This window comes from Microchirus variegatus, assembly GCF_963457635.1.
Source record: "Microchirus variegatus genome assembly, chromosome: 15".
NCBI classification, from domain to species: domain Eukaryota; kingdom Metazoa; phylum Chordata; class Actinopteri; order Pleuronectiformes; family Soleidae; genus Microchirus; species Microchirus variegatus.
This window is the reverse complement of record NC_139816.1, coordinates 27,159,388-27,303,566: the sequence shown is the minus strand read 5'-3', so window position 1 is coordinate 27,303,566 and position 144,179 is coordinate 27,159,388.

Genomic DNA, 144,179 nt, shown 5'->3' with positions numbered 1-144,179 from the left:
TAAAATATTCTTCAAGAGATATGCAAATATATTCAACAGATTCTTGTTCAGGGCATGCTTGACTATGACTGTGTACAATTTCAAGACATTCCAAGATACTTTTGGGGTCTTTTTTGACAAAAAAGTTAAGTCACTGCCTAAGTGCATGGATCGCTTTCCTGATTTTCAAAAATTCATTAAAAATATTCCTTAAGCGATATGCCAATATTTTCAACGGATTCTTGTTCAGGGCGTCGTTGACTATGACTGAGTACAATTTCAAGACATTCCAACATACTTGGAATGTCCAAGTGCATGGATCGCTTTCCTGATTTTCAAAAGTTCATTAAAAATATTCTTCAAGAGATATGCAAATATATTCAACGGATTCTTGTTCAGGGCATGCTTGACTATGACTGTGTACAATTTCAAGACATTCCAAGATACCTTTGGGGTCTTTTTTGAATAAAAAGTAAAGTCACTGCCTAAGTGCACAGACTTTTATCATTTTCAAAAATTCATTAAAAATATTCCTTAAGAGATATGCAAATATTTTCAATGGATTCTTGTTCAGGGCGTCGTTGACTATGACCGAGTACAATTTCAAGACATTCCAACATACTTGGAATGTCCAAGTGCATGGATCGCTTTCCGGATTTTCAAAAATTCATTAAAAATATTCTTCAAGAGATATGCAAATATATTCAACGGATTCTTGTTCAGGGCATTCTTGACTATGACTGTGTACAATTTCAAGACATTCCAAGATACTTTTGGGGTCTTTTTTGACGAAAAAGTTAAGTCACTGCCTAAGTGCATGGATCGCTTTCCTGATTTTCAGAAATTCTTTAAAAATATTCCTTAAACGATATGCAAATATTTTCAACGGATTCTTGTTCAGGGCGTCGTTGACTATGACTGAGTACAATTTCAAGACATTCCAACATACTTGGAATGTCCAAGTGCATGGATCGCTTTCCTGATTTTCAAAAGTTCATTAAAAATATTCTTCAAGAGATATGCAAATATATTCAACGGATTCTTGTTCAGGGCATGCTTGACTATGACTGTGTACAATTTCAAGACATTCCAAGATACTTTTGGGGTCTTTTTTGAATAAAAAGTTAAGTCACTGCCTAAGTGCACAGACTTTCCTCATTTTCAAAAATTCATTAAAAATATTCCTTAAGAGATATGCAAATATTTTCAATTGATTCTTGTTCAGGGCGTCGTTGACTATGACTGAGTACAATTTCAAGACATTCCAACATACTTGGAATGTCCAAGTGCATGGATCGCTTTCCGGATTTTCAAAAATTCATTAAAAATATTCTTCCAGAGATATGCAAATATATTCAACGGTTTCTTGTTCAGGGCATGCTTGACTATGACTGTGTACAATTTCAAGACATTCCAAGATACTTTTGGGGTCTTTTTTGACGAAAAAGTTAAGTCACTGCCTAAGTGCATGGATCGCTTTCCGGATTTTCAAAAATTCATTAAAAATATTCTTCAAGAGATATGCAAATATATTCAACGGATTATTGTTCAGGGCATGCTTGACTATGACTGTGTACAATTTCAAGACATTCCAAGATACTTTTGGGGTCTTTTTTGACGAAAAAGTTAAGTCACTGCCTAAGTGCATGGATCGCTTTCCTGATTTTCAGAAATTCTTTAAAAATATTCCTTAAACGATATGCAAATATTTTCAACGGATTCTTGTTCAGGGCGTCGTTGAGTATGACTGAGTACAATTTCAAGACATTCCAACATACTTGGAATGTCCAAGTGCATGGATCGCTTTCCTGATTTTCAAAAGTTCATTAAAAATATTCTTCAAGAGATATGCAAATATATTCAACGGATTCTTGTTCAGGGCATGCTTGACTATGACTGTGTACAATTTCAAGACATTCCAAGATACTTTTGGGGTCTTTTTTGAATAAAAAGTTAAGTCACTGCCGAAGTGCACAGACTTTTCTCATTTTCAAAAATTCATTAAAAATATTCCTTAAGAGATATGCAAACATTTTCAATTGATTCTTGTTCAGGGCGTCGTTGACTATGACTGAGTACAATTTCCAGACATTCCAACATACTTGGAATGTCCAAGTGCATGGATCGCTTTTCGGATTTTCAAAAATTCATTAAAAATATTCTTCAAGAGATATGCAAATATATTCAACGGTTTCTTGTTCAGGGCATGCTTGACTATGACTGTGTACAATTTCAAGACATTCCAAGATACTTTTGGGGTCTTTTTTGAATAAAAAGTTAAGTCACTGCCTAAGTGCACAGAAATTCCTCATTTTCAAAAATTCATTAAAAATATTCCTTAAGAGATATGCAAATATTTTCAATAGATTCTTGTTCAGGGCGTCGTTGACTATGACTGAGTACAATTTCAAGACATTCCAACTTACTTGGAATGTCCAAGTGCATGGATAGCTTTCCGGATTTTCAAAAATTCATTAAAAATATTCTTCAAGAGATATGCAAATATATTCAACAGGTTCTTGTTCAGGGCATGCTTGACTATGACTGTGTACAATTTCAAGACATTCCAAGATACTTTTGGGGTCTTTTTTGACGAAAAAGTTAAGTCACTGCCTAAGTGCATGGATCGCTTTCCTGATTTTCAGAAATTCTTTAAAAATATTCCTTAAACGATATGCAAATATTTTCAACGGATTCTTGTTCAGGGCGTCGTTGACTATGACTGAGTACAATTTCAAGACATTCCAACATACTTGGAATGTCCAAGTGCATGGATCAATTTCCTGATTTTCAAAAGTTCATTAAAAATATTCTTCAAGAGATATGCAAATATATTCAACGGATTCTTGTTCAGGGCATGCTTGACTATGACTGTGTACAATTTCAAGACATTCCAAGATACTTTTGGGGTCTTTTTTGAATAAAAAGTTAAGTCACTGCCGAAGTGCACAGACTTTCCTCATTTTCAAAAATTCATTTAAAATATTCCTTAAGAGATATGCAAATATTTTCAATTGATTCTTGTTCAGGGCGTCGTTGACTATGACTGAGTACAATTTCAAGACATTCCAACATACTTGGAATGTCCAAGTGCATGGATCGCTTTTCGGATTTTCAAAAATTCATTAAAAATATTCTTCAAGAGATATGCAAATATATTCAACGGATTCTTGTTCAGGGCATGCTTGACTATGACTGTGTACAATTTCAAGACATTCCAAGATACTTTTGGGGTCTTTTTTGACAAAAAAGTTAAGTCACTGCCTAAGTGCATGGATCGCTTTCCTGATTTTCAAAAATTCATTAAAAATATTCCTTAAGCGATATGCAAATATTTTCAACGGATTCTTGTTCAGGGCGTCGTTGACTATGACTGAGTACAATTTCAAGACATTCCAACATACTTGGAATGTCCAAGTGCATGGATCGCTTTCCGGATTTTCAAAAATTCATTAAAAATATTCTTCAAGAGATATGCAAATATATTCAACGGATTCTTGTTCAGGGCATGCTTGACTATGACTGTGTACAATTTCAAGACATTCCAAGATACTTTTGGGGTCTTTTTTGAATAAAAAGTTAAGTCACTGCCGAAGTGCACAGACTTTTCTCATTTTCAAAAATTCATTAAAAATATTCCTTAAGAGATATGCAAACATTTTCAATTGATTCTTGTTCAAGGCGTCGTTGACTATGACTGAGTACAATTTCAAGACATTCCAACATACTTGGAATGTCCAAGTGCATGGATCGCTTTTCAGATTTTCAAAAATTCATTAAAAATATTCTTCAAGAGATATGCAAATATATTCAACGGTTTCTTGTTCAGGGCATGCTTGACTATGACTGTGTACAATTTCAAGACATTCCAAGATACTTTTGGGGTCTTTTTTGACGAAAAAGTTAAGTCACTGTCTAAGTGCATGGATCGCTTTCCTGATTTTTTAAAAAATTCATTAAAAATATTCCTTAAGCGATATGCAAATATTTTCAACGGATTCTTGTTCAGGGCGTCGTTGACTATGACTGAGTACAATTTCAAGACATTCCAACATACTTGGAATGTCCAAGTGCATGGATCGCTTTCCGGATTTTCAAAAGTTCATTAAAAATATTCTTCAAGAGATATGCAAATATATTCAACGGATTCTTGTTCAGGGCATGCTTGACTATGACTGTGTACAATTTCAAGACATTCCAAGATACTTTTGGGGTCTTTTTTGAATAAAAAGTTAAGTCACTGCCTAAGTGCACAGACTTTCCTCATTTTCAAAAATTCATTTAAAATATTCTTCAAGAGATATGCAAATATATTCAACGGATTCTTGTTCAGGGCATGCTTGACTATGACTGTGTACAATTTCAAGACATTCCAAGATACTTTTGGGGTCTTTTCTGACGAAAAAGTTAAGTCACTGCCTAAGTGCATGGACCGCTTTCCTGATTTTCAAAAATTCATTAAAAATATTCCTTAAGCGATATGCAAATATTTTCAACGGATTCTTGTTCAGGGCGTCGTTGACTATGACTGAGTACAATTTCAAGACATTCCAACATACTTGGAATGTCCAAGTGCATGGATCGCTTTCTGGATTTTCAAAAATTCATTAAAAATATTCTTCAAGAGATATGCAAATATATTCAACGGATTCTTGTTCAGGGCATGCTTGACTATGACTGTGTACAATTTCAAGACATTCCAAGATACTTTTGGGGTCTTTTTTGACAAAAAAGTTAAGTCACTGCCTTAGTGCATGGATCGCTTTCCTGATTTTCAAAAATTCATTAAAAATATTCCTTAAGCGATATGCAAATATTTTCAACGGATTCTTGTTCAGGGCGTCGTTGACTATGACTGAGTACAATTTCAAGACATTCCAACATACTTGGAATGTCCAAGTGCATGGATCGCTTTCCTGATTTTCAAAAGTTCATTAAAAATATTCTTCAAGAGATATGCAAATATATTCAACGGATTCTTGTTCAGGGCATGCTTGACTATGACTGTGTACAATTTCAAGACATTCCAAGATACTTTTGGGGTCTTTTTTGAATAAAAAGTTAAGTCACTGTCTAAGTGCACAGACTTTCCTCATTTTCAAAAATTCATTAAAAATATTCCTTAAGAGATATGCAAATATTTTCAATTGATTCTTGTTCAGGGCGTCGTTGACTATGACTGAGTACAATTTCAAGACATTCCAACATACTTGGAATGTCCAAGTGCATGGATCGCTTTTTGGATTTTCAAAAATTAATTAAAAATATTCTTCAAGAGATATGCAAATATATTCAACGGATTCTTGTTCAGGGCATGCTTGACTATGACTGTGTACAATTTCAAGACATTCCAAGATACTTTTGGGGTCTTTTTTGAATAAAAAGTTAAGTCACTGCCTAAGTGCACAGACTTTCCTCATTTTCAAAAATTCATTAAAAATATTCCTTAAGAGATATGCAAATATTTTCAATGGATTCTTGTTCAGGGCGTTGTTGACTATGACTGTGTACAATTTCAAGACATTCCAAGATACTTTTGGGGTCTTTTTTGACGAAAAAGTTAAGTCACTGCCTAAGTGCATGGATCGCTTTCCTGATTTTCAGAAATTCTTTAAAAATATTCCTTAAACGATATGCAAATATTTTCAACGGATTCTTGTTCAGGGCATCGTTGACTATGACTGAGTACAATTTCAAGACAATCCAACATACTTGGAATGTCCAAGTGCATGGATCGCTTTCCTGATTTTCAAAAGTTCATTAAAAATATTCTTCAAGAGATATGCAAATATATTCAATGGATTCTTGTTCAGGGCATGCTTGACTATGACTGTGTACAATTTCAAGACATTCCAAGATACTTTTGGGGTCTTTTTTGACAAAAAAGTTAAGTCACTGCCTAAGTGCATGGACCGCTTTCCTGATTTTCAAAAATTCATTAAAAATATTCCTTAAGCGATATGCAAATATTTTCAACGGATTCTTGTTCAGGGCGTCGTTGACTATGACTGAGTACAATTTCAAGACATTCCAACATACTTGGAATGTCCAAGTGCATGGATCGCTATCTGGATTTCCAAAAATTCATTAAAAATATTCTTCAAGAGATATGCAAATATATTCAACGGATTCTTGTTCAGGGCATGCTTGACTATGACTGTGTACAATTTCAAGACATTCAAAGATACTTTTGGGGTCTTTTTTGACAAAAAAGTTAAGTCACTGCCTAAGTGCATGGATCGCTTTCCTGATTTTCAAAAATTCATTAAAAATATTCCTTAAGCTATATGCAAATATTTTCAACGGATTCTTGTTCAGGGCGTCGTTGACTATGACTGAGTACAATTTCAAGACATTCCAACATACTTGGAATGTCCAAGTGCATGGATCGCTTTCCTGATTTTCAAAAGTTCATTAAAAATATTCTTCAAGAGATATGCAAATATATTCAACGGATTCTTGTTCAGGGCATGCTTGACTATGACTGTGTACAATTTCAAGACATTCCAAGATACTTTTGGGGTCTTTTTTGAATAAAAAGTTAAGTCACTGCCTAAGTGCACAGACTTTCCTCATTTTCAAAAATTCATTAAAAATATTCTTCAAGAGATATGCAAATATATTCAACGGATTCTTGTTCAGGGCATGCTTGACTATGACTGTGTACAATTTCAAGACATTCCAAGATACTTTTGGGGTCTTTTCTGACGAAAAAGTTAAGTCACTGCCTAAGTGCATGGACCGCTTTCCTGATTTTCAAAAATTCATTAAAAATATTCCTTAAGCGATATGCAAATATTTTCAACGGATTCTTGTTCAGGGCGTCGTTGACTATGACTGAGTACAATTTCAAGACATTCCAACATACTTGGAATGTCCAAGTGCATGGATCGCTTTCTGGATTTTCAAAAATTCATTAAAAATATTCTTCAAGAGATATGCAAATATATTCAACGGATTCTTGTTCAGGGCATGCTTGACTATGACTGTGTACAATTTCAAGACATTCCAAGATACTTTTGGGGTCTTTTTTGACAAAAAAGTTAAGTCACTGCCTTAGTGCATGGATCGCTTTCCTGATTTTCAAAAATTCATTAAAAATATTCCTTAAGCGATATGCAAATATTTTCAACGGATTCTTGTTCAGGGCGTCGTTGACTATGACTGAGTACAATTTCAAGACATTCCAACATACTTGGAATGTCCAAGTGCATGGATCGCTTTCCTGATTTTCAAAAGTTCATTAAAAATATTCTTCAAGAGATATGCAAATATATTCAACGGATTCTTGTTCAGGGCATGCTTGACTATGACTGTGTACAATTTCAAGACATTCCAAGATACTTTTGGGGTCTTTTTTGAATAAAAAGTTAAGTCACTGTCTAAGTGCACAGACTTTCCTCATTTTCAAAAATTCATTAAAAATATTCCTTAAGAGATATGCAAATATTTTCAATTGATTCTTGTTCAGGGCGTCGTTGACTATGACTGAGTACAATTTCAAGACATTCCAACATACTTGGAATGTCCAAGTGCATGGATCGCTTTTTGGATTTTCAAAAATTAATTAAAAATATTCTTCAAGAGATATGCAAATATATTCAACGGATTCTTGTTCAGGGCATGCTTGACTATGACTGTGTACAATTTCAAGACATTCCAAGATACTTTTGGGGTCTTTTTTGACAAAAAAGTTAAGTCACTGCCTAAGTGCATGGACCGCTTTCCTGATTTTCAAAAATTCATTAAAAATATTCCTTAAGCGATATGCAAATATTTTCAACGGATTCTTGTTCAGGGCGTCGTTGACTATGACTGAGTACAATTTCAAGACATTCCAACATACTTGGAATGTCCAAGTGCATGGATCGCTTTTCGGATTTTCAAAAATTCATTAAAAATATTCTTCAAGAGATATGCAAATATATTCAACGGATTCTTGTTCAGGGCATGCTTGACTATGACTGTGTACAATTTCAAGACATTCCAAGATACTTTTGGGGTCTTTTTTGACAAAAAAGTTAAGTCACTGCCTAAGTGCATGGATCGCTTTCCTGATTTTCAAAAATTCATTAAAAATATTCCTTAAGCGATATGCAAATATTTTCAACGGATTCTTGTTCAGGGCGTCGTTGACTATGACTGAGTACAATTTCAAGACATTCCAACATACTTGGAATGTCCAAGTGCATGGATCGCTTTCCTGATTTTCAAAAGTTCATTAAAAATATTCTTCAAGAGATATGCAAATATATTCAATGGATTCTTGTTCAGGGCATGCTTGACTATGACTGTGTACAATTTCAAGACATTCCAAGATACTTTTGGGGTCTTTTTTGAATAAAAAGTTAAGTCACTGCCTAAGTGCACAGACTTTCCTCATTTTCAAAAATTCATTAAAAATATTCCTTAAGAGATATGCAAATATTTTCAATGGATTCTTGTTCAGGGCGTTGTTGACTATGACTGTGTACAATTTCAAGACATTCCAAGATACTTTTGGGGTCTTTTTTGACGAAAAAGTTAAGTCACTGCCTAAGTGCATGGATCGCTTTCCTGATTTTCAGAAATTCTTTAAAAATATTCCTTAAACGATATGCAAATATTTTCAACGGATTCTTGTTCAGGGCATCGTTGACTATGACTGAGTACAATTTCAAGACAATCCAACATACTTGGAATGTCCAAGTGCATGGATCGCTTTCCTGATTTTCAAAAGTTCATTAAAAATATTCTTCAAGAGATATGCAAATATATTCAATGGATTCTTGTTCAGGGCATGCTTGACTATGACTGTGTACAATTTCAAGACATTCCAAGATACTTTTGGGGTCTTTTTTGACAAAAAAGTTAAGTCACTGCCTAAGTGCATGGACCGCTTTCCTGATTTTCAAAAATTCATTAAAAATATTCCTTAAGCGATATGCAAATATTTTCAACGGATTCTTGTTCAGGGCGTCGTTGACTATGACTGAGTACAATTTCAAGACATTCCAACATACTTGGAATGTCCAAGTGCATGGATCGCTATCTGGATTTCCAAAAATTCATTAAAAATATTCTTCAAGAGATATGCAAATATATTCAACGGATTCTTGTTCAGGGCATGCTTGACTATGACTGTGTACAATTTCAAGACATTCCAAGATACTTTTGGGGTCTTTTTTGACAAAAAAGTTAAGTCACTGCCTAAGTGCATGGATCGCTTTCCTGATTTTCAAAAATTCATTAAAAATATTCCTTAAGCGATATGCAAATATTTTCAACGGATTCTTGTTCAGGGCGTCGTTGACTATGACTGAGTACAATTTCAAGACATTCCAACATACTTGGAATGTCCAAGTGCATGGATCGCTTTCCTGATTTTCAAAAGTTCATTAAAAATATTCTTCAAGAGATATGCAAATATATTCAACGGATTCTTGTTCAGGGCATGCTTGACTATGACTGTGTACAATTTCAAGACATTCCAAGATACTTTTGGGGTCTTTTTTGAATAAAAAGTTAAGTCACTGCCGAAGTGCACAGACTTTCCTCATTTTCAAAAATTCATTAAAAATATTCCTTAAGAGATATGCAAATATTTTCAATTGATTCTTGTTCAGGGCGTCGTTGACTATGACTGAGTACAATTTCAAGACATTCCAACATACTTGGAATGTCCAAGTGCATGGATCGCTTTTCGGATTTTCAAAAATTCATTAAAAATATTCTTCAAGAGATATGCAAATATATTCAACGGATTCTTGTTCAGGGCATGCTTGACTATGACTGTGTACAATTTCAAGACATTCCAAGATACTTTTGGGGTCTTTTTTGAATAAAAAGTTAAGTCACTGCCTAAGTGCATGGATCGCTTTCCTGATTTTCAAAAATTCATTAAAAATATTCCTTAAGCTATATGCAAATATTTTCAACGGATTCTTGTTCAGGGCGTCGTTGACTATGACTGAGTACAATTTCAAAACATTCCAACATACTTGGAATGTCCAAGTGCATGGATCGCTTTCCTGATTTTCAAAAGTTCATTAAAAATATTCTTCAAGAGATATGCAAATATATTCAACGGATTCTTGTTCAGGGCATGCTTGACTATGACTGTGTACAATTTCAAGATATTCCAAGATACTTTTTGGGTCTTTTTTGAATAAAAAGTTAAGTCACTGCCTAAGTGCACAGACTTTCCTCATTTTCAAAAATTCATTAAAAATATTCTTCAAGAGATATGCAAATATATTCAACAGGTTCTTGTTCAGGGCATGCTTGACTATGACTGTGTACAATTTCAAGACATTCCAAGATACTTTTGGGGTCTTTTTTGACGAAAAAGTTAAGTCACTGCCTAAGTGCATGGATCGCTTTCCTGATTTTCAGAAATTCTTTAAAAATATTCCTTTAACGATATGCAAATATTTTCAACGGATTCTTGTTCAGGGCGTCGTTGACTATGACTGAGTACAATTTCAAGACATTCCAACATACTTGGAATGTCCAAGTGCATGGATCAATTTCCTGATTTTCAAAAGTTCATTAAAAATATTCTTCAAGAGATATGCAAATATATTCAACGGATTCTTGTTCAGGGCATGCTTGACTATGACTGTGTACAATTTCAAGACATTCCAAGATACTTTTGGGGTCTTTTTTGAATAAAAAGTTAAGTCACTGCCTAAGTGCATGGATCGCTTTCCTGATTTTCAGAAATTCTTTAAAAATATTCCTTAAACGATATGCAAATATTTTCAACGGATTCTTGTTCAGGGCGTCGTTGACTATGACTGAGTACAATTTCAAGACATTCCAACATACTTGGAATGTCCAAGTGCATGGATCGCTTTCCTGATTTTCAAAAGTTCATTAAAAATATTCTTCAAGAGATATGCAAATATATTCAACGGATTCTTGTTCAGGGCATGCTTGACTATGACTGTGTACAATTTCAAGACATTCCAAGATACTTTTGGGGTCTTTTTTGAATAAAAAGTTAAGTCACTGCCGAAGTGCACAGACTTTCCTCATTTTCAAAAATTCATTTAAAATATTCCTTAAGAGATATGCAAATATTTTCAATTGATTCTTGTTCAGGGCGTCGTTGACTATGACTGAGTACAATTTCAAGACATTCCAACATACTTGGAATGTCCAAGTGCATGGATCGCTTTTCGGATTTTCAAAAATTCATTAAAAATATTCTTCAAGAGATATGCAAATATATTCAACGGATTCTTGTTCAGGGCATGCTTGACTATGACTGTGTACAATTTCAAGACATTCCAAGATACTTTTGGGGTCTTTTTTGAATAAAAAGTTAAGTCACTGCCTAAGTGCACAGACTTTCCTCATTTTCAAAAATTCATTAAAAATATTCTTCAAGAGATATGCAAATATATTCAACGGATTCTTGTTCAGGGCATGCTTGACTATGACTGTGTACAATTTCAAGACATTCCAAGATACTTTTGGGGTCTTTTCTGACGAAAAAGTTAAGTCACTGCCTAAGTGCATGGACCGCTTTCCTGATTTTCAAAAATTCATTAAAAATATTCCTTAAGCGATATGCAAATATTTTCAACGGATTCTTGTTCAGGGCGTCGTTGACTATGACTGAGTACAATTTCAAGACATTCCAACATACTTGGAATGTCCAAGTGCATGGATCGCTTTCTGGATTTTCAAAAATTCATTAAAAATATTCCTTAAGCGATATGCAAATATTTTCAACGGATTCTTGTTCAGGGCGTCGTTGACTATGACTGAGTACAATTTCAAGACATTCCAACATACTTGGAATGTCCAAGTGCATGGATCGCTTTTCGGATTTTCAAAAATTCATTAAAAATATTCTTCAAGAGATATGCAAATATATTCAACGGATTCTTGTTCAGGGCATGCTTGACTATGACTGTGTACAATTTCAAGACATTCCAAGATACTTTTGGGGTCTTTTTTGAATAAAAAGTTAAGTCACTGCCTAAGTGCACAGACTTTCCTCATTTTCAAAAATTCATTAAAAATATTCTTCAAGAGATATGCAAATATATTCAACGGATTCTTGTTCAGGGCATGCTTGACTATGACTGTGTACAATTTCAAGACATTCCAAGATACTTTTGGGGTCTTTTCTGACGAAAAAGTTAAGTCACTGCCTAAGTGCATGGACCGCTTTCCTGATTTTCAAAAATTCATTAAAAATATTCCTTAAGCGATATGCAAATATTTTCAACGGATTCTTGTTCAGGGCGTCGTTGACTATGACTGAGTACAATTTCAAGACATTCCAACATACTTGGAATGTCCAAGTGCATGGATCGCTTTCTGGATTTTCAAAAATTCATTAAAAATATTCTTCAAGAGATATGCAAATATATTCAACGGATTCTTGTTCAGGGCATGCTTGACTATGACTGTGTACAATTTCAAGACATTCCAAGATACTTTTGGGGTCTTTTTTGAATAAAAAGTTAAGTCACTGCCGAAGTGCACAGACTTTTCTCATTTTCAAAAATTCATTAAAAATATTCCTTAAGAGATATGCAAACATTTTCAATTGATTCTTGTTCAAGGCGTCGTTGACTATGACTGAGTACAATTTCAAGACATTCCAACATACTTGGAATGTCCAAGTGCATGGATCGCTTTTCAGATTTTCAAAAATTCATTAAAAATATTCTTCAAGAGATATGCAAATATATTCAACGGTTTCTTGTTCAGGGCATGCTTGACTATGACTGTGTACAATTTCAAGACATTCCAAGATACTTTTGGGGTCTTTTTTGACGAAAAAGTTAAGTCACTGTCTAAGTGCATGGATCGCTTTCCTGATTTTTTAAAAAATTCATTAAAAATATTCCTTAAGCGATATGCAAATATTTTCAACGGATTCTTGTTCAGGGCGTCGTTGACTATGACTGAGTACAATTTCAAGACATTCCAACATACTTGGAATGTCCAAGTGCATGGATCGCTTTTCGGATTTTCAAAAGTTCATTAAAAATATTCTTCAAGAGATATGCAAATATATTCAACGGATTCTTGTTCAGGGCATGCTTGACTATGACTGTGTACAATTTCAAGACATTCCAAGATACTTTTGGGGTCTTTTTTGAATAAAAAGTTAAGTCACTGCCTAAGTGCACAGACTTTCCTCATTTTCAAAAATTCATTAAAAATATTCTTCAAGAGATATGCAAATATATTCAACGGATTCTTGTTCAGGGCATGCTTGACTATGACTGTGTACAATTTCAAGACATTCCAAGATACTTTTGGGGTCTTTTCTGACGAAAAAGTTAAGTCACTGCCTAAGTGCATGGACCGCTTTCCTGATTTTCAAAAATTCATTAAAAATATTCCTTAAGCGATATGCAAATATTTTCAACGGATTCTTGTTCAGGGCGTCGTTGACTATGACTGAGTACAATTTCAAGACATTCCAACATACTTGGAATGTCCAAGTGCATGGATCGCTTTCTGGATTTTCAAAAATTCATTAAAAATATTCTTCAAGAGATATGCAAATATATTCAACGGATTCTTGTTCAGGGCATGCTTGACTATGACTGTGTACAATTTCAAGACATTCCAAGATACTTTTGGGGTCTTTTTTGACAAAAAAGTTAAGTCACTGCCTTAGTGCATGGATCGCTTTCCTGATTTTCAAAAATTCATTAAAAATATTCCTTAAGCGATATGCAAATATTTTCAACGGATTCTTGTTCAGGGCGTCGTTGACTATGACTGAGTACAATTTCAAGACATTCCAACATACTTGGAATGTCCAAGTGCATGGATCGCTTTCCTGATTTTCAAAAGTTCATTAAAAATATTCTTCAAGAGATATGCAAATATATTCAACGGATTCTTGTTCAGGGCATGCTTGACTATGACTGTGTACAATTTCAAGACATTCCAAGATACTTTTGGGGTCTTTTTTGAATAAAAAGTTAAGTCACTGCCTAAGTGCACAGACTTTCCTCATTTTCAAAAATTCATTAAAAATATTCCTTAAGAGATATGCAAATATTTTCAATTGATTCTTGTTCAGGGCGTCGTTGACTATGACTGAGTACAATTTCAAGACATTCCAACATACTTGGAATGTCCAAGTGCATGGATCGCTTTTCGGATTTTCAAAAATTCATTAAAAATATTCTTCAAGAGATATGCAAATATATTCAACGGATTCTTGTTCAGGGCATGCTTGACTATGACTGTGTACAATTTCAAGACATTCCAAGATACTTTTGGGGTCTTTTTTGACAAAAAAGTTAAGTCACTGCCTAAGTGCATGGATCGCTTTCCTGATTTTCAAAAATTCATTAAAAATATTCCTTAAGCGATATGCAAATATTTTCAACGGATTCTTGTTCAGGGCGTCGTTGACTATGACTGAGTACAATTTCAAGACATTCCAACATACTTGGAATGTCCAAGTGCATGGATCGCTTTCCTGATTTTCAAAAATTCATTAAAAATATTCCTTAAGCGATATGCAAATATTTTCAACGGATTCTTGTTCAGGACGTCGTTGACTATGACTGAGTACAATTTCAAGACATTCCAACATACTTGGAATGTCCAAGTGCATGGATCGCTTTCCGGATTTTCAAAAATTCATTAAAAATATTATTCAAGAGATATGCAAATATATTCAACGGATTCTTGTTCAGGGCATGCTTGACTATGACTGTGTACAATTTCAAGACATTCCAAGATACTTTTGGGGTCTTTTTTGACGAAAAAGTTAAGTCACTGCCTAAGTGCATGGATCACTTTCCTGATTTTCAAAAATTCATTAAAAATATTCCTTAAGCGATATGCAAATATTTTCAACGGATTCTTGTTCAGGGCGTCGTTGACTATGACTGAGTACAATTTCAAGACATTCCAACATACTTGGAATGTCCAAGTGCATGGATCGCTTTCCTGATTTTCAAAAGTTCATTAAAAATATTCTTCAAGAGATATGCAAATATATTCAACGGATTCTTGTTCAGGGCATGCTTGACTATGACTGTGTACAATTTCAAGACATTCCAAGATACTTTTGGGGTCTTTTTTGAATAAAAAGTTAAGTCACTGCCTAAGTGCACAGACTTTCCTCATTTTCAAAAATTCATTAAAAATATTCCTTAAGAGATATGCAAATATTTTCAATTGATTCTTGTTCAGGGCGTCGTTGACTATGACTGAGTACAATTTCAAGACATTCCAACATACTTGGAATGTCCAAGTGCATGGATCGCTTTTCGGATTTTCAAAAATTCATTAAAAATATTCTTCAAGAGATATGCAAATATATTCAACGGATTCTTGTTCAGGGCATGCTTGACTATGACTGTGTACAATTTCAAGACATTCCAAGATACTTTTGGGGTCTTTTTTGAATAAAAAGTTAAGTCAATGCCTAAGTGCATGGATCGCTTTCCTGATTTTCAAAAATTCATTAAAAATATTCCTTAAGCGATATGCAAATATTTTCAACGGATTCTTGTTCAGGGCGTCGTTGACTATGACTGAGTACAATTTCAAAACATTCCAACATACTTGGAATGTCCAAGTGCATGGATCGCTTTCCTGATTTTCAAAAGTTCATTAAAAATATTCTTCAAGAGATATGCAAATATATTCAACGGATTCTTGTTCAGGGCATGCTTGACTATGACTGTGTACAATTTCAAGACATTCCAAGATACTTTTGGGGTCTTTTTTGAATAAAAAGTTAAGTCACTGCCTAAGTGCACAGACTTTCCTCATTTTCAAAAATTCATTAAAAATATTCCTTAAGAGATATGCAAATATTTTCAACGGATTCTTGTTCAGGGCGTCGTTGACTATGACTGAGTACAATTTCAAGACATTCCAACATACTTGGAATGTCCAAGTGCATGGATCGCTTTCCTGATTTTCAAAAGTTCATTAAAAATATTCTTCAAGAGATATGCAAATATATTCAACGGATTCTTGTTCAGGGCATGCTTGACTATGACTGTGTACAATTTCAAGACATTCCAAGATACTTTTGGGGTCTTTTTTGAATAAAAAGTTAAGTCACTGCCTCAGTGCACAGACTTTCCTCATTTTCAAAAATTCCTTAAAAATATTCCTTAAGAGATATGCAAATATTTTCAATTGATTCTTGTTCAGGGCGTCGTTGACTATGACTGAGTACAATTTAAAGACATTCCAAGATACTTTTGGGGTCTTTTTTGACAAAAAAGTTAAGTCACTGCCTAAGTGCATGGATCACTTTCCTGATTTTCAAAAATTCATTAAAAATATTCCTTAAGCGATATGCAAATATTTTCAACGGATTCTTGTTCAGGGCGTCGTTGACTATGACTGAGTACAATTTCAAGACATTCCAACATACTTGGAATGTCCAAGTGCATGGATCGCTTTCCTGATTTTCAAAAGTTCATTAAAAATATTCTTCAAGAGATATGCAAATATATTCAACGGATTCTTGTTCAGGGCATGCTTGACTATGACTGTGTACAATTTCAAGACATTCCAAGATACTTTTGGGGTCTTTTTTGAATAAAAAGTTAAGTCACTGCCTAAGTGCACAGACTTTCCTCATTTTCAAAAATTCATTAAAAATATTCCTTAAGAGATATGCAAATATTTTCAATTGATTCTTGTTCAGGGCGTCGTTGACTATGACTGAGTACAATTTCAAGACATTCCAACATACTTGGAATGTCCAAGTGCATGGATCGCTTTTCGGATTTTCAAAAATTCATTAAAAATATTTTTCAAGAGATATGCAAATATATTCAACGGATTCTTGTTCAGGGCATGCTTGACTATGACTGTGTACAATTTCAAGACATTCCAAGATACTTTTGGGGTCTTTTTTGACAAAAAAGTTAAGTCACTGCCTAAGTGCATGGATCGCTTTCCTGATTTTCAAAAATTCATTAAAAATATTCCTTAAGCGATATGCAAATATTTTCAACGGATTCTTGTTCAGGGCGTCGTTGACTATGACTGAGTACAATTTCAAGACATTCCAACATACTTGGAATGTCCAAGTGCATGGATCGCTTTCCTGATTTTCAAAAGTTCATTAAAAATATTCTTCAAGAGATATGCAAATATATTCAACGGATTCTTGTTCAGGGCATGCTTGACTATGACTGTGTACAATTTCAAGACATTCCAAGATACTTTTGGGGTCTTTTTTGAATAAAAAGTTAAGTCACTGCCTAAGTGCACAGACTTTCCTCATTTTCAAAAATTCATTAAAAATATTCCTTAAGAGATATGCAAATATTTTCAATGGATTCTTGTTCAGGGCGTTGTTGACTATGACTGTGTACAATTTCAAGACATTCCAACATACTTGGAATGTCCAAGTGCATGGATCGCTTTCCTGATTTTCAAAAATTCATTAAAAATATTCCTTAAACGATATGCAAATATTTTCAACGGATTCTTGTTCAGGGCGTCGTTGACTATGACTGTGTACAATTTCAAGACATTCCAACATACTTGGAATGTCCAAGTGCATGGATCGCTTTCCGGATTTTCAAAAATTCATTAAAAATATTCTTCAAGAGATATGCAAATATATTCAACGGATTCTTGTTCAGGGCATGCTTGACTATGACTGTGTACAATTTCAAGACATTCCAAGATACTTTTGGGGTCTTTTTTGACGAAAAAGTTAAGTCACTGCCTAAGTGCATGGATCGCTTTCCTGATTTTCAAAAATTCATTAAAAATATTCCTTCAGCGATATGCAAATATTTTCAACGGATTCTTGTTCAGGGCGTCGTTGACTATGACTGAGTACAATTTCAAGACATTCCAACATACTTGGAATGTCCAAGTGCATGGATCGCTTTCCTGATTTTCAAAAGTTCATTAAAAATATTCTTCAAGAGATATGCAAATATATTCAACGGATTCTTGTTCAGGGCATGCTTGACTATGACTGTGTACAATTTCAAGACATTCCAAGATACTTTTGGGGTCTTTTTTGACAAAAAAGTTAAGTCACTGCCTAAGTGCATGGATCGCTTTCCTGATTTTCAAAAATTCATTTAAAATATTCCTTAAGCGATATGCAAATGTTTTCAACGGATTCTTGTTCAGGGCGTCGTTGACTATGACTGAGTACAATTTCAAGACATTCCAACATACTTGTAATGTCCAAGTGTGTGGATCGCTTTCCTGATTTTCAAAAATTCATTAAAAATATTCCTTAAGCGATATGCAAATATTTTCAACGGATTCTTGTTCAGGGCGTCGTTGACTATGACTGTGTACAATTTCAAGACATTCCAACATACTTGGAATGTCCAAGTGCATGGATCACTTTCCGGATTTTCAAAAATTCATTAAAAATATTCTTCAAGAGATATGCAAATATATTCAACGGATTCTTGTTCAGGGCATGCTTGACTATGACTGTGTACAATTTCAAGACATTCCAAGATACTTTTGGGGTCTTTTTTGACAAAAAAGTTAAGTCACTGCCTAAGTGCACAGACTTTCCTCATTTTCAAAAATTCATTAAAAATATTCCTTAAGAGATATGCAAATATTTTCAATTGATTCTTGTTCAGGGCGTCGTTGACTATGACTGAGTACAATTTAAAGACATTCCAACATACTTGGAATGTCCAAGTGCATGGATCGCTTTTCGGATTTTCAAAAATTCATTAAAAATATTCTTCAAGAGATATGCAAATATATTCAACGGATTCTTGTTCAGGGCATGCTTGACTATGACTGTGTACAATTTCAAGACATTCCAAGATACTTTTGGGGTCTTTTTTGACAAAAAAGTTAAGTCACTGCCTAAGTGCATGGATCGCTTTCCTGATTTTCAAAAATTCATTAAAAATATTCCTTAAGCGATATGCAAATATTTTCAACGGATTCTTGTTCAGGGCGTCGTTGACTATGACTGAGTACAATTTCAAGACATTCCAACATACTTGGAATGTCCAAGTGCATGGATCGCTTTCCTGATTTTCAAAAGTTCATTAAAAATATTCTTCAAGAGATATGCAAATATATTCAACGGATTCTTGTTCAGGGCATGCTTGACTATGACTGTGTACAATTTCAAGACATTCCAAGATACTTTTGGGGTCTTTTTTGAATAAAAAGTTAAGTCACTGCCGAAGTGCACAGACTTTCCTCATTTTCAAAAATTCATTAAAAATATTCCTTAAGAGATATGCAAATATTTTCAATTGATTCTTGTTCAGGGCGTCGTTGACTATAACTGAGTACAATTTCAAAACATTCCAACATACTTGGAATGTCCAAGTGCATGGATCGCTTTTCGGATTTTCAAAAATTCATTAAAAATATTCTTCAAGAGATATGCAAATATATTCAACGGATTCTTGTTCAGGGCATGCTTGACTATGACTGTGTACAATTTCAAGACATTCCAAGATACTTTTGGGGTCTTTTTTGAATAAAAAGTTAAGTCACTGCCTAAGTGCATGGATCGCTTTCCTGATTTTCAAAAATTAATTAAAAATATTCCTTAAGCGATATGCAAATATTTTCAACGGATTCTTGTTCAGGGCGTCGTTGACTATGACTGAGTACAATTTCAAGACATTCCAACATACTTGGAATGTCCAAGTGCATGGATCGCTTTCCTGATTTTCAAAAGTTCATTAAAAATATTCTTCAAGAGATATGCAAATATATTCAACGGATTCTTGTTCAGGGCATGCTTGACTATGACTGTGTACAATTTCAAGACATTCCAAGATACCTTTGGGGTCTTTTTTGAATAAAAAGTTAGGTCACTGCCTAAGTGCACAGACTTTCATCATTTTCAAAAATTCATTAAAAATATTCCTTAAGAGATATGCAAATATATTCAACGGATTCTTGTTCAGGGCATGCTTGACTATGACTGTGTACAATTTCAAGACATTCCAAGATACCTTTGGGGTCTTTTTTGAATAAAAAGTTAAGTCACTGCCTAAGTGCACAGACTTTCATCATTTTCAAAAATTCATTAAAAATATTCCTTAAGAGATATGCAAATATTTTTAATGGATTCTTGTTCAGGGCGTCGTTGACTATGACCGAGTACAATTTCAAGACATTCCAACATACTTGGAATGTCCAAGTGCATGGATCGCTTTCCGGATTTTCAAAAATTCATTAAAAATATTCTTCAAGAGATATGCAAATATATTCAACGGATTCTTGTTCAGGGCATGCTTGACTATGACTGTGTACAATTTCAAGACATTCCAAGATACTTTTGGGGTCTTTTTTGACGAAAAAGTTAAGTCACTGCCTAAGTGCATGGATCGCTTTCCTGATTTTCAAAAATTCATTAAAAATATTCCTTAAGCGATATGCAAATATTTTCAACGGATTCTTGTTCAGGGCGTCGTTGACTATGACTGAGTACAATTTCAAGACATTCCAACATACTTGGAATGTCCAAATGCATGGATCGCTTTCCTGATTTTCAAAAGTTCATTAAAAATATTCTTCAAGAGATATGCAAATATATTCAACGGATTCTTGTTCAGGGCATGCTTGACTATGACTGTGTACAATTTCAAGACATTCCAAGATACTTTTGGGGTCTTTTTTGAATAAAAAGTTAAGTCACTGCCGAAGTGCACAGACTTTCCTCATTTTCAAAAATTCATTGAAAATATTCCTTAAGAGATATGCAAATATTTTCAATTGATTCTTGTTCAGGGCGTCGTTGACTATGACTGAGTACAATTTCAAGACATTCCAACATACTTGGAATGTCCAAGTGCATGGATCGCTTTTCGGATTTTCAAAAATTCATTAAAAATATTCTTCAAGAGATATGCAAATATATTCAACGGATTCTTGTTCAGGGCATGCTTGACTATGACTGTGTACAATTTCAAGACATTCCAAGATACTTTTGGGGTCTTTTTTGACGAAAAAGTTAAGTCACTGCCTAAGTGCATGGATCGCTTTCCTGATTTTCAAAAATTCATTAAAAATATTCCTTAAACGATATGCAAATATTTTCAACGGATTCTTGTTCAGGGCGTCGTTGACTATGACTGAGTACAATTTCAAGACATTCCAACATACTTGGAATGTCCAAGTGCATGGATCGCTTTCCTGATTTTCAAAAGTTCATTAAAAATATTCTTCAAGAGATATGCAAATATATTCAACGGATTCTTGTTCAGGGCATGCTTGACTATGACTGTGTACAATTTCAAGACATTCCAAGATACTTTTGGGGTCTTTTTTGAATAAAAAGTTAAGTCACTGCCTAAGTGCACAGACTTTCCTCATTTTCAAAAATTCATTAAAAATATTCCTTAAGAGATATGCAAATATTTTCAATTGATTCTTGTTCAGGGCGTCGTTGACTATGACTGAGTACAATTTCAAGACATTCCAACATACTTGGAATGTCCAAGTGCATGGATCGCTTTTCGGATTTTCAAAAATTCATTAAAAATATTCTTCAAGAGATATGCAAATATATTCAACGGATTCTTGTTCAGGGCATGCTTGACTATGACTGTGTACAATTTCAAGACATTCCAAGATACTTTTGGGGTCTTTTTTGACGAAAAAGTTAAGTCACTGCCTAAGTGCATGGATCGCTTTCCTGATTTTCAAAAATTCATTAAAAATATTCCTTAAGCGATATGCAAATATTTTCAACGGATTCTTGTTCAGGGCGTCGTTGACTATGACTGAGTACAATTTCAAGACATTCCAACATACTTGGAATGTCCAAGTGCATGGATCGCTTTCCTGATTTTCAAAAGTTCATTAAAAATATTCTTCAAGAGATATGCAAATATATTCAACGGATTCTTGTTCAGGGCATGCTTGACTATGACTGTGTACAATTTCGAGACATTCCAAGATACCTTTGGGGTCTTTTTTGAATAAAAAGTTAAGTCACTGCCTAAGTGCACAGACTTTCATCATTTTCAAAAATTCATTAAAAATATTCCTTAAGAGATATGCAAATATTTTCAATGGATTCTTGTTCAGGGCGTCGTTGACTATGACCGAGTACAATTTCAAGACATTCCAACATACTTGGAATGTCCAAGTGCATGGATCGCTTTCCGGATTTTCAAAAATTCATTAAAAATATTCTTCAAGAGATATGCAAATATATTCAACGGATTCTTGTTCAGGGCATGCTTGACTATGACTGTGTACAATTTCAAGACATTCCAAGATACTTTTGGGGTCTTTTTTGACGAAAAAGTTAAGTCACTGCCTAAGTGCATGGATCGCTTTCCTGATTTTCAGAAATTCATTAAAAATATTCCTTAAACGATATGCAAATATTTTCAATTGATTCTTGTTCAGGGCGTCGTTGACTATGACTGAGTACAATTTCAAGACATTCCAACATACTTGGAATGTCCAAGTGCATGGATCGCTTTCCTGATTTTCAAAAGTTCATTAAAAATATTCTTCAAGAGATATGCAAATATATTCAACGGATTCTTGTTCAGGGCATGCTTGACTATGACTGTGTACAATTTCAAGACATTCCAAGATACTTTTGGGGTCTTTTTTGAATAAAAAGTTAAGTCACTGCCTAAGTGCACAGACTTTCCTCATTTTCAAAAATTCATTAAAAATATTCCTTAAGAGATATGCAAATATTTTCAATTGATTCTTGTTCAGGGCGTCGTTGACTATGACTGAGTACAATTTCAAGACATTCCAACATACTTGGAATGTCCAAGTGCATGGATCGCTTTTCGGATTTTCAAAAATTCATTAAAAATATTCTTCAAGAGATATGCAAATATATTCAACGGATTCTTGTTCAGGGCATGCTTGACTATGACTGTGTACAATTTCAAGACATTCCAAGATACTTTTGGGGTCTTTTTTGACAAAAAAGTTAAGTCACTGCCTAAGTGCATGGATCGCTTTCCTGATTTTCAGAAATTCTTTAAAAATATTCCTTAAACGATATGCAAATATTTTCAACGGATTCTTGTTCAGGGAGTCGTTGACTATGACTGAGTACAATTTCAAGACATTCCAACATACTTGGAATGTCCAAGTGCATGGATCGCTTTCCTGATTTTCAAAAGTTCATTAAAAATATTCTTCAAGAGATATGCAAATATATTCAACGGATTCTTGTTCAGGGCATGCTTGACTATGACTGTGTACAATTTCAAGACATTCCAAGATACTTTTGGGGTCTTTTTTGAATAAAAAGTTAAGTCACTGCCTAAGTGCACAGACTTTCCTCATTTTCAAAAATTCATTAAAAATATTCCTTAAGAGATATGCAAATATTTTCAATGGATTCTTGTTCAGGGCGTCGTTGACTATGACCGAGTACAATTACAAGACATTCCAACATACTTGGAATGTCCAAGTGCATGGATCGCTTTCCGGATTTTCAAAAGTTCATTAAAAATATTCTTCAAGAGATATGCAAATATATTCAACGGATTCTTGTTCAGGGCATGCTTGACTATGACTGTGTACAATTTCAAGACATTCCAAGATACCTTTGGGGTCTTTTTTGAATAAAAAGTTAAGTCACTGCCTAAGTGCACAGACTTTCATCATTTTCAAAAATTCATTAAAAATATTCCTTAAGAGATATGCAAATATTTTCAATGGATTCTTGTTCAGGGCGTCGTTGACTATGACCGAGTACAATTTCAAGACATTCCAACATACTTGGAATGTCCAAGTGCATGGATCGCTTTCCGGATTTTCAAAAATTCATTCAAAATATTCTTCAAGAGATATGCAAATATATTCAACGGATTCTTGTTCAGGGCATTCTTGACTATGACTGTGTACAATTTCAAGACATTCCAAGATACTTTTGGGGTCTTTTTTGACGAAAAAGTTAAGTCACTGCCTAAGTGCATGGATCGCTTTCCTGATTTTCAGAAATTCTTTAAAAATATTCCTTAAACGATACGCAAATATTTTCAACGGATTCTTATTCAGGGCGTCGTTGACTATGACTGAGTACAATTTCAAGACATTCCAACATACTTGGAATGTCCAAGTGCATGGATCGCTTTCCTGATTTTCAAAAGTTCATTAAAAATATTCTTCAAGAGATATGCAAATATATTCAACGGATTCTTGTTCAGGGCATGCTTGACTATGACTGTGTACAATTTCAAGACATTCCAAGATACTTTTGGGGTCTTTTTTGACAAAAAAGTTAAGTCACTGCCTAAGTGCATGGATCGCTTTCCTGATTTTCAAAAATTCATTAGAAATATTCCTTAAGCGATATGCAAATATTTTCAACGGATTCTTGTTCAGGGCGTCGTTGACTATGACTGAGTACAATTTCAAGACATTCCAACATACTTGGAATGTCCAAGTGCATGGATCGCTTTCCTGATTTTCAAAAGTTCATTAAAAATATTGTTCAAGAGATATGCAAATATATTCAACGGATTCTTGTTCAGGGCATGCTTGACTATGACTGTGTACAATTTCAAGACATTCCAAGATACTTTTGGGGTCTTTTTTGAATAAAAAGTTAAGTCACTGCCTAAGTGCACAGACTTTCCTCATTTTCAAAAATTCATTAAAAATATTCCTTAAGAGATATGCAAATATTTTCAATTGATTCTTGTTCAGGGCGTCATTGACTATGACCGAGTACAATTTCAAGACATTCCAACATACTTGGAATGTCCAAGTGCATGGATCGCTTTTCGGATTTTCAAAAATTCATTAAAAATATTCTTCAAGAGATATGCAAATATATTCAACGGATTCTTGTTCAGGGCATGCTTGACTATGACTGTGTACAATTTCAAGACATTCCAAGATACTTTTGGGGTCTTTTTTGACAAAAAAGTTAAGTCACTGCCTAAGTGCATGGATCGCTTTCCTGATTTTCAAAAATTCATAAAAAATATTCCTTAAGCGATATGCAAATATTTTCAACGGATTCTTGTTCAGGGCGTCGTTGACTATGACTGAGTACAATTTCAAGACATTCCAACATACTTGGAATGTCCAAGTGCATGGATCGCTTTCCTGATTTTCAAAAGTTCATTAAAAATATTCTTCAAGAGATATGCAAATATATTCAACGGATTCTTGTTCAGGGCATGCTTGACTATGACTGTGTACAATTTCAAGACATTCCAAGATACCTTTGGGGTCTTTTTTGAATAAAAAGTTAAGTCACTGCCTAAGTGCACAGACTTTCATTATTTTCAAAAATTCATTAAAAATATTCCTTAAGAGATATGCAAATATTTTCAATGGATTCTTGTTCAGGGCGTCGTTGACTATGACTGAGTACAATTTCAAGACATTCCAACATACTTGGAATGTCCAAGTGCATGGATCGCTTTTCGGATTTTCAAAAATTCATTAAAAATATTCTTCAAGAGATATGCAAATATATTCAACGGATTCTTGTTCAGGGCATGCTTGACTATGACTGTGTACTATTTCAAGACATTCCAAGATACTTTTGGGGTCTTTTTTGACAAAAAAGTTAAGTCACTGCCTAAGTGCATGGATCGCTTTCCTGATTTTCAAAAATTCATTAAAAATATTCCTTAAGCGATATGCAAATATTTTCAACGGATTCTTGTTCAGGGCGTCGTTGACTATGACTGAGTACAATTTCAAGACATTCCAACATACTTGGAATGTCCAAGTGCATGGATCGCTTTTCGGATTTTCAAAAATTCATTAAAAATATTCTTCAAGAGATATGCAAATATATTCAACGGATTCTTGTTCAGGGCATGCTTGACTATGACTGTGTACTATTTCAAGACATTCCAAGATACTTTTGGGGTCTTTTTTGACAAAAAAGTTAAGTCACTGCCTAAGTGCATGGATCGCTTTCCTGATTTTCAAAAATTCATTAAAAATATTCCTTAAGCGATATGCAAATATTTTCAACGGATTCTTGTTCAGGGCGTCGTTGACTATGACTGAGTACAATTTCAAGACATTCCAACATACTTGGAATGTCCAAGTGCATGGATCGCTTTTCGGATTTTCAAAAATTCATTAAAAATATTCTTCAAGAGATATGCAAATATATTCAACGGATTCTTGTTCAGGGCATGCTTGACTATGACTGTGTACAATTTCAAGACATTCCAAGATACTTTTGGGGTCTTTTTTGACAAAAAAGTTAAGTCACTGCCTAAGTGCATGGATCGCTTTCCTGATTTTCAAAAATTCATAAAAAATATTCCTTAAGCGATATGCAAATATTTTCAACGGATTCTTGTTCAGGGCATGCATGACTATGACTGTGTACAATTTCAAGACATTCCAAGATACTTTTGGGGTCTTTTTTGAATAAAAAGTTAAGTCACTGCCTAAGTGCACAGACTTTCCTCATTTTCAAAAATTCATTAAAAATATTCCTTAAGAGATATGCAAATATTTTCAATTGATTCTTGTTTAGGGCGTCGTTGACTATGACTGAGTACAATTTCAAGACATTCCAACATACTTTGAATGTCCAAGTGCATGGATCGCTTTTCGGATTTTCAAAAATTCATTAAAAATATTCTTCAAGAGATATGCAAATATATTCAACGGATTCTTGTTCAGGGCATGCTTGACTATGACTGTGTACAATTTCAAGACATTCCAAGATACTTTTGGGGTCTTTTTTGACAAAAAAGTTAAGTCACTGCCTAAGTGCATGGATCGCTTTCCTGATTTTCAAAAATTCATTAAAAATATTCCTTAAGCGATATGCAAATATTTTCAACGGATTCTTGTTCAGGGCGTCGTTGACTATGACTGAGTACAATTTCAAGACATTCCAACATACTTTGAATGTCCAAGTGCATGGATCGCTTTCCTGATTTTCAAAAGTTCATTAAAAATATTCTTCAAGAGATATGCAAATATATTCAACGGATTCTTGTTCAGGGCATGCTTGACTACGACTGTGTACAATTTCAAGACATTCCAAGATACTTTTGGGGTCTTTTTTGACGAAAAAGTTAAGTCACTGCCTAAGTGCATGGATCGCTTTCCTGATTTTCAGAAATTCTTTAAAAATATTCCTTAAACGATATGCAAATATTTTCAACGGATTCTTGTTCAGGGCGTCGTTGACTATGACTGAGTACAATTTCAAGACATTCCAACATACTTGGAATGTCCAAGTGCATGGATCGCTTTCCTGATTTTCAAAAGTTCATTAAAAATATTCTTCAAGAGATATGCAAATATATTCAACGGATTCTTGTTCAGGGCATGCTTGACTATGACTGTGTACAATTTCAAGACATATCAAGATACTTTTGGGGTCTTTTTTGAATAAAAAGTTAAGTCACTGCCTAAGTGCACAGACTTTCCTCATTTTCAAAAATTCATTAAAAATAATCCTTAAGAGATATGCAAATATTTTCAATTGATTCTTGTTCAGGGCGTCGTTGACTATGACTGAGTACAATTTCAAGACATTCCAACATACTTGGAATGTCCAAGTGCATGGATCGCTTTTCGGATTTTCAAAAATTCATTAAAAATATTCTTCAAGAGATATGCAAATATATTCAACGGTTTCTTGTTCAGGGCATGCTTGACTATGACTGTGTACAATTTCAAGACATTCCAAGATACTTTTGGGGTCTTTTTTGACAAAAAAGTTAAGTCACTGCCTAAGTGCATGGATTGCTTTCCTGATTTTCAAAAATTCATTAAAAATATTCTTTAAGCGATATGCAAATATTTTCAACGGATTCTTGTTCAGGGCGTCGTTGACTATGACTGAGTACAATTTCAAGACATTCCAACATACTTGGAATGTCCAAGTGCATGGATCGCTTTCCGGATTTTCAAAAATTCATTAAAAATATTCTTCAAGAGATATGCAAATATATTCAACAGATTCTTGTTCAGGGCATGCTTGACTATGACTGTGTACAATTTCAAGACATTCCAAGATACTTTTGGGGTCTTTTTTGAATAAAAAGTTAAGTCACTGCCTAAGTGCACAGACTTTCCTCATTTCCAAAAATTCATTAAAAATATTCCTTAAGAGATATGCAAATATTTTCAATGGATTCTTGTTCAGGGCGTCGTTGACTATGACCGAGTACAATTTCAAGACATTCCAACATACTTGGAATGTCCAAGTGCATGGATCGCTTTCCGGATTTTCAAAAATTCATTAAAAATATTCTCCAAGAGATATGCAAATATATTCAACGGATTCTTGTTCAGGGCATGCTTGACTATGACTGTGTACAATTTCAAGACATTCCAAGATACTTTTGGGGTCTTTTTTGACGAAAAAGTTAAGTCACTGCCTAAGTGCATGGATCGCTTTCCTGATTTTCAAAAATTCATTAAAAATATTCCTTAAGCGATATGCAAATATTTTCAACGGATTCTTGTTCAGGGCGTCGTTGACTATGACTGAGTACAATTTCAAGACATTCCAACATACTTGGAATGTCCAAGTGCATGGATCGCTTTCCGGATTTTCAAAAATTCATTAAAAATATTCTTCAAGAGATATGCAAATATATTCAACGGATTCTTATTCAGGGCATGCTTGACTATGACTGTGTACAATTTCAAGACATTCCAATTTACTTTTGGGGTTTTTTTTGAAAAAAAAGTCAAGTCACTAAGTGCATCAGGGCAAATGGATCGTTTCCTTCGTCTCACCTGATATCCTGCTGTGTGATCCACGGTGTCCAAACGTTTGTTTCCAGCGACTGGACGACATGGATGAACTCCTGCAGCTTTAATTCTTTAAAAACAACCCAAAAACATCAAAAGTTAAGTCACTGCCTAAGTGCATGGATCGCTTTCCTGATTTTCAAAAATTCATTAAAAATATTCCTTAAGAGAAATGCAAATATTTTCAATGGATTCTTGTTCAGGGCGTCGTTGACTATGACCGAGTACAATTTCAAGACATTCCAACATACTTGGAATGTCCAAGTGCATGGATCGCTTTCTGGATTTTCAAAAATTCATTAAAAATATTCTTCAAGAGATATGCAAATATATTCAACGGATTCTTGTTCAGGGCATGCTTGACTATGACTGTGTACAATTTCAAGACATTCCAAGATACTTTTGGGGTCTTTTTTGAATAAAAAGTTAAGTCACTGCCTAAGTGCACAGACTTTCCTCATTTTCAAAAATTCATTAAAAATATTCCTTAAGAGATATGCAAATATTTTCAATTGATTCTTGTTCAGGGCGTCGTTGACTATGACTGAGTACAATTTCAAGACATTCCAACATACTTGGAATGTCCAAGTGCATGGATCGCTTTTCGGATTTTCAAAAATTCATTAAAAATATTCTTCAAGAGATATGCAAATATATTCAACGGATTCTTGTTCAGGGCATGCTTGACTATGACTGTGTACAATTTCAAGACATTCCAAGATACTTTTGGGGTCTTTTTTGACAAAAAAGTTAAGTCACTGCCTAAGTGCATGGATCGCTTTCCTGATTTTCAGAAATTCTTTAAAAATATTCCTTAAACGATATGCAAATATTTTCAACGGATTCTTGTTCAGGGCGTCGTTGACTATGACTGAGTACAATTTCAAGACATTCCAACATACTTGGAATGTCCAAGTGCATGGATCGCTTTCCTGATTTTCAAAAGTTCATTAAAAATATTCTTCAAGAGATATGCAAATATATTCAACGGATTCTTGTTCAGGGCATGCTTGACTATGACTGTGTACAATTTCAAGACATTCCAAGATACTTTTGGGGTCTTTTTTGAATAAAAAGTTAAGTCACTGCCTAAGTGCACAGACTTTCCTCATTTTCAAAAATTCATTAAAAATATTCCTTAAGAGATATGCAAATATTTTCAATTGATTCTTGTTCAGGGCGTCGTTGACTATGACTGAGTACAATTTCAAGACATTCCAACATACTTGGAATGTCCAAGTGCATGGATCGCTTTTCGGATTTTCAAAAATTCATTAAAAATATTCTTCAAGAGATATGCAAATATATTCAACGGATTCTTGTTCAGGGCATGCTTGACTATGACTGTGTACAATTTCAAGACATTCCAAGATACTTTTGGGGTCTTTTTTGACGAAAAAGTTAAGTCACTGCCTAAGTGCATGGATCGCTTTCCTGATTTTCAGAAATTCTTTAAAAATATTCCATAAACGATATGCAAATATTTTCAACGGATTCTTGTTCAGGGCGTCGTTGACTATGACTGAGTACAATTTCAAGACATTCCAACATACTTGGAATGTCCAAGTGCATGGATCGCTTTCCTGATTTTCAAAAGTTCATTAAAAATATTCTTCAAGAGATATGCAAATATATTCAACGGATTCTTGTTCAGGGCATGCTTGACTATGACTGCGTACAATTTCAAGACATTCCAAGATACTTTTGGGGTCTTTTTTGAATAAAAAGTTAAGTCACTGCCTAAGTGCACAGACTTTCCTCATTTTCAAAAATTCATTAAAAATATTCCTTAAGAGATATGCAAATATTTTCAATTGATTCTTGTTCAGGGCGTCGTTGACTATGACTGAGTACAATTTCAAGACATTCCAACATACTTGGAATGTCCAAGTGCATGGATCGCTTTTCGGATTTTCAAAAATTCATTAAAAATATTCTTCAAGAGATATGCAAATATATTCAACGGATTCTTGTTCAGGGCATGCTTGACTATGACTGTGTACAATTTCAAGACATTCCAAGATACTTTTGGGGTCTTTTTTGACAAAAAAGTTAAGTCACTGCCTAAGTGCATGGATCGCTTTCCTGATTTTCAGAAATTCTTTAAAAATATTCCTTAAACGATATGCAAATATTTTCAACGGATTCTTGTTCAGGGCGTCGTTGACTATGACTGAGTACAATTTCAAGACATTCCAACATACTTGGAATGTCCAAGTGCATGGATCGCTTTCCTGATTTTCAAAAGTTCATTAAAAATATTCTTCAAGAGATATGCAAATATATTCAACGGATTCTTGTTCAGGGCATGCTTGACTATGACTGTGTACAATTTCAAGACATTCCAAGATACTTTTGGGGTCTTTTTTGACAAAAAAGTTAAGTCACTGCCTAAGTGCATGGATCGCTTTCCTGATTTTCAAAAATTCATTAGAAATATTCCTTAAGCGATATGCAAATATTTTCAACGGATTCTTGTTCAGGGCGTCGTTGACTATGACTGAGTACAATTTCAAGACATTCCAACATACTTGGAATGTCCAAGTGCATGGATCGCTTTCCTGATTTTCAAAAGTTCATTAAAAATATTCTTCAAGAGATATGCAAATATATTCAACGGATTCTTGTTCAGGGCATGCTTGACTATGACTGTGTACAATTTCAAGACATTCCAAGATACCTTTGGGGTCTTTTTTGAATAAAAAGTTAAGTCACTGCCTCAGTGCACAGACTTTCATCATTTTCAAAAATTCATTAAAAATATTCCTTAAGAGATATGCAAATATTTTCAATGGATTCTTGTTCAGGGCGTCGTTGACTATGACTGAGTACAATTTCAAGACATTCCAACATACTTGGAATGTCCAAGTGCATGGATCGCTTTCCTGATTTTCAAAAGTTCATTAAAAATATTCTTCAAGAGATATGCAAATATATTCAACGGATTCTTGTTCAGGGCATGCTTGACTATGACTGTGTACAATTTCAAGACATTCCAAGATACTTTTGGGGTCTTTTTTGAATGAAAAGTTAAGTCACTGCCTAAGTGCATGGATCGCTTTCCTGATTTTCAAAAATTCATAAAAAATATTCCTTAAGCGATATGCAAATATTTTCAACGGATTCTTGTTCAGGGCATGCTTGACTATGACTGTGTACAATTTCAAGACATTCCAAGATACTTTTGGGGTCTTTTTTGACGAAAAAGTTAAGTCACTGCCTAAGTGCATGGATCGCTTTCCTGATTTTCAAAAATTCATTAAAAATATTCCTTAAGCGATATGCAAATATTTTCAACGGATTCTTGTTCAGGGCGTCGTTGACTATGACTGAGTACAATTTCAAGACATTCCAACATACTTGGAATGTCCAAGTGCATGGATCGCTTTCCTGATTTTCAAAAGTTCATTAAAAATATTCTTCAAGAGATATGCAAATATATTCAACGGATTCTTGTTCAGGGCATGCTTGACTATGACTGTGTACAATTTCAAGACATTCCAAGATACTTTTGGGGTCTTTTTTGACGAAAAAGTTAAGTCACTGCCTAAGTGCATGGATCGCTTTCCTGATTTTCAGAAATTCTTTAAAAATATTCCTTAAACGATATGCAAATATTTTCAACGGATTCTTGTTCAGGGCGTCGTTGACTATGACTGAGTACAATTTCAAGACATTCCAACATACTTGGAATGTCCAAGTGCATGGATCGCTTTCCTGATTTTCAAAAGTTCATTAAAAATATTCTTCAAGAGATATGCAAATATATTCAACGGATTCTTGTTCAGGGCATGCTTGACTATGACTGTGTACAATTTCAAGACATATCAAGATACTTTTGGGGTCTTTTTTGAATAAAAAGTTAAGTCACTGCCTAAGTGCACAGACGTTCCTCATTTTCAAAAATTCATTAAAAATATTCCTTAAGAGATATGCAAATATTTTCAATTGATTCTTGTTCAGGGCGTCGTTGACTATGACTGAGTACAATTTCAAGACATTCCAACATACTTGGAATGTCCAAGTGCATGGATCGCTTTTCGGATTTTCAAAAATTCATTAAAAATATTCTTCAAGAGATATGCAAATATATTCAACGGTTTCTTGTTCAGGGCATGCTTGACTATGACTGTGTACAATTTCAAGACATTCCAAGATACTTTTGGGGTCTTTTTTGACAAAAAAGTTAAGTCACTGCCTAAGTGCATGGATTGCTTTCCTGATTTTCAAAAATTCATTAAAAATATTCCTTAAGCGATATGCAAATATTTTCAACGGATTCTTGTTCAGGGCGTCGTTGACTATGACTGAGTACAATTTCAAGACATTCCAACATACTTGGAATGTCCAAGTGCATGGATCGCTTTCCAGATTTTCAAAAATTCATTAAAAATATTCTTCAAGAGATATGCAAATATATTCAACGGATTCTTGTTCAGGGCATGCTTGACTATGACTGTGTACAATTTCAAGACATTCCAAGATACTTTTGGGGTCTTTTTTGACGAAAAAGTTAAGTCACTGCCTAAGTGCACAGACTTTGCTCATTTCCAAAAATTCATTAAAAATATTCCTTAAGAGATATGCAAATATTTTCAATGTTTTCTGTTCAGGGCGTCGTTGACTATGACCGAGTACAATTTCAAGACATTCCAACATACTTGGAATGTCCAAGTGCATGGATCGCTTTCCGGATTTTCAAAAATTCATTAAAAATATTCTTCAAGAGATATGCAAATATATTCAACGGATTCTTGTTCAGGGCATGCTTGACTATGACTGTGTACAATTTCAAGACATTCCAAGATACTTTTGGGGTTTTTTTTGAAAAAAAAGTCAAGTCACTAAGTGCATCAGGGCAAATGGATCGTTTCCCTCGTCTCACCTGATATCCTGCTGTGTGATCCACGGTGTCCAAACGTTTGTTTCCAGCGACTGGACGACATGGATGAACTCCTGCAGCTTTAATTCTTTAAAAACAACCCAAAAACATCAAAAGTTAAGTCACTGCCTAAGTGCATGGATCGCTTTCCTGATTTTCAAAAATTCATTAAAAATATTCCTCAAGAGATATGCAAATATATTCAACGGATTCTTGTTCAGGGCATGCTTGACTATGACTGTGTACAATTTCAAGACATTCCAAGATACTTTTGGGGTCTTTTTTGACGAAAAAGTTAAGTCACTGCCTAAGTGCATGGATCGCTTTCCTGATTTTCAAAAATTCATTAAAAATATTCCTTAAGCGATATGCAAATATTTTCAACGGATTCTTGTTCAGGGCGTCGTTGACTATGACTGAGTACAATTTCAAGACATTCCAACATACTTGGAATGTCCAAGTGCATGGATCGCTTTCCGGATTTTCAAAAATTCATTAAAAATATTCTTCAAGAGATATGCAAATATATTCAACGGATTCTTATTCAGGGCATGCTTGACTATGACTGTGTACAATTTCAAGACATTCCAATTTACTTTTGGGTTTTTTTTTGAAAAAAAAGTCAAGTCACTAAGTGCATCAGGGCAAATGGATCGTTTCCTTCGTCTCACCTGATATCCTGCTGTGTGATCCACGGTGTCCAAACGTTTGTTTCCAGCGACTGGGCGACATGGATGAACTCCTGCAGCTTTAATGCTTTAAAAACAAACCAAAAACATCAAAAGTTAAGTCACTGCCGAAGTGCATGGATCGCTTTCCTAATTTTCAGAAATTCATTAAAAATATTCCTTAAGCGATATGCAAATATTTTCAACGGATTCTTGTTCAGGGCGTCGTTGACTATGACTGAGTACAATTTCAAGACATTCCAACATACTTGGAATGTCCAAGTGCATGGATCGCTTTCCTGATTTTCAAAAATTCATTAAAAATATTCTTCAAGAGATATGCAAATATATTCAACGGATTCTTGTTCAGGGCATGCTTGACTATGACTGTGTACAATTTCAAGACATTCCAAGATACTTTTGGGGTCTTTTTTGAATGAAAAGTTAAGTCACTGGCTTAGTGCACAGACTTTCCTCATTTTCAAAAATTCATTAAAAATATTCCTTAAGAGATATGCAAATATTTTCAATTGATTCTTGTTCAGAGCGTCGTTGACTATGACTGAGTACAATTTCAAGACATTCCAACATACTTGGAATGTCCAAGTGCATGGATCGCTTTTCGGATTTTCAAAAATTCATTAAAAATATTCTTCAAGAGATATGCAAATATATTCAACGGATTCTTGTTCAGGGCATGCTTGACTATGACTGTGTACAATTTCAAGACATTCCAAGATACTTTTGGGGTCTTTTTTGACGAAAAAGTTAAGTCACTGCCTAAGTGCATGGATCGCTTTCCTGATTTTCAAAAATTCATTAAAAATATTCCTTAAGCGATATGCAAATATTTTCAACGGATTCTTGTTCAGGGCGTCGTTGACTATGACTGAGTACAATTCCAAGACATTCCAACATACTTGGAATGTCCAAGTGCATGGATCGCTTTCCCGATTTTCAAAAGTTCATTAAAAATATTCTTCAAGAGATATGCAAATATATTCAACGGATTCTTGTTCAGGGCATGCTTGACTATGACTGTGTACAATTTCAAGACATTCCAAGATACTTTTGGGGTCTTTTTTGAATAAAAAGTTAAGTCACTGCCTAAGTGCACAGACTTTCATCATTTTCAAAAATTCATTAAAAATATTCCTTAAGAGATATGCAAATATTTTCAATTGATTCTTGTTCAGGGCGTCGTTGACTATGACTGAGTACAATTTCAAGACATTCCAACATACTTGGAATGTCCAAGTGCATGGATCGCTTTTCGGATTTTCAAAAATTCATTAAAAATATTCTTCAAGAGATATGCAAATATATTCAACGGATTCTTGTTCAGGGCATGCTTGACTATGACTGTGTACAATTTCAAGACATTCCAAGATACTTTTGGGGTCTTTTTTGACAAAAAAGTTAAGTCACTGCCTAAGTGCATGGATCGCTTTCCTGATTTTCAAAAATTCATTAAAAATATTCCTTAAGCGATATGCAAATATTTTCAACGGATTCTTGTTCAGGGCGTCGTTGACTATGACTGAGTACAATTTCAAGACATTCCAACATACTTGGAATGTCCAAGTGCATGGATCGCTTTTCGGATTTTCAAAAATTCATTAAAAATATTCTTCAAGAGATATGCAAATATATTCAACGGATTCTTGTTCAGGGCATGCTTGACTATGACTGTGTACAATTTCAAGACATTCCAAGATACTTTTGGGGTCTTTTTTGACGAAAAAGTTAAGTCACTGCCTAAGTGCATGGATCGCTTTCCTGATTTTCAAAAATTCATTAAAAATATTCCTTAAGCGATATGCAAATATTTTCAACGGATTCTTGTTCAGGGCGTCGTTGACTATGACTGAGTACAATTTCAAGACATTCCAACATACTTGGAATGTCCAAGTGCATGGATCGCTTTCCTGATTTTCAAAAGTTCATTAAAAATATTCTTCAAGAGATATGCAAATATATTCAACGGATTCTTGTTCAGGGCATGCTTGACTATGACTGTGTACAATTTCAAGACATTCCAAGATACTTTTGGGGTCTTTTTTGAATAAAAAGTTAAGTCACTGCCTAAGTGCACAGACTTTCCTCATTTTCAAAAATTCATTAAAAATATTCCTTAAGAGATATGCAAATATTTTCAATTGATTCTTGTTCAGGGCGTCGTTGACTATGACTGAGTACAATTTCAAGACATTCCAACATACTTGGAATGTCCAAGTGCATGGATCGCTTTTCGGATTTTCAAAAATTCATTAAAAATATTCTTCAAGAGATATGCAAATATATTCAACGGATTCTTGTTCAGGGCATGCTTGACTATGACTGTGTACAATTTCAAGACATTCCAATTTACTTTTGGGGTTTTTTTTGAAAAAAAAGTCAAGTCACTAAGTGCATCAGGGCAAATGGATCGTTTCCTTCATCTCACCTGATATCCTGCTGTGTGATCCACGGTGTCCAAACGTTTGTTTCCAGCGACTGGACGACATGGATGAACTCCTGCAGCTTTAATTCTTTAAAAACAACCCAAAAACATCAAAAGTTAAGTCACTGCCTAAGTGCATGGATCGCTTTCCTGATTTTCAAAAATTCATTAAAAATATTCCTCAAGAGATATGCAAATATATTCAACGGATTCTTGTTCAGGGCATGCTTGACTATGACTGTGTACAATTTCAAGACATTCCAAGATACTTTTGGGGTCTTTTTTGACGAAAAAGTTAAGTCACTGCCTAAGTGCATGGATCGCTTTCCTGATTTTCAAAAATTCATTAAAAATATTCCTTAAGCGATATGCAAATATTTTCAACGGATTCTTGTTCAGGGCGTCGTTGACTATGACTGAGTACAATTTCAAGACATTCCAACATACTTGGAATGTCCAAGTGCATGGATCGCTTTCCGGATTTTCAAAAATTCATTAAAAATATTCTTCAAGAGATATGCAAATATATTCAACGGATTCTTATTCAGGGCATGCTTGACTATGACTGTGTACAATTTCAAGACATTCCAATTTACTTTTGGGGTTTTTTTTGAAAAAAAAGTCAAGTCACTAAGTGCATCAGGGCAAATGGATCGTTTCCTTCGTCTCACCTGATATCCTGCTGTGTGATCCACGGTGTCCAAACGTTTGTTTCCAGCGACTGGGCGACATGGATGAACTCCTGCAGCTTTAATGCTTTAAAAACAAACCAAAAACATCAAAAGTTAAGTCACTGCCTAAGTGCATGGATCGCTTTCCTAATTTTCAAAAATTCATTAAAAATATTCCTTAAGCGATATGCAAATATTTTCAACGGATTCTTGTTCAGGGCGTCGTTGACTATGACTGAGTACAATTTCAAGACATTCCAACATACTTGGAATGTCCAAGTGCATGGATCGCTTTTCGGATTTTCAAAAATTCATTAAAAATATTCTTCAAGAGATATGCAAATATATTCAACGGATTCTTGTTCAGGGCATGCTTGACTATGACTGTGTACAATTTCAAGACATTCCAGGATACTTTTGGGGTCTTTTTTGAATAAAAAGTTAAGTCACTGCCTAAGTGCATGGATCGCTTTCCTGATTTTCAAAAATTCATTAAAAATATTCCTTAAGAGATATGCAAATATTTTCAACGGATTCTTGTTCAGGGCGTCGTTGACTATGACTGAGTACAATTTCAAAACATTCCAACATACTTGGAATGTCCAAGTGCATGGATCGCTTTCCTGATTTTCAAAAGTTCATTAAAAATATTCTTCAAGAGATATGCAAATATATTCAACGGATTCTTGTTCAGGGCATGCTTGACTATGACTGTGTACAATTTCAAGACATTCCAAGATACTTTTGGGGTCTTTTTTGAATAAAAAGTTAAGTCACTGCCTAAGTGCACAGACTTTCCTCATTTTCAAAAATTCATTAAAAATATTCCTTAAGAGATATGCAAATATTTTCAATTGATTCTTGTTCAGGGCGTCGTTGACTATGACTGAGTACAATTTCAAGACATTCCAACATACTTGGAATGTCCAAGTGCATGGATCGCTTTTCGGATTTTCAAAAATTCATTAAAAATATTCTTCAAGAGATATGCAAATATATTCAACGGATTCTTGTTCAGGGCATGCTTGACTATGACTGTGTACAATTTCAAGACATTCCAAGATACTTTTGGGGTCTTTTTTGACAAAAAAGTTAAGTCACTGCCTAAGTGCATGGATCGCTTTCCTGATTTTCAAAAATTCATTAAAAATATTCCTTAAGCGATATGCAAATATTTTCAACGGATTCTTGTTCAGGGCGTCGTTGACTATGACTGAGTACAATTTTTAAGACATTCCAACATACTTGGAATGTCCAAGTGCATGGATCGCTTTCCTGATTTTCAAAAGTTCATTAAAAATATTCTTCAAGAGATATGCAAATATATTCAACGGATTCTTGTTCAGGGCATGCTTGACTATGACTGTGTACAATTTCAAGACATTCCAAGATACCTTTGGGGTCTTTTTTGGATAAAAAGTTAAGTCACTGCCTAAGTGCACAGACTTTCATCATTTTCAAAAATTCATTAAAAATATTCCTTAAGAGATATGCAAATATTTTCAATGGATTCTTGTTCAGGGCGTCGTTGACTATGACCGAGTACAATTTCAAGACATTCCAACATACTTGGAATGTCCAAGTGCATGGATCGCTTTTCGGATTTTCAAAAATTCATTAAAAATATTCTTCAAGAGATATGCAAATATATTCAACGGATTCTTGTTCAGGGCATGCTTGACTATGACTGTGTACAATTTCAAGACATTCCAAGATACTTTTGGGGTCTTTTTTGACGAAAAAGTTAAGTCACTGCCTAAGTGCATGGATCGCTTTCCTGATTTTCAGAAATTCTTTAAAAATATTCCTTAAACGATATGCAAATATTTTCAACGGATTCTTGTTCAGGGCGTCGTTGACTATGACTGAGTACAATTTCAAGACATTCCAACATACTTGGAATGTCCAAGTGCATGGATCGCTTTCCTGATTTTCAAAAGTTCATTAAAAATATTCTTCAAGAGATATGCAAATATATTCAACGGATTCTTGTCCAGGGCATGCTTGACTATGACTGTGTACAATTTCAAGACATTCCAGGATACTTTTGGGGTCTTTTTTGAATAAAAAGTTAAGTCACTGCCTAAGTGCACAGACTTTCCTCATTTTCAAAAATTCATTAAAAATATTCCTTAAGAGATATGCAAATATTTTCAATTGATTCTTGTTCAGGGCGTCGTTGACTATGACTGAGTACAATTTCAAGACATTCCAACATACTTGGAATGTCCAAGTGCATGGATCGCTTTTCGGATTTTCAAAAATTCATTAAAAATATTCTTCAAGAGATATGCAAATATATTCAACGGATTCTTGTTCAGGGCATGCTTGACTATGACTGTGTACAATTTCAAGACATTCCAAGATACTTTTGGGGTCTTTTTTGACAAAAAAGTTAAGTCACTGCCTAAGTGCATGGATCGCTTTTCTGATTTTCAAAAATTCATTAAAAATATTCCTTAAGCGATATGCAAATATTTTCAACGGATTCTTGTTCAGGGCGTCGTTGACTATGACTGAGTACAATTTCAAAACATTCCAACATACTTGGAATGTCCAAGTGCATGGATCGCTTTCCTGATTTTCAAAAGTTCATTAAAAATATTCTTCAAGAGATATGCAAATATATTCAACGGATTCTTGTTCAGGGCATGCTTGACTATGACTGTGTACAATTTCAAGACATTCCAAGATACCTTTGAGGTCTTTTTTGGACAAAAAGTTAAGTCACTGCCTAAGTGCACAGACTTTCATCATTTTCAAAAATTCATTAAAAATATTCCTTAAGAGATATGCAAATATTTTCAATGGATTCTTGTTCAGGGCATCGTTGACTATGACTGAGTACAATTTCAAGACATTCCAACATACTTGGAATGTCCAAGTGCATGGATCGCTTTTCGGATTTTCAAAAATTCATTAAAAATATTCCTTAAGAGATATGCAAATATATTCAACGGATTCTTGTTCAGGGCATGCTTGACTATGACTGTGTACAATTTCAAGACATTCCAAGATACTTTTGGGGTCTTTTTTGACGAAAAAGTTAAGTCACTGCCTAAGTGCATGGATCGCTTTCCTGATTTTCAGAAATTCTTTAAAAATATTCCTTAAACGATATGCAAATATTTTCAACGGATTCTTGTTCAGGGCGTCGTTGACTATGACTGAGTACAATTTCAAGACATTCCAACATACTTGGAATTTCCAAGTGCATGGATCGCTTTCCTGATTTTCAAAAGTTCATTAAAAATATTCTTCAAGAGATATGCAAATATATTCAACGGATTCTTGTTCAGGGCATGCTTGACTATGACTGTGTACAATTTCAAGACATTCCAGGATACTTTTGGGGTCTTTTTTGAATAAAAAGTTAAGTCACTGCCTAAGTGCACAGACTTTCCTCATTTTCAAAAATTCATTAAAAATATTCCTTAAGAGATATGCAAATATTTTCAATTGATTCTTGTTCAGGGCGTCGTTGACTATGACTGAGTACAATTTCAAGACATTCCAACATACTTGGAATGTCCAAGTGCATGGATCGCTTTTCGGATTTTCAAAAATTCATTAAAAATATTCTTCAAGAGATATGCAAATATATTCAACGGATTCTTGTTCAGGGCATGCTTGACTATGACTGTGTACAATTTCAAGACATTCCAAGATACTTTTGGGGTCTTTTTTGACAAAAAAGTTAAGTCACTGCCTAAGTGCATGGATCGCTTTCCTGATTTTCAAAAATTCATTAAAAATATTCCTTAAGCGATATGCAAATATTTTCAAGGGATTCTTGTTCAGGGCGTCGTTGACTATGACTGAGTACAATTTCAAGACATTCCAACATACTTGGAATGTCCAAGTGCATGGATCGCTTTCCTGATTTTCAAAAGTTCATTAAAAATATTCTTCAAGAGATATGCAAATATATTCAACGGATTCTTGTTCAGGGCATGCTTGACTATGACTGTGTACAATTTCAAGACATTCCAAGATACCTTTGAGGTCTTTTTTGGATAAAAAGTTAAGTCACTGCCTAAGTGCACAGACTTTCATCATTTTCAAAAATTCATTAAAAATATTCCTTAAGAGATATGCAAATATTTTCAATGGATTCTTGTTCAGGGCATCGTTGACTATGACTGAGTACAATTTCAAGTCATTCCAAGATACTTTTGGGGTCTTTTTTGACGAAAAAGTTAAGTCACTGCCTAAGTGCATGGATCGCTTTCCTGATTTTCAGAAATTCTTTAAAAATATTCCTTAAACGATATGCAAATATTTTCAACGGATTCTTGTTCAGGGCGTCGTTGACTATGACTGAGTACAATTTCAAGACATTCCAACATACTTGGAATTTCCAAGTGCATGGATCGCTTTCCTGATTTTCAAAAGTTCATTAAAAATATTCTTCAAGAGATATGCAAATATATTCAACGGATTCTTGTTCAGGGCATGCTTGACTATGACTGTGTACAATTTCAAGACATTCCAAGATACTTTTGGGGTCTTTTTTGAATAAAAAGTTAAGTCACTGCCTAAGTGCACAGACTTTCATCATTTTCAAAAATTCATTAAAAATATTCCTTAAGAGATATGCAAATATTTTCAATGGATTCTTGTTCAGGGCGTCGTTGACTATGACCGAGTACAATTTCAAGACATTCCAACATACTTGGAATGTCCAAGTGCATGGATCGCTTTCCGGATTTTCAAAAATTCATTAAAAATATTCTTCAAGAGATATGCAAATATATTCAACGGATTCTTGTTCAGGGCATGCTTGACTATGACTGTGTACAATTTCAAGACATTCCAAGATACTTTTGGGGTCTTTTTTGACGAAAAAGTTAAGTCACTGCCTAAGTGCATGGATCGCTTTCCTGAATTTCAGAAATTCTTTTAAAATATTCCTTAAACGATATGCAAATATTTTCAACGGATTCTTGTTCAGGGCGTCGTTGACTATGACTGAGTACAATTTCAAGACATTCCAACATACTTGGAATGTCCAAGTGCATGGATCGCTTTCCTGATTTTCAAAAGTTCATTAAAAATATTCTTCAAGAGATATGCAAATATATTCAACGGATTCTTGTTCAGGGCATGCTTGACTATGACTGTGTACAATTTCAAGACATTCCAAGATACTTTTGGGGTCTTTTTTGAATAAAAAGTTAAGTCACTGCCTAAGTGCACAGACTTTCCTCATTTTCAAAAATTCATTAAAAATATTCCTTAAGAGATATGCAAATATTTTCAATTGATTCTTGTTCAGGGCGTCGTTGACTATGACTGAGTACAATTTCAAGACATTCCAACATACTTGGAATGTCCAAGTGCATGGATCGCTTTTCGGATTTTCAAAAATTCATTAAAAATATTCTTCAAGAGATATGCAAATATATTCAACGGATTCTTGTTCAGGGCATGCTTGACTATGACTGTGTACAATTTCAAGACATTCCAAGATACTTTTGGGGTCTTTTTTGACAAAAAAGTTAAGTCACTGCCTAAGTGCATGGATCGCTTTCCTGATTTTCAAAAATTCATTAAAAATATTCCTTAAGCGATATGCAAATATTTTCAACGGATTCTTGTTCAGGGCGTCGTTGACTATGACTGAGTACAATTTCAAGACATTCCAACATACTTGGAATGTCCAAGTGCATGGATCGCTTTCCGGATTTTCAAAAGTTCATTAAAAATATTCTTCAAGAGATATGCAAATATATTCAACGGATTCTTGTTCAGGGCATGCTTGACTATGACTGTGTACAATTTCAAGACATTCCAAGATACCTTTGGGGTCTTTTTTGAATAAAAAGTTAAGTCACTGCCTAAGTGCACAGACTTTCATCATTTTCAAAAATTCATTAAAAATATTCCTTAAGCGATATGCAAATATTTTCAATGGATTCTTGTTCAGGGCGTGGTTGACTATGACCGAGTACAATTTCAAGACATTCCAACATACTTGGAATGTCCAAGTGCATGGATCGCTTTCCTGATTTTCAAAAATTCATTAAAAATATTCTTCAAGAGATATGCAAATATATTCAACGGATTCTTGTTCAGGGCATGCTTGACTATGACTGTGTACAATTTCAAGACATTCCAAGATACTTTTGGGGTCTTTTTTGACGAAAAAGTTAAGTCACTGCCTAAGTGCATGGATCGCTTTCCTGATTTTCAGAAATTCTTTAAAAATATTCCTTAAACGATATGCAAATATTTGCAACGGATTCTTGTTCAGGGCGTCGTTGACTATGACTGAGTACAATTTCAAGACATTCCAACATACTTGGAATGTCCAAGTGCATGGATCGCTTTCCTGATTTTCAAAAGTTCATTAAAAATATTCTTCAAGAGATATGCAAATATATTCAACGGATTCTTGTTCAGGGCATGCTTGACTATGACTGTGTACAATTTCAAGACATTCCAAGATACTTTTGGGGTCTTTTTTGAATAAAAAGTTAAGTCACTGCCTAAGTGCACAGACTTTCCTCATTTTCAAAAATTCATTAAAAATATTCCTTAAGAGATATGCAAATATTTTCAATTGATTCTTGTTCAGGGCGTCGTTGACTATGACTGAGTACAATTTCAAGACATTCCAACATACTTGGAATGTCCAAGTGCATGGATCGCTTTTCGGATTTTCAAAAATTCATTAAAAATATTCTTCAAGAGATATGCAAATATATTCAACGGATTCTTGTTCAGGGCATGCTTGACTATGACTGTGTACAATTTCAAGACATTCCAAGATACTTTTGGGGTCTTTTTTGACAAAAAAGTTAAGTCACTGCCTAAGTGCATGGATCGCTTTCCTGATTTTCAAAAATTCATAAAAAATATTCCTTAAGCGATATGCAAATATTTTCAACGGATTCTTGTTCAGGGCGTCGTTGACTATGACTGAGTACAATTTCAAGACATTCCAACATACTTGGAATGTCCAAGTGCATGGATCGCTTTCCTGATTTTCAAAAGTTCATTAAAAATATTCTTCAAGAGATATGCAAATATATTCAACGGATTCTTGTTCAGGGCATGCTTGACTATGACTGTGTACAATTTCAAGACATTCCAAGATACTTTTGGGGTCTTTTTTGACGAAAAAGTTAAGTCACTGCCTAAGTGCATGGATCGCTTTCCTGATTTTCAAAAATTCATTAAAAATATTCCTTAAGCGATATGCAAATATTTTCAACGGATTCTTGTTCAGGGCGTCGTTGACTATGACTGAGTACAATTTCAAGACATTCCAACATACTTGGAATGTCCAAGTGCATGGATCGCTTTCCTGATTTTCAAAAGTTCATTAAAAATATTCTTCAAGAGATATGCAAATATATTCAACGGATTCTTGTTCAGGGCATGCTTGACTATGACTGTGTACAATTTCAAGACATTCCAAGATACTTTTGGGGTCTTTTTTGAATAAAAAGTTAAGTCACTGCCTAAGTGCACAGACTTTCATCATTTTCAAAAATTCATTAAAAATATTCCTTAAGAGATATGCAAATATTTTCAATGGATTCTTGTTCAGGGCGTCGTTGACTATGACCGAGTACAATTTCAAGACATTCCAACATACTTGGAATGTCCAAGTGCATGGATCGCTTTCCGGATTTTCAAAAATTCATTAAAAATATTCTTCAAGAGATATGCAAATATATTCAACGGATTCTTGTTCAGGGCATGCTTGACTATGACTGTGTACAATTTCAAGACATTCCAAGATACTTTTGGGGTCTTTTTTGACGAAAAAGTTAAGTCACTGCCTAAGTGCATGGATCGCTTTCCTGAATTTCAGAAATTCTTTTAAAATATTCCTTAAACGATATGCAAATATTTTCAACGGATTCTTGTTCAGGGCGTCGTTGACTATGACTGAGTACAATTTCAAGACATTCCAACATACTTGGAATGTCCAAGTGCATGGATCGCTTTCCTGATTTTCAAAAGTTCATTAAAAATATTCTTCAAGAGATATGCAAATATATTCAACGGATTCTTGTTCAGGGCATGCTTGACTATGACTGTGTACAATTTCAAGACATTCCAAGATACTTTTGGGGTCTTTTTTGAATAAAAAGTTAAGTCACTGCCTAAGTGCACAGACTTTCCTCATTTTCAAAAATTCATTAAAAATATTCCTTAAGAGATATGCAAATATTTTCAATTGATTCTTGTTCAGGGCGTCGTTGACTATGACTGAGTACAATTTCAAGACATTCCAACATACTTGGAATGTCCAAGTGCATGGATCGCTTTTCGGATTTTCAAAAATTCATTAAAAATATTCTTCAAGAGATATGCAAATATATTCAACGGATTCTTGTTCAGGGCATGCTTGACTATGACTGTGTACAATTTCAAGACATTCCAAGATACTTTTGGGGTCTTTTTTGAATAAAAAGTTAAGTCACTGCCTAAGTGCACAGACTTTCCTCATTTTCAAAAATTCATTAAAAATATTCCTTAAGAGATATGCAAATATTTTCAATTGATTCTTGTTCAGGGCGTCGTTGACTATGACTGAGTACAATTTCAAGACATTCCAACATACTTGGAATGTCCAAGTGCATGGATCGCTTTTCGGATTTTCAAAAATTCATTAAAAATATTCTTCAAGAGATATGCAAATATATTCAACGGATTCTTGTTCAGGGCATGCTTGACTATGACTGTGTACAATTTCAAGACATTCCAAGATACTTTTGGGGTCTTTTTTGACGAAAAAGTTAAGTCACTGCCTAAGTGCATGGATCGCTTTCCTGATTTTCAAAAATTCATTAAAAATATTCCTTAAGCGATATGCAAATATTTTCAATGGATTCTTGTTCAGGGCGTCGTTGACTATGACTGAGTACAATTTCAAGACATTCCAACATACTTGGAATGTCCAAGTGCATGGATCGCTTTCCTGATTTTCAAAAGTTCATTAAAAATATTCTTCAAGAGATATGCAAATATATTCAACGGATTCTTGTTCAGGGCATGCTTGACTATGACTGTGTACAATTTCAAGACATTCCAAGATACTTTTGGGGTCTTTTTTGAATAAAAAGTTAAGTCACTGCCTAAGTGCACAGACTTTCATCATTTTCAAAAATTCATTAAAAATATTCCTTAAGAGATATGCAAATATTTTCAATTGATTCTTGTTCAGGGCGTCGTTGACTATGACTGAGTACAATTTCAAGACATTCCAACATACTTGGAATGTCCAAGTGCATGGATCGCTTTTCGGATTTTCAAAAATTCATTAAAAATATTCTTCAAGAGATATGCAAATATATTCAACGGATTCTTGTTCAGGGCATGCTTGACTATGACTGTGTACAATTTCAAGACATTCCAAGATACTTTTGGGGTATTTTTTGACAAAAAAGTTAAGTCACTGCCTAAGTGCATGGATCGCTTTCCTGATTTTCAAAAATTCATTAAAAATATTCCTTAAGCGATATGCAAATATTTTCAACGGATTCTTGTTCAGGGCGTCGTTGACTATGACTGAGTACAATTTCAAGACATTCCAACATACTTGGAATGTCCAAGTGCATGGATCGCTTTCCTGATTTTCAAAAGTTCATTAAAAATATTCTTCAAGAGATATGCAAATATATTCAACGGATTCTTGTTCAGGGCATGCCTGACTATGACTGTGTACAATTTCAAGACATTCCAAGATACTTTTGGGGTCTTTTTTGAATAAAAAGTTAAGTCACTGCCTAAGTGCACAGACTTTCCTCATTTTCAAAAATTCATTAAAAATATTCCTTAAGAGATATGCAAATATTTTCAATTGATTCTTGTTCAGGGCGTCGTTGACTATGACTGAGTACAATTTCAAGACATTCCAACATACTTGGAATGTCCAAGTGCATGGATCGCTTTTCGGATTTTCAAAAATTCATTAAAAATATTCTTCAAGAGATATGCAAATATATTCAACGGATTCTTGTTCAGGGCATGCTTGACTATGACTGTGTACAATTTCAAGACATTCCAATTTACTTTTGGGGTTTTTTTTGAAAAAAAAGTCAAGTCACTAAGTGCATCAGGGCAAATGGATCGTTTCCTTCGTCTCACCTGATATCCTGCTGTGTGATCCACGGTGTCCAAACGTTTGTTTCCAGCGACTGGACGACATGGATGAACTCCTGCAGCTTTAATTCTTTAAAAACAACCCAAAAACATCAAAAGTTAAGTCACTGCCTAAGTGCATGGATCGCTTTCCTGATTTTCAAAAATTCATTAAAAATATTCCTCAAGAGATATGCAAATATATTCAACGGATTCTTGTTCAGGGCATGCTTGACTATGACTGTGTACAATTTCAAGACATTCCAAGATACTTTTGGGGTCTTTTTTGACGAAAAAGTTAAGTCACTGCCTAAGTGCATGGATCGCTTTCCTGATTTTCAAAAATTCATTAAAAATATTCCTTAAGCGATATGCAAATATTTTCAACGGATTCTTGTTCAGGGCGTCGTTGACTATGACTGAGTACAATTTCAAGACATTCCAACATACTTGGAATGTCCAAGTGCATGGATCGCTTTCCGGATTTTCAAAAATTCATTAAAAATATTCTTCAAGAGATATGCAAATATATTCAACGGATTCTTATTCAGGGCATGCTTGACTATGACTGTGTACAATTTCAAGACAATCCAATTTACTTTTGGGGTTTTTTTTTGAAAAAAAAGTCAAGTCACTAAGTGCATCAGGGCAAATGGATCGTTTCCTTCGTCTCACCTGATATCCTGCTGTGTGATCCACGGTGTCCAAACGTTTGTTTCCAGCGACTGGGCGACATGGATGAACTCCTGCAGCTTTAATGCTTTGAAAACAAACCAAAAACATCAAAAGTTAAGTCACTGCCTAAGTGCATGGATCGCCTCCTAATTTTCAAAAATTCATTAAAAATATTCCTTAAGAGATATGCAAATATTTTCAATTGATTCTTGTTCAGGGCGTCGTTGACTATGACTGAGTACAATTTCAAGACATTCCAACATACTTGGAATGTCCAAGTGCATGGATCGCTTTTCGGATTTTCAAAAATTCATTTAAAATATTCTTCAAGAGATATGCAAATATATTCAACGGATTCTTGTTCAGGGCATGCTTGACTATGACTGTGTACAATTTCAAGACATTCCAAGATACTTTTGGGGTCTTTTTTGAATAAAAAGTTAAGTCACTGCCTAAGTGCATGGATCGCTTTCCTGATTTTCAAAAATTCATTAAAAATATTCCTTAAGCGATATGCAAATATTTTCAACGGATTCTTGTTCAGGGCGTCGTTGACTATGACTGAGTACAATTTCAAAACATTCCAACATACTTGGAATGTCCAAGTGCATGGATCGCTTTCCTGATTTTCAAAAGTTCATTAAAAATATTCTTCAAGAGATATGCAAATATATTCAACGGATTCTTGTTCAGGGCATGCTTGACTATGACTGTGTACAATTTCAAGACATTCCAAGATACTTTTGGGGTCTTTTTTGAATAAAAAGTTAAGTCACTGCCTAAGTGCACAGACTTTCCTCATTTTCAAAAATTCATTCAAAATATTCCTTAAGAGATATGCAAATATTTTCAATTGATTCTTGTTCAGGGCGTCGTTGACTATGACTGAGTACAATTTCAAGACATTCCAACATACTTGGAATGTCCAAGTGCATGGATCGCTTTTCGGATTTTCAAAAATTCATTAAAAATATTCTTCAAGAGATATGCAAATATATTCAACGGATTCTTGTTCAGGGCATGCTTGACTATGACTGTGTACAATTTCAAGACATTCCAAGATACTTTTGGGGTCTTTTTTGACAAAAAAGTTAAGTCACTGCCTAAGTGCATGGATCGCTTTCCTGATTTTCAAAAATTCATTAAAAATATTCCTTAAGCGATATGCAAATATTTTCAACGGATTCTTGTTCAGGGCGTCGTTGACTATGACTGAGTACAATTTCAAGACATTCCAACATACTTGGAATGTCCAAGTGCATGGATCGCTTTCCTGATTTTCAAAAGTTCATTAAAAATATTCTTCAAGAGATATGCAAATATATTCAACGGATTCTTGTTCAGGGCATGCTTGACTATGACTGTGTACAATTTCAAGACATTCCAAGATACTTTTGGGGTCTTTTTTGAATAAAAAGTTAAGTCACTGCCTAAGTGCACAGACTTTCCTCATTTTCAAAAATTCATTAAAAATATTCCTTAAGAGATATGCAAATATTTTCAATGGATTCTTGTTCAGGGCGTTGTTGACTATGACTGAGTACAATTTCAAGACATTCCACCATACTTGGAATGTCCAAGTGCATGGATCGCTTTCCGGATTTTCAAAAATTCATTAAAAATATTCTTCAAGAGATATGCAAATATATTCAACGGATTCTTGTTCAGGGCATGCTTGACTATGACTGTGTACAATTTCAAGACATTCCAAGATACTTTTGGGGTCTTTTTTGACGAAAAAGTTAAGTCACTGCCTAAGTGCATGGATCGCTTTCCTGATTTTCAGAAATTCTTTAAAAATATTCCTTAAACGATATGCAAATATTTTCAACGGATTCTTGTTCAGGGCGTCGTTGACTATGACTGAGTACAATTTCAAGACATTCCAACATACTTGGAATGTCCAAGTGCATGGATCGCTTTCCTGATTTTCAAAAGTTCATTAAAAATATTCTTCAAGAGATATGCAAATATATTCAACGGATTCTTGTTCAGGGCATGCTTGACTATGACTGTGTACAATTTCAAGACATTCCAAGATACTTTTGGGGTCTTTTTTGAATAAAAAGTTAAGTCACTGCCTAAGTGCACAGACTTTCCTCATTTTCAAAAATTCATTAAAAATATTCCTTAAGAGATATGCAAATATTTTCAATTGATTCTTGTTCAGGGCGTCGTTGACTATGACTGAGTACAATTTCAAGACATTCCAACATACTTGGAATGTCCAAGTGCATGGATCGCTTTTCGGATTTTCAAAAATTCATTAAAAATATTCTTCAAGAGATATGCAAATATATTCAACGGATTCTTGTTCAGGGCATGCTTGACTATGACTGTGTACAATTTCAAGACATTCCAAGATACTTTTGGGGTCTTTTTTGACAAAAAAGTTAAGTCACTGCCTAAGTGCATGGATCGCTTTCCTGATTTTCAAAAATTCATTAAAAATATTCCTTAAGCGATATGCAAATATTTTCAACGGATTCTTGTTCAGGGCGTCGTTGACTATGACTGAGTACAATTTCAAGACATTCCAACATACTTGGAATGTCCAAGTGCATGGATCGCTTTCCTGATTTTCAAAAGTTCATTAAAAATATTCTTCAAGAGATATGCAAATATATTCAACGGATTCTTGTTCAGGGCATGCTTGACTATGACTGTGTACAATTTCAAGACATTCCAAGATACCTTTGGGGTCTTTTTTGAATAAAAAGTTAAGTCACTGCCTAAGTGCACAGACTTTCATCATTTTCAAAAATTCATTAAAAATATTCCTTAAGAGATATGCAAATATTTTCAATGGATTCTTGTTCAGGGCGTCGTTGACTATGACCGAGTACAATTTCAAGACATTCCAACATACTTGGAATGTCCAAGTGCATGGATCGCTTTCCGGATTTTCAAAAATTCATTAAAAATATTCTTCAAGAGATATGCAAATATATTCAACGGATTCTTGTTCAGGGCATTCTTGACTATGACTGTGTACAATTTCAAGACATTCCAAGATACTTTTGGGGTCTTTTTTTGACGAAAAAGTTAAGTCACTGCCTAAGTGCATGGATCGCTTTCCTGATTTTCAGAAATTCTTTAAAAATATTCCTTAAACGATACGCAAATATTTTCAACGGATTCTTGTTCAGGGCGTCGTTGACTATGACTGAGTACAATTTCAAGACATTCCAACATACTTGGAATGTCCAAGTGCATGGATCGCTTTCCTGATTTTCAAAAGTTCATTAAAAATATTCTTCAAGAGATATGCAAATATATTCAACGGATTCTTGTTCAGGGCATGCTTGACTATGACTGTGTACAATTTCAAGACATTCCAAGATACCTTTGGGGTCTTTTTTGAATAAAAAGTTAAGTCACTGCCTAAGTGCACAGACTTTCATCATTTTCAAAAATTCATTAAAAATATTCCTTAAGAGATATGCAAATATTTTCAATGGATTCTTGTTCAGGGCGTCGTTGACTATGACCGAGTACAATTTCAAGACATTCCAACATACTTGGAATGTCCAAGTGCATGGATCGCTTTCCGGATTTTCAAAAATTCATTAAAAATATTCTTCAAGAGATATGCAAATATATTCAACGGATTCTTGTTCAGGGCATGCTTGACTATGACTGTGTACAATTTCAAGACATTCCAAGATACTTTTGGGGTCTTTTTTGACGAAAAAGTTAAGTCACTGCCTAAGTGCATGGATCGCTTTCCTGATTTTCAGAAATTCTTTAAAAATATTCCTTAAACGATATGCAAATATTTTCAACGGATTCTTGTTCAGGGCGTCGTTGACTATGACTGAGTACAATTTCAAGACATTCCAACATACTTGGAATGTCCAAGTGCATGGATCGCTTTCCTGATTTTCAAAAGTTCATTAAAAATATTCTTCAAGAGATATGCAAATATATTCAACGGATTCTTGTTCAGGGCATGCTTGACTATGACTGTGTACAATTTCAAGACATTCCAGGATACTTTTGGGGTCTTTTTTGAATAAAAAGTTAAGTCACTGCCTAAGTGCACAGACTTTCCTCATTTTCAAAAATTCATTAAAAATATTCCTTAAGAGATATGCAAATATTTTCAATGGATTCTTGTTCAGGGCGTCGTTGACTATGACTGAGTACAATTTCAAGACATTCCAACATACTTGGAATGTCCAAGTGCATGGATCGCTTTTCGGATTTTCAAAAATTCATTAAAAATATTCTTCAAGAGATATGCAAATATATTCAACGGATTCTTGTTCAGGGCATGCTTGACTATGACTGTGTACAATTTCAAGACATTCCAAGATACTTTTGGGGTCTTTTTTGACAAAAAAGTTAAGTCACTGCCTAAGTGCATGGATCGCTTTCCTGATTTTCAAAAATTCATTAAAAATATTCCTTAAGCGATATGCAAATATTTTCAACGGATTCTTGTTCAGGGCGTCGTTGACTATGACTGAGTACAATTTCAAGACATTCCAACATACTTGGAATGTCCAAGTGCATGGATCACTTTCCTGATTTTCAAAAGTTCATTAAAAATATTCTTCAAGAGATATGCAAATATATTCAACGGATTCTTGTTCAGGGCATGCTTGACTATGACTGTGTACAATTTCAAGACATTCCAAGATACCTTTGGGGTCTTTTTTGAATAAAAAGTTAAGTCACTGCCTAAGTGCACAGACTTTCATCATTTTCAAAAATTCATTAAAAATATTCCTTAAGAGATATGCAAATATTTTCAATGGATTCTTGTTCAGGGCGTCGTTGACTATGACCGAGTACAATTTCAAGACATTCCAACATACTTGGAATGTCCAAGTGCATGGATCGCTTTCCGGATTTTCAAAAATTCATTAAAAATATTCTTCAAGAGATATGCAAATATATTCAACGGATTCTTGTTCAGGGCATGCTTGACTATGACTGTGTACAATTTCAAGACATTCCAAGATACTTTTGGGGTCTTTTTTGACGAAAAAGTTAAGTCACTGCCTAAGTGCATGGATCGCTTTCCTGATTTTCAGAAATTCTTTAAAAATATTCCTTAAACGATATGCAAATATTTTCAATGGATTCTTGTTCAGGGCGTCGTTGACTATGACTGAGTACAATTTCAAGACATTCCAACATACTTGGAATGTCCAAGTGCATGGATCGCTTTCCTGATTTTCAAAAGTTCATTAAAAATATTCTTCAAGAGATATGCAAATATATTCAACGGATTCTTGTTCAGGGCATGCTTGACTATGACTGTGTACAATTTCAAGACATTCCAAGATACTTTTGGGGTCTTTTTTGACGAAAAAGTTAAGTCACTGCCTAAGTGCATGGATCGCTTTCCTGAATTTCAGAAATTCTTTTAAAATATTCCTTAAACGATATGCAAATATTTTCAACGGATTCTTGTTCAGGGCGTCGTTGACTATGACTGAGTACAATTTCAAGACATTCCAACATACTTGGAATGTCCAAGTGCATGGATCGCTTTCCTGATTTTCAAAAGTTCATTAAAAATATTCTTCAAGAGATATGCAAATATATTCAACGGATTCTTGTTCAGGGCATGCTTGACTATGACTGTGTACAATTTCAAGACATTCCAAGATACTTTTGGGGTCTTTTTTGAATAAAAAGTTAAGTCACTGCCTAAGTGCACAGACTTTCCTCATTTTCAAAAATTCATTAAAAATATTCCTTAAGAGATATGCAAATATTTTCAATTGATTCTTGTTCAGGGCGTCGTTGACTATGACTGAGTACAATTTCAAGACATTCCAACATACTTGGAATGTACAAGTGCATGGATCGCTTTTCGGATTTTCAAAAATTCATTAAAAATATTCTTCAAGAGATATGCAAATATATTCAACGGATTCTTGTTCAGGGCATGCTTGACTATGACTGTGTACAATTTCAAGACATTCCAAGATACTTTTGGGGTCTTTTTTGAATAAAAAGTTAAGTCACTGCCTAAGTGCACAGACTTTCCTCATTTTCAAAAATTCATTAAAAATATTCCTTAAGAGATATGCAAATATTTTCAATTGATTCTTGTTCAGGGCGTCGTTGACTATGACTGAGTACAATTTCAAGACATTCCAACATACTTGGAATGTCCAAGTGCATCGATCGCTTTTCGGATTTTCAAAAATTCATTAAAAATATTCTTCAAGAGATATGCAAATATATTCAACGGATTCTTGTTCAGGGCATGCTTGACTATGACTGTGTACAATTTCAAGACATTCCAAGATACTTTTGGGGTCTTTTTTGACGAAAAAGTTAAGTCACTGCCTAAGTGCATGGATCGCTTTCCTGATTTTCAGAAATTCTTTAAAAATATTCCTTAAACGATATGCAAATATTTTCAACGGATTCTTGTTCAGGGCGTCGTTGACTATGACTGAGTACAATTTCAAGACATTCCAACATACTTGGAATGTCCAAGTGCATGGATCGCTTTCCTGATTTTCAAAAGTTCATTAAAAATATTCTTCAAGAGATATGCAAATATATTCAACGGATTCTTGTTCAGGGCATGCTTGACTATGACTGTGTACAATTTCAAGACATTCCAAGATACTTTTGGGGTCTTTTTTGAATAAAAAGTTAAGTCACTGCCTAAGTGCACAGACTTTCCTCATTTTCAAAAATTCATTAAAAATATTCCTTAAGAGATATGCAAATATTTTCAATTGATTCTTGTTCAGGGCGTCGTTGACTATGACTGAGTACAATTTCAAGACATTCCAACATACTTGGAATGTCCAAGTGCATGGATCGCTTTTCGGATTTTCAAAAATTCATTAAAAATATTCTTCAAGAGATATGCAAATATATTCAACGGATTCTTGTTCAGGGCATGCTTGACTATGACTGTGTACAATTTCAAGACATTCCAAGATACTTTTGGGGTCTTTTTTGACAAAAAAGTTAAGTCACTGCCTAAGTGCATGAATCGCTTTCCTGATTTTCAAAAATTCATTAAAAATATTCCTTAAGCGATATGCAAATATTTTCAACGGATTCTTGTTCAGGGCGTCGTTGACTATGACTGAGTACAATTTCAAGACATTCCAACATACTTGGAATGTCCAAGTGCATGGATCGCTTTCCTGATTTTCAAAAGTTCATTAAAAATATTCTTCAAGAGATATGCAAATATATTCAACGGATTCTTGTTCAGGGCATGCTTGACTAAGACTGTGTACAATTTCAAGACATTCCAAGATACTTTTGGGGTCTTTTTTGAATAAAAAGTTAAGTCACTGCCTAAGTGCACAGACTTTCCTCATTTTCAAAAATTCATTAAAAATATTCCTTAAGAGATATGCAAATATTTTCAATGGATTCTTGTTCAGGGCGTCGTTGACTATGACCGAGTACAATTTCAAGACATTCCAACATACTTGGAATGTCCAAGTGCATGGATCGCTTTCCGGATTTTCAAAAATTCATTAAAAATATTCTTCAAGAGATATGCAAATATATTCAACGGATTCTTGTTCAGGGCATTCTTGACTATGACTGTGTACAATTTCAAGACATTCCAAGATACTTTTGGGGTCTTTTTTGACGAAAAAGTTAAGTCACTGCCTAAGTGCATGGATCGCTTTCCTGATTTTCAGAAATTCTTTAAAAATATTCCTTAAACGATATGCAAATATTTTCAACGGATTCTTGTTCAGGGCATCGTTGACTATGACTGAGTACAATTTCAAGACATTCCAACATACTTGGAATGTCCAAGTGCATGGATCGCTTTCCTGATTTTCAAAAGTTCATTAAAAATATTCTTCAAGAGATATGCAAATATATTCAACGGATTCTTGTTCAGGGCATGCTTGACTATGACTGTGTACAATTTCAAGACATTCCAAGATACCTTTGGGGTCTTTTTTGAATAAAAAGTTAAGTCACTGCCTAAGTGCACAGACTTTCATCATTTTCAAAAATTCATTAAAAATATTCCTTAAGAGATATGCAAATATTTTCAATGGATTCTTGTTCAGGGCGTCGTTGACTATGACCGAGTACAATTTCAAGACATTCCAACATACTTGGAATGTCCAAGTGCATGGATCGCTTTCCGGATTTTCAAAAATTCATTAAAAATATTCTTCAAGAGATATGCAAATATATTCAACGGATTCTTGTTCAGGGCATGCTTGACTATGACTGTGTACAATTTCAAGACATTCCAAGATACTTTTGGGGTCTTTTTTGACGAAAAAGTTAAGTCACTGCCTAAGTGCATGGATCGCTTTCCTGATTTTCAGAAATTCTTTAAAAATATTCCTTAAACGATATGCAAATATTTTCAACGGATTCTTGTTCAGGGCGTCGTTGACTATGACTGAGTACAATTTCAAGACATTCCAACATACTTGGAATGTCCAAGTGCATGGATCGCTTTCCTGATTTTCAAAAGTTCATTAAAAATATTCTTCAAGAGATATGCAAATATATTCAACGGATTCTTGTTCAGGGCATGCTTGACTATGACTGTGTACAATTTCAAGACATTCCAAGATACTTTTGGGGTCTTTTTTGAATAAAAAGTTAAGTCACTGCCTAAGTGCACAGACTTTCCTCATTTTCAAAAATTCATTAAAAATATTCCTTAAGAGATATGCAAATATTTTCAATTGATTCTTGTTCAGGGCGTCGTTGACTATGACTGAGTACAATTTCAAGACATTCCAACATACTTGGAATGTCCAAGTGCATGGATCGCTTTTCGGATTTTCAAAAATTCATTAAAAATATTCTTCAAGAGATATGCAAATATATTCAACGGATTCTTGTTCAGGGCATGCTTGACTATGACTGTGTACAATTTCAAGACATTCCAAGATACTTTTGGGGTCTTTTTTGAATAAAAAGTTAAGTCACTGCCTAAGTGCACAGACTTTCCTCATTTTCAAAAATTCATTAAAAATATTCCTTAAGAGATATGCAAATATTTTCAATGGATTCTTGTTCAGGGCGTCGTTGACTATGACCGAGTACAATTTCAAGACATTCCAACATACTTGGAATGTCCAAGTGCATGGATCGCTTTCCGGATTTTCAAAAATTCATTAAAAATATTCTTCAAGAGATATGCAAATATATTCAACGGATTCTTGTTCAGGGCATGCTTGACTATGACTGTGTACAATTTCAAGACATTCCAAGATACTTTTGGGGTCTTTTTTGACAAAAAAGTTAAGTCACTGCCTAAGTGCATGGATCGCTTTCCTGATTTTCAAAAATTCATTAAAAATATTCCTTAAGCGATATGCAAATATTTTCAACGGATTCTTGTTCAGGGCGTCGTTGACTATGACTGAGTACAATTTCAAGACATTCCAACATACTTGGAATGTCCAAGTGCATGGATCGCTTTCCGGATTTTCAAAAGTTCATTAAAAATATTCTTCAAGAGATATGCAAATATATTCAACGGATTCTTGTTCAGGGCATGCTTGACTAAGACTGTGTACAATTTCAAGACATTCCAAGATACTTTTGGGGTCTTTTTTGAATAAAAAGTTAAGTCACTGCCTAAGTGCACAGACTTTCCTCATTTTCAAAAATTCATTAAAAATATTCCTTAAACGATATGCAAATATTTTCAATGGATTCTTGTTCAGGGCGTCGTTGACTATGACCGAGTACAATTTCAAGACATTCCAACATACTTGGAATGTCCAAGTGCATGGATCGCTTTCCGGATTTTCAAAAATTCATTAAAAATATTCTTCAAGAGATATGCAAATATATTCAACGGATTCTTGTTCAGGGCATTCTTGACTATGACTGTGTACAATTTCAAGACATTCCAAGATACTTTTGGGGTCTTTTTTGACGAAAAAGTTAAGTCACTGCCTAAGTGCATGGATCGCTTTCCTGATTTTCAGAAATTCTTTAAAAATATTCCTTAAACGATATGCAAATATTTTCAACGGATTCTTGTTCAGGGCATCGTTGACTATGACTGAGTACAATTTCAAGACATTCCAACATACTTGGAATGTCCAAGTGCATGGATCGCTTTCCTGATTTTCAAAAGTTCATTAAAAATATTCTTCAAGAGATATGCAAATATATTCAACGGATTCTTGTTCAGGGCATGCTTGACTATGACTGTGTACAATTTCAAGACATTCCAAGATACTTTTGGGGTCTTTTTTGAATAAAAAGTTAAGTCACTGCCTAAGTGCACAGACTTTCCTCATTTTCAAAAATTCATTAAAAATATTCCTTAAGAGATATGCAAATATTTTCAATTGATTCTTGTTCAGGGCGTCGTTGACTATGACTGAGTACAATTTCACGACATTCCAACATACTTGGAATGTCCAAGTGCATGGATTGCTTTTCGGATTTTCAAAAATTCATTAAAAATATTCTTCAAGAGATATGCAAATATATTCAACGGATTCTTGTTCAGGGCATGCTTGACTATGACTGTGTACAATTTCAAGACATTCCAAGATACTTTTGGGGTCTTTTTTGAATAAAAAGTTAAGTCACTGCCTAAGTGCACAGACTTTCTTCATTTTCAAAAATTCATTAAAAATATTCCTTAAGAGATATGCAAATATTTTCAATGGATTCTTGTTCAGGGCGTCGTTGACTATGACCGAGTACAATTTCAAGACATTCCAACATACTTGGAATGTCCAAGTGCATGGATCGCTTTCCGGATTTTCAAAAATTCATTAAAAATATTCTTCAAGAGATATGCAAATATATTCAACGGATTCTTGTTCAGGGCATTCTTGACTATGACTGTGTACAATTTCAAGACATTCCAAGATACTTTTGGGGTCTTTTTTGACGAAAAAGTTAAGTCACTGCCTAAGTGCATGGATCGCTTTCCTGATTTTCAAAAATTCATTAAAAATATTCCTTAAGCGATATGCAAATATTTTCAACGGATTCTTGTTCAGGGCGTCGTTGACTATGACTGAGTACAATTTCAAGACATTCCAACATACTTGGAATGTCCAAGTGCATGGATCGCTTTCCTGATTTTCAAAAGTTCATTAAAAATATTCTTCAAGAGATATGCAAATATATTCAACGGATTCTTGTTCAGGGCATGCTTGACTATGACTGTGTACAATTTCAAGACATTCCAAGATACTTTTGGGGTCTTTTTTGACGAAAAAGTTAAGTCACTGCCTAAGTGCATGGATCGCTTTCCTGATTTTCAAAAATTCATTAAAAATATTCCTTAAGCGATATGCAAATATTTTCAACGGATTCTTGTTCAGGGCGTCGTTGACTATGACCGAGTACAATTTCAAGACATTCCAACATACTTTGAATGTCCAGGTACATGGATCGCTTTCCTGATTTTCAAAAGTTCATTAAAAATATTCTTCAAGAGATATGCAAATATATTCAACGGATTCTTGTTCAGGGCATGCTTGACTATGACTGTGTACAATTTCAAGACATTCCAATTTACTTTTGGGGTTTTTTTTGACAAAAAAGTCAAGTCACTAAGTGCATCAGGGCAAATGGATCGTTTCCTTCGTCTCACCTGATATCCTGCTGTGTGATCCACGGTGTCCAAACGTTTGTTTCCAGCGACTGGACGACATGGATGAACTCCTGCAGCTTTAATTCTTTAAAAACAACCCAAAAACATCAAAAGTTAAGTCACTGCCTAAGTGCATGGATCGCTTTCCTGATTTTCAAAAATTCATTAAAAATATTCCTCAAGAGATATGCAAATATTTTCAACGGATTCTTGTTCAGGGCGTCGTTGACTATGACTGAGGACAATTTCAAGACATTCCAACATACTTGGAATGTCCAAGTGCATGGATCGCTTTTCTGATTTTCAAAAGTTCATTAAAAATATTCCTTAAGCGATATGCAAATATTTTCAACGGATTCTTGTTCAGGGCGTCGTTGACTATGACTGAGTACAATTTCAAGACATTCCAACATACTTGGAATGTCCAAGTGCATGGATCGCTTTTCTGATTTTCAAAAGTTCATTAAAAATATTCTTCAAGAGATATGCAAATATATTCAACGGATTCTTGTTCAGGGCATGCTTGACTATGACTGTGTACAATTTCAAGACATTCCAAGATACCTTTGGGGTCTTTTTTGGATAAAAAGTTAAGTCACTGCCTAAGTGCACAGACTTTCATCATTTTCAAAAATTCATTAAAAATATTCCTTAAGAGATATGCAAATATTTTCAATGGATTCTTGTTCAGGGCGTCGTTGACTATGACCGAGTACAATTTCAAGACATTCCAACATACTTGGAATGTCCAAGTGCATGGATCGCTTTCCGGATTTTCAAAAATTCATTAAAAATATTCTTCAAGAGATATGCAAATATATTCAACGGATTCTTGTTCAGGGCATGCTTGACTATGACTGTGTACAATTTCAAGACATTCCAAGATACTTTTGGGGTCTTTTTTGACGAAAAAGTTAAGTCACTGCCTAAGTGCATGGATCGCTTTCCTGATTTTCAGAAATTCTTTAAAAATATTCCTTAAACGATATGCAAATATTTTCAACGGATTCTTGTTCAGGGCGTCGTTGACTATGACTGAGTACAATTTCAAGACATTCCAACATACTTGGAATGTCCAAGTGCATGGATCGCTTTCCTGATTTTCAAAAGTTCATTAAAAATATTCTTCAAGAGATATGCAAATATATTCAACGGATTCTTGTTCAGGGCATGCTTGACTATGACTGTGTACAATTTCAAGACATTCCAAGATACCTTTGGGGTCTTTTTTGAATAAAAAGCTAAGTCACTGCCTAAGTGCACAGACTTTCATCATTTTCAAAAATTCATTAAAAATATTCCTTAAGAGATATGCAAATATTTTCAATGGATTCTTGTTCAGGGCATGCTTGACTATGACCGAGTACAATTTCAAGACATTCCAAGATACTTTTGGGGTCTTTTTTGAATAAAAAGTTAAGTCACTGCCTAAGTGCACAGACTTTCCTCATTTTCAAAAATTCATTAAAAATATTCCTTAAACGATATGCAAATATTTTCAATGGATTCTTGTTCAGGGCGTCGTTGACTATGACCGAGTACAATTTCAAGACATTCCAACATACTTGGAATGTCCAAGTGCATGGATCGCTTTCCGGATTTTCAAAAATTCATTAAAAATATTCTTCAAGAGATATGCAAATATATTCAACGGATTCTTGTTCAGGGCATTCTTGACTATGACTGTGTACAATTTCAAGACATTCCAAGATACTTTTGGGGTCTTTTTTGACGAAAAAGTTAAGTCACTGCCTAAGTGCATGGATCGCTTTCCTGATTTTCAGAAATTCTTTAAAAATATTCCTTAAACGATATGCAAATATTTTCAACGGATTCTTGTTCAGGGCATCGTTGACTATGACTGAGTACAATTTCAAGACATTCCAACATACTTGGAATGTCCAAGTGCATGGATCGCTTTCCTGATTTTCAAAAGTTCATTAAAAATATTCTTCAAGAGATATGCAAATATATTCAACGGATTCTTGTTCAGGGCATGCTTGACTATGACTGTGTACAATTTCAAGACATTCCAAGATACTTTTGGGGTCTTTTTTGAATAAAAAGTTAAGTCACTGCCTAAGTGCACAGACTTTCCTCATTTTCAAAAATTCATTAAAAATATTCCTTAAGAGATATGCAAATATTTTCAATTGATTCTTGTTCAGGGCGTCGTTGACTATGACTGAGTACAATTTCAAGACATTCCAACATACTTGGAATGTCCAAGTGCATGGATCGCTTTTCGGATTTTCAAAAATTCATTAAAAATATTCTTCAAGAGATATGCAAATATATTCAACAGATTCTTGTTCAGGGCATGCTTGACTATGACTGTGTACAATTTCAAGACATTCCAAGATACTTTTGGGGTCTATTTTGAATAAAAAGTTAAGTCACTGCCTAAGTGCACAGACTTTCTTCATTTTCAAAAATTCATTAAAAATATTCCTTAAGAGATATGCAAATATTTTCAATGGATTCTTGTTCAGGGCGTCGTTGACTATGACCGAGTACAATTTCAAGACATTCCAACATACTTGGAATGTCCAAGTGCATGGATCGCTTTCCGGATTTTCAAAAATTCATTAAAAATATTCTTCAAGAGATATGCAAATATATTCAACGGATTCTTGTTCAGGGCATTCTTGACTATGACTGTGTACAATTTCAAGACATTCCAAGATACTTTTGGGGTCTTTTTTGACGAAAAAGTTAAGTCACTGCCTAAGTGCATGGATCGCTTTCCTGATTTTCAAAAATTCATTAAAAATATTCCTTAAGCGATATGCAAATATTTTCAACGGATTCTTGTTCAGGGCGTCGTTGACTATGACTGAGTACAATTTCAAGACATTCCAACATACTTGGAATGTCCAAGTGCATGGATCGCTTTCCTGATTTTCAAAAGTTCATTAAAAATATTCTTCAAGAGATATGCAAATATATTCAACGGATTCTTGTTCAGGGCATGCTTGACTATGACTGTGTACAATTTCAAGACATTCCAAGATACTTTTGGGGTCTTTTTTGACGAAAAAGTTAAGTCACTGCCTAAGTGCATGGATCGCTTTCCTGATTTTCAAAAATTCATTAAAAATATTCCTTAAGCGATATGCAAATATTTTCAACGGATTCTTGTTCAGGGCGTCGTTGACTATGACCGAGTACAATTTCAAGACATTCCAACATACTTTGAATGTCCAGGTACATGGATCGCTTTCCTGATTTTCAAAAGTTCATTAAAAATATTCTTCAAGAGATATGCAAATATATTCAACGGATTCTTGTTCAGGGCATGCTTGACTATGACTGTGTACAATTTCAAGACATTCCAATTTACTTTTGGGGTTTTTTTTGACAAAAAAGTCAAGTCACTAAGTGCATCAGGGCAAATGGATCGTTTCCTTCGTCTCACCTGATATCCTGCTGTGTGATCCACGGTGTCCAAACGTTTGTTTCCAGCGACTGGACGACATGGATGAACTCCTGCAGCTTTAATTCTTTAAAAACAACCCAAAAACATCAAAAGTTAAGTCACTGCCTAAGTGCATGGATCGCTTTCCTGATTTTCAAAAATTCATTAAAAATATTCCTCAAGAGATATGCAAATATTTTCAACGGATTCTTGTTCAGGGCGTCGTTGACTATGACTGAGGACAATTTCAAGACATTCCAACATACTTGGAATGTCCAAGTGCATGGATCGCTTTTCTGATTTTCAAAAGTTCATTAAAAATATTCCTTAAGCGATATGCAAATATTTTCAACGGATTCTTGTTCAGGGCGTCGTTGACTATGACTGAGTACAATTTCAAGACATTCCAACATACTTGGAATGTCCAAGTGCATGGATCGCTTTTCTGATTTTCAAAAGTTCATTAAAAATATTCTTCAAGAGATATGCAAATATATTCAACGGATTCTTGTTCAGGGCATGCTTGACTATGACTGTGTACAATTTCAAGACATTCCAAGATACCTTTGGGGTCTTTTTTGGATAAAAAGTTAAGTCACTGCCTAAGTGCACAGACTTTCATCATTTTCAAAAATTCATTAAAAATATTCCTTAAGAGATATGCAAATATTTTCAACGGATTCTTGTTCAGGGCGTCGTTGACTATGACTGAGTACAATTTCAAGACATTCCAACATACTTGGAATGTCCAAGTGCATGGATCGCTTTTCGGATTTTCAAAAATTCATTAAAAATATTCTTCAAGAGATATGCAAATATATTCAACGGATTCTTGTTCAGGGCATGCTTGACTATGACTGTGTACAATTTCAAGACATTCCAAGATACTTTTGGGGTCTTTTTTGACAAAAAAGTTAAGTCACTGCCTAAGTGCATGGATCGCTTTCCTGATTTTCAAAAATCATAAAAAATATTCCTTAAGCGATATGCAAATATTTTCAATGGATTCTTGTTCAGGGCGTCGTTGACTATGACTGAGTACAATTTCAAGACATTCCAACATACTTGGAATGTCCAAGTGCATGGATCGCTTTCCTGATTTTCAAAAGTTCATTAAAAATATTCTTCAAGAGATATGCAAATATATTCAACGGATTCTTGTTCAGGGCATGCTTGACTATGACTGTGTACAATTTCAAGACATTCCAAGATACCTTTGGGGTCTTTTTTGAATAAAAAGTTAAGTCACTGCCTAAGTGCACAGACTTTCATCATTTTCAAAAATTCATTAAAAATATTCCTTAAGAGATATGCAAATATTTTCAATGGATTCTTGTTCAGGGCGTCGTGGACTATGACTGAGTACAATTTCAAGACATTCCAACATACTTGGAATGTCCAAGTGCATGGATCGCTTTCCGGATTTTCAAAAATTCATTAAAAATATTCTTCAAGAGATATGCAAATATATTCAACGGATTCTTGTTCAGGGCATTCTTGACTATGACTGTGTACAATTTCAAGACATTCCAAGATACTTTTGGGGTCTTTTTTGACGAAAAAGTTAAGTCACTGCCTAAGTGCATGGATCGCTTTCCTGATTTTCAGAAATTCTTTAAAAATATTCCTTAAACGATATGCAAATATTTTCAACGGATTCTTGTTCAGGGCGTCGTTGACTATGACTGAGTACAATTTCAAGACATTCCAACATACTTGGAATGTCCAAGTGCATGGATCGCTTTTCTGATTTTCAAAAGTTCATTAAAAATATTCTTCAAGAGATATGCAAATATATTCAACGGATTCTTGTTCAGGGCATGCTTGACTATGACTGTGTACAATTTCAAGACATTCCAAGATACCTTTGGGGTCTTTTTTGGATAAAAAGTTAAGTCACTGCCTAAGTGCACAGACTTTCATCATTTTCAAAAATTCATTAAAAATATTCCTTAAGAGATATGCAAATATTTTCAATGGATTCTTGTTCAGGGCGTCGTTGACTATGACCGAGTACAATTTCAAGACATTCCAACATACTTGGAATGTCCAAGTGCATGGATCGCTTTCCGGATTTTCAAAAATTCATTAAAAATATTCTTCAAGAGATATGCAAATATATTCAACGGATTCTTGTTCAGGGCATGCTTGACTATGACTGTGTACAATTTCAAGACATTCCAAGATACTTTTGGGGTCTTTTTTGACGAAAAAGTTAAGTCACTGCCTAAGTGCATGGATCGCTTTCCTGATTTTCAGAAATTCTTTAAAAATATTCCTTAAACGATATGCAAATATTTTCAACGGATTCTTGTTCAGGGCGTCGTTGACTATGACTGAGTACAATTTCAAGACATTCCAACATACTTGGAATGTCCAAGTGCATGGATCGCTTTCCTGATTTTCAAAAGTTCATTAAAAATATTCTTCAAGAGATATGCAAATATATTCAACGGATTCTTGTTCAGGGCATGCTTGACTATGACTGTGTACAATTTCAAGACATTCCAAGATACTTTTGGGGTCTTTTTTGAATAAAAAGTTAAGTCACTGCCTAAGTGCACAGACTTTCCTCATTTTCAAAAATTCATTAAAAATATTCCTTAAGAGATATGCAAATATTTTCAACGGATTCTTGTTCAGGGCGTCGTTGACTATGACTGAGTACAATTTCAAGACATTCCAACATACTTGGAATGTCCAAGTGCATGGATCGCTTTTCGGATTTTCAAAAATTCATTAAAAATATTCTTCAAGAGATATGCAAATATATTCAACGGATTCTTGTTCAGGGCATGCTTGACTATGACTGTGTACAATTTCAAGACATTCCAAGATACTTTTGGGGTCTTTTTTGACAAAAAAGTTAAGTCACTGCCTAAGTGCATGGATCGCTTTCCTGATTTTCAAAAATCATAAAAAATATTCCTTAAGCGATATGCAAATATTTTCAACGGATTCTTGTTCAGGGCGTCGTTGACTATGACTGAGTACAATTTCAAGACATTCCAACATACTTGGAATGTCCAAGTGCATGGATCGCTTTCCTGATTTTCAAAAGTTCATTAAAAATATTCTTCAAGAGATATGCAAATATATTCAACGGATTCTTGTTCAGGGCATGCTTGACTATGACTGTGTACAATTTCAAGACATTCCAAGATACCTTTGGGGTCTTTTTTGAATAAAAAGTTAAGTCACTGCCTAAGTGCACAGACTTTCATCATTTTCAAAAATTCATTAAAAATATTCCTTAAGAGATATGCAAATATTTTCAATGGATTCTTGTTCAGGGCGTCGTTGACTATGACTGAGTACAATTTCAAGACATTCCAACATACTTGGAATGTCCAAGTGCATGGATCGCTTTCCGGATTTTCAAAAATTCATTAAAAATATTCTTCAAGAGATATGCAAATATATTCAACGGATTCTTGTTCAGGGCATTCTTGACTATGACTGTGTACAATTTCAAGACATTCCAAGATACTTTTGGGGTCTTTTTTGACGAAAAAGTTAAGTCACTGCCTAAGTGCATGGATCGCTTTCCTGATTTTCAGAAATTCTTTAAAAATATTCCTTAAACGATATGCAAATATTTTCAACGGATTCTTGTTCAGGGCGTCGTTGACTATGACTGAGTACAATTTCAAGACATTCCAACATACTTGGAATGTCCAAGTGCATGGATCGCTTTCCTGATTTTCAAAAGTTCATTAAAAATATTCTTCAAGAGATATGCAAATATATTCAACGGATTCTTGTTCAGGGCATGCTTGACTATGACTGTGTACAATTTCAAGACATTCCAAGATACCTTTGGGGTCTTTTTTGAATAAAAAGCTAAGTCACTGCCTAAGTGCACAGACTTTCATCATTTTCAAAAATTCATTAAAAATATTCCTTAAGAGATATGCAAATATTTTCAATGGATTCTTGTTCAGGGCGTCGTTGACTATGACCGAGTACAATTTCAAGACATTCCAACATACTTTGAATGTCCAAGTACATGGATCGCTTTCCTGATTTTCAAAAGTTCATTAAAAATATTCTTCAAGAGATATGCAAATATATTCAACGGATTCTTGTTCAGGGCATGCTTGACTATGACTGTGTACAATTTCAAGACATTCCAAGATACTTTTGGGGTCTTTTTTGAATGAAAAGTTAAGTCACTGGCTTAGTGCACAGACTTTCCTCATTTTCAAAAATTCATTAAAAATATTCCTTAAGAGATATGCAAATATTTTCAATTGATTCTTGTTCAGAGCGTCGTTGACTATGACTGAGTACAATTTCAAGACATTCCAACATACTTGGAATGTCCAAGTGCATGGATCGCTTTTCGGATTTTCAAAAATTCATTAAAAATATTCTTCAAGAGATATGCAAATATATTCAACGGATTCTTGTTCAGGGCATGCTTGACTATGACTGTGTACAATTTCAAGACATTCCAAGATACTTTTGGGGTCTTTTTTGACGAAAAAGTTAAGTCACTGCCTAAGTGCATGGATCGCTTTCCTGATTTTCAAAAATTCATTAAAAATATTCCTTAAGCGATATGCAAATATTTTCAACGGATTCTTGTTCAGGGCGTCGTTGACTATGACTGAGTACAATTTCAAGACATTCCAACATACTTGGAATGTCCAAGTGCATGGATCGCTTTCCTGATTTTCAAAAGTTCATTAAAAATATTCTTCAAGAGATATGCAAATATATTCAACGGATTCTTGTTCAGGGCATGCTTGACTATGACTGTGTACAATTTCAAGACATTCCAAGATACTTTTGGGGTCTTTTTTGACGAAAAAGTTAAGTCACTGCCTAAGTGCATGGATCGCTTTCCTGATTTTCAAAAATTCATTAAAAATATTCCTTAAGCGATATGCAAATATTTTCAACGGATTCTTGTTCAGGGCGTCGTTGACTATGACTGAGTACAATTTCAAGACATTCCAACATACTTGGAATGTCCAAGTGCATGGATCGCTTTCCTGATTTTCAAAAGTTCATTAAAAATATTCTTCAAGAGATATGCAAATATATTCAACGGATTCTTGTTCAGGGCATGCTTGACTATGACTGTGTACAATTTCAAGACATTCCAAGATACTTTTGGGGTCTTTTTTGACGAAAAAGTTAAGTCACTGCCTAAGTGCATGGATCGCTTTCCTGATTTTCAGAAATTCTTTAAAAATATTCCTTAAACGATATGCAAATATTTTCAACGGATTCTTGTTCAGGGCGTCGTTGACTATGACTGAGTACAATTTCAAGACATTCCAACATACTTGGAATGTCCAAGTGCATGGATCGCTTTTCGGATTTTCAAAAATTCATTAAAAATATTCTTCAAGAGATATGCAAATATATTCAACGGATTCTTGTTCAGGGCATGCTTGACTATGACTGTGTACAATTTCAAGACATTCCAAGATACCTTTGGGGTCTTTTTTGACAAAAAAGTTAAGTCACTGCCTAAGTGCATGGATTGCTTTCCTGATTTTCAAAAATTCATTCAAAATATTCCTTAAGCGATATGCAAATATTTTCAACGGATTCTTGTTCAGGGCGTCGTTGACTATGACTGAGTACAATTTCAAGACATTCCAACATACTTGGAATGTCCAAGTGCATGGATAGCTTTCCGGATTTTCAAAAATTCATTAAAAATATTCTTCAAGAGATATGCAAATATATTCAACGGATTCTTGTTCAGGGCATGCTTGACTATGACTGTGTACAATTTCAAGACATTCCAAGATACTTTTGGGGTCTTTTTTGAATAAAAAGTTAAGTCACTGCCTAAGTGCATGGATCGCTTTCCTGATTTTCAAAAATTCATTAAAAATATTCCTTAAGCGATATGCAAATATTTTCAACGGATTCTTGTTCAGGGCGTCGTTGACTATGACTGAGTACAATTTCAAGACATTCCAACATACTTGGAATGTCCAAGTGCATGGATCGCTTTCCGGATTTTCAAAAATTCATTAAAAATATTCTTCAAGAGATATGCAAATATATTCAACGGATTCTTATTCAGGGCATGCTTGACTATGACTGTGTACAATTTCAAGACATTCCAATTTACTTTTGGGGTTTTTTTTGAAAAAAAAGTCAAGTCACTAAGTGCATCAGGGCAAATGGATCGTTTCCTTCGTCTCACCTGATATCCTGCTGTGTGATCCACGGTGTCCAAACGTTTGTTTCCAGCGACTGGACGACATGGATGAACTCCTGCAGCTTTAATTCTTTAAAAACAACCCAAAAACATCAAAAGTTAAGTCACTGCCTAAGTGCATGGATCGCTTTCCTGATTTTCAAAAATTCATTAAAAATATTCCTCAAGAGATATGCAAATATATTCAACGGATTCTTGTTCAGGGCATGCTTGACTATGACTGTGTACAATTTCAAGACATTCCAAGATACTTTTGGGGTCTTTTTTGACGAAAAAGTTAAGTCACTGCCTAAGTGCATGGATCGCTTTCCTAATTTTCAAAAAATCATTAAAAATATTCCTTAAGAGATATGCAAATATTTTCAATTGATTCTTGTTCAGGGCGTCGTTGACTATGACTGAGTACAATTTCAAGACATTCCAACATACTTGGAATGTCCAAGTGCATGGATCGCTTTTCGGATTTTCAAAAATTCATTAAAAATATTCTTCAAGAGATATGCAAATATATTCAACGGATTCTTGTTCAGGGCATGCTTGACTATAACTGTGTACAATTTCAAGACATTCCAAGATACCTTTGGGGTCTTTTTTGGATAAAAAGTTAAGTCACTGCCTAAGTGCACAGACTTTCATCATTTTCAAAAATTCATTAAAAATATTCCTTAAGAGATATGCAAATATTTTCAATGGATTCTTGTTCAGGGCGTCGTTGACTATGACCGAGTACAATTTCAAGACATTCCAACATACTTGGAATGTCCAAGTGCATGGATCGCTTTTCGGATTTTCAAAAATTCATTAAAAATATTCTTCAAGAGATATGCAAATATATTCAACGGATTCTTGTTCAGGGCATGCTTGACTATGACTGTGTACAATTTCAAGACATTCCAAGATACTTTTGGGGTCTTTTTTGACGAAAAAGTTAAGTCACTGCCTAAGTGCATGATCGCTTTCCTGATTTTCAGAAATTCTTTAAAAATATTCCTTAAACGATATGCAAATATTTTCAACGGATTCTTGTTCAGGGCGTCGTTGACTATGACTGAGTACAATTTCAAGACATTCCAACATACTTGGAATGTCCAAGTGAATGGATCGCTTTCCTGATTTTCAAAAGTTCATTAAAAATATTCTTCAAGAGATATGCAAATATATTCAACGGATTCTTGTTCAGGGCATGCTTGACTATGACTGTGTACAATTTCAAGACATTCCAGGATGCTTTTGGGGTCTTATATGAATAAAAAGTTAAGTCACTGCCTAAGTGCACAGACTTTCCTCATTTTCAAAAATTCATTAAAAATATTCCTTAAGAGATATGCAAATATTTTCAATTGATTCTTGTTCAGGGCGTCGTTGACTATGACTGAGTACAATTTCAAGACATTCCAACATACTTGGAATGTCCAAGTGCATGGATCGCTTTTCGGATTTTCAAAAATTCATTAAAAATATTCTTCAAGAGATATGCAAATATATTCAACGGATTCTTGTTCAGGGCATGCTTGACTATGACTGTGTACAATTTCAAGACATTCCAAGATACTTTTGGGGTCTTTTTTGACAAAAAAGTTAAGTCACTGCCTAAGTGCATGGATCGCTTTCCTGATTTTCAAAAATTCATTAAAAATATTCCTTAAGCGATATGCAAATATTTTCAACGGATTCTTGTTCAGGGCGTCGTTGACTATGACTGAGTACAATTTCAAGACATTCCAACATACTTGGAATGTCCAAGTGCATGGATCGCTTTCCTGATTTTCAAAAGTTCATTAAAAATATTCTTCAAGAGATATGCAAATATATTCAACGGATTCTTGTTCAGGGCATGCTTGACTATGACTGTGTATAATTTCAAGACATTCCAAGATACCTTTGGGGTCTTTTTTGAATAAAAAGTTAAGTCACTGCCTAAGTGCACAGACTTTCATCATTTTCAAAAATTCATTAAAAATATTCCTTAAGAGATATGCAAATATTTTCAATGGATTCTTGTTCAGGGCGTCGTTGACTATGACCGAGTACAATTTCAAGACATTCCAACATACTTGGAATGTCCAAGTGCATGGATCGCTTTCCGGATTTTCAAAAATTCATTAAAAATATTCTTCAAGAGATATGCAAATATATTCAACGGATTCTTGTTCAGGGCATGCTTGACTATGACTGTGTACAATTTCAAGACATTCCAAGATACTTTTGGGGTCTTTTTTGACGAAAAAGTTAAGTCACTGCCTAAGTGCATGGATCGCTTTCCTGATTTTCAGAAATTCTTTAAAAATATTCCTTAAACGATATGCAAATATTTTCAACGGATTCTTGTTCAGGGCGTCGTTGACTATGACTGAGTACAATTTCATGACATTCCAACATACTTGGAATGTCCAAGTGCATGGATCGCTTTCCCGATTTTCAAAAGTTCATTAAAAATATTCTTCAAGAGATATGCAAATATATTCAACGGATTCTTGTTCAGGGCATGCTTGACTATGACTGTGTACAATTTCAAGACATTCCAAGATACTTTTGGGGTCTTTTTTGAATAAAAAGTTAAGTCACTGCCTAAGTGCACAGACTTTCATCATTTTCAAAAATTCATTAAAAATATTCCTTAAGAGATATGCAAATATTTTCAATTGATTCTTGTTCAGGGCGTCGTTGACTATGACTGAGTACAATTTCAAGACATTCCAACATACTTGGAATGTCCAAGTGCATGGATCGCTTTTCGGATTTTCAAAAATTCATTAAAAATATTCTTCAAGAGATATGCAAATATATTCAACGGATTCTTGTTCAGGGCATGCTTGACTATGACTGTGTACAATTTCAAGACATTCCAAGATACTTTTGGGGTCTTTTTTGACAAAAAAGTTAAGTCACTGCCTAAGTGCATGGATCGCTTTCCTGATTTTCAAAAATTCATTAAAAATATTCCTTAAGCGATATGCAAATATTTTCAACGGATTCTTGTTCAGGGCGTCGTTGACTATGACTGAGTACAATTTCAAGACATTCCAACATACTTGGAATGTCCAAGTGCATGGATCGCTTTTCGGATTTTCAAAAATTCATTAAAAATATTCTTCAAGAGATATGCAAATATATTCAACGGATTCTTGTTCAGGGCATGCTTGACTATGACTGTGTACAATTTCAAGACATTCCAAGATACTTTTGGGGTCTTTTTTGACGAAAAAGTTAAGTCACTGCCTAAGTGCATGGATCGCTTTCCTGATTTTCAAAAATTCATTAAAAATATTCCTTAAGCGATATGCAAATATTTTCAACGGATTCTTGTTCAGGGCGTCGTTGACTATGACTGAGTACAATTTCAAGACATTCCAACATACTTGGAATGTCCAAGTGCATGGATCGCTTTCCTGATTTTCAAAAGTTCATTAAAAATATTCTTCAAGAGATATGCAAATATATTCAACGGATTCTTGTTCAGGGCATGCTTGACTATGACTGTGTACAATTTCAAGACATTCCAAGATACTTTTGGGGTCTTTTTTGAATAAAAAGTTAAGTCACTGCCTAAGTGCACAGACTTTCATCATTTTCAAAAATTCATTAAAAATATTCCTTAAGAGATATGCAAATATTTTCAATTGATTCTTGTTCAGGGCGTCGTTGACTATGACTGAGTACAATTTCAAGACATTCCAACATACTTGGAATGTCCAAGTGCATGGATCGCTTTTCGGATTTTCAAAAATTCATTAAAAATATTCTTCAAGAGATATGCAAATATATTCAACCGATTCTTGTTCAGGGCATGCTTGACTATGACTGTGTACAATTTCAAGACATTCCAAGATACTTTTGGGGTCTTTTTTGACAAAAAAGTTAAGTCACTGCCTAAGTGCATGGATCGCTTTCCTGATTTTCAAAAATTCATTAAAAATATTCCTTAAGCTATATGCAAATATTTTCAACGGATTCTTGTTCAGGGCGTCGTTGACTATGACTGAGTACAATTTCAAGACATTCCAACATACTTGGAATGTCCAAGTGCATGGATCGCTTTCCTGATTTTCAAAAGTTCATTAAAAATATTCTTCAAGAGATATGCAAATATATTCAACGGATTCTTGTTCAGGGCATGCTTGACTATGACTGTGTACAATTTCAAGACATTCCAAGATACTTTTGGGGTCTTTTTTGAATAAAAAGTTAAGTCACTGCCTAAGTGCACAGACTTTCCTCATTTTCAAAAATTCATTAAAAATATTCCTTAAAAGATATGCAAATATTTTCAATTGATTCTTGTTCAGGGCGTCGTTGACTATGACTGAGTACAATTTCAAGACATTCCAACATACTTGGAATGTCCAAGTGCATGGATTGCTTTTCGGATTTTCAAAAATTCATTAAAAATATTCTTCAAGAGATATGCAAATATATTCAACGGATTCTTGTTCAGGGCATGCTTGACTATGACTGTGTACAATTTCAAGACATTCCAAGATACTTTTGGGGTCTTTTTTGACAAAAAAGTTAAGTCACTGCCTAAGTGCATGGATCGCTTTCCTGATTTTCAAAAATTCATTAAAAATATTCCTTAAGCGATATGCAAATATTTTCAACGGATTCTTGTTCAGGGCGTCGTTGACTATGACTGAGTACAATTTCAAGACATTCCAACATACTTGGAATGTCCAAGTGCATGGATCGCTTTCCTGATTTTCAAAAGTTCATTAAAAATATTCTTCAAGAGATATGCAAATATATTCAACGGATTCTTGTTCAGGGCATGCTTGACTATGACTGTGTACAATTTCAAGACATTCCAAGATACTTTTGGGGTCTTTTTTGAATAAAAAGTTAAGTCACTGCCTAAGTGCACAGACTTTCCTCATTTTCAAAAATTCATTAAAAATATTCCTTAAGAGATATGCAAATATTTTCAATTGATTCTTGTTCAGGGCGTCGTTGACTATGACTGAGTACAATTTCAAGACATTCCAACATACTTGGAATGTCCAAGTGCATGGATCGCTTTTCGGATTTTCAAAAATTCATTAAAAATATTCTTCAAGAGATATGCAAATATATTCAACGGATTCTTGTTCAGGGCATGCTTGACTATGACTGTGTACAATTTCAAGACATTCCAAGATACTTTTGGGGTCTTTTTTGACGAAAAAGTTAAGTCACTGCCTAAGTGCATGGATCGCTTTCCTGATTTTCAAAAATTCATTAAAAATATTCCTTAAGCGATATGCAAATATTTTCAACGGATTCTTGTTCAGGGCGTCGTTGACTATGACTGAGTACAATTTCAAGACATTCCAACATACTTGGAATGTCCAAGTGCATGGATCGCTTTCCCGATTTTCAAAAGTTCATTAAAAATATTCTTCAAGAGATATGCAAATATATTCAACGGATTCTTGTTCAGGGCATGCTTGACTATGACTGTGTACAATTTCAAGACATTCCAAGATACTTTTGGGGTCTTTTTTGAATAAAAAGTTAAGTCACTGCCTAAGTGCACAGACTTTCATCATTTTCAAAAATTCATTAAAAATATTCCTTAAGAGATATGCAAATATTTTCAATTGATTCTTGTTCAGGGCGTCGTTGACTATGACTGAGTACAATTTCAAGACATTCCAACATACTTGGAATGTCCAAGTGCATGGATCGCTTTTCGGATTTTCAAAAATTCATTAAAAATATTCTTCAAGAGATATGCAAATATATTCAACGGATTCTTGTTCAGGGCATGCTTGACTATGACTGTGTACAATTTCAAGACATTCCAAGATACTTTTGGGGTCTTTTTTGACAAAAAAGTTAAGTCACTGCCTAAGTGCATGGATCGCTTTCCTGATTTTCAAAAATTCATTAAAAATATTCCTTAAGCGATATGCAAATATTTTCAACGGATTCTTGTTCAGGGCGTCGTTGACTATGACTGAGTACAATTTCAAGACATTCCAACATACTTGGAATGTCCAAGTGCATGGATCGCTTTTCGGATTTTCAAAAATTCATTAAAAATATTCTTCAAGAGATATGCAAATATATTCAACGGATTCTTGTTCAGGGCATGCTTGACTATGACTGTGTACAATTTCAAGACATTCCAAGATACTTTTGGGGTCTTTTTTGACGAAAAAGTTAAGTCACTGCCTAAGTGCATGGATCGCTTTCCTGATTTTCAAAAATTCATTAAAAATATTCCTTAAGCGATATGCAAATATTTTCAACGGATTCTTGTTCAGGGCGTCGTTGACTATGACTGAGTACAATTTCAAGACATTCCAACATACTTGGAATGTCCAAGTGCATGGATCGCTTTCCTGATTTTCAAAAGTTCATTAAAAATATTCTTCAAGAGATATGCAAATATATTCAACGGATTCTTGTTCAGGGCATGCTTGACTATGACTGTGTACAATTTCAAGACATTCCAAGATACTTTTGGGGTCTTTTTTGAATAAAAAGTTAAGTCACTGCCTAAGTGCACAGACTTTCATCATTTTCAAAAATTCATTAAAAATATTCCTTAAGAGATATGCAAATATTTTCAATTGATTCTTGTTCAGGGCGTCGTTGACTATGACTGAGTACAATTTCAAGACATTCCAACATACTTGGAATGTCCAAGTGCATGGATCGCTTTTCGGATTTTCAAAAATTCATTAAAAATATTCTTCAAGAGATATGCAAATATATTCAACGGATTCTTGTTCAGGGCATGCTTGACTATGACTGTGTACAATTTCAAGACATTCCAAGATACTTTTGGGGTCTTTTTTGACAAAAAAGTTAAGTCACTGCCTAAGTGCATGGATCGCTTTCCTGATTTTCAAAAATTCATTAAAAATATTCCTTAAGCTATATGCAAATATTTTCAACGGATTCTTGTTCAGGGCGTCGTTGACTATGACTGAGTACAATTTCAAGACATTCCAACATACTTGGAATGTCCAAGTGCATGGATCGCTTTCCTGATTTTCAAAAGTTCATTAAAAATATTCTTCAAGAGATATGCAAATATATTCAACGGATTCTTGTTCAGGGCATGCTTGACTATGACTGTGTACAATTTCAAGACATTCCAAGATACTTTTGGGGTCTTTTTTGAATAAAAAGTTAAGTCACTGCCTAAGTGCACAGACTTTCCTCATTTTCAAAAATTCATTAAAAATATTCCTCAAGAGATATGCAAATATATTCAACGGATTCTTGTTCAGGGCATGCTTGACTATGACTGTGTACAATTTCAAGACATTCCAAGATACTTTTGGGGTCTTTTTTGACAAAAAAGTTAAGTCACTGCCTAAGTGCATGGATCGCTTTCCTGATTTTCAAAAATTCATTAAAAATATTCCTTAAGCGATATGCAAATATTTTCAATGGATTCTTGTTCAGGGCGTCGTTGACTATGACTGAGTACAATTTCAAGACATTCCAACATACTTGGAATGTCCAAGTGCATGGATCGCTTTCCGGATTTTCAAAAATTCATTAAAAATATTCTTCAAGAGATATGCAAATATATTCAACGGATTCTTATTCAGGGCATGCTTGACTATGACTGTGTACAATTTCAAGACATTCCAATTTACTTTTGGGGTTTTTTTTGAAAAAAAAGTCAAGTCACTAAGTGCATCAGGGCAAATGGATCGTTTCCTTCGTCTCACCTGATATCCTGCTGTGTGATCCACGGTGTCCAAACGTTTGTTTCCAGCGACTGGGCGACATGGATGAACTCCTGCAGCTTTAATGCCTTAAAAACAAACCAAAAACATCAAAAGTTAAGTCACTGCCTAAGTGCATGGATCGCTTTCCTAATTTTCAAAAATTCATTAAAAATATTCCTTAAGAGATATGCAAATATTTTCAATTGATTCTTGTTCAGGGCGTCGTTGACTATGACTGAGTACAATTTCAAGACATTCCAACATACTTGGAATGTCCAAGTGCATGGATCGCTTTTCGGATTTTCAAAAATTCATTAATAATATTCTTCAAGAGATATGCAAATATATTCAACGGATTCTTGTTCAGGGCATGCTTGACTATGACTGTGTACAATTTCAAGACATTCCAGGATACTCTTGGGGTCTTTTTTGAATAAAAAGTTAAGTCACTGCCTAAGTGCATGGATCGCTTTCCTGATTTTCAAAAATTCATTAAAAATATTCCTTAAGCGATATGCAAATATTTTCAACGGATTCTTGTTCAGGGCGTCGTTGACTATGACTGAGTACAATTTCAAAACATTCCAACATACTTGGAATGTCCAAGTGCATGGATCGCTTTCCTGATTTTCAAAAGTTCATTAAAAATATTCTTCAAGAGATATGCAAATATATTCAACGGATTCTTGTTCAGGGCATGCTTGACTATGACTGTGTACAATTTCAAGACATTCCAAGATACTTTTGGGGTCTTTTTTGAATAAAAAGTTAAGTCACTGCCTAAGTGCACAGACTTTCCTCATTTTCAAAAATTCATTAAAAATATTCCTTAAGAGATATGCAAATATTTTCAATTGATTCTTGTTCAGGGCGTTGTTGACTATGACTGAGTACAATTTAAAGACATTCCAACATACTTGGAATGTCCAAGTGCATGGATCGCTTTTCGGATTTTCAAAAATTCATTAAAAATATTCTTCAAGAGATATGCAAATATATTCAACGGATTCTTGTTCAGGGCATGCTTGACTATGACTGTGTACAATTTCAAGAGATTCCAAGATACTTTTGGGGTCTTTTTTGACAAAAAAGTTAAGTCACTGCCTAAGTGCATGGATCGCTTTCCTGATTTTCAAAAATTCATTAAAAATATTCCTTAAGCGATATGCAAATATTTTCAACGGATTCTTGTTCAGGGCGTCGTTGACTATGACTGAGTACAATTTCAAGACATTCCAACATACTTGGAATGTCCAAGTGCATGGATCGCTTTCCTGATTTTCAAAAGTTCATTAAAAATATTCTTCAAGAGATATGCAAATATATTCAACGGATTCTTGTTCAGGGCATGCTTGACTATGACTGTGTACAATTTCAAGACATTCCAAGATACCTTTGGGGTCTTTTTTGGATAAAAAGTTAAGTCACTGCCTAAGTGCACAGACTTTCATCATTTTCAAAAATTCATTAAAAATATTCCTTAAGAGATATGCAAATATTTTCAATGGATTCTTGTTCAGGGCGTCGTTGACTATGACCGAGTACAATTTCAAGACATTCCAACATACTTGGAATGTCCAAGTGCATGGATCGCTTTCCGGATTTTCAAAAATTCATTAAAAATATTCTTCAAGAGATATGCAAATATATTCAACGGATTCTTGTTCAGGGCATGCTTGACTATGACTGTGTACAATTTCAAGACATTCCAAGATACTTTTGGGGTCTTTTTTGACGAAAAAGTTAAGTCACTGCCTAAGTGCATGGATCGCTTTCCTGATTTTCAGAAATTCTTTAAAAATATTCCTTAAGAGATATGCAAATATTTTCAATTGATTCTTGTTCAGGGCGTCGTTGACTATGACTGAGTACAATTTCAAGACATTCCAACATACTTGGAATGTCCAAGTGCATGGATCGCTTTTCGGATTTTCAAAAATTCATTAAAAATATTCTTCAAGAGATATGCAAATATATTCAACGGATTCTTGTTCAGGGCATGCTTGACTATGACTGTGTACAATTTCAAGACATTCCAAGATACTTTTGGGGTCTTTTTTGACAAAAAAGTTAAGTCACTGCCTAAGTGCATGGATCGCTTTTCTGATTTTCAAAAATTCATTAAAAATATTCCTTAAGCGATATGCAAATATTTTCAACGGATTCTTGTTCAGGGCGTCGTTGACTATGACTGAGTACAATTTCAAAACATTCCAACATACTTGGAATGTCCAAGTGCATGGATCGCTTTCCTGATTTTCAAAAGTTCATTAAAAATATTCTTCAAGAGATATGCAAATATATTCAACGGATTCTTGTTCAGGGCATGCTTGACTATGACTGTGTACAATTTCAAGACATTCCAAGATACTTTTGGGGTCTTTTTTGAATAAAAAGTTAAGTCACTGCCTAAGTGCACAGACTTTCCTCATTTTCAAAAATTCATTAAAAATATTCCTTAAGAGATATGAAAATATTTTCAATGGATTCTTGTTCAGGGCGTTGTTGACTATGACTGAGTACAATTTCAAGACATTCCAACATACTTGGAATGTCCAAGTGCATGGATCGCTTTCCGGATTTTCAAAAATTCATTAAAAATATTCTTCAAGAGATATGCAAATATATTCAACGGATTCTTGTTCAGGGCATGCTTGACTATGACTGTGTACAATTTCAAGACATTCCAAGATACCTTTGGGGTCTTTTTTGACGAAAAAGTTAAGTCACTGCCTAAGTGCATGGATCGCTTTCCTGATTTTCAGAAATTCTTTAAAAATATTCCTTAAACGATATGCAAATATTTTCAACGGATTCTTGTTCAGGGCGTCGTTGACTATGACTGAGTACAATTTCAAGACATTCCAACATACTTGGAATGTCCAAGTGCATGGATCGCTTTCCTGATTTTCAAAAGTTCATTAAAAATATTCTTCAAGAGATATGCAAATATATTCAACGGATTCTTGTTCAGGGCATGCTTGACTATGACTGTGTACAATTTCAAGACATTCCAAGATACCTTTGGGGTCTTTTTTGGATAAAAAGTTAAGTCACTGCCTAAGTGCACAGACTTTCATCATTTTCAAAAATTCATTAAAAATATTCCTTAAGAGATATGCAAATATTTTCAATGGATTCTTGTTCAGGGCGTCGTTGACTATGACCGAGTACAATTTCAAGACATTCCAACATACTTGGAATGTCCAAGTGCATGGATCGCTTTCCGGATTTTCAAAAATTCATTAAAAATATTCTTCAAGAGATATGCAAATATATTCAACGGATTCTTGTTCAGGGCATGCTTGACTATGACTGTGTACAATTTCAAGACATTCCAAGATACTTTTGGGGTCTTTTTTGACGAAAAAGTTAAGTCACTGCCTAAGTGCATGGATCGCTTTCCTGATTTTCAGAAATTCTTTAAAAATATTCCTTAAGAGATATGCAAATATTTTCAATTGATTCTTGTTCAGGGCGTCGTTGACTATGACTGAGTACAATTTCAAGACATTCCAACATACTTGGAATGTCCAAGTGCATGGATCGCTTTTCGGATTTTCAAAAATTCATTAAAAATATTCTTCAAGAGATATGCAAATATATTCAACGGATTCTTGTTCAGGGCATGCTTGACTATGACTGTGTACAATTTCAAGACATTCCAAGATACTTTTGGGGTCTTTTTTGACAAAAAAGTTAAGTCACTGCCTAAGTGCATGGATCGCTTTTCTGATTTTCAAAAATTCATTAAAAATATTCCTTAAGCGATATGCAAATATTTTCAACGGATTCTTGTTCAGGGCGTCGTTGACTATGACTGAGTACAATTTCAAAACATTCCAACATACTTGGAATGTCCAAGTGCATGGATCGCTTTCCTGATTTTCAAAAGTTCATTAAAAATATTCTTCAAGAGATATGCAAATATATTCAACGGATTCTTGTTCAGGGCATGCTTGACTATGACTGTGTACAATTTCAAGACATTCCAAGATACCTTTGGGGTCTTTTTTGACGAAAAAGTTAAGTCACTGCCTAAGTGCATGGATCGCTTTCCTGATTTTCAGAAATTCTTTAAAAATATTCCTTAAACGATATGCAAATATTTTCAACGGATTCTTGTTCAGGGCGTCGTTGACTATGACTGAGTACAATTTCAAGACATTCCAACATACTTGGAATGTCCAAGTGCATGGATCGCTTTCCTGATTTTCAAAAGTTCATTAAAAATATTCTTCAAGAGATATGCAAATATATTCAACGGATTCTTGTTCAGGGCATGCTTGACTATGACTGTGTACAATTTCAAGACATTCCAAGATACTTTTGGGGTCTTTTTTGAATAAAAAGTTAAGTCACTGCCTAAGTGCACAGACTTTCCTCATTTTCAAAAATTCATTAAAAATATTCCTTAAGAGATATGCAAATATTTTCAATTGATTCTTGTTCAGGGCGTCGTTGACTATGACTGAGTACAATTTAAAGACATTCCAACATACTTGGAATGTCCAAGTGCATGGATCGCTTTTCGGATTTTCAAAAATTCATTAAAAATATTCTTCAAGAGATATGCAAATATATTCAACGGATTCTTGTTCAGGGCATGCTTGACTATGACTGTGTACAATTTCAAGACATTCCAAGATACTTTTGGGGTCTTTTTTGACAAAAAAGTTAAGTCACTGCCTAAGTGCATGGATCGCTTTCCTGATTTTCAAAAATTCATTAAAAATATTCCTTAAGCGATATGCAAATATTTTCAAGGGATTCTTGTTCAGGGCGTCGTTGACTATGACTGAGTACAATTTCAAGACATTCCAACATACTTGGAATGTCCAAGTGCATGGATCGCTTTCCTGATTTTCAAAAGTTCATTAAAAATATTCTTCAAGAGATATGCAAATATATTCAACGGATTCTTGTTCAGGGCATGCTTGACTATGACTGTGTACAATTTCAAGACATTCCAAGATACCTTTGGGGTCTTTTTTGGATAAAAAGTTAAGTCACTGCCTAAGTGCACAGACTTTCATCATTTTCAAAAATTCATTAAAAATATTCCTTAAGAGATATGCAAATATTTTCAATGGATTCTTGTTCAGGGCGTCGTTGACTATGACCGAGTACAATTTCAAGACATTCCAACATACTTGGAATGTCCAAGTGCATGGATCGCTTTTCGGATTTTCAAAAATTCATTAAAAATATTCTTCAAGAGATATGCAAATATATTCAACGGATTCTTGTTCAGGGCATGCTTGACTATGACTGTGTACAATTTCAAGACATTCCAAGATACTTTTGGGGTCTTTTTTGACGAAAAAGTTAAGTCACTGCCTAAGTGCATGGATCGCTTTCCTGATTTTCAGAAATTCTTTAAAAATATTCCTTAAACGATATGCAAATATTTTCAACGGATTCTTGTTCAGGGCGTCGTTGACTATGACTGAGTACAATTTCAAGACATTCCAACATACTTGGAATGTCCAAGTGCATGGATCGCTTTCCTGATTTTCAAAAGTTCATTAAAAATATTCTTCAAGAGATATGCAAATATATTCAACGGATTCTTGTTCAGGGCATGCTTGACTATGACTGTGTACAATTTCAAGACATTCCAGGATACTTTTGGGGTCTTTTTTGAATAAAAATTTAAGTCACTGCCTAAGTGCACAGACTTTCCTCATTTTCAAAAATTCATTAAAAATATTCCTTAAGAGATATGCAAATATTTTCAATTGATTCTTGTTCAGGGCGTCGTTGACTATGACTGAGTACAATTTCAAGACATTCCAACATACTTGGAATGTCCAAGTGCATGGATCGCTTTTCGGATTTTCAAAAATTCATTAAAAATATTCTTCAAGAGATATGCAAATATATTCAACGGATTCGTGTCAAGGGCATGCTTGACTATGACTGTGTACAATTTCAAGACATTCCAAGATACTTTTGGGGTCTTTTTTGACGAAAAAGTTAAGTCACTGCCTAAGTGCATGGATCGCTTTCCTGATTTTCAGAAATTCTTTAAAAATATTCCTTAAACGATATGCAAATATTTTCAACGGATTCTTGTTCAGGGCGTCGTTGACTATGACTGAGTACAATTTCAAGACATTCCAACATACTTGGAATGTCCAAGTGCATGGATCGCTTTCCTGATTTTCAAAAGTTCATTAAAAATATTCTTCAAGAGATATGCAAATATATTCAACGGATTCTTGTTCAGGGCATGCTTGACTATGACTGTGTACAATTTCAAGACATTCCAAGATACCTTTGGGGTCTTTTTTGGATAAAAAGTTAAGTCACTGCCTAAGTGCACAGACTTTCATCATTTTCAAAAATTCATTAAAAATATTCCTTAAGAGATATGCAAATATTTTCAATGGATTCTTGTTCAGGGCGTCGTTGACTATGACCGAGTACAATTTCAAGACATTCCAACATACTTGGAATGTCCAAGTGCATGGATCGCTTTCCGGATTTTCAAAAATTCATTAAAAATATTCTTCAAGAGATATGCAAATATATTCAACGGATTCTTGTTCAGGGCATGCTTGACTATGACTGTGTACAATTTCAAGACATTCCAAGATACTTTTGGGGTCTTTTTTGACGAAAAAGTTAAGTCACTGCCTAAGTGCATGGATCGCTTTCCTGATTTTCAGAAATTCTTTAAAAATATTCCTTAAACGATATGCAAATATTTTCAACGGATTCTTGTTCAGGGCGTCGTTGACTATGACTGAGTACAATTTCAAGACATTCCAACATACTTGGAATGTCCAAGTGCATGGATCGCTTTCCTGATTTTCAAAAGTTCATTAAAAATATTCTTCAAGAGATATGCAAATATATTCAACGGATTCTTGTTCAGGGCATGCTTGACTATGACTGTGTACAATTTCAAGACATTCCAAGATACTTTTGGGGTCTTTTTTGACAAAAAAGTTAAGTCACTGCCTAAGTGCATGGATCGCTTTTCTGATTTTCAAAAATTCATTAAAAATATTCCTTAAGCGATATGCAAATATTTTCAACGGATTCTTGTTCAGGGCGTCGTTGACTATGACTGAGTACAATTTCAAAACATTCCAACATACTTGGAATGTCCAAGTGCATGGATCGCTTTCCTGATTTTCAAAAGTTCATTAAAAATATTCTTCAAGAGATATGCAAATATATTCAACGGATTCTTGTTCAGGGCATGCTTGACTATGACTGTGTACAATTTCAAGACATTCCAAGATACTTTTGGGGTCTTTTTTGAATAAAAAGTTAAGTCACTGCCTAAGTGCACAGACTTTCCTCATTTTCAAAAATTCATTAAAAATATTCCTTAAGAGATATGAAAATATTTTCAATGGATTCTTGTTCAGGGCGTTGTTGACTATGACTGAGTACAATTTCAAGACATTCCAACATACTTGGAATGTCCAAGTGCATGGATCGCTTTCCGGATTTTCAAAAATTCATTAAAAATATTCTTCAAGAGATATGCAAATATATTCAACGGATTCTTGTTCAGGGCATGCTTGACTATGACTGTGTACAATTTCAAGACATTCCAAGATACCTTTGGGGTCTTTTTTGACGAAAAAGTTAAGTCACTGCCTAAGTGCATGGATCGCTTTCCTGATTTTCAGAAATTCTTTAAAAATATTCCTTAAACGATATGCAAATATTTTCAACGGATTCTTGTTCAGGGCGTCGTTGACTATGACTGAGTACAATTTCAAGACATTCCAACATACTTGGAATGTCCAAGTGCATGGATCGCTTTCCTGATTTTCAAAAGTTCATTAAAAATATTCTTCAAGAGATATGCAAATATATTCAACGGATTCTTGTTCAGGGCATGCTTGACTATGACTGTGTACAATTTCAAGACATTCCAAGATACTTTTGGGGTCTTTTTTGAATAAAAAGTTAAGTCACTGCCTAAGTGCACAGACTTTCCTCATTTTCAAAAATTCATTAAAAATATTCCTTAAGAGATATGCAAATATTTTCAATTGATTCTTGTTCAGGGCGTCGTTGACTATGACTGAGTACAATTTAAAGACATTCCAACATACTTGGAATGTCCAAGTGCATGGATCGCTTTTCGGATTTTCAAAAATTCATTAAAAATATTCTTCAAGAGATATGCAAATATATTCAACGGATTCTTGTTCAGGGCATGCTTGACTATGACTGTGTACAATTTCAAGACATTCCAAGATACTTTTGGGGTCTTTTTTGACAAAAAAGTTAAGTCACTGCCTAAGTGCATGGATCGCTTTCCTGATTTTCAAAAATTCATTAAAAATATTCCTTAAGCGATATGCAAATATTTTCAAGGGATTCTTGTTCAGGGCGTCGTTGACTATGACTGAGTACAATTTCAAGACATTCCAACATACTTGGAATGTCCAAGTGCATGGATCGCTTTCCTGATTTTCAAAAGTTCATTAAAAATATTCTTCAAGAGATATGCAAATATATTCAACAGATTCTTGTTCAGGGCATGCTTGACTATGACTGTGTACAATTTCAAGACATTCCAAGATACCTTTGGGGTCTTTTTTGGATAAAAAGTTAAGTCACTGCCTAAGTGCACAGACTTTCATCATTTTCAAAAATTCATTAAAAATATTCCTTAAGAGATATGCAAATATTTTCAATGGATTCTTGTTCAGGGCGTCGTTGACTATGACCGAGTACAATTTCAAGACATTCCAACATACTTGGAATGTCCAAGTGCATGGATCGCTTTTCGGATTTTCAAAAATTCATTAAAAATATTCTTCAAGAGATATGCAAATATATTCAACGGATTCTTGTTCAGGGCATGCTTGACTATGACTGTGTACAATTTCAAGACATTCCAAGATACTTTTGGGGTCTTTTTTGACGAAAAAGTTAAGTCACTGCCTAAATGCATGGATCGCTTTCCTGATTTTCAGAAATTCTTTAAAAATATTCCTTAAACGATATGCAAATATTTTCAACGGATTCTTGTTCAGGGCGTCGTTGACTATGACTGAGTACAATTTCAAGACATTCCAACATACTTGGAATGTCCAAGTGCATGGATCGCTTTCCTGATTTTCAAAAGTTCATTAAAAATATTCTTCAAGAGATATGCAAATATATTCAACGGATTCTTGTTCAGGGCATGCTTGACTATGACTGTGTACAATTTCAAGACATTCCAAGATACTTTTGGGGTCTTTTTTGAATAAAAAGTTAAGTCACTGCCTAAGTGCACAGACTTTCCTCATTTTCAAAAATTCATTAAAAATATTCCTTAAGAGATATGCAAATATTTTCAATTGATTCTTGTTCAGGGCGTCGTTGACTATGACTGAGTACAATTTAAAGACATTCCAACATACTTGGAATGTCCAAGTGCATGGATCGCTTTTCGGATTTTCAAAAATTCATTAAAAATATTCTTCAAGAGATATGCAAATATATTCAACGGATTCTTGTTCAGGGCATGCTTGACTATGACTGTGTACAATTTCAAGACATTCCAAGATACTTTTGGGGTCTTTTTTGACAAAAAAGTTAAGTCACTGCCTAAGTGCATGGATCGCTTTCCTGATTTTCAAAAATTCATTAAAAATATTCCTTAAGCGATATGCAAATATTTTCAAGGGATTCTTGTTCAGGGCGTCGTTGACTATGACTGAGTACAATTTCAAGACATTCCAACATACTTGGAATGTCCAAGTGCATGGATCGCTTTCCTGATTTTCAAAAGTTCATTAAAAATATTCTTCAAGAGATATGCAAATATATTCAACAGATTCTTGTTCAGGGCATGCTTGACTATGACTGTGTACAATTTCAAGACATTCCAAGATACCTTTGGGGTCTTTTTTGGATAAAAAGTTAAGTCACTGCCTAAGTGCACAGACTTTCATCATTTTCAAAAATTCATTAAAAATATTCCTTAAGAGATATGCAAATATTTTCAATGGATTCTTGTTCAGGGCGTCGTTGACTATGACCGAGTACAATTTCAAGACATTCCAACATACTTGGAATGTCCAAGTGCATGGATCGCTTTTCGGATTTTCAAAAATTCATTAAAAATATTCTTCAAGAGATATGCAAATATATTCAACGGATTCTTGTTCAGGGCATGCTTGACTATGACTGTGTACAATTTCAAGACATTCCAAGATACTTTTGGGGTCTTTTTTGACGAAAAAGTTAAGTCACTGCCTAAATGCATGGATCGCTTTCCTGATTTTCAGAAATTCTTTAAAAATATTCCTTAAACGATATGCAAATATTTTCAACGGATTCTTGTTCAGGGCGTCGTTGACTATGACTGAGTACAATTTCAAGACATTCCAACATACTTGGAATGTCCAAGTGCATGGATCGCTTTCCTGATTTTCAAAAGTTCATTAAAAATATTCTTCAAGAGATATGCAAATATATTCAACGGATTCTTGTTCAGGGCATGCTTGACTATGACTGTGTACAATTTCAAGACATTCCAGGATACTTTTGGGGTCTTTTTTGAATAAAAAGTTAAGTCACTGCCTAAGTGCACAGACTTTCCTCATTTTCAAAAATTCATTAAAAATATTCCTTAAGAGATATGCAAATATTTTCAATTGATTCTTGTTCAGGGCGTCGTTGACTATGACTGAGTACAATTTCAAGACATTCCAACATACTTGGAATGTCCAAGTGCATGGATCGCTTTTCGGATTTTCAAAAATTCATTAAAAATATTCTTCAAGAGATATGCAAATATATTCAACGGATTCGTGTCAAGGGCATGCTTGACTATGACTGTGTACAATTTCAAGACATTCCAAGATACTTTTGGGGTCTTTTTTGACGAAAAAGTTAAGTCACTGCCTAAGTGCATGGATCGCTTTCCTGATTTTCAGAAATTCTTTAAAAATATTCCTTAAACGATATGCAAATATTTTCAACGGATTCTTGTTCAGGGCGTCGTTGACTATGACTGAGTACAATTTCAAGACATTCCAACATACTTGGAATGTCCAAGTGCATGGATCGCTTTCCTGATTTTCAAAAGTTCATTAAAAATATTCTTCAAGAGATATGCAAATATATTCAACGGATTCTTGTTCAGGGCATGCTTGACTATGACTGTGTACAATTTCAAGACATTCCAAGATACTTTTGGGGTCTTTTTTGAATAAAAAGTTAAGTCACTGCCTAAGTGCACAGACTTTCATCATTTTCAAAAATTCATTAAAAATATTCCTTAAGAGATATGCAAATATTTTCAATTGATTCTTGTTCAGGGCGTCGTTGACTATGACTGAGTACAATTTCAAGACATTCCAACATACTTGGAATGTCCAAGTGCATGGATCGCTTTTCGGATTTTCAAAAATTCATTAAAAATATTCTTCAAGAGATATGCAAATATATTCAACGGATTCTTGTTCAGGGCATGCTTGACTATGACTGTGTACAATTTCAAGACATTCCAAGATACTTTTGGGGTCTTTTTTGACAAAAAAGTTAAGTCACTGCCTAAGTGCATGGATCGCTTTCCTGATTTTCAAAAATTCATTAAAAATATTCCTTAAGAGATATGCAAATATTTTCAACGGATTCTTGTTCAGGGCGTCGTTGACTATGACTGAGTACAATTTCAAGACATTTCAACATACTTGGAATGTCCAAGTGCATGGATCGCTTTCCTGATTTTCAAAAGTTCATTAAAAATATTCTTCAAGAGATATGCAAATATATTCAACGGATTCTTGTTCAGGGCATGCTTGACTATGACTGTGTACAATTTCAAGACATTCCAAGATACTTTTGGGGTCTTTTTTGAATAAAAAGTTAAGTCACTGCCTAAGTGCACAGACTTTCATCATTTTCAAAAATTCATTAAAAATATTCCTTAAGAGATATGCAAATATTTTCAATGGATTCTTGTTCAGGGCGTCGTTGACTATGACCGAGTACAATTTCAAGACATTCCAACATACTTGGAATGTCCAAGTGCATGGATCGCTTTCCGGATTTTCAAAAATTCATTAAAAATATTCTTCAAGAGATATGCAAATATATTCAACGGATTCTTGTTCAGGGCATGCTTGACTATGACTGTGTACAATTTCAAGACATTCCAAGATACTTTTGGGGTCTTTTTTGACGAAAAAGTTAAGTCACTGCCTAAGTGCATGGATCGCTTTCCTGATTTTCAGAAATTCTTTAAAAATATTCCTTAAACGATATGCAAATATTTTCAACGGATTCTTGTTCAGGGCGTCGTTGACTATGACTGAGTACAATTTCAAGACATTCCAACATACTTGGAATGTCCAAGTGCATGGATCGCTTTTCGGATTTTCAAAAATTCATTAAAAATATTCTTCAAGAGATATGCAAATATATTCAACGGATTCGTGTCAAGGGCATGCTTGACTATGACTGTGTACAATTTCAAGACATTCCAAGATACTTTTGGGGTCTTTTTTGACGAAAAAGTTAAGTCACTGCCTAAGTGCATGGATCGCTTTCCTGATTTTCAGAAATTCTTTAAAAATATTCCTTAAACGATATGCAAATATTTTCAACGGATTCTTGTTCAGGGCGTCGTTGACTATGACTGAGTACAATTTCAAGACATTCCAACATACTTGGAATGTCCAAGTGCATGGATCGCTTTCCTGATTTTCAAAAGTTCATTAAAAATATTCTTCAAGAGATATGCAAATATATTCAACGGATTCTTGTTCAGGGCATGCTTGACTATGACTGTGTACAATTTCAAGACATTCCAAGATACTTTTGGGGTCTTTTTTGAATAAAAAGTTAAGTCACTGCCTAAGTGCACAGACTTTCATCATTTTCAAAAATTCATTAAAAATATTCCTTAAGAGATATGCAAATATTTTCAATTGATTCTTGTTCAGGGCGTCGTTGACTATGACTGAGTACAATTTCAAGACATTCCAACATACTTGGAATGTCCAAGTGCATGGATCGCTTTTCGGATTTTCAAAAATTCATTAAAAATATTCTTCAAGAGATATGCAAATATATTCAACGGATTCTTGTTCAGGGCATGCTTGACTATGACTGTGTACAATTTCAAGACATTCCAAGATACTTTTGGGGTCTTTTTTGACAAAAAAGTTAAGTCACTGCCTAAGTGCATGGATCGCTTTCCTGATTTTCAAAAATTCATTAAAAATGTTCCTTAAGCGATATGCAAATATTTTCAACGGATTCTTGTTCAGGGCGTCGTTGACTATGACTGAGTACAATTTCAAGACATTCCAACATACTTGGAATGTCCAAGTGCATGGATCGCTTTCCTGATTTTCAAAAGTTCATTAAAAATATTCTTCAAGAGATATGCAAATATATTCAACGGATTCTTGTTCAGGGCATGCTTGACTATGACTGTGTACAATTTCAAGACATTCCAAGATACCTTTGGGGTCTTTTTTGAATAAAAAGTTAAGTCACTGCCTAAGTGCACAGACTTTCATCATTTTCAAAAATTCATTAAAAATATTCCTTAAGAGATATGCAAATATTTTCAATTGATTCTTGTTCAGGGCGTCGTTGACTATGACTGAGTACAATTTCAAGACATTCCAACATACTTGGAATGTCCAAGTGCATGGATCACGTTTCGGATTTTCAAAAATTCATTAAAAATATTCTTCAAGAGATATGCAAATATATTCAACGGATTCTTGTTCAGGGCATGCTTGACTATGACTGTGTACAATTTCAAGACATTCCAAGATACTTTTGGGGTCTTTTTTGACGAAAAAGTTAAGTCACTGCCTAAGTGCATGGATCGCTTTCCTGATTTTCAGAAATTCTTTAAAAATATTCCTTAAGCGATATGCAAATATTTTCAACGGATTCTTGTTCAGGGCGTCGTTGACTATGACTGAGTACAATTTCAAGACATTCCAACATACTTGGAATGTCCAAGTGCATGGATAGCTTTCCTGATTTTCAAAAGTTCATTAAAAATATTCTTCAAGAGATATGCAAATATATTCAACGGATTCTTGTTCAGGGCATGCTTGACTATGACTGTGTACAATTTCAAGATATTCCAAGATACCTTTGGGGTCTTTTTTGAATAAAAAGTTAAGTCACTGCCTAAGTGCACAGACTTTCCTCATTTTCAAAAATTCATTAAAAATATTCCTTAAGAGATATGCAAATATTTTCAATTGATTCTTGTTCAGGGCGTCGTTGACTATGACTGAGTACAATTTCAAGACATTCCAACATACTTGGAATGTCCAAGTGCATGGATCGCTTTTCGGATTTTCAAAATTTCATTAAAAATATTCTTCAAGAGATATGCAAATATATTCAACGGATTCTTGTTCAGGGCATGCTTGACTATGACTGTGTACAATTTCAAGACATTCCAAGATACTTTTGGGGTCTTTTTTGACAAAAAAGTTAAGTCACTGCCTAAGTGCATGGATCGCTTTCCTCATTTTCAGAAATTCATTAAAAATATTCCTTAAGCGATATGCAAATATTTTCAACGGATTCTTGTTCAGGGCGTCGTTGACTATGACTGAGTACAATTTCAAGACATTCCAACATACTTGGAATGTCCAAGTGCATGGATCGCTTTCCTGATTTTCAAAAGTTCATTAAAAATATTCTTCAAGAGATATGCAAATATATTCAACGGATTCTTGTTCAGGGCATGCTTGACTATGACTGTGTACAATTTCAAGACATTCCAAGATACCTTTGGGGTCTTTTTTGAATAAAAAGTTAAGTCACTGCCTAAGTGCACAGACTTTCATCATTTTCAAAAATTCATTAAAAATATTCCTTAAGAGATATGCAAATATTTTCAATGGATTTTTGTTCAGGGCGTCGTTGACTATGACCGAGTACAATTTCAAGACATTCCAACATACTTGGAATGTCCAAGTGCATGGATCGCTTTCCGGATTTTCAAAAATTCATTAAAAATATTCTTCAAGAGATATGCAAATATATTCAACGGATTCTTGTTCAGGGCATTCTTGACTATGACTGTGTACAATTTCAAGACATTCCAAGATACTTTTGGGGTCTTTTTTGACGAAAAAGTTAAGTCACTGCCTAAGTGCATGGATCGCTTTCCTGATTTTCAGAAATTCTTTAAAAATATTCCTTAAACGATATGCAAATATTTTCAACGGATTCTTGTTCAGGGCGTCGTTGACTATGACTGAGTACAATTTCAAGACATTCCAACATACTTGGAATGTCCAAGTGCATGGATCGCTTTCCTGATTTTCAAAAGTTCATTAAAAATATTCTTCAAGAGATATGCAAATATATTCAACGGATTCTTGTTCAGGGCATGCTTGACTATGACTGTGTACAATTTCAAGACATTCCAAGATACTTTTGGGGTCTTTTTTGAATAAAAAGTTAAGTCACTGCCTAAGTGCACAGACTTTCCTCATTTTCAAAAATTCATTAAAAATATTCCTTAAGAGATATGCAAATATTTTCAATTGATTCTTGTTCAGGGCGTCGTTGACTATGACTGAGTACAATTTCAAGACATTCCAACATACTTGGAATGTCCAAGTGCATGGATCGCTTTTCGGATTTTCAAAAATTCATTTAAAATATTCTTCAAGAGATATGCAAATATATTCAACGGATTCTTGTTCAGGGCATGCTTGACTATGACTGTGTACAATTTCAAGACATTCCAAGATACTTTTGGGGTCTTTTTTGACGAAAAAGTTAAGTCACTGCCTAAGTGCATGGATCGCTTTCCTGATTTTCAGAAATTCTTTAAAAATATTCCTTAAACGATATGCAAATATTTTCAACGGATTCTTGTTCAGGGCGTCGTTGACTATGACTGAGTACAATTTCAAGACATTCCAACATACTTGGAATGTCCAAGTGCATGGATCGCTTTCCTGATTTTCAAAAGTTCATTAAAAATATTCTTCAAGAGATATGCAAATATATTCAACGGATTCTTGTTCAGGGCATGCTTGACTATGACTGTGTACAATTTCAAGACATTCCAAGATACTTTTGGGGTCTTTTTTGAATAAAAAGTTAAGTCACTGCCTAAGTGCACAGACTTTCCTCATTTTCAAAAATTCATTAAAAATATTCCTTAAGAGATATGCAAATATTTTCAATTGATTCTTGTTCAGGGCGTCGTTGACTATGACTGAGTACAATTTCAAGACATTCCAACATACTTGGAATGTCCAAGTGCATGGATCGCTTTCCTGATTTTCAAAAGTTCATTAAAAATATTCTTCAAGAGATATGCAAATATATTCAACGGATTCTTGTTCAGGGCATGCTTGACTATGACTGTGTACAATTTCAAGACATTCCAAGATACTTTTGGGGTCTTTTTTGACGAAAAAGTTAAGTCACTGCCTAAGTGCACAGACTTTCCTCATTTTCAAAAATTCATTAAAAATATTCCTTAAGAGATATGCAAATATTTTCAATTGATTCTTGTTCAGGGCGTCGTTGACTATGACTGAGTACAATTTCAAGACATTCCAACATACTTGGAATGTCCAAGTGCATGGATCGCTTTCCTGATTTTCAAAAGTTCATTAAAAATATTCTTCAAGAGATATGCAAATATATTCAACGGATTCTTGTTCAGGGCATGCTTGACTATGACTGTGTACAATTTCAAGACATTCCAAGATACTTTTGGGGTCTTTTTTGACAAAAAAGTTAAGTCACTGCCTAAGTGCATGGATCGCTTTCCTGATTTTCAAAAATTCATTAAAAATATTCCTTAAGCGATATGCAAATATTTTCAACGGATTCTTGTTCAGGGCGTCGTTGACTATGACTGAGTACAATTTCAAGACATTCCAACATACTTGGAATGTCCAAGTGCATGGATCGCTTTCCTGATTTTCAAAAGTTCATTAAAAATATTCTTCAAGAGATATGCAAATATATTCAACGGATTCTTGTTCAGGGCATGCTTGACTATGACTGTGTACAATTTCAAGACATTCCAAGATACTTTTGGGGTCTTTTTTGAATAAAAAGTTAAGTCACTGCCTAAGTGCACAGACTTTCCTCATTTTCAAAAATTCATTAAAAATATTCCTTAAGAGATATGCAAATATTTTCAATTGATTCTTGTTCAGGGCGTCGTTGACTATGACTGAGTACAATTTCAAGACATTCCAACATACTTGGAATGTCCAAGTGCATGGATCGCTTTCCGGATTTTCAAAAATTCATTAAAAATATTCTTCAAGAGATATGCAAATATATTCAACGGATTCTTGTTCAGGGCATTCTTGACTATGACTGTGTACAATTTCAAGACATTCCAAGATACTTTTGGGGTCTTTTTTGACGAAAAAGTTAAGTCACTGCCTAAGTGCATGGATCGCTTTCCTGATTTTCAGAAATTCTTTAAAAATATTCCTTAAACGATATGCAAATATTTTCAACGGATTCTTGTTCAGGGCGTCGTTGACTATGACTGAGTACAATTTCAAGACATTCCAACATACTTGGAATGTCCAAGTGCATGGATCGCTTTCCTGATTTTCAAAAGTTCATTAAAAATATTCTTCAAGAGATATGCAAATATATTCAACGGATTCTTGTTCAGGGCATGCTTGACTATGACTGTGTACAATTTCAAGACATTCCAAGATACTTTTGGGGTCTTTTTTGAATAAAAAGTTAAGTCACTGCCTAAGGGCACAGACTTTCCTCATTTTCAAAAATTCATTAAAAATATTCCTTAAGAGATATGCAAATATTTTCAATTGATTCTTGTTCAGGGCGTCGTTGACTATGACTGAGTACAATTTCAAGACATTCCAACATACTTGGAATGTCCAAGTGCATGGATCGCTTTTCGGATTTTCAAAAATTCATTAAAAATATTCTTCAAGAGATATGCAAATATATTCAACGGATTCTTGTTCAGGGCATGCTTGACTATGACTGTGTACAATTTCAAGACATTCCAAGATACTTTTGGGGTCTTTTTTGACAAAAAAGTTAAGTCACTGCCTAAGTGCATGGATCGCTTTCCTGATTTTCAAAAATTCATTAAAAATATTCCTTAAGCGATATGCAAATATTTTCAACGGATTCTTGTTCAGGGCGTCGTTGACTATGACTGAGTACAATTTCAAGACATTCCAACATACTTGGAATGTCCAAGTGCATGGATCGCTTTCCTGATTTTCAAAAGTTCATTAAAAATATTCTTCAAGAGATATGCAAATATATTCAACGGATTCTTGTTCAGGGCATGCTTGACTATGACTGTGTACAATTTCAAGACATTCCAAGATACTTTTGGGGTCTTTTTTGAATAAAAAGTTAAGTCACTGCCTAAGTGCACAGACTTTCCTCATTTTCAAAAATTCATTAAAAATATTCCTTAAGAGATATGCAAATATTTTCAATGGATTCTTGTTCAGGGCGTCGTTGACTATGACCGAGTACAATTTCAAGACATTCCAACATACTTGGAATGTCCAAGTGCATGGATCGCTTTCCGGATTTTCAAAAATTCATTAAAAATATTCTTCAAGAGATATGCAAATATATTCAACGGATTCTTGTTCAGGGCATTCTTGACTATGACTGTGTACAATTTCAAGACATTCCAAGATACTTTTGGGGTCTTTTATGACGAAAAAGTTAAGTCACTGCCTAAGTGCATGGATCGCTTTCCTGATTTTCAGAAATTCTTTAAAAATATTCCTTAAACGATACGCAAATATTTTCAACGGATTCTTGTTCAGGGCGTCGTTGACTATGACTGAGTACAATTTCAAGACATTCCAACATACTTGGAATGTCCAAGTGCATGGATCGCTTTCCTGATTTTCAAAAGTTCATTAAAAATATTCTTCAAGAGATATGCAAATATATTCAACGGATTCTTGTTCAGGGCATGCTTGACTATGACTGTGTACAATTTCAAGACATTCCAAGATACTTTTGGGGTCTTTTTTGACGAAAAAGTTAAGTCACTGCCTAAGTGCATGGATCGCTTTCCTGATTTTCAGAAATTCTTTAAAAATATTCCTTAAACGATATGCAAATATTTTCAACGGATTCTTGTTCAGGGCGTCGTTGACTATGACTGAGTACAATTTCAAGACATTCCAACATACTTGGAATGTCCAAGTGCATGGATCGCTTTCCTGATTTTCAAAAGTTCATTAAAAATATTCTTCAAGAGATATGCAAATATATTCAACGGATTCTTGTTCAGGGCATGCTTGACTATGACTGTGTACAATTTCAAGACATTCCAAGATACTTTTGGGGTCTTTTTTGAATAAAAAGTTAAGTCACTGCCTAAGTGCACAGACTTTCCTCATTTTCAAAAATTCATTAAAAATATTCCTTAAGAGATATGCAAATATTTTCAATTGATTCTTGTTCAGGGCGTCGTTGACTATGACTGAGTACAATTTCAAGACATTCCAACATACTTGGAATGTCCAAGTGCATGGATCGCTTTTCGGATTTTCAAAAATTCATTTAAAATATTCTTCAAGAGATATGCAAATATATTCAACGGATTCTTGTTCAGGGCATGCTTGACTATGACTGTGTACAATTTCAAGACATTCCAAGATACTTTTGGGGTCTTTTTTGACGAAAAAGTTAAGTCACTGCCTAAGTGCATGGATCGCTTTCCTGATTTTCAGAAATTCTTTAAAAATATTCCTTAAACGATATGCAAATATTTTCAACAGATTCTTGTTCAGGGCGTCGTTGACTATGACTGAGTACAATTTCAAGACATTCCAACATACTTGGAATGTCCAAGTGCATGGATCGCTTTCCTGATTTTCAAAAGTTCATTAAAAATATTCTTCAAGAGATATGCAAATATATTCAACGGATTCTTGTTCAGGGCATGCTTGACTATGACTGTGTACAATTTCAAGACATTCCAAGATACTTTTGGGGTCTTTTTTGAATAAAAAGTTAAGTCACTGCCTAAGTGCACAGACTTTCCTCATTTTCAAAAATTCATTAAAAATATTCCTTAAGAGATATGCAAATATTTTCAATTGATTCTTGTTCAGGGCGTCGTTGACTATGACTGAGTACAATTTCAAGACATTCCAACATACTTGGAATGTCCAAGTGCATGGATCGCTTTCCTGATTTTCAAAAGTTCATTAAAAATATTCTTCAAGAGATATGCAAATATATTCAACGGATTCTTGTTCAGGGCATGCTTGACTATGACTGTGTACAATTTCAAGACATTCCAAGATACTTTTGGGGTCTTTTTTGACGAAAAAGTTAAGTCACTGCCTAAGTGCACAGACTTTCCTCATTTTCAAAAATTCATTAAAAATATTCCTTAAGAGATATGCAAATATTTTCAATTGATTCTTGTTCAGGGCGTCGTTGACTATGACTGAGTACAATTTCAAGACATTCCAACATACTTGGAATGTCCAAGTGCATGGATCGCTTTCCTGATTTTCAAAAGTTCATTAAAAATATTCTTCAAGAGATATGCAAATATATTCAACGGATTCTTGTTCAGGGCATGCTTGACTATGACTGTGTACAATTTCAAGACATTCCAAGATACTTTTGGGGTCTTTTTTGACAAAAAAGTTAAGTCACTGCCTAAGTGCATGGATCGCTTTCCTGATTTTCAAAAATTCATTAAAAATATTCCTTAAGCGATATGCAAATATTTTCAACGGATTCTTGTTCAGGGCGTCGTTGACTATGACTGAGTACAATTTCAAGACATTCCAACATACTTGGAATGTCCAAGTGCATGGATCGCTTTCCTGATTTTCAAAAGTTCATTAAAAATATTCTTCAAGAGATATGCAAATATATTCAACGGATTCTTGTTCAGGGCATGCTTGACTATGACTGTGTACAATTTCAAGACATTCCAAGATACTTTTGGGGTCTTTTTTGAATAAAAAGTTAAGTCACTGCCTAAGTGCACAGACTTTCCTCATTTTCAAAAATTCATTAAAAATATTCCTTAAGAGATATGCAAATATTTTCAATTGATTCTTGTTCAGGGCGTCGTTGACTATGACTGAGTACAATTTCAAGACATTCCAACATACTTGGAATGTCCAAGTGCATGGATCGCTTTCCGGATTTTCAAAAATTCATTAAAAATATTCTTCAAGAGATATGCAAATATATTCAACGGATTCTTGTTCAGGGCATTCTTGACTATGACTGTGTACAATTTCAAGACATTCCAAGATATGGGGGGCGCCCGAGAGCTCGACTATGTAAGACGTGTATCGTGGCAGCTCTTCGGGGATTTACAACAAAAGTCATTTTTTAATGCCTCAAGCTTAATTTATTGCACAACTTTGGTGCTGCAATTTGCTTCTACAAGTTTCACTATGTCGGCGTTCCGGTCCAAGGTGGATTCTGCCAAAACAACTCGCTCCAAGTCTCGACAGTCGCCAGATCCGGAGCTACCGGAGAAGCTAGATGCTAATGAGGCAATGCTACAGAGCATTAAATGCATGATGGAGGAGATGCGGTCTGACATCGTTGGGAAGTTTGAGACTATTATCTCAGAGACCGTGAAACGAGAGATTAAATCCGCCTTGAAGCCGCTTGAGGAGCAAGTTACGGCACAAAATAGCACCATCAACGAGCTTGAGAAGGCAGCTAATGAGCAGGATGGCCAGTTAGCCGACCTACAAGCTAATGTAGCTTCGCTGACAGCGACAGTGGAAACCGTGAAGAAGAGGTGCGAGGACCTGGAGGCTCGCTCCAGATGGAACAATGTTAGACTCATTGGTCTGCCTGAGGGGACAGAGGGTCCTCGCCCAACAGAATTCATCGCTGGCTTTTTACAAGAGCTACTGGGCCTGGAGGCTGAGCCACTACTTGACCGGGCACACCGCACGCTGCGCGCTAAACCTAAACAGGATGAACCTCCTCGCCCGCTTGTCATCAGGTTGAACCGATTTCGGGACAGGAATCTTATTCTACAAGGTGCGAGTAAAACCTCGCCTCTGATGTTCAACGGGAAGAGGGTCCACATATTCCCAGACTTCGTGCCGGCGGTGGCTAAGCAGCGAGCGGCCTTTTCCGTTGTGAAGAGGGAGCTCCGTGGACACCCTGATGTAAGGTTCGGTCTCCGGTACCCAGCGATTCTACATATCACTCTACCAGGCGGTCAAGTGAAGAAGTTTGATAACCCAGAGTCTGCCATGGACTTTGTCAAGCAGAATAAATTTAACTGAGCTAAACTAGCTGCACAATTGCGCTAAGCTAGCCGCTCAGTTACATAACTGTTCGCGGCTGCTAGCTGCTCATTGCTGTGGACTACATTTCTTAGTTTGCATTTGCAATGTTATTGTTCTATATAATGTTACGGTAAGCTGTGATTTTTGTCATGTTCGGACACTTCTATATACAGATGTATGTCTTATATTTATATATTTATATAGATATATTTTTATTTACTGTTATTGGACTACTCAATCTGTATTTTGTTAATATTTAATAGTTTTTACCTCTCAAGTTGGTTTACAATTTTTGCACAGTTTTATACAATGTTGCACTTTACAATTCTATTTTTGTGAGGCATTTAAACAAGTCAATTTTATCCCTGAAGCCCACTCATAAGTAGGTAAGGTCCACTTATGACGTTAAGTTTGTGTTGTGTAAGGGGGGGTAAGTGGGCATGCACCCTATTATGGGGTGCTTCTGCCAGGGGTGGGGTGGGGTTGGGGGTTGTGTTTTTGATGTTTGGTTCTTTTTTGTGGGGTTGGGGAATGGTACACTCTCTTATACAATGTTTGTTTGTTTTATTGTTTTTGAGATGAAGCAGGAACGTTTATTATTAATACATTTTGTTTATTGGTATTTCTATGAGTCTATCTAATGTTCAACCAGTGACCTTGGGCTGTGATGTTAAGCTCACAAGTCTGAATTGCAAAGGCTTGAACAACCCAATTAAGCGTAGCAAAGTTTTGCATTATTTACAACATTTGAATTCACATATTATTTATTTGCAGGAAACTCACTTAAAGAGTTCAGATAAAGCCAAATTGAGGAGGGGTTGGGTGGGGCAGGTTTATCTTTCTTGTTTTTCAAGCAGAGCGAGGGGAGTAGCAATAATTCTACATAAATCTATTCCTTTTATTCATTTTAAAACCATTACAGATCCATCAGGCAGATACTTGATTGTTATAGGTCAGATTCATGATACTAAACTAATATTGGCAAACGTTTATGCTCCAAATTGGGACGATGACAATTTTTTCAGACATTTTTTCTCATTATTACCAGACCTTAATTCATTCAACTTGATATTAGGAGGAGACTTTAATTGCTGGATTAACCCTCACCTTGATAGATCATCCTCTGCCCTGAACACTCTTTCAAAGTCAGCCAAAGTTATTAGACATTTTATGGAAGAATTTGGAATGATTGATCCCTGGCGCACCTTCAACCCGTTAAAAAAACAATACTCCTTTTTTTCACCAGTCCATCATACATATACTCGTATAGACTTCTTTTTAGTACCCAAACGACTCTTAAATTTGATCTCTGCATGCAAATATGACCCTATCATTGTACGCTAAGGTCACTTAATGATACGTTTCATCTTGCTCATTTAAAATGTTTTATTTTTTCTTTATTTATTTGTTTGTTTTCTTTTTCATTTGAAGCTGTCTTTCCACACTTTGTTTATCTCAATTTTTTTTTTTTTTCTGTTATGTGCTGGGGGAGTGTACCGAAAAGGGGAGGGGGGGATGGGATTATTTTGTCTTCTTTTTTGCAGATTCTACCCTATTGTTGTATGGTAACATTGTTCTGCATTCTGCATTTGTGATTGTTCTCTGCAAATAATAAAAAGAAGTTTAAAAAAAAAAAAAAAAAGACATTCCAAGATACTTTTGGGGTCTTTTTTGACGAAAAAGTTAAGTCACTGCCTAAGTGCATGGATCGCTTTCCTGATTTTCAGAAATTCTTTAAAAATATTCCTTAAACGATATGCAAATATTTTCAACGGATTCTTGTTCAGGGCGTCGTTGACTATGACTGAGTACAATTTCAAGACATTCCAACATACTTGGAATGTCCAAGTGCATGGATCGCTTTCCTGATTTTCAAAAGTTCATTAAAAATATTCTTCAAGAGATATGCAAATATATTCAACGGATTCTTGTTCAGGGCATGCTTGACTATGACTGTGTACAATTTCAAGACATTCCAAGATACTTTTGGGGTCTTTTTTTAATAAAAAGTTAAGTCACTGCCTAAGGGCACAGACTTTCCTCATTTTCAAAAATTCATTAAAAATATTCCTTAAGAGATATGCAAATATTTTCAATTGATTCTTGTTCAGGGCGTCGTTGACTATGACTGAGTACAATTTCAAGACATTCCAACATACTTGGAATGTCCAAGTGCATGGATCGCTTTTCGGATTTTCAAAAATTCATTAAAAATATTCTTCAAGAGATATGCAAATATATTCAACGGATTCTTGTTCAGGGCATGCTTGACTATGACTGTGTACAATTTCAAGACATTCCAAGATACTTTTGGGGTCTTTTTTGACAAAAAAGTTAAGTCACTGCCTAAGTGCATGGATCGCTTTCCTGATTTTCAAAAATTCATTAAAAATATTCCTTAAGCGATATGCAAATATTTTCAACGGATTCTTGTTCAGGGCGTCGTTGACTATGACTGAGTACAATTTCAAGACATTCCAACATACTTGGAATGTCCAAGTGCATGGATCGCTTTCCTGATTTTCAAAAGTTCATTAAAAATATTCTTCAAGAGATATGCAAATATATTCAACGGATTCTTGTTCAGGGCATGCTTGACTATGACTGTGTACAATTTCAAGACATTCCAAGATACTTTTGGGGTCTTTTTTGAATAAAAAGTTAAGTCACTGCCTAAGTGCACAGACTTTCCTCATTTTCAAAAATTCATTAAAAATATTCCTTAAGAGATATGCAAATATTTTCAATGGATTCTTGTTCAGGGCGTCGTTGACTATGACCGAGTACAATTTCAAGACATTCCAACATACTTGGAATGTCCAAGTGCATGGATCGCTTTCCGGATTTTCAAAAATTCATTAAAAATATTCTTCAAGAGATATGCAAATATATTCAACGGATTCTTGTTCAGGGCATTCTTGACTATGACTGTGTACAATTTCAAGACATTCCAAGATACTTTTGGGGTCTTTTATGACGAAAAAGTTAAGTCACTGCCTAAGTGCATGGATCGCTTTCCTGATTTTCAGAAATTCTTTAAAAATATTCCTTAAACGATACGCAAATATTTTCAACGGATTCTTGTTCAGGGCGTCGTTGACTATGACTGAGTACAATTTCAAGACATTCCAACATACTTGGAATGTCCAAGTGCATGGATCGCTTTCCTGATTTTCAAAAGTTCATTAAAAATATTCTTCAAGAGATATGCAAATATATTCAACGGATTCTTGTTCAGGGCATGCTTGACTATGACTGTGTACAATTTCAAGACATTCCAAGATACTTTTGGGGTCTTTTTTGACAAAAAAGTTAAGTCACTGCCTAAGTGCATGGATCGCTTTCCTGATTTTCAAAAATTCATTAGAAATATTCCTTAAGCGATATGCAAATATTTTCAACGGATTCTTGTTCAGGGCGTCGTTGACTATGACTGAGTACAATTTCAAGACATTCCAACATACTTGGAATGTCCAAGTGCATGGATCGCTTTCCTGATTTTCAAAAGTTCATTAAAAATATTCTTCAAGAGATATGCAAATATATTCAACGGATTCTTGTTCAGGGCATGCTTGACTATGACTGTGTACAATTTCAAGACATTCCAAGATACCTTTGGGGTCTTTTTTGAATAAAAAGTTAAGTCACTGCCTAAGTGCACAGACTTTCATCATTTTCAAAAATTCATTAAAAATATTCCTTAAGAGATATGCAAATATTTTCAATGGATTCTTGTTCAGGGCCTCGTTGACTATGACTGAGTACAATTTCAAGACATTCCAACATACTTGGAATGTCCAAGTGCATGGATCGCTTTCCGGATTTTCAAAAATTCATTAAAAATATTCTTCAAGAGATATGCAAATATATTCAACGGATTCTTGTTCAGGGCATTCTTGACTATGACTGTGTACAATTTCAAGACATTCCAAGATACTTTTGGGGTCTTTTTTGACAAAAAAGTTAAGTCACTGCCTAAGTGCATGGATCGCTTTCCTGATTTTCAAAAATTCATTAAAAATATTCCTTAAGCGATATGCAAATATTTTCAACGGATTCTTGTTCAGGGCGTCGTTGACTATGACTGAGTACAATTTCAAGACATTCCAACATACTTGGAATGTCCAAGTGCATGGATCGCTTTCCTGATTTTCAAAAGTTCATTAAAAATATTCTTCAAGAGATATGCAAATATATTCAACGGATTCTTGTTCAGGGCATGCTTGACTATGACTGTGTACAATTTCAAGACATTCCAAGATACCTTTGGGGTCTTTTTTGAATAAAAAGTTAAGTCACTGCCTAAGTGCACAGACTTTCATCATTTTCAAAAATTCATTAAAAATATTCCTTAAGAGATATGCAAATATTTTCAATGGATTCTTGTTCAGGGCGTCGTTGACTATGACCGAGTACAATTTCAAGACATTCCAACATACTTGGAATGTCCAAGTGCATGGATCGCTTTCCGGATTTTCAAAAATTCATTAAAAATATTCTTCAAGAGATATGCAAATATATTCAACGGATTCTTGTTCAGGGCATTCTTGACTATGACTGTGTACAATTTCAAGACATTCCAAGATACTTTTGGGGTCTTTTTTGACGAAAAAGTTAAGTCACTGCCTAAGTGCATGGATCGCTTTCCTGATTTTCAGAAATTCTTTAAAAATATTCCTTAAACGATACGCAAATATTTTCAACGGATTCTTGTTCAGGGCGTCGTTGACTATGACTGAGTACAATTTCAAGACATTCCAACATACTTGGAATGTCCAAGTGCATGGATCGCTTTCCTGATTTTCAAAAGTTCATTAAAAATATTCTTCAAGAGATATGCAAATATATTCAACGGATTCTTGTTCAGGGCATGCTTGACTATGACTGTGTACAATTTCAAGACATTCCAAGATACTTTTGGGGTCTTTTTTGACAAAAAAGTTAAGTCACTGCCTAAGTGCATGGATCGCTTTCCTGATTTTCAAAAATTCATTAGAAATATTCCTTAAGCGATATGCAAATATTTTCAACGGATTCTTGTTCAGGGCGTCGTTGACTATGACTGAGTACAATTTCAAGACATTCCAACATACTTGGAATGTCCAAGTGCATGGATCGCTTTCCTGATTTTCAAAAGTTCATTAAAAATATTCTTCAAGAGATATGCAAATATATTCAACGGATTCTTGTTCAGGGCATGCTTGACTATGACTGTGTACAATTTCAAGACATTCCAAGATACCTTTGGGGTCTTTTTTGAATAAAAAGTTAAGTCACTGCCTAAGTGCACAGACTTTCATCATTTTCAAAAATTCATTAAAAATATTCCTTAAGAGATATGCAAATATTTTCAATGGATTCTTGTTCAGGGCGTCGTTGACTATGACCGAGTACAATTTCAAGACATTCCAACATACTTGGAATGTCCAAGTGCATGGATCGCTTTCCGGATTTTCAAAAATTCATTAAAAATATTCTTCAAGAGATATGCAAATATATTCAACGGATTCTTGTTCAGGGCATTCTTGACTATGACTGTGTACAATTTCAAGACATTCCAAGATACTTTTGGGGTCTTTTTTGACGAAAAAGTTAAGTCACTGCCTAAGTGCATGGATCGCTTTCCTGATTTTCAGAAATTCTTTAAAAATATTCCTTAAACGATATGCAAATATTTTCAACGGATTCTTGTTCAGGGCGTCGTTGACTATGACTGAGTACAATTTCAAGACATTCCAACATACTTGGAATGTCCAAGTGCATGGATCGCTTTCCTGATTTTCAAAAGTTCATTAAAAATATTCTTCAAGAGATATGCAAATATATTCAACGGATTCTTGTTCAGGGCATGCTTGACTATGACTGTGTACAATTTCAAGACATTCCAAGATACCTTTGGGGTCTTTTTTGAATAAAAAGTTAAGTCACTGCCTAAGTGCACAGACTTTCATCATTTTCAAAAATTCATTAAAAATATTCCTTAAGAGATATATAAATATTTTCAATGGATTCTTGTTCAGGGCGTCGTTGACTATGACCGAGTACAATTTCAAGACATTCCAACATACTTGGAATGTCCAAGTGCATGGATCGCTTTTCGGATTTTCAAAAATTCATTAAAAATATTCTTCAAGAGATATGCAAATATATTCAACATATTCTTGTTCAGGGCATGCTTGACTATGACTGTGTACAATTTCAAGACATTCCAAGATACTTTTGGGGTCTTTTTTGACAAAAAAGTTTAGTCACTGCCTAAGTGCATGGATCGCTTTCCTGATTTTCAGAAATTCTTTAAAAATATTCCTTAAACGATATCCAAATATTTTCAACGGATTCTTGTTCAGGGCGTCGTTGACTATGACTGAGTACAATTTCAAGACATTCCAACATACTTGGAATGTCCAAGTGCATGGATCGCTTTCCTGATTTTCAAAAGTTCATTAAAAATATTCTTCAAGAGATATGCAAATATATTCAACGGATTCTTGTTCAGGGCATGCTTGACTATGACTGTGTACAATTTCAAGACATTCCAAGATACTTTTGGGGTCTTTTTTGACAAAAAAGTTAAGTCACTGCCTAAGTGCATGGATCGCTTTCCTGATTTTCAAAAATTCATTAGAAATATTCCTTAAGCGATATGCAAATATTTTCAACGGATTCTTGTTCAGGGCGTCGTTGACTATGACTGAGTACAATTTCAAGACATTCCAACATACTTGGAATGTCCAAGTGCATGGATCGCTTTCCTGATTTTCAAAAGTTCATTAAAAATATTCTTCAAGAGATATGCAAATATATTCAACGGATTCTTGTTCAGGGCATGCTTGACTATGACTGTGTACAATTTCAAGACATTCCAAGATACCTTTGGGGTCTTTTTTGAATAAAAAGTTAAGTCACTGCCTAAGTGCACAGACTTTCATCATTTTCAAAAATTCATTAAAAATATTCCTTAAGAGATATGCAAATATTTTCAATGGATTCTTGTTCAGGGCGTCGTTGACTATGACCGAGTACAATTTCAAGACATTCCAACATACTTGGAATGTCCAAGTGCATGGATCGCTTTCCGGATTTTCAAAAATTCATTAAAAATATTCTTCAAGAGATATGCAAATATATTCAACGGATTCTTGTTCAGGGCATTCTTGACTATGACTGTGTACAATTTCAAGACATTCCAAGATACTTTTGGGGTCTTTTTTGACGAAAAAGTTAAGTCACTGCCTAAGTGCATGGATCGCTTTCCTGATTTTCAGAAATTCTTTAAAAATATTCCTTAAACGATATGCAAATATTTTCAACGGATTCTTGTTCAGGGCGTCGTTGACTATGACTGAGTACAATTTCAAGACATTCCAACATACTTGGAATGTCCAAGTGCATGGATCGCTTTCCTGATTTTCAAAAGTTCATTAAAAATATTCTTCAAGAGATATGCAAATATATTCAACGGATTCTTGTTCAGGGCATGCTTGACTATGACTGTGTACAATTTCAAGACATTCCAAGATACCTTTGGGGTCTTTTTTGAATAAAAAGTTAAGTCACTGCCTAAGTGCACAGACTTTCATCATTTTCAAAAATTCATTAAAAATATTCCTTAAGAGATATATAAATATTTTCAATGGATTCTTGTTCAGGGCGTCGTTGACTATGACCGAGTACAATTTCAAGACATTCCAACATACTTGGAATGTCCAAGTGCATGGATCGCTTTTCGGATTTTCAAAAATTCATTAAAAATATTCTTCAAGAGATATGCAAATATATTCAACATATTCTTGTTCAGGGCATGCTTGACTATGACTGTGTACAATTTCAAGACATTCCAAGATACTTTTGGGGTCTTTTTTGACAAAAAAGTTTAGTCACTGCCTAAGTGCATGGATCGCTTTCCTGATTTTCAGAAATTCTTTAAAAATATTCCTTAAACGATATCCAAATATTTTCAACGGATTCTTGTTCAGGGCGTCGTTGACTATGACTGAGTACAATTTCAAGACATTCCAACATACTTGGAATGTCCAAGTGCATGGATCGCTTTCCTGATTTTCAAAAGTTCATTAAAAATATTCTTCAAGAGATATGCAAATATATTCAACGGATTCTTGTTCAGGGCATGCTTGACTATGACTGTGTACAATTTCAAGACATTCCAAGATACTTTTGGGGTCTTTTTTGAATAAAAAGTTAAGTCACTGCCTAAGTGCACAGACTTTCATCATTTTCAAAAATTCATTAAAAATATTCCTTAAGAGATATGCAAATATTTTCAATGGATTCTTGTTCAGGGCGTCGTTGACTATGACCGAGTACAATTTCAAGACATTCCAACATACTTGGAATGTCCAAGTGCATGGATCGCTTTCCGGATTTTCAAAAATTCATTAAAAATATTCTTCAAGAGATATGCAAATATATTCAACGGATTCTTGTTCAGGGCATTCTTGACTATGACTGTGTACAATTTCAAGACATTCCAAGATACTTTTGGGGTCTTTTTTGACGAAAAAGTTAAGTCACTGCCTAAGTGCATGAATCGCTTTCCTGATTTTCAGAAATTCTTTAAAAATATTCCTTAAACGATATGCAAATATTTTCAACGGATTCTTGTTCAGGGCGTCGTTGACTATGACTGAGTACAATTTCAAGACATTCCAACATACTTGGAATGTCCAAGTGCATGGATCGCTTTCCTGATTTTCAAAAGTTCATTAAAAATATTCTTCAAGAGATATGCAAATATATTCAACGGATTCTTGTTCAGGGCATGCTTGACTATGACTGTGTACAATTTCAAGACATTCCAATTTACTTTTGGGGTTTTTTTTGAAAAAAAAGTCAAGTCACTAAGTGCATCAGGGCAAATGGATCGTTTCCTTCGTCTCACCTGATATCCTGCTGTGTGATCCACGGTGTCCAAACGTTTGTTTCCAGCGACTGGACGACATGGATGAACTCCTGCAGCTTTAATTCTTTAAAAACAACCCAAAAACATCAAAAGTTAAGTCACTGCCTAAGTGCATGGATCGCTTTCCTGATTTTCAAAAATTCATTAAAAATATTCCTCAAGAGATATGCAAATATATTCAACGGATTCTTGTTCAGGGCATGCTTGACTATGACTGTGTACAATTTCAAGACATTCCAAGATACTTTTGGGGTCTTTTTTGACGAAAAAGTTAAGTCACTGCCTAAGTGCATGGATCGCTTTCCTGATTTTCAAAAATTCATTAAAAATATTCCTTAAGCGATATGCAAATATTTTCAACGGATTCTTGTTCAGGGCGTCGTTGACTATGACTGAGTACAATTTCAAGACATTCCAACATACTTGGAATGTCCAAGTGCATGGATCGCTTTTCGGATTTTCAAAAATTCATTTAAAATATTCTTCAAGAGATATGCAAATATATTCAACGGATTCTTGTTCAGGGCATGCTTGACTATGACTGTGTACAATTTCAAGACATTCCAAGATACTTTTGGGGTCTTTTTTGAATAAAAAGTTAAGTCACTGCCTAAGTGCACAGACTTTCCTCATTTTCAAAAATTCATTAAAAATATTCCTTAAGAGATATGCAAATATTTTCAATTGATTCTTGTTCAGGGCGTCGTTGACTATGACTGAGTACAATTTCAAGACATTCCAACATACTTGGAATGTCCAAGTGCATGGATCGCTTTTCGGATTTTCAAAAATTCATTAAAAATATTCTTCAAGAGATATGCAAATATATTCAACGGATTCTTGTTCAGGGCATACTTGACTATGACTGTGTACAATTTCAAGACATTCCAAGATACTTTTGGGGTCTTTTTTGACAAAAAAGTTAAGTCACTGCCTAAGTGCATGGATCGCTTTTCTGATTTTCAAAAATTCATTAAAAATATTCCTTAAGCGATATGCAAATATTTTCAACGGATTCTTGTTCAGGGCGTCGTTGACTATGACTGAGTACAATTTCAAAACATTCCAACATACTTGGAATGTCCAAGTGCATGGATCGCTTTCCTGATTTTCAAAAATTCATTAAAGATATTCTTCAAGAGATATGCAAATATATTCAACGGATTCTTGTTCAGGGCATGCTTGACTATGACTGTGTACAATTTCAAGACATTCCAATTTACTTTTGGGGTTTTTTTTGAAAAAAAAGTCAATTCACTAAGTGCATCAGGGCAAATGGATCGTTTCCTTCGTCTCACCTGATATCCTGCTGTGTGATCCACGGTGTCCAAACGTTTGTTTCCAGCGACTGGACGACATGGATGAACTCCTGCAGCTTTAATTCTTTAAAAACAACCCAAAAACATCAAAAGTTAAGTCACTGCCTAAGTGCATGGATCGCTTTCCTGATTTTCAAAAATTCATTAAAAATATTCCTCAAGAGATATGCAAATATATTCAACGGATTCTTGTTCAGGGCATGCTTGACTATGACTGTGTACAATTTCAAGACATTCCAAGATACTTTTGGGGTCTTTTTTGACGAAAAAGTTAAGTCACTGCCTAAGTACATGGATCGCTTTCCTGATTTTCAAAAATTCATTAAAAATATTCCTTAAGCGATATGCAAATATTTTCAACGGATTCTTGTTCAGGGCGTCGTTGACTATGACTGAGTACAATTTCAAGACATTCCAACATACTTGGAATGTCCAAGTGCATGGATCGCTTTCGGGATTTTCAAAAATTCATTAAAAATATTCTTCAAGAGATATGCAAATATATTCAACGGATTCTTATTCAGGGCATGCTTGACTATGACTGTGTACAATTTCAAGACATTCCAATTTACTTTTGGGGTTTTTTTTGAAAAAAAAGTCAAGTCACTAAGTGCATCAGGGCAAATGGATTGTTTCCTTCGTCTCACCTGATATCCTGCTGTGTGATCAACGGTGTCCAAACGTTTGTTTCCAGCGACTGGGCGACATGGATGAACTCCTGCAGCTTTAATGCTTTAAAAACAAACCAAAAACATCAAAAGTTAAGTCACTGCCTAAGTGCATGGATCGCTTTCCTAATTTTCAAAAATTCATTAAAAATATTCCTTAAGAGATATGCAAATATTTTCAATTGATTCTTGTTCAGGGCGTCGTTGACTATGACTGAGTACAATTTCAAGACATTCCAACATACTTGGAATGTCCAAGTGCATGGATCGCTTTTCGGATTTTCAAAAATTCATTAAAAATATTCCTTAAGCGATATGCAAATATTTTCAACGGATTCTTGTTCAGGGCGTCGTTGACTATGACTGAGTACAATTTCAAGACATTCCAACATACTTGGAATGTCCAAGTGCATGGATCGCTTTCCTGATTTTCAAAAGTTCATTAAAAATATTCTTCAAGAGATATGCAAATATATTCAACGGATTCTTGTTCAGGGCATGCTTGACTATGACTGTGTACAATTTCAAGACATTCCAAGATACTTTTGGGGTCTTTTTTGAATAAAAAGTTAAGTCACTGCCTAAGTGCACAGACTTTCCTCATTTTCAAAAATTCATTAAAAATATTCCTTAAGAGATATGCAAATATTTTCAATTGATTCTTGTTCAGGGCGTCGTTGACTATGACTGAGTACAATTTCAAGACATTCCAACATACTTGGAATGTCCAAGTGCATGGATCGCTTTCCTGATTTTCAAAAGTTCATTAAAAATATTCTTCAAGAGATATGCAAATATATTCAACGGATTCTTGTTCAGGGCATGCTTGACTATGACTGTGTACAATTTCAAGACATTCCAAGATACTTTTGGGGTCTTTTTTGAATAAAAAGTTAAGTCACTGCCTAAGTGCACAGACTTTCCTCATTTTCAAAAATTCATTAAAAATATTCCTTAAGAGATATGCAAATATTTTCAATTGATTCTTGTTCAGGGCGTCGTTGACTATGACTGAGTACAATTTCAAGACATTCCAACATACTTGGAATGTCCAAGTGCATGGATCGCTTTTCGGATTTTCAAAAATTCATTAAAAATATTCTTCAAGAGATATGCAAATATATTCAACGGATTCTTGTTCAGGGCATGCTTGACTATGACTGTGTACAATTTCAAGACATTCCAAGATACTTTTGGTGTCTTTTTTGACAAAAAAGTTAAGTCACTGCCTAAGTGCATGGATCGCTTTCCTGATTTTCAAAAATTCATTAAAAATATTCCTTAAGCGATATGCAAATATTTTCAACGGATTCTTGTTCAGGGCGTCGTTGACTATGACTGAGTACAATTTCAAGACATTCCAACATACTTGGAATGTCCAAGTGCATGGATCGCTTTCCTGATTTTCAAAAGTTCATTAAAAATATTCTTCAAGAGATATGCAAATATATTCAACGGATTCTTGTTCAGGGCATGCTTGACTATGACTGTGTACAATTTCAAGACATTCCAAGATACTTTTGGGGTCTTTTTTGAATAAAAAGTTAAGTCACTGCCTAAGTGCACAGACTTTCCTCATTTTCAAAAATTCATTAAAAATATTCCTTAAGAGATATGCAAATATTTTCAATTGATTCTTGTTCAGGGCGTCGTTGACTATGACTGAGTACAATTTCAAGACATTCCAACATACTTGGAATGTCCAAGTGCATCGATTGCTTTTCGGATTTTCAAAAATTCATTAAAAATATTCTTCAAGAGATATGCAAATATATTCAACGGATTCTTGTTCAGGGCATGCTTGACTATGACTGTGTACAATTTCAAGACATTCCAAGATACTTTTGGGGTCTTTTTTGACAAAAAAGTTAAGTCACTGCCTAAGTGCATGGATCGCTTTCCTGATTTTCAAAAATTCATTAAAAATATTCCTTAAGCGATATGCAAATATTTTCAACGGATTCTTGTTCAGGGCGTCGTTGACTATGACTGAGTACAATTTCAAGACATTCCAACATACTTGGAATGTCCAAGTGCATGGATCGCTTTTCGGATTTTCAAAAATTCATTAAAAATATTCTTCAAGAGATATGCAAATATATTCAACGGATTCTTGTTCAGGGCATGCTTGACTATGACTGTGTACAATTTCAAGACATTCCAAGATACTTTTGGGGTCTTTTTTGACGAAAAAGTTAAGTCACTGCCTAAGTGCATGGATCGCTTTCCTGATTTTCAGAAATTCTTTAAAAATATTCCTTAAGCGATATGCAAATATTTTCAACGGATTCTTGTTCAGGGCGTCGTTGACTATGACTGAGTACAATTTCAAAACATTCCAACATACTTGGAATGTCCAAGTGCATGGATCGCTTTCCTGATTTTCAAAAGTTCATTAAAAATATTCTTCAAGAGATATGCAAATATATTCAACGGATTCTTGTTCAGGGCATGCTTGACTATGACTGTGTACAATTTCAAGACATTCCAATTTACTTTTGGGGTTTTTTTTGAAAAAAAAGTCAAGTCACTAAGTGCATCAGGGCAAATGGATCGTTTCCTTCGTCTCACCTGATATCCTGCTGTGTGATCCACGGTGTCCAAACGTTTGTTTCCAGCGACTGGACGACATGGATGAACTCCTGCAGCTTTAATTCTTTAAAAACAACCCAAAAACATCAAAAGTTAAGTCACTGCCTAAGTGCATGGATCGCTTTCCTGATTTTCAAAAATTCATTAAAAATATTCCTCAAGAGATATGCAAATATATTCAACGGATTCTTGTTCAGGGCATGCTTGACTATGACTGTGTACAATTTCAAGACATTCCAAGATACTTTTGGGGTCTTTTTTGACGAAAAAGTTAAGTCACTGCCTAAGTGCATGGATCGCTTTCCTGATTTTCAAAAATTCATTAAAAATATTCCTTAAGCGATATGCAAATATTTTCAACGGATTCTTGTTCAGGGCGTCGTTGACTATGACTGAGTACAATTTCAAGACATTCCAACATACTTGGAATGTCCAAGTGCATGGATCGCTTTTCGGATTTTCAAAAATTCATTTAAAATATTCTTCAAGAGATATGCAAATATATTCAACGGATTCTTGTTCAGGGCATGCTTGACTATGACTGTGTACAATTTCAAGACATTCCAAGATACTTTTGGGGTCTTTTTTGAATAAAAAGTTAAGTCACTGCCTAAGTGCACAGACTTTCCTCATTTTCAAAAATTCATTAAAAATATTCCTTAAGAGATATGCAAATATTTTCAATTGATTCTTGTTCAGGGCGTCGTTGACTATGACTGAGTACAATTTCAAGACATTCCAACATACTTGGAATGTCCAAGTGCATGGATCGCTTTTCGGATTTTCAAAAATTCATTAAAAATATTCTTCAAGAGATATGCAAATATATTCAACGGATTCTTGTTCAGGGCATACTTGACTATGACTGTGTACAATTTCAAGACATTCCAAGATACTTTTGGGGTCTTTTTTGACAAAAAAGTTAAGTCACTGCCTAAGTGCATGGATCGCTTTTCTGATTTTCAAAAATTCATTAAAAATATTCCTTAAGCGATATGCAAATATTTTCAACGGATTCTTGTTCAGGGCGTCGTTGACTATGACTGAGTACAATTTCAAAACATTCCAACATACTTGGAATGTCCAAGTGCATGGATCGCTTTCCTGATTTTCAAAAGTTCATTAAAAATATTCTTCAAGAGATATGCAAATATATTCAACGGATTCTTGTTCAGGGCATGCTTGACTATGACTGTGTACAATTTCAAGACATTCCAATTTACTTTTGGGGTTTTTTTTGAAAAAAAAGTCAAGTCACTAAGTGCATCAGGGCAAATGGATTGTTTCCTTCGTCTCACCTGATATCCTGCTGTGTGATCCACGGTGTCCAAACGTTTGTTTCCAGCGACTGGGCGACATGGATGAACTCCTGCAGCTTTAATGCTTTAAAAACAAACCAAAAACATCAAAAGTTAAGTCACTGCCTAAGTGCATGGATCGCTTTCCTAATTTTCAAAAATTCATTAAAAATATTCCTTAAGAGATATGCAAATATTTTCAATTGATTCTTGTTCAGGGCGTCGTTGACTATGACTGAGTACAATTTCAAGACATTCCAACATACTTGGAATGTCCAAGTGCATGGATCGCTTTCCTGATTTTCAAAAATTCATTAAAAATATTCCTTAAGAGATATGCGAATATTTTCAATTGATTCTTGTTCAGGGCGTCGTTGACTATGACTGAGTACAATTTCAAGACATTCAAACATACTTGGAATGTCCAAGTGCATGGATCGCTTTCCGGATTTTCAAAAGTTCATTAAAAATATTCTTCAAGAGATATGCAAATATATTCAACGGATTCTTGTTCAGGGCATGCTTGACTATGACTGTGTACAATTTCAAGACATTCCAAGATACTTTTGGGGTCTTTTTTGAATAAAAAGTTAAGTCACTGCCTAAGTGCACAGACTTTCCTCATTTTCAAAAATTCATTAAAAATATTCCTTAAGAGATATGCAAATATTTTCAATTGATTCTTGTTCAGAGCGTCGTTGACTATGACTGAGTACAATTTCAAGACATTCCAACATACTTGGAATGTCCAAGTGCATGGATCGCTTTTCGGATTTTCAAAAGTTCATTAAAAATATTCTTCAAGAGATATGCAAATATATTCAACGGATTCTTGTTCAGGGCATGCTTGACTATGACTGTGTACAATTTCAAGACATTCCAAGATACTTTTGGGGTCTTTTTTGACGAAAAAGTTAAGTCACTGCCTAAGTGCATGGATCGCTTTCCTGATTTTTTAAAAAATTCATTAAAAATACTCCTTAAGCGATATGCAAATATTTTCAACGGATTCTTGTTCAGGGCGTCGTTGACTATGACTGAGTACAATTTCAAGACATTCCAACTTACTTGGAATGTCCAAGTGCATGGATAGCTTTCCGGAATTTTAAAAATTCATTAAAAATATTCTTCAAGAGATATGCAAATATATTCAACGGATTCTTGTTCAGGGCTTGCTTGACTATGACTGTGTACAATTTCAAGACATTCCAAGATACTTTTGGGGTCTTTTTTGACGAAAAAGTTAAGTCACTGCCGAAGTGCACAGACTTTCCTCATTTTCAAAAATTCATTAAAAATATTCCTTAAGAGATATGCAAATATTTTCAATTGATTCTTGTTCAGGGCGTCGTTGACTATGACTGAGTACAATTTCAAGACATTCCAAGATACTTTTGGGGTCTTTTTTGACGAAAAAGTTAAGTCACTGCCTAAGTGCATGGATCGCTTTCCGGATTTTCAAAAATTCATTAAAAATATTCTTCAAGAGATATGCAAATATATTCAACGGATTCTTGTTCAGGGCATGCTTGACTATGACTGTGTACAATTTCAAGACATTTCAAGATACTTTTGGGGTCTTTTCTGACGAAAAAGTTAAGTCACTGCCTAAGTGCATGGATCGCTTTCCTGATTTTTTAAAAAATTCAATAAAAATATTCCTTAAGCGATATGCAAATATTTTCAACGGATTCTTGTTCAGGGCGTCGTTGACTATGACTGAGTACAATTTCAAGACATTCCAACATACTTGGAATGTCCAAGTGCATGGATCGCTTTCCGGATTTTCAAAAGTTCATTAAAAATATTCTTCAAGAGATATGCAAATATATTCAACGGTTTCTTGTTCAGGGCATGCTTGACTATGACTGTGTACAATTTCAAGACATTCCAAGATACTTTTGGGGTCTTTTTTGAATAAAAAGTTAAGTCATTGCCTAAGTGCACAGAAATTCCTCATTTTCAAAAATTCATTAAAAATATTCCTTAAGAGATATGCAAATATTTTCAATAGATTCTTGTTCAGGGCGTCGTTGACTATGACTGAGTACAATTTCAAGACATTCCAACATACTTGGAATGTCCAAGTGCATGGATCGCTTTCCGGATTTTCAAAAATTCATTAAAAATATTCTTCAAGAGATATGCAAATATATTCAACGGATTCTTGTTCAGGGCATGCTTGACTATGACTGTGTACAATTTCAAGACATTCCAATTTACTTTTGGGTTTTTTTTTGAAAAAAAAGTCAAGTCACTAAGTGCATCAGGGCAAATGGATCGTTTCCTACGTCTCACCTGATATCCTGCTGTGTGATCCACGGTGTCCAAACGTTTGTTTCCAGCGACTGGACGACATGGATGAACTCCTGCAGCTTTAATGCTTTAAAAACAAACCAAAAACATCAAAAGTTAAGTCACTGCCTAAGTGCATGGATCGCTTTCCTAATTTTCAAAAATTCATTAAAAATATTCCTTAAGAGATATGCAAATATTTTCAACGGATTCTTGTTCAGGGTGTCGTTGACTATGACTGTGTACAATTTCAAGACATTCCAAGATACTTTTGGTTTTTTTCTGTTAAATCAATCAATCAATCAATCATTTTTTGTATAGCCCACAGTTTACAAAACATCGTTTGTCTCAGGGACTTCACAGGGTTGGTAACATCCTCTGTCCTTAGACCTTCGACCAGGGTAAGGAAAAACTACCAGCGAAAAAACTCTTCTAACAGGGAAAAGGGTAGAAACCTTAAGGAGAACCACAGTTGAGGGATCCACTCCCTGGACGGACAGACGTGCAGTAGATGTTACCAAAAACATACAATACACAATGACAAAGAATAAAAAGTGAAAAGTCTTTAAATGCCAGGATCATCTGTCACAGCCTGTCGTGAAGGCTGTTGTGGTCAGAGACTTGAAGATGACGGAGTCCTCTTTCCTGTCCTGACCTCATGTCGTTCACTGGTGTCAGCAGAACTGTAAGAGATTAAACATCAGTTAGAGAAGGTCTACATGTGAATTTATGGTCTACATGTGGATTTATGTGCTACATGTGGATTTATGGTCTACATGTGGATTTATGGTCTACATGTGAATTTATGTGCTACATGTGGATTTATGGTCTACATGTGGATTTATGGTCTACATGTGAATTTATGGTCTACATGTGGATTTATGTGCTACATGTGGATTTATGGTCTACATGTGGATTTATGGTGTACATGTGGATGTATGGTGTACATGTGGATTTATGTGCTACATGTGGATTTATGGTCTAAATGTGGATTTATGGTCTACATGTCATGGGGGACATCGGGTAAGTGGTGAGGGTTGAGAAATTGAGGACGGGGTAGAGAAAGTGCGGCTCGTGCAAAGTCTGTGTGCTCATTCTAAGTGCATGATGGGAAATTCCTCCAGCAGTCTAAGCCTATGGCAGCATAAGATAGACTATTCTAATCAGGACATACCTGATCTAGCTTCGACTATAGTCTATGTTAAAAAGGTAGGTTTTCAGTCTCACCTTAAAGGCAGAGACAGAGTCAGACTGTCTGACTGAAAGCAGAAGTTGGTTCCACAGGAGAGGAGCCTGGTAGATAAATGTTCTACCACCGATTCTACTTCTAGTTATTTTAGGAATAACCAGTAGACCTGAGTTCAGGGTCTATTGGGTTGATATAAAGTGATTAAGTCACAAATATAAGAAGGTGCCTGATTATTCAGGGCCTTGTATGTGAGTAGAAGTATTTTAAAATCTATTCTACTTTTCACTGGGAGCCAGTGAAGAGAAGCCAAGACAGGAGTCGTATAATCACGTCGTCTGGTTCCAGTCAGTATCCGTGCTGCTGCTATCTGGACGAGTTGAAGGCTTCTCAAGGACTTACTAGGACATCCAGACAGTAAGGAGTTACAGTAATCCAGCCTAGAGGTTATAAAGGCGTGGATAAGTTTCTCAGAGTCTTGTCGTGATATAATATTTCTAATTGTCTTAATGTTGCGAAGGTGGAAGAAGGCTGTTCTACATATATGCTTAATATGTTCATCCAGTGATAAATCCTGGTCAAACAGGACTCCTAGGTTCCTTACTGTAGTGCAAGGGACTGAAGTGTTACTGCCTCGGTTTAGAGCTCCACTTAAAAGTGCTGCTCTTATATCTTTTGGCCCAAGGACCATGACCTCAGTTTTTTCTGTGTTAAGCATCAGGAAGTTCAGAGTCATCCACGTCTGTATGTCTATGAGACAATCCTGGAGTTTTATAGATGGGTTTGGGTCATCCGGTCGTACAGATACATATAGCTGGGTGTCGTCTGCATAACAATGGAAATCTATGTTGTGTTTCCTGATAATGTTGCCTAATGGCAGCATGTACAGGGTAAAAAGAATAGGTCCGAGCACGGAACCCTGAGGAACTCCGTAGTTGACCTTAGTGAATATGGAGTAGTCCTCGTTAACACTAACAAACTGAAATCTGTCCCATAAATAGGACTTGAACCAGACAAGTGCAGATCCTCTAATCACAACATCTTGTTCTAGTCTATGTAGCAGGATCTCATGATCTATCGTATCAAATGCTGCACTGAGATCCAGCAGGACCGATCTGGCGTTGTCTGGTAAACCAGCAGATGGCAGCAACTTTCAAGAGACCAGCTTCTCCATCTCTGAGCCCAGTAATGTTCAGGTAAGGCATTGGATATTTGAGATATTATTCAATAGAATCTTCCTCTTACTTCTAATCTTACTCTACGTATGTAGAAGATGTTTCTCCTGCTTTGATCTATTCTCTCTCATGCTCTGCTTCATCAATGAAGAACGAATTCATCGACAACATCCTTTCAGCTAATGTTCTACCTTAAAAACATCCCTACAGTTTCTTCCTTTCATCACAGTGACTCAATAATGATGGATTGTCATGAGTGAAAGTGGCTTCAGCTGCTTTTCCTTGTGTTTCAGGTCCGTGGAGATTTGAGGCCGAGGAGAAGCGAGCCTGGTGATGAGTCCAGAATCCCTCAAGGCTCCATCACACTTCCCTCCTCTATCACAAAAGTCACTTTACATGTAGAGGGAAAAAAAAGAAAACAAAGTCACACACTCATCCAACAAAGCAGCCTTTCAGCACCACGGACAGCGCCCGAAGCTCCACAGTTACCGTAGCGACCCGCCCTCACCTATTCCATTCTTACTCACACACACAGGGATTGGATTGGAACAGAATGGCTACTTGAACTTTTTAAATGTTAAACTTCAAAAAAACATATATCTATATTATATATTTTATAAAATCTAAAATAAAATGCTTGAGGGGCTTAACTGGGGCTACACAGATGTTTGACGGTGTAGCGTGTTCGGTGTGAGTGAATGGGGCGATGGAGGAGGTCTGAAGGTAAGAAGGATTTGTAGGTGGTGAAGAGGATCTTGAAATGTGTTTACATGTTGAAACTGCCCTCTGGTGGACACGTTTGACATTACATGTAAGGTCACATGAGATTTAGAGCTGCTAAACTGGTGAAATAAATAGTAACTTTTGTGAGGGAAACAGTTTTTTTATGTTTAAGACCCTGCCAGGCCATAAATAATTCATCATAAAACAGAACTGCAAAAACCTGACCTCCAGTGGACAAAGGTGACATTACGTGTAGATGAAAAATGTATTCAAAGCTGCTGAATTCAAGTCACTGCCAGCCCATAAATAACTTGAGAAAACATTCAGGGTTCAGGCCATACAGAGTTTCACCGAGGGCCAGACTGTGGCACACATTTGTTCAGCCAGTTCAGCAGAGTGAGTGTGAGTGAAAGAGCGAGAGACTTCAAATAAGTGACTTATTTATTTATTTAACACAAAAGATTCAAGATGGAAAAAACATCAACACAAAGCAGAAAAGAAACAAAACGGCATCAAAGAAACATATAAAGGTTAAGTAGAAATTAAAGTCAAACAATCACAGGCTCTTTTCTTCAACGCAATAAAACAATACAGAGAAGAAAATACAGTTAGCTTTAAATAACAATAAAAACAAGAACTTATTCTTCATAAACCCTGTTGGCTTTAAACCCCACTTACACTGTGAATTAGAAATGGAAAAGAAAAAAGACTCAGCTTCACCCACTGAGGCTGAAGTGGCTGTGACGCCCCCTGCTGGTTGGACTAAAACCTCATTTAATCAGAAAAAGGAAGGAAGCAATAAAGTCCATTAGAGAAGGAGAGAACACAGGGATGGAGGAAATGGCAAAAAGAAAGGGCTGAAAGACATGAAAAAGAATGGAAGGAAAGAGAAAAGGAAAGCAATAAAAGGACAGCAAGGAAATAAATGAGTTTGTCGACTCACAGGGAAACCACATCAAGTCCAGTCGGTGAAATCCAGTCCATGTTTTGCTGCCGTTTCTGGACACATGAAAACACATGAAGTGAAAATTAACTTGACTATCGTCACAACAATGACAAACATTCAAACACATTCTACACATTAACATTTACTCAAAAAGATCAACTTTTCAAATAAGTCACAAATGTCCGGGTAAACTTATCGTTTGCCGCCGTCGTTAGCGTTACCCAGAGTGCACCACGTGGAGGTGACAGTCGGACTTGCACTCCTTTTTTTTTTTTTAAATCATTCATAATATTAGAGAGAAGAGAAACCCAACAATTCACACAATGAGCAAGCAATCGTGGCAACAGTGGAGAGAAAAAACTCCCTTTTAACAGGAAGAAATCTCTGGCAGAACCAGACTCAAAGTGTGCGGCCGTCTGCCTCGACCGGTTGGGGGGAATGGGAGGGGAACAGAAAGGACAAGAGGTGGTAACTTTTGTTAGTCAGTGGTTTTGGTTGGACGACCACAAGGAGGCCATTTTGTGCAGTTCATGTTGGGTTTTTTTCAGATTCTTGTGTTCCGTTCCTCCAGGTTTTGAATCCACTGATCCCATTTCCTCAAAGATCATCATGCAGATCCATCCATTTTCCAAGAGTAGATTCACTGAGGTGAATGAATTCCTCCATTTGCTGCATCATCGTGTTGACAAAGTTGTCCAGAAAGTTACTTTTGCATTTCCAAGCCATGATTCCAGTTTGTCCATCCTTGTGAGCAGATTTTTGTTTTGCTGTCACGTATGGAGAGTTCCGTCCAATCAGAGTTATCAATCCTCCGACACCTGCACCCGTTTACTGTCAACTAAGTTTTGCTAAGTGTACACATTTGTGTAACAACGACAACACAGGAAGATGAAACGACAGACCAAAGTAGAAGTGCATATTGACACAAACAAAAAAACACTCATCTTGTTTTGACAGCCGGTGTTCAGAGTTCGTCTAAGTTGTCCAGGACGTAAGAAGTCCACCAAGTGTTAGGGTCTCAATTCTGGAACAGATTAGGAAAAACAAAACTGAAAAGCAGTAGCAAAGTGTCATTGATGTCAAAAGGAGTCTAATATACTCACCACTGTAGGTTCTTGTGTAGTGGAAGTGGTTAACGAGCTCTGCAGAACTCTGATAACCTGTGCACCTGAACCAGGTGTTTTGGGGATAACTAACTAAGGTTAGCTAACCCTAACCCCCTCATTTGTTCCTTGATGCAGAAAACGGCCCCTTGCCAAAAACTGCTGTAAAAATATCTTAATATTTATTTCCACTTTAAATGAGTCAGTCTTTTGAAGCTACTTCATCCTGAAATATGCATATCAAATATTAATATTTTTAAAAGGTGAACCTTTTAAAGGCCATATTGTTTACGCAACTACACTGTTTTTATTGGGAAAAAAAAACTACAATAACTTTTGATTCTGATGCATTCTTATTTTTTGCAATGTCAGATTTTTCTAAAAACTGTCTCCTACAAAAATATTGTTCATATTTTTTTCAACTTTAAATTGTCACTCTTTTAACGCTACTTCAGACTGAGATATACTCATCAAATTATATTTTTAAAATTCTAACCCTTTAAAGGCCATAATGTTTATGCAACTCTTTAAATCAACAAAAAAACTACAATCCTTTCCAATCAATCATAAAATACCTTTCAAGGACTATTTATTATTATCAGGCCCTGAGATGGTCAGTGATTGGAAGAAACATTGATTTTGATGCATTGTTAGTTTCTGTAGTGGCAGATGCAATTTAATAATCTTGTGATATGATGGATTTTGAACCGTCTCCTTCTATAAGCAAACTTTTTTCCAACTAAATAATTATTACCCTGTTTTGTTTAAAGATAAATAAACAAGAATAGGTTCAACCTGAACAAATATTTATTTTGCAAAGACGACCCTGAATGATGAAGACTGAAATATAAACATTGAATATGAAACATGGGGCAGTTGGGTGTGTTGTTGGAGATGGGGAGAAAGGAAGAGAGATGGTGAGTGAGTGCATCATGTGTGACTGAGTGAGGGAGTGAGGGAGCGAGTGAGCGAGCGAGCGAGCGAGCGAGAGTGAGTGAGTGACTGTGAGTGAGTGAGCGAGCGAGAGCGAGCGAGCGTGACTGCGAGTGAACGAGCGAGATTTGGAGTCTCTGCTCCACCTGAGCTGAACTCTCACATTCACACATGATGAACTCACTCACCATCTCCATCTTTTCCCTTCTCCCCATCGCCAACAACACACCAAACTGCCCCATGTTTCATATTCAATGTTCATATTTAAGTGTTCATCATTCAGTGTCCTTTGCAAAATAAATGTTTTTCAGGTTCAAACTATTATTGTATGTTTATTCATCTTAAAACAAAACCAGGCTATAATTGGGTTAGTAGGAAAAAAATGTTTTACTTGTAGTCGGAGACCGATTCAAAATCCATCATATATCACAAAATAAGATTACATTGGATCTGCTACTACAAACAACTAATGCATCAAAATCAATGTTTCTCCTAGTCACTGACCCATCTCAGGGTCTAATAACAACCAAATATTCCTTAAACCACACCAAACATTTCATTTCAAAAATGAAATAAACTTGAACCCTGAGTCTGTTTATATATCAAATAACAACCTGTGTTTGAATCGTATTCAGTGCTTTGTGACTAAAGGGATTTTTGTACACTTCAAAAATAATGGAAAAACTAAATAATGAAAAGGGACGAGAGCAGCAGCAAACAAGTAACAATACTCATCTTCTTCTGACAGTTGGTGTTCAGATGTTCAAAGTTGTGCTGGACGTCAGAAATCCACCAAGCCTTGGGTCTCCATCCTGGAACAGATTAGGAAAAACGAAACTAAAAAGCAGCATCAAACAGTCACTGATGTCCAAAGGAATCTGATATACTCACCACTGCAGATTCTTCTTGTGCAGTAGGAGTCACCGATGAGATCAGGGAAGACGCGATTGTAGGGTAGAACGTCCACCAAGCACCACCTCGAGGTCGACCATGTTGGGTCACCCTTCTGGAACAGATTAGGAAAAACAAACAAATTAACAGAGACAAAAGCAGCAGCAAACAATTAACAATACTCATCCTCTTCCGACCGCTGGGGTTCAGAGTTCTTCAAAGTTGTCCAGAACGTAGGAAGTCCACCAAGCGTAGGGTCTCCATTCTGAAACAGATTAGGAAAAACAAAACTGAAAAGCAGTATCAAACTGTCACTGATGCCCAAAGGAATCTGATATACTCACAACTGGAGGTTCTTGTGTTGTAGGAGTCACCGATGAGATCAGGGAAGAGGCGACTGTAGACGAAAGTAGAGGTCAACAACGATGAAGCAAACACAAATAAGAAATATCACCATACTCCTCCTCTTCCGACAGTCTGTGTTCAGTCAATATGCATATCAAATATTAATATTTTTTAAAATGTTAACCTTTTAAAGGCCATATTGTTTATGCAACTACAATAACTTTTGATTCTGATGCATTCTTATTTTTTGCAATGTCAGATTTTTCTAAAAACAGTCTCCTACAAAAATATTGTTCATATTTTTTTCAACTTTAAATTGTCACTCTTTTAACGCTACTTCAGACTGGGATATACTCATCAAATTATATTTTTAAAAATTCTAACCCTTTAAAGGCCATAATGTTTATGCAACTCTTTAAATCAACAAAAAAACTACAATCCTTTCCAATCAATCATAAAATACCTTTCAAGGACTATTTATTATTATCAGGCCCTGAGATGGTCAGTGATTGGAAGAAACATTGATTTTGATGCATTGTTAGTTTCTGTAGTGGCAGATGCAATTTAATAATCTTGTGATATGATGGATTTTGAATCGTCTCCTTATATAAGCAAACTTTTTTCCAACTAAATAATTATTACCCTGTTTTGTTTTAAGATAAATAAACAAGAATAGGTTCAACCTGAACAAATATTTATTTTGCAAAGACGACCCTGAATGATGAAGACTGAAATATAAACATTGAATATGAAACATGGGGCAGTTGGGTGTGTTGTTGGAGATGGGGAGAAAGGAAGAGAGATGGTGAGTGAGTGCATCATGTGTGACTGAGTGAGGGAGTGAGGGAGTGAGGGAGCGAGTGAGCGAGCGAGCGAGAGTGAGTGAGTGACTGTGAGTGAGTGAGTGAGCGAGCGAGAGTGAGCGAGCATGACTGCGAGTGAACGAGCGAGATTTGGAGTCTCTGCTCCACCTGAGCTGAACTCTCACATTCACACATGATGAACTCACTCACCATCTCCATCTTTTCCCTTCTCCCCATCGCCAACAACACACCAAACTGCCCCATGTTTCATATTCAATGTTCATATTTAAGTGTTCATCATTCAGTGTCCTTTGCAAAATAAATGTTTTTCAGGTTCAAACTATTATTGTATGTTTATTCATCTTAAAACAAAACCAGGTTATAATTGGGTTAGTAGGAAAAAAATGTTTTACTTGTAGTCGGAGACCGATTCAAAATCCATCATATATCACAAAATAAGATTACATTGGATCTGCTACTACAAAAAAGTAATAATGCATCAAAATCAATGTTTCTCCTAGTCACTGACCCATCTCAGGGTCTAATAACAACCAAATATTCCTTAAACCACACCAAACATTTCATTTCAAAAATGAAACAAACTTGAACCCTGAGTCTGTTTATATATCAAAAAACAACCTGTGTTTGAATCGTATTCAGTGCTTTGTGACTATAGTGATTTTTGTACACTTAAAAAATAATGGAAAAAACTAAATAATGAAAAGGGACGAGAGCAGCAGAAAACAACAATACTCATCTTCTTCTGACAGTTGGTGTTCAGATGTTCAAAGTTGTCCTGGACGTCAGAAATCCACCAAGCCTTGGGTCTCCATTCTGAAACAGATTAGGAAAAACGAAACTGAAAAGCAGCATCAAACTTTCATTGATGTTCAAAGGAATCTGATATACTCACCACTGTAGGTTCTTCTTGTGCAGTGGGAGTCACCGATGAGATCAGGGAAGAGGCGACTGTAGACAAAAGTAGAGGTCAGTTTTCCGGCCAGTTTTCTGCTGCCTTTAACCAGCTCTGTGTCCCCTCTGAATTATTACCAAACACGGAGGTGCTCAGTTCTTCGTTTCACTCCTCCTGCCGAACCATATTGGACTCTGTGGCTCCATTTAAAACCGTGCAGCCCAAAGCTAAACCTGAGCCCTGGTTCAATGCGAGAACTCGCGCAGCCAGACAGGATTGCCGCAAAGCTGAACGCAGGTGGAAAAAGGACAAGCTGCAGGTTTCTCGCCAAATCCTAAAAGACAGCTGGCGCTGCTACCAGAGCACTGTCAAAGAGTCCAGAAGAGAGCACCTGTCAAATATTATTGAATCAAACTCTCACAACCCACGTGTGTTATTTAAAACCATAGAGTCTGTTCTTGGCTCACCTCAGCCTGTGTGCACAGAGGAATCCCCTGAAATGTGCAATAGCTTCCTGCAGTTCTTCATTGATAAGGTTGCTACCACAAGGGCTCTAATCACCACACCTGTGTCTGACCCCTCTGACAGTGTGCTTTTCTCAGCTGTGCTTGATTCGTTTGAGCCCGTGTCTCTGATTGCCTTAGAAAAAGTGGTTGCCCAGATGAAGCCATCAGGCTCTCCCTGTGACACTGTCCCGCCTCACTTTTTTAAAGAGGTATTTCCTTGTATAGGGCAGTCAGTCCTGGCCATTATTAACAGCAGTCTGTCTTCTGGTGTTGTCCCCCAATGTTTTAAACATGCTGTTGTACAACCCCTGCTTAAGAAACCTGGCCTTGATCGTGTTATGCTAGCCAATTATAGACCTATCTCCAAGCTGCCTTTTATTTCAAAGATCCTGGAAAAAGTTGTCCACGCCCAGTTGCAGTCGTTCCTGGACGAGCATGATATTCTGGAGATTTTCCAGTCTGGCTTTAAAACAAGGCATAGTACAGAGTCAGCTTTATTAAGAGTGTTCAATGACATCCTCCTGACGGTTGATTCTGGAGACTCTGTGATCCTTGTCCTGCTGGACCTAACTGCAGCGTTTGACACTGTGGACCACAATATTTTAGTGGCACGCTTGCAGCACCTAGTGGGCATTAGTGGTAGCGCCCTTAAGTGGTTTAGATCGTATCTTGAGGGAAGATCTATGTGTGTACGCCTCGGTGGCTCTGAGTCCCGCTCTGCTCCACTGTCATATGGGGTTCCACAGGGCTCAATTTTAGGGCCCCTGCTCTTCTCCCTGTATCTGCTTCCCCTGGGCTCCATCTTGAGAAAACATGGCATCTCATTTCATTTTTATGCAGACGACAGTCAGATTTATGTCCCACTGAGTAAGAAAAATGCCTGTCTGCAACCACTTCTATTATGTCTTGATGACATAAAAGCATGGATGTCACTGAACTTTTTAAAATTTAATGAAAAGAAGACGGAAGTCATAATGTTTGGTCCTAGCGGCTCTAGTGAACCCCCCCCTGCTGATTTGGGCCCTTTGGCATCGTATGTGAAGCCTTTAGTGACAAACTTAGGTTTTATTATGGACAGTGATTTTAAATTGGACCGGCAAATTGGGGCAACAGTAAAGTCCAGCTTTTTTCACCCCAGGCAGCTGGCAAAGGTGAGGCCCTTTCTCTCACAAAAGCACTTTGAAACAGTAATCCATGCCTTTGTTACATCTCGGCTGGATTACTGTAACGCTCTTTATCTTGGAGTCAGCCAGTCCTCCCTCTCACGTCTCCAGTTGGTCCAGAACGCTGCTGCTCGCCTCTTAACTGGAGCACGTAAGAGGGAGCACATTACTCCCATTTTGGCCTCCCTTCACTGGCTGCCTGTGCATTTTAGAGTCCATTTTAAGATTCTTTTATTTGTTTTTAAATCTTTAAATGGTCTTGCCCCGCCTTACCTCTCTGAGCTTCTCCATCCTTACACTCCTGCTCGGTGCCTCAGGTCAGCTGACCAGCTGCTCCTGGAGGTACCGAGGTCTAAACGGAAGCTCAGAGGGGAAAGAGCTTTCTCCATTGCCGGTCCCAAACTTTGGAACGCCCTCCCGCTTCATATTAGACAGGCCCCCTCACTTTCCATTTTTAAAACTCATCTTAAAACACATTTTTATTATTCTGCGTTCAACTCAGCATGAGACTCTGCTCTTGTTTTAGTGTTTTATTGTTTAAACATTTTTATTGTTTTATAGTTTTTTTTATTATTTAAACATTGTTACTGTTTTATAGTTTTATTGTTTTTATTTTGTCTCCTATGTTTTATGTGCCATGTTTTATTTATTGTACTGTTAAGCACTTTGTACCAGCTTTAGCTGCCTAAAGCGCTCTATAAATAAAGTTGAGTTGAGTTGAGTTGAGTCAACAACAATGACGCAAAGAAAAATAAATATCACCATTCTCCTCCTCTTCCGACAATCTGTGTTCAGAGTTCGTCGAAGTTGTCCAGAACGTCCACCAAGCACCGCCTCGAGGTCGACCATGTTGGGTCTCCATTCTGGAACAGATTAGGAAAAACAAAACTGAAAAGCAGTATCAAACTGTCATTGATGTCCAAAGGAATCTGATATACTCACCACTGCAGGTTCTTCTTGTGCAGTAGGAGTCACCGATGAGATCAGGGAAGATGCGACTGTAGGGTAGAACGTCCAACAAGCACCACCTTGAGGTCGACCATGTTGGGTCACCCTTCTGGAACAGATTAGGAAAAACAAACAAATTAACAGAGACAAAAGCAGCAGCAAACACAACTACTAACAATACTCATCCTCTTCCGACAGCTAGTGTTTAGAGTTTGAAGTTGTCAAGGACCTAGGAAGTCCACCAAGCCTTGGGTCTCCATTCTGAAACAGATTAGGAAAAACAAAACTGAAAAGCAGTATCAAACTGTCATTGATGTCATAAGGAATCTGATATACTCACCACTGTAGGTTCTTCTTGTGCAGTGGGAGTCACCGACCAGATCAGGGAAGAGGCGACTGTAGACGAAAGTAGAGGTCAACAATAACTCAAACAAAAATATCACCATACTCATCCTCTTCCAACAGTCTGTGTTCAGAGTTCGTCGAAGTTGTCCAGAACGTCCACCAAGCCCCGGCTCGAGGTCGACCATGTTGGGTCTCCATTCTGGAACAGATTAGGAACAACAAACAGATTAACAGAGACAAACGCAGCAAACACAACAACTTACAATACTCATCCTCTTCTGACAGCTGGTGTTCAGAGTTCGTCAATGTTGTCCTGGACATACACCAGGCGTGACCGTTCCATCACAAGGTCCATGTCGGGTCTCGATTCTGGAACAGAAAATTTGTGTCCAGCCATGGCAAAAGGGTTCACATGTCTACTTCGGGACATTTGGAGTTATTTACAGATTCCGAAAGTGTGATATCTAAGCTTTCCAACAATGTCAAACCCATGTCCATCTGATCATTTTTGAAGAAGATGTGGTCATTTGAATGTAGACACTCCTCAAACTGCTTTAGGGAGAAATTCAGCCTGAAAGATTTCGACCCTCTTGAGGAGCCAGGCCAATAGCTGCTCATTTGCATGACATTAACATGGTCACAACCCCCCACCCAGTCTAGCTGTCAGTGACATCTGATGTCTGTTAGCCCACAGGACAGTAACAGTGTAGCAGTTTGGAAAAAAAAAGGAATGAATGTAGTTCATGTCAATGTAAGGCAAGGCAAGGCAAGTTTATTTGTATAGCACATTTCAACAACAAGGTAATTCAAAGTGCTTTACATAAAGCATTAAAAAGCATAGAAAAGAGACATTTATAAAATCAGATATAACATCAAAATAAAAACAAGCAGGTAAAATTTAAAGATTAAGATTAAAAAATAAAATAGATACAAATAAAATAAAAAGATAACAAATAAAATCAAGAGTATATATAAGGAATAAAGGTTACAGTGCAGTATTGGAAATGACTGAAATGCAGCGGCAAACAGAAAAGTCTTCACTCTTGATTTAAAAGAGGTGAGAGTTTCAGTTTTCTGGGAGTTTGTTCCAGATATATGGTGCATAGAACTAAAATAAAGAAATAAAATATATCTAAGTGTGTGAAGGAATATTTTCCAGACCATGGACTATATTATCATCTTCAATACCAGTTCCTCCCCCACAATGTGGCTGTACCCACTCTGTCCATCACAGTTGATATGCGGACTAAATGATGACATCACAAACGCACCCTCTTCTGTGCTGTAACCTTTGGTGCTGGGCATGTGAAGAATTTTGCCTCATCAGAACAGAAAGGCCGGATTTTTTCAAAAAGATACGTCTGCCTGTCCATGGTCAGTCCAGGTGGGGCCAGGACGGGGAGACTGTCAACAGGGGGCAGAACTCCTGGGTTGCGCAGTAGCTGAAACTCGATAGGCTCTGCATCACTGTGAGTTTGAGCAAGCACCACACCTGGTCTGTTGGCATCAAAGCTGTGACAGAATAGAAGCACACAACAGGATATTTAAAACATGGCTCACTGTTCACATGGAACACTATTATGTTCATTCGTGATTTTTTTATTCATAAAATGCAGAATTTTGAATATAAATACCTAAAGTTCTGATAACTCTTGATCTGTGGGAGCTTTTGAAAGTAGGGACTCAGATGTGTCTGCCAGTCGATGGTCTTTACTATCACTCTGCCATCTGCCGTTCCAACAAGCTGCGGAATATTGAGGCGACTTTCAGCAGAGCTGTGTTCCACTACCTGTTGACAGCAAGAACCACAATGAAAATAATGATTTTATTTTTCCAAAAAAATCACATTTTACACATTACATATTGCAGTCTATATAAGCATTTGGCTATTGTATAGAAATCAATTTATACACATACCAAGAGCCTTAGCCGACCTCATGTATTGACGCCACACTGAGGCCTTGGACACATGGGTTGGCAGCAACTTCACATGCCAATCCTTATGCCCAGGATTCTGAAAAAAAAATAAAAAATACTTATTTCAGATCATGGCTCATGTTAAAAGGCATTTAATCACTGAATCAGTATAGATTGATCAGTAGTATTGCTTGAATTATGTGTGAATGCCACACCTTTATGTGCATGAATTGCACGTGTAATTAACACGTTCATCACACATTGTGTTAATCATGTGTGATTCATGCATGCAAAGGTGTGGCATTCACACATCATTCAATGCAATGTTAGGTTTCGAACACGGGAGTTTCGTCTCAAAGCATTTGAATTATCAAACTGAACCTGCGGGTGTACAAAATCTCAAAGAGGGCCGTGACATGCTCCTCTTACGGCTTATAATACGCTCATCTGACCGAACAAAAGTTTCGATGTGCGCATCATTCTCATTGTAATAATACAGTACCGAGCTAGCGAGCTAAGCTAGCGAGCTAAGCAAGCATGGCTAATAACAATGTAGCCAAACGGCGTTATGAAACGCACAGTGGATTATTAAAAGACAGCTTCCCTATGTGCGTCTGTATGTGACTTTGAATGAACACTAACATAACATCGATTAACAACGTTAAGGAAAACTCACCCCATAAGAACATGAGTTCCTCTGATCATAACAGTTTTACGTCTGTTCGCCTCCAAAAGTCCAATTCGATAGGAGATAGAGCGGTGCTGGCGTCATGTCATCATCTCAGACAACTACCGTGTGTGTCCTGCTCTCTTTCAGCCGCGGAATAATCATCTGTTTGTTGTTTTTGTGACGATGAAGTCTGCTAACACGTTAGCATAAAGATCGCTAGCTTAAAATGCTAACAGTCCACACACAGCAGTCTCTGTACGTTCGCTGTCCTTGTCCGTGAAGAAGCTGCTCAGCCACAGACTTATTGTCCTTTTCTCTTTGTCTTCCTTTGTCAAACAAAGCTTTGATGATGACTGCTTTGATGATATTCACGCTTTAATTTCGCACTGCACACACACACACACTGCACACATACGCTGGACATTCGACACACTCTCTCTCCGTATAATTAGCCATGTGTATTCTCTGTGATCGTCAGCTGATTGGCTGAAAAAGCCGATTGGCTGACACTGTTTTCTTCACTTTTAAGTTTTCACAAAGCATTATGGGTAATGGATTGGTTCACATGGTGTAACAGCTTCCTGGTGAACCAATGTGTTTTTACAAGGAGGGTCACATTTGATTTATGGCTGCTGAATTATTCAGACTGCTCTCTGGTGGACAAAGTTGTTATTACATGTAAGGTCAAATCTGATTTATGGCTGCTGGGTTCTTCAAATTGCCCTCTAGTGGATAAAGGTGTCATTACATGTAAGCTCAAATTTGATGTATGGATACTTAATTATTTCAACTGCCCTCTAGTGGACAAGTTTGACATTACAAGTAAGGTCAAATCTGATTCATGGCTGCTGGGTTCTTCAAACTGCCCTCTAGTGGACAAACATGTCGTTACATGTAAGCTCAAATTTGATGTATGGATACTTAATTATTTCAACTGCCCTCTAGTGGACAAGTTTGACATTACAAGTAAGTTCAAATCTGATTTATGGGTGCTGGGTTGGTCAGACTGCCCTCTGGTGGACAAATGTGTTATTACATGTAAGGTCAAATCTGATTTATGGCTGCTAAATTCTTCAGACTGCCCTCTAGTGGAAAAAGATGTCATTACATGTAAGGTCAAATTTGACTTTTGGCTGCTGGATTCTTCAGACTGCCCTCTGGTGGATAAACATGTCATTACATGCACGCTCAAATTTGATTTATAGCTGATAAATTATTTCAACTGCCCTCTAGTGGACAAGTTTGACATTACAAGTAAGGTCAAATCTGATTTATGGCTGCTGGATTGGTCAGACTGCCCTCTGGTGGACAAATGTGTCATTACATGTAAGCTCAAATCTGATTTATGGCTGTTAAATTCTTCAGACTGCCCTCTAGTGGATAAAGGTGTCATTACATGTAAGGTCAAATTTGACTTTTGGCTGCTGGATTCTTCAGACTGCCCTCTGGTGGATAAACATGTCATTACATGCACGCTCAAATTTGATTTATAGCTGCTTAATTATTTCAACTGCCCTCTAGTGGACAAGTTTGACATCACAAGTAAGGTCAAATCTGATTTATGGCTGCTGGATTGGTCAGACTGCCCTCTGGTGGACAAATGTGTCATTACATGTAAGCTCAAATCTGATTTATGGCATGCTAAATTCTTCGGACTGCCCTCTAGTGGATAAAGGTGTCATTACATGTAAGCTCAAATTTGATGTATGGATACCTAATTATTTCAACTGCCCTCTAGTGGACAAGTTTGACATTACAAGTAAGGTCAAATCTGATTTATGGCTGCTGGATTGGTCAGACTGCCCTCTGGTGGACAAATGTGTCATTACATGTAAGCTCAAATCTGATTTATGGCTGTTAAATTCTTCAGACTGCCCTCTAGTGGATAAAGGTGTCATTACATGTAAGGTCAAATTTGACTTTTGGCTGCTGGATTCTTCAGACTGCCCTCTGGTGGATAAACCTGTCATTACATGCACGCTCAAATTTGATTTATGGATACTAAATTATTTCAACTGCCCTCTGGTGGACAAACATGTCATTATATGTTATGTCAAATCTGATTTATAGCTGCTTTATTATTTCAACTGCCATCTAGTGGACAAGTTTGACATTACAAGTAAGGTCAAATCTGATTTATGGCTGCTGGATTGGTCAGACTGCCCTCTGGTGGACAAATGTGTCACTACATGTAAGCTCAAATCTGATTTATGGCATGCTAAATTCTTCAGACTGCTCTCTAGTGGATAAAGGTGTCATTACATGTAAGCTCAAATCTGATTTATGGCATGCTAAATTCTTCAGACTGCTCTCTAGTGGATAAAGGTGTCATTACATGTAAGCTCAAATTTGATGTATGGATACCTAATTATTTCAACTGCCCTCTAGTGGACAAGTTTGACATTGCAAGTAAGGTCAAATCTGATTTATGGCTGCTGGATTGGTCAGACTGCCCTCTGGTGGACAAATGTGTCATTACATGTAAGCTCAAATCTGATTTATGGCATGCTAAATTCTTGGAACTGCCCTTTAGTGGATAAAGGTGTCATTACATGTAAGCTCAAATTTAATGTATGGATACTTAATTATTTCAACTGCCCTCTAGTGGACAAGTTTGACATTACAAGTAAGGTCAAATCTGATTCATGGCTGCTTGGTTCTTCAAACTGCCCTCTAGTGGACAAACATGTCATGTTTGTCATGACATGGGTTAACCCATGCCAAACTATGTCATGTTCAAAAGTTCATTAAAAATATTCTTTAAGAGATATGCAAATATATTCAACGGATTCTTGTTCAGGGCATGCTTGACTATGACTGTGTACAATTTCAAGACATTCCAAGATACTTTTGGGGTCTTTTTTGACAAAAAAGTTAAGTCACTGCGTAAGTGCATGGTTCGCTTTCCTGATTTTCAAAAATTCATTTAAAATATTTGTTAGGCGATATGCAAATATTTTCAACGGATTCTTGTTCAGGGTGTCGTTGACTATGACTGAGTACAATTTCAAGACATTCCAACATACTTGGAATGTCCAAGTGCATGGATCGCTTTCCGGATTTTCAAAAATTCATTAAAAATATTCCTTAAGAGATATGCAAATATTTTCAACGGATTCTTGTTCAGGGTGTCGTTGACTATGACTGAGTACAATTTCAAGACATTCCAACATACTTGGAATGTCCAAGTGCATGGATCGCTTTCCGGATTTTCAAAAATTCATTAAAAATATTCTTCAAGAGATGTGCAAATATATTCAACGGATTCTTGTTCAGGGCATGCTTGACTATAACTGTGTACAATTTCAAGACATTCCAAGATGCTTTTGGGGTCTTTTTTGACAAAAAAGTTAAGTCACTGCCTAAGTGCATCGATCGCTTTCCTGATTTTCAAAAATTCATTAAAAATATTCCTTAAGCGATATACAAATATTTACAACGGATTCTTGTTCAGGGCGTCGTTGACTATGACTGAGTACAATTTCAAGACATTCCAACATACTTGGAATGTCCAAATGCATGGATCGCTTTCCTGATTTTCAAAAGTTCATTAAAAATATTCTTCAAGAGATATGCAAATATATTCAACGGATTCTTGTTCAGGGCATGCTTGACTATGACTGTGTACAATTTCAAGACATTCCAAGATACTTTTGGGGTCTTTTTTGAATAAAAAGTTAAGTCTGCCTGAGTGCACAGACTTTCCTCCTTTTCAAAAATTCATTAAAAATATTCCTTAAGACTTCCGGTGGCGCGCGACACAGCATGACAGCTTAGAAACAGAGCTCCGGTACCAGCCTTTTAATTCCCCCTAATTCAAGCGTTTTTGCTCATTCAAATTGATACACACTGAATAAGAATGGATGGGGATAAAAGTAGGAAATGCGGATATGGGTTAAGGAACAACGCCGATCGGCAAATCGACAAAGAAGTCGCGGCTAGCGAAACTTTAGCAGGTCAAGATGGCGGCCCCGGAGAAGGCGATACTTTGGCCCTAATCCGTGTAGCCGTGGGCGAAGTCATGACCGCGGGGATGGCAGCGTTCCGTGCCGAATTGAAAAAAGACCTCTCCGACTTCCATGCCAGTTTTCGGGAGGACATTAAAAAACAAATGGAGGATTTTTCCACTGAAATAGATCGGAAAATGCAAGTTACGGAGGGCCAGATTGAGGGCGCGGTGAAACGCGTTGATGAGATGGAGGAAAACATGGCCGATATGGAAAGATGGGACATTGGAGTGAAGGACGCCCTCAACCAACTGCTTCGCGACCAACGAGCTCTGCGGGATAAAGTGTCTGATCTTGAGGGTCGCTCCAGGCGCAACAACGTTAGGATATATGGCGTCCCGGAGGACGCCGAAGGTACATCCGCTGTAACCTTCGTTGAAAACCTGATTAAGACCGAACTCGGAGACAGTCTGCCCTTAGATAGGGACCGTGACCTGGGTATAGAGCGCGCTCATCGCGCTCTGGCACCAAAACCGCCTGCAGGTGCCCCTCCACGCTCGATAGTGGTCCGGTTCCTCCGTTTTTCAGTGAAGGAGAAAGTTCTCCATACAGCTTGGAAAAAGGAACTGCGTGTCCAAAACAAACGAGTATTTTTTGACCATGATTATGCGACGGATGTGCTAAACAAGCGGAAGGAATATACACCCATCAAGAAGGCGCTGAAGGAGAGGGGAATACGCTTCCAGACACCACTAACCAGGATGCGCGTCTTCTTTGCAACGGGCACCGTCATGTACAACACTGCGGTGCATGCTGCGGAGGATCTGCGCAAGCGGGGATTTACCGTGGGAGAAGTTACTCGCGGGACCAAGAGTGCAGGTGTTACGGAGGAAACACTGGCCCAGCTGCTCCCTTGGGAAACAACGGAGACCCGTCGCGGCAGAGACAAGGACCGACACCAGAGGCAGATCCAGGAAAAACTAAAGGAGTACCGCAGGACGGAGTCGGGAGCAGCACAGGAGGACGGGTGAACGGTTTAACTGTCTTTTTTTTTTCATTATCGGATCTGACGGTGAGATAAGTCACTCTCATATTTTTATTTTATTTTTGCATGGTCTGCTTCTTTTTTTGTTATATATATAAACCCGAGGATTAAGGCTACCCTCTACAAGGATTAATAACATTTAAACCCCTGTCCAGCATTTTCTTTTGACTTAACAAATACACTGTACAAGGCTGATACCTACGGTGCGTACAGACAGAGAGCCACGAGACTTTCTTTCTTCTCTTTTTTCACACTTTTTGCTACAGAGGGGCCCCACCTTGTGGCCTGCTCCCCTCACTGTCGAGGTGACATGTCACCTTACTTGTTGGAAGCTCAGTTTGATGTTCTGTTTTATAGTTCTAGTTTTCTTGTTCTACTTTATTTTCTGTGTTTTGAGGTCTGGGATATTTCAAGTGCAATGTGCTGTGAATACACATAATGCAATACCAACACTATAACATACTGTCATTGAATGTAAATGGGCTGAATAATCCGATCAAAAGAAGTAAAATGATAACTAAATTAAAAAAGGAGAAGGTAAACATTGCATTTTGGCAAGAAACTCACCTTTCTGGTCCTGAACACGAAAAACTAAAAAAAATGGGCTTTAGGAACTCTTTTTACTCTTCATTTAAAAACGGAAAACGGAGGGGAGTTGCTGTACTAATTTCAAATTCGACCAGATTCGAATTTATATCCCAAATAAGTGATAAAGATGGTAGATTCATTCTCGTTAAAGGAAAAATAGATCAAAAAGAAGTGACCCTCTTTAATGTGTATGCCCCCCCTGGGAGTGATAAATCATTTTTCAGAAAGGTGTTTGATTTGATAGCCTCTGAAACATATGGGACTCTAATATGTGCCGGAGACTTTAACATGCTACTTAAACCCCTACTAGATACAACAAATAGAAAGAGAAAAAGTAACACTACTGAGAAATATATAAATAAAGTACTAAAAGACCTTGGACTGAATGATGTATGGCGGTTTGTGCATGGATCGGTCCCAGGCTACACTTTTTATTCTGCGCGACACTCAGTTCACTCTAGAATCGACTATTGCTTTATGTATGGTGGGGATTTACATAGAGTAAGGGATTGTAGAATGGGCCCGAGAGACCTCTCGGACCACTCTGGAATTTATCTGACGTTACACTTAGACAGTAAACAGCGCAAAACACTGTGGAGACTCAACACCGGTATGTTGAACGATCCTGCTTTTAGGAATTCAATAGTGTCTGATTTAAACTCATATTTACAGGATAATGATACCGGAGATGTGAATCCTAGTATTCTATGGGATGCAGCTAAAGCCGTTCTCAGGGGCAAAATCATAGCCAGGACATCAATGTTGAAAAAGATAAAAGCAACAAAATTATCAAAACTGCAGGAAGAATTAATAGATTTAGAGCGAACACAAATTGTCAATAAAGAGTCCAGTATCATAAATAAAATCAGAAATTTAAAGCAAGAAATAGATAAAATATTAAGCGAGGAAGTTGAGAAAAATATTAGATTTATGAAGCAAAGATATTACGATTCAGGCCCTAAAGCGACAAAGCTGTTAGCTTGGAGGCTCAGAAAACAACAAGCTGAAAATACAATCCACAAGATTAGAGACCCTGTTACAAAAAAGATTACTACTAGTATTGATGGTATACAAACGGCTTTTGAAAATTATTATACATCTTTATATTCTCAAAAAGAACATAGTAATGAAACGACTATACTTGAATTTTTAAACTCCCTAGACCTTCCTGTACTTGGTAAAGAAATTAATGATAAACTTGTCTCCCCAATAACAGTAGAAGAAATAGAAAAGGCTATTACAAGTCTTAATGCTAACAAGTCACCCGGTACCGATGGTTTCCCCCCAGAATGGTACAAATCCATAAAAGAACATCTGCTCCCTTTACTTGTAACCTGTTTCAATTATGTTTTAAAAGAAGGCTCTCTTCCCCCTTCTTGGAACGAGGCTTTTATATCAGTCATCCCTAAGGATGGAAAGGACAGGACGGAGTGTAGTAGCTTCAGACCTATTAGTGTTTTAAACACGGATTATAAACTTTACGCAACCATCCTAACCAAAAGAATGGAAACTGCAATGCCACTATTAATAGATGAAGACCAAACAGGTTTTATGAAAAATAGACAAACTCAGGACAACATTAGGAGAGCCTTGCATATTATTCAGCAAGTTAGGGAGGAAAATATTAGCTCAATGATCCTCAGTTTGGATGCTGAAAAAGCTTTCGATTCGGTTGGGTGGGAATTTCTCTATTTAGTGATGAACAGATTTGGCTTTAGTAAAGATTTCATACGCTGTATTCAAGCTCTTTATTCTTCTCCTACCGCAAGAGTAAAAGTCAACGGGAGTCTTTCCAACTCTATAACTTTGCAACGTGGCTGCAGGCAAGGCTGCCCAGCCAGCCCTAGTCTATTTAATTTGTTTATTGAACCTCTAGCTCAAGCAATTCGGCAGGAAGACGGACTGAAAGGCATATCCATGGAAGGTGAGGAGTACAAAGTAGGACTTTACGCAGACGACGTATTAGTCACAATCCTGGACCCGGACTCTGGCTTACCTATATTAATGAAAATGTTAGAAACATATGGGACACATTCAGGTTATGTTCTTAATGTACACAAAACCCAGGTCTTGACATTTAACTATACTCCTACGCAAGACTTTATTACAAGGTATAATTTTAATTGGAATTCAACTCATATAAATTACCTTGGAGTACGTCTACCTAAGGATCTCTCACAACTATTTGCTATTAATTATAATTCAGTTAATCAAAACATATACAATGACCTCACTAGATGGGCCCTCCTCCCTCTCGACTTTGGCAGTAGAATTAGATCAGTTAAAATGAATATTCTTCCCAGATTACTTTATCTTTTTTTATCGATTCCAGTAGAAATTCCCCAGAACCAATTTAGAGAATGGGATAGGCATATTTCTCGATTTATTTGGAATAAAAAGAAACCAAGGGTAAAATTCTCTACCCTCCAGCTGCCGGAGGAAAGGGGAGGCATGGCACTCCCATCCTTAAGAAAATATTATTTGTCAGCTCAGTTGAGGCCCTTGGTATATTGGTGTAACCCATCCTATGTTGCCAAATGGAAAACTATGGAGTTATCTTTAACGGATTCACCAATACAATCACTGCTTGGCTTTGTTGACGGGGAGAATGAAACTATACAAGTAAAGAATCAGTGGGTTAATCTATCACTAAAAGTATGGAGGGAAGTTGTTAAATGTTTTCAACTCCAAAGAGACATTAGACAGCTTAGATGGCCAGCCTACGACCCTGACTTCATACCAGCACTGCATGATCATAGGTATAGACAGTGGGTATATTATGGTGTTACTGCTATTTGTAAGACCACTGAAAAGGGCGGGTTTAAAAGCTTTACCAATCTATGTCAAACATACGGGCTGGGCGGACAAGACTTTTACAGATACTTGCAGCTTCGTGACTACTTTTGTAAAAAGATAAGAGGTGCTAATTTAAGAGAAATGCCAACTATTGTTCAAATATTTATTGATGCATATAATTCTGGGAACATCAAAGGTCTGATAAGCAAGTTGTATTGTGGTATCATATCTCTGAACAAGGACTCTACAGACTATGTGAAGGAACGATGGGAAAAAGAACTGAACATTGTAATAACTGAAGACGTATGGCTGAATGCGTGGACAACACAGTTTTCCTCCACCAACTCCCGGACCTGGAGGGACTTCTGTTGGAAAAACCTGATTCGTTTTTTTATCACCCCGAAACAGAAGTCTAAACAAACTGGTACCCAGCTAGGCTGCTGGAGGGACTGTGGGGACATTATGGTCGATCATGCCCATGTCTTTTGGTCTTGCCCACTTATTCAGACTTTCTGGAAGGGAGTGGCATCGATTATTACAAAAACATTGGGCTTCAATATCAGTGTAACTTTCTTGTCTCTCTATCTTGGTTATTTCCCTAATAAGCTAAGTAAAGATGATGCATACCTCTTAAAGATTTTGCTGGCAGCAAGTAAAAAGGCCGTCACAAAGTGCTGGCTTCAGAAAAATGCCCCTACTGTTGGTCTCTTTGTCAACACTGTTGAGCAGTTGCATCTTTTGGAAAGAATGACTTACTCCATACGACTTCAAAAGGAGTTGGGTGAAAAGCGATGGAAAAAATGGTCCGTTTATTTAGCTAGTCAGACAGATTTGGTATAGACATTGCACCACAAGCGTTTTTCTTTTACGCCTTGGAGATAGGCGAGATTGCCATGATTAAGTGATTATCCCATGACCTCCTGTTTATTTTTTATTTTATTTTTTTGTGTACGTGTTTGCTGTTTCTGTTTCGTGTCCTACATTATTATTCTTTTTTTTTTTCCACAGTTTATATTGTGTGGATAATGTGAAAAAATACTTACAAATAAAAAGTTTCAAAAAAAAAAAATATTCCTTAAGAGATTTGCAAATATTTTTAATGGATTCTTGTTCAGGGCGTCGTTGACTATGACCGAGTACAATTTCAAGACATTCCAACATACTTGGAATGTCCAAGTGCATGGATCGCTTTCCGGATTTTCAAAAATTCTATAAAAATATTCTTCAAGAGATATGCAAATATATTCAACGGATTCTTGTTCAGGGCATGCTTGACTATGACTGTGTACAATTTCAAGACATTCCAAGATACTTTTGGGGTCTTTTTTGAATAAAAAGTTAAGTCACTGCCTAAGTGCACAGACTTTCCTCATTTTCAGAAATTCATTAAAAATATTCCTTAAGAGATATGCAAATATATTCAACGGATTCTTGTTCAGGGCATGCTTGACTATGACTGTGTACAATTTCAAGACATTCAAAGATACTTTTGGGGTCTTTTTTGAATAAAAAGTTAAGTCACTGCCTAAGTGCACAGACTTTCCTCATTTTCAAAAATTCATTAAAAATATTCCTTAAGAGATATGCAAATATTTTCAATGGATTCTTGTTCAGGGCGTCGTTGACTATGACTGAGTACAATTTCAAGACATTCCAACATATTTGGAATGTCCAAGTGCATGGATCGCGTTCCGGATATTCAAAAATTAATTTAAAATATTCTTCAAGAGATATGCATATATATTCAACGGATTCTTGTTCAGGGCATGCTTGACTATGACTGTGTACAATTTCAAGACATTCCAAGATACTTTTGGGGTCTTTTTTGAATTAAAAGTTAAGTCACTGCCTAAGTGCACAGAAATTCCTCATTTTCAAAAATTCATTAAAAATATTCCTTAAGAGATATGCAAATATTTTCAATTGATTCTTGTTCAGATCGTCGTTGACTATGACTGTGTACAATTTCAAGACATTCCAAGATACTTTTGGGGTCTTTTTTGACGAAAAAGTTAAGTCACTGCCTAAGTGCATGGATCGCTTTCCTGATTTTTAAAAATTCATTAAAAATATTCCTTAAGCGATATGCAAATATTTTCAACGGATTCTTGTTCAGGGCGTCGTTGACTATGACTGAGTACAATTTCAAGACATTCCAACATACTTGGAATGTCCAAGTGCATGGATCGCTTTCCTGATTTTCAAAAGTTCATTAAAAATATTCTTCAAGAGATATGCAAATATATTCAACGGATTCTTGTTCAGGGCATGCTTGACTATGACTGTGTACAATTTCAAGACATTCCAAGATACTTTTGGGGTCTTTTTTGTCAAAAAAGTTAAGTCACTGCCTAAGTGCATGGATCGCTTTCCTGATTTTCAAAAATTCATTTAAAATATTCCTGAAGCGATATGCAAATATTTTCAACGGATTCTTGTTCAGGGCGTCGTTGACTATGACTGAGTACAATTTCAAGACATTCCAACATACTTGGAATGTCCAAGTGCATGGATCGCTTTTCGGATTTTCAAAAGTTCATTAAAAATATTCTTCAAGAGATATGCAAATATATTCAACGGATTCTTGTTCAGGGCATGCTTGACTATGACTGTGTACAATTTCAAGACATTCCAAGATACTTTTGGGGTCTTTTTTGAATAAAAAGTTAAGTCACTGCCGAAGTGCACAGACTTTCCTCATTTTCAAAAATTCATTAAAAATATTCCTTAAGAGATATGCAAATATTTTCAATGGATTCTTGTTCAGGGCGTCGTTGACTATGACTGAGTACAATTTCAAGACATTCCAACATACTTGGAATGTCCAAGTGCATGGATCGCTTTCCGGATTTTCAAAAATTCATTAAAAATATTCTTCAAGAGATATGCAAATATATTCAACGGATTCTTGTTCAGGGCATGCTTGACTATGACACTTTACAGTGTCAGTGGGTGTGTCAGTAGGTGTCAGTGGGTGTGTCAGTAGATGTCAGTATGTGTGTCAGTGGGTGTGTCAGTAGGTGTGTCAGGTGATGCTGTTGATACCGATGCTGGTGTCACTGAAGGGGGCGGAGCCAAGCTGGTTCTGCTGCTGCAACAGTCTGAACTGGTCACATGACAAACCCTGATGTTCAGGAGACCACTGAGGAGACATCAGAGACATCAGAGAGATCAGAGAGACATCACAGAGACATCACAGAGACGTCACAGAGACATCTCAGGAGACATCTCAGGAGACATCAGAGAGACATCACAGAGACATCAGAGAGACATCACAGAGACATCACAGTGACATCAGAGAGACATCACAGAGACATCACAGTGACATCACAGAGACATCAGAGAGACATCACAGAGACATCAGAGAGACATCACAGTGACATCAGAGAGACATCACAGAGACATCACAGAGACATCAGAGAGACATCAGAGAGACATCAAAGACATCAGAGACATCAAAGACATCAAAGCCATCAAAGACATCAAAGACATCAAAGACATCAAAGACATTACAGACATCAGAGAGACATCAGAGAGACATCAGAGACATCAAAGACATCAAAGACATCAAATACATCACAGTCATCAAAGACATCACATACATTAAAAGACATCACAGACATCATAAAGACATCAAAGACATCATAGACAACACATCAATGACATCACAGACATCACAGACATCACAGACATCACAGACATCACATACATCAAAGACATCACAGACATCATAAAGACATCAAAGACATCATAGACATCATAGACATCACATCAAAGACATCAAGGACATCAGAGACATCAAAGACATCAAAGACATCAAAGCCATCAAATACATCAAATACATCAAAGACATTACAGACATCAGAGAGACATCAGAGACATCAAAGACATCAGAGACATCAAAGACATCACAGTCATCAAAGACATCACATACATTAAAAGACATCACAGACATCACAGACATCATAAAGACATCAAAGACATCATAGACATCACATCAAAGACATCAAGGACATCACATCAAAGACATCAAGGACATCAGAGACATCAAAGACATCAAAGCCATCAAAGACATCAAAGACATCACAGACATCATAAAGACATCATAGACATCACATCAAAGACATCAAGGACATCACAGACATCACAGACATCACAGACATCACAGACATCAAAGACATCACAGACATCACAGACATCATGAAGACATCAAAGACATCATAAAGACATCAAAGACATCATAGACATCACATCAAAGACATCAAGGACATCAGAGACATCAGAGACATCAAAGACATCAAAGACATCAAAGTCATCAAAGCCATCAAAGCCATCAAAGACATCACAGACATCACAGACATCAAAGACATCACAGACATCATAAAGACATCAAAGACATCATAGACATCACATCAAAGACATCAAGGACATCAGAGACATCAGAGACATCAAAGACATCAAAGACATCAAAGCCATCAAAGCCATCAAAGACATCACAGACATCACAGACATCATAAAGACATCATAGACATCACATCAAAGACATCAAGGACATCACAGACATCACAGACATCAAAGACATCACAGACATCATAAAGACATCAAAGACATCATAAAGACATCAAAGACATCATAGACATCACATCAAAGACATCAAGGACATCAGAGACATCAGAGACATCAAAGCCATCAAAGCCATCAAAGCCATCACAGACATCACAGACATCACAGACATCAAAGACATCACAGACATCATAAAGACATCAAAGACATCAAAGCCATCAAAGACATCAGAGACATCACAGACATCAAAGACATCGCAGAGACATCACAGTGACATCAGAGAGACATCACAGACATCAAAGACATCACAGACATCAGAGACATATGTGTGTGTGTGTCTTACAGCTGATCCACACTGACTGCAGGTGCTCTTCTTGCAGCTCACACAGTCCATCCTCAGGTTTTCTCCTTCATGAAG